Source organism: Lipophrys pholis (genome assembly GCF_963383615.2).
Source record: "Lipophrys pholis genome assembly, chromosome: 16".
NCBI lineage: Eukaryota > Metazoa > Chordata > Actinopteri > Blenniiformes > Blenniidae > Lipophrys > Lipophrys pholis.
In genome coordinates this window covers 6,718,371-6,862,549 of record NC_137634.1, presented here as the reverse complement: position 1 = coordinate 6,862,549, position 144,179 = coordinate 6,718,371, and the positions used below count along the sequence as shown (strand labels likewise).

At 41.5% G+C, this 144,179-nt stretch overlaps 2 protein-coding genes across 2 annotated transcripts; both read left to right on the top strand.

Annotated features, from left to right (window-relative positions):
- The first annotated feature begins 23,995 nt into the window (after positions 1 to 23,995).
- gabra3 (gamma-aminobutyric acid type A receptor subunit alpha3) lies at positions 23,996 to 135,481 on the top strand. The gene is made up of 11 exons (XM_080483680.1): positions 23,996 to 24,420; positions 56,516 to 56,621; positions 84,483 to 84,604; positions 89,299 to 89,366; positions 107,641 to 107,861; positions 112,562 to 112,644; positions 113,972 to 114,115; positions 117,994 to 118,146; positions 122,257 to 122,462; positions 133,419 to 133,457; positions 133,603 to 135,481. Exons 2-11 carry the CDS (start codon positions 56,536 to 56,538, stop codon positions 133,921 to 133,923), a joined length of 1,443 nt encoding a protein of 480 aa, XP_080339806.1. The 5' UTR covers positions 23,996 to 24,420; positions 56,516 to 56,535; the 3' UTR covers positions 133,924 to 135,481.
- A 3,875-nt stretch (positions 135,482 to 139,356) lies between these two features.
- LOC308121836 (coiled-coil domain-containing protein 40-like) lies at positions 139,357 to 142,149 on the top strand (the record flags this gene model as incomplete). The annotated part of the gene is made up of 1 exon (XM_080483362.1): positions 139,357 to 142,149. One exon carries the CDS (start codon positions 139,357 to 139,359, stop codon positions 142,147 to 142,149), a length of 2,793 nt encoding a protein of 930 aa, XP_080339488.1.
- Between the last annotated feature and the right edge of the window lie 2,030 nt (positions 142,150 to 144,179).

The following is a 144,179-nucleotide window of genomic DNA, read 5'->3' as shown; positions in this document are numbered from 1 at the left end:
AAGACGTAAAGGCTGAATCGATGTGCAGAGAGAGAACCATCTATCTGTGTCTGTGAGGAGAGCGCTACACCGTCATCAAACCAGTTTTTCTAATTCCGGGTATTAGCCGTATTGAGTCACTGTGGTTTAGCACTTTCACTCCCACGGTGTTTGATTCCTGGCTTCTTGGTACTCCGGCTTCCTCTCACAATCGAAGCTTTAATGTGTGCCCATAACGTTAGCTGGGATAAATAAAGCAGGTGTTGAGACTAGATGGAAGTTCTGCCTCCTCTGGTAATGAAATTTTCAAACTAACCTGTAAAGTTCAATTTAATGACTGCATGAGCAAACAGGAACGGGCACAGCTGAGGCATATTGTATACATTATTCAGGGTTTTTTTTTTCTGTTATTGCTACAGTTATGTGCAGCAACCAGGGTAAGATTTTCCACATTGCCTGTGCTGGAAGAGTCCAACTAAGAATATGTGGTCATTCCAGACGCTGGAGTCGTGAAATGAGCGACACAGATGCGTGAACTTAACTGTACGGCGATGAATGCAACAATTCCTCAACTCGAGTTGCTTTCCGTGTACTTTCTACCTGCTAATCCTGCCTGTTTGTCCATTTGGAGGCTGTAAGTGCAGACATCACTCATCCGACGGCACCAGACTCCCTCTCAAAGATTTTGGGAGAGCTGCTCAGCATGTCTGTGTACAGCTTATTGCTTTGTAAAGATGTCAAGGTGATTTATTCTGTTTAATGAAGAAGAGTAGCCTATAGGCAGTAGTGCTGCAGCATTTTAAATTTCCCTCAGTCAGCTAACCCCCTGTGTGCTCCCCACACCCACACACACACCTGCATGAATGTACCTCCCTGAGACAAAATAATAATAATTATTCAACATGTCACTCAGTTCATTCATGGACCCTGATTGGCAATCATGTGGCTTCTCCGACTGTGTCCTTCACTCATATTCACTCACAAGAAATCACAATCACACTTCTGCTGCAAATTAGCATCAATCCTCTTAATTGTTATGATTTTATTTTGGTTTTTATGCATCTGATGGGATTATTTTTTCTCTGCACTACTTTTCATTTGATGCAACAAAAAAAAAAAAAAAAAAAAAAAAAGATACGAGCCTGTCTCCTGCGTTGATCTGCGGCCAAGCTGGGAGGTTGCTCTTGTTAGATAAAAAAGAAAAAGCGTACTACCGGCTCTTACATTTGGCAGGTGCTTCAGTAATGTTGTGCATGCTCAGTTGGGCTTAATCCAGACTTGTGATGTAATCTTTGGAAGGTTTGCTTTTTTTTTTTAAATTTTTATTTATTTTAAATGGAAAGACTTTTTGCACTTTGTAATCATGCAGCAGATACAAGTCACAGAGTGTGAGCAGCCTCTTCACATCTTATCAAGCTGTGCTCGCTGTTCCCAGGAAGAGGAAGGAGAAGAAAAAAAAACAACAACAGCAGGCCGTGCGGAGACTTCAGATGAACGACTCGCTGCTCAATAGTTCTACACAGTTTAGTGAGAGGTGGACGACAGGAAGTAAATATTTCACACTCTATCGATACGATGCCTCCGTCCATGGTCCCATAATCTCACCTATAACCAGGGTACGATTTGCAGGGAGGGATAAAGGGATCTACTCCTGAAATATTTCTCTATCTGCCTCTCACCGACCCGACAAAACAGGCTGCAGGGCTGACAACTTTAACACGGACTGACAGACTGTTGACGCAAAGGGACAAATTTATAAAAGTATTCAAGCATTAAACGCGCATAATACAGTTGCACTCATCGTTACATTCACATTATGTTCAGTTTTAATCATGGTATCTTTAAAAAAAAATAATAATAATAACAATTCCGTGTGAATTGATGCATGTTGCGGACCTCTCAGACCATCCCCCAACATGCCCAAACCATAACCAAGTCTTAACTCAGTTTATACAGGCTCCATTTCACCAACAAACAGCTACAAATGATGTTGACACTTGCAGATAGACGCATCAGCAGTTTTGCATGTGAAGAAAATTGCTTGCAGAGGTGAAAAAGTCAAATTTACCGTTGAACTCCGAACGACCCTGCAGCTGTTTTACCCCGCAGACCTGAGCTTTAACACTCAATTATTAGGACTGAAAAGGTCTGAAATGTGCCTTCTGATACAATTTGGAAACTAGAAACTAACAAGAGGGAGGCGAATGTGGGCAATGATAAGATCTCTCTCTCTCTTTCTCTCTCTTGTTTGGTTTCAAGTACAGAGTCTGCTTTTTGCGTTCATTTGCAGGAGGTGCAGTGAATTCTGCCAGACAGAGAAGGACAGGCTGAGTTCAGACAAGCTAGACGGGAGATGAAAAGCAAGGGCAGCTTTCTTGAGGTCAGACGGGGACAATAAAAGAGAGAGAGATTGAACCACCCCGCTTCTCTTTATCATGAAGAACAGAGATTAAAATAAGTGTTCTGGTGGCTGAACTCACTGGAGTGTGTTCCATGCAAACAGCATCCCTGGATTAAAACAGTCTGGGACCACTGTTGCGTTGCCGAGCTTTACTTCCTGCCTGATCCAAGCTGTCTGCAAGATCATTAGATTAAAGAAATATGTATGAAGCTTATTTGCTCGAGGCGTCACATACGGCAGGTATGAGGAAGACATGTTGGGGTTACATTTTACCATTCTGTAGATCAAATTTACAGACAACTTCCCGACAGATGTAAGTTTTCTCAGGCAACAGGAACGAGGAACGTACACACACACACACACACACACACACACACACCATCACAATTTGTATCCTACTGCTGGAACTGTGCTGCTGTCTGCGTTGAGATCCCTGACAAGCTCTCATAATACACTCTGTTCCACCATCTGCACTGTGGAAGGTGCACTTATGTTGTCGGATGAAGTGCACTGCAACGTGTCACTTCTTACTCCGTACAAGAGAAAGATGGAGAGAATGCTACAAGACAGCAGTTCTATTAGTTCTCCCTGTTACGAGTTCAGAAGCGTGATGTTTCTGAGAGCACAAGATCCTCCGTCGGGGAAGACTCAACCCCGTCCAGTTTGAATAGAGAGACAGTCTGAACATTTCTTTACTAACTTTAGTTATCCGTGCAGAATGTCAGAACAGCCACGTTTGGGTGGGAAGAATTAATGTCAATCACATTGTCAGAATCGAAACTTTGCTCGATGGTGAAATGAACAACATATTCCGATGTCTTCTGGGGTCACACGGTGGGGTAGTGGTTAGTATGTTCTAGATTGTCTCGAACAATGGTTCCTGAACTTTTCACAGTAACCAACTGAAAATGAAATTAATTGAAAATGTCAAATGTCATCAAATATATTTAGAGTATTGAAGCTTCCACTACTGTTTGTTCAGCTTGGACATAGTGGTGGTATTTGGAGAGCTCAGAATTTTCTCAAAGAATATTTATCTGTCTTCTATCTACCGCTAGAGGAACCTAGACTGCCAACAAATTTAAGAATTGAAGGGTGGATGGGTGGATTGGTCGGTCGGTCGGTCGGTCGGTCGTTTGTAATGAATGTCACAAGTGAGCTGTTTGCAGATACTTACTCTACCTTTCACATTCATAGTAAACAGCCCCTAACTAGCCCCCAACAAATACCATTTATTGTCAATGTATCAGCAGATCACAACAATCTACTTTGTTTCCAAAAATACAGAATACTCCATATTTAACCAGAATGTACTACTTAACTTAGAGTGAATTGTACTCTATGTGTGAGAGTTGGCCGCACTGTTTCACTTGGATTTTAAAAGACATTTATTGGATGCTTTTTAGTCCAGCCTGCAGGTAAAGTCACTATAATCACTGTGCTGGGGGAGATCAATTTTATCCTTTGCTTCAGTGGACGTATATCTTTAGCAGATGAGGAGAGAAGTGGACTAGAGGCAGTATGTATCCACCATTCCCTCCAGTTTAAAGCCCCCCCGGGTATTTTGGTTCAATCATTCCACCTGAGTACAGCAATGCCATGATCGCCATGATTCAAATAAATAAATTGAAATGAGATGTCAGGAGGTCGGATTTGTGTTGATATTTAGTGGTTGTAATAATAATTGTGGAAGTTATGTGGAAAAGCAGGCTCCCTGAACTAAGTTTGTGCTTGAAAGATAATTTTTTCGATCGTCCCACGATGCCACATTTGTGAAGACCATGCATTTGTGGGATGAGCAGAAAAATACATGGATCGCAACCCATTAAAAATGTACCTTACTCTCTCCGCCAAAGCCAAACAGCTTAATCTGCTGAGTTGTCAAATATTGAAGTCTTAAACAGTTTACCAAACAGAGTCAGAGAACAAATGCATTTCCCGTACCAAAGTGGCACCAACCAAAGGGGAAATAAACGGGCTTTCTGACTTTCAAATACCCTCTTGGACTTACTATAGTAAGATATATACATGCCTTGAGATCGCTGGAGGAATGGCAACACAGAGGGCAAAATTTAAAAACAAGACTAAAGGGGATGGAAGCTTCTTTTTTTTTTTTTTACCCCTGCCCATAACGCATCTGGCACTCCAAACAGATATACTTCCATTTTATCAAACGTATCAGTCCATCCCACTCCGAGACGTACTTGACAGGCGGGTATCACCCCAGGACCCCATGCATTTTTTATGACTCCAGTCAGCCGCCTTCCTCCAAGCCATGTTTGATGTGGATGCCCAGCAATGTTCTAGTCTAGGCTGGTACGGCTGGACTTGTTATAGTGCTAACATCGCTAATGCTAACACAGGAGAGTGGAAACAGAATTGGAGTCGTGAAGAAAACCTTGATTAAAGATGTGTTTATTATCAGAACGGGCTTGTTTAGTCAGGATCCCCACAGCCGCTGGGAGAAGATTTTGTGAACACAGCCAAAAACAGTTAATACACAATAAGTGGAAGTGTTGATTTTGAAAGTGAATGTCATCTAATTTTTATTGCCTAAAATTGCCCAATCATTTACTCTCTGGATTTTGCCAAATTGACAAATTCTAGCCGTAAATTTATCCTTGTCACATTTTACCTTTTTTTTTTTGTTTGTTTTTTAAACTCCAGTTCCAAAACTGTTTCAGCAAATATAAATATTAGTTTGACCCTGCATTTACATCTTACATGCCATACTACGATTTTCCCTCAAAGATTACATTGAAGAAGAAATTGATCAATCAGAATGAAACTGTAAAACACTTCAGATGAGATTGCAAAACAATGTGCTTCACACATTAAAATTGAAAAAGAAAAAAAACAACCTATAATAAACCCCCCACTCAATCAAAGTACAAAAAGCACATACACACATTCTCACACACACAGAGTGGAAACCAACTTAAAGTGGGAATTGCGGGAGGAGCAAATAAACATATCAAAACCTATAAAGCTGATAATACCAGACATTTAAGGCCCCGTTTACACGACAACATTGTCAAGTGAAAATGCTTTTGTTGTGTTTTGTGTTTCCATTACAGAAAATGCAACTTTTTGAAAACGGCTCCAAAGGTGGAACTTTTTGAAAACATTCCAGCTCTGTGTAAATGGGGGAAATCACAACTTTTCTTTAAAATGCCACTACTGTGCATGCGGCACCACGGCTGTAGTAAAGAGTTGTTCTGCGAGGAGATGGACAATAACAACAGTGGCGGCCTCCAGAGTGTCATGACTCCCAGTATTCTCGTGGGACTTGGTAGGTTGAGAGTCACCTGTAGCAGCAATCCAACATGGCCATCTGTCCATACGAATGCCCGTGGGCTCACCGTTGTTAGTGTTTACAGCATCTTGTTCTCTGCAGGCATGTGTGTGGTTTCATAGGAAAAAGCAAACAACGGCACTTACTCGTGGCCATTCATGAAAAATACATAATTTTTGTGGAAACGGACTTCGTTTTGAAAAAGCTGCCGTGTTTCCTAAAACATACAGCAGATAAAATGTCTGAGAACAAAGATAAAAGTCAAGGACTAAAATGACAGATCATTAAATGTAATTGTCATTCATTAAAATACTACAAGAAAACAGTACAAACTAGAAAAAACTATTCTAAATGTATGAATGAAAGCTAAAAATTAAAAAGATATTTAAAAAAATATAATTATTTCTTTGAAAAGCACAATAATTAAGAGTACAGAAAGAATTGAAGTTAAAAGAAGGTTACACAAAATAATTTAGAATATAATCAAAACATTAAATCAAAGTTTTATTAAAAAGTAAGGTCCTGAATTCATCTTTAAAAATGTGCACATTTCCAGCTGCCCTGAGGACCAGAACAATAATATATAAAAAAAAAAGCAGCTTTAAACACTTGGAATAACTAAAGACCTCCACCTTAGGACCTGAGGGGTCTGCAAGGCTCATAAGTTAAAAGCACACCTGATAAATAACTTGGACAGAAACCATTTGAGGCTTTAAAAACCACTGAGAGAATCTTTAGATAATAGTCTTGCTCCAAGCAGAAGATAAACATTAGCTGTTCTGATGAATCTTCCCACTGAATTTAGTGCTAATTTATTCAGTTTACTCTAAACTGCATATGTGACCCTCGTATTTGATCTGGATAAAATGTCAAGAGATCACTTCCAAAACAAAACTCACTGCTCCGATTGCTTTGTGCAAAACTTTGCTTTCACATTCCTCTATTTGTCTGTTGTTGTTTTTTGTTTAAATATGAATAACAAGCGGGTTGACCCGTTTCACTCACAAAGCAAAAACCCGTGACCTGCAAATGTCAGTGGAGCGGAGCAACCGATGCAATATAATTTCAGTGATTGCAAGCTATCAACTTGCAGCTTGCTCGCCTGATGATTTTTATTTAATTCTAATTACAGCAACAACAAACGTAAAATGAGATTTGCACGGGGCAGATGCGCTGCTGGTTCGAATTGCTGAAGACAAATGTTCACCTTCCATTCTGGTGTTTTCGATGTGGATTTAAAGCCACGAGGAAAAACTCCCCATTGTGGAACCTCCGGGATGGAGGTGCTCACCCCCCCCCCCCCCCCCTCCACACACAGTTTCCCAAAGAAAATCTGATCATTAGTGGTGGATGTCTTCAAGGTGCGAGTCCACATTTCTCACCTTGACATCACAGCTCCGAGGTCCCGCTGGTGGAGGATTACATTCATGGCAGAGTGGCTCGCCACTGTATTCCAGCCCAGTGCCCCCGGAGCAAACAAGGGGGTCAATTGGTCCAATTTGAGGCGTGGTATTCAAAACAGTGTCCCGCGGTGGGATGGAAGAGCCACCTCATTATCAAAATATTCATTTCACACGTGCCGGGGACGAAGAGTCCTTCAAATGTGGGGCCATGTGCAAGGCAGCAGCCGAGTAACTGTGGAAATCTGACGCCATTTTCTGCTAATTGTCCCTTGTGGGAGTGTATAAAGAGAATAATGGCTCCAGCGTGCTTTGTGGGCTTCAGACAGTGTTATTAGCTACAAGCTTTCTATCAGTAAACAGAGCATCTCCATGCTGTGAAGTGCTCTAATCAAAGAAAATGGAAACACAGTGATCCACAAAAACAAAGGCATTTCAGATAAGGCGGTCCAGTGACTATGCGAGGCTTTCTATAATTTAGGAGCTTCGCATTTTGTGGCAGCGGATCTTCACACAGAGAAATCTTGATAACTGAAATCACTGACACTGTGCACCTGAACATAGCAACATGACGAAGGTGTTCGACGTATTGTAAAAGGTGCTCAGGTGAGAGTTTTGTTGCATGTTTGGGAAATTTCCTCTCTCGCTGTTTTAAAGTGGGGAAGAATGATCTGGGGAGAGAAAAATTGTCAAACGTAATTCCTGGAGGGGACTCTTAACTTGCTGCAAAAATACATCTGCATTAAAAATGTATAATAAGCAAAACCCTTAATGCAACTGTGTGTATCATCTGTTATTCTGAGGTGTTTGACAGAAAGAGTATTTTGAATAATGAATAGGTAAACTTGGAGATCTTTTCTTTTTCTATTACTAAATGCTTTCAAATGCCTCTTTTTATCTGTATTTGTCGCACAGTTTCGTTAACAATGGCTGGGTGCATTTTTATTAGGACTGGTTGTGATCGCCTCCTCTGGAACAAGAAGCCTGATCTCGGTTTTTGGAGTTGTGGAGAGAAAATTATAAAAGATCTAGAGCTCAGAAAGCTTCAAAGACCAAGAGTTCAGCTTTGCACATGCGAATGTTGTTTCTGCAGCAGGGAATTCGATCATTTTGACCATTACAGGGATTTTATCCTCATTCCCAGAGCGCCAACCAGTGACAGAACAGAAAGATGTCTTGGAATTATATTTATATTTTGATAAATTACTATAATTAGATCATATCTACAGTTTGAATTAGATTTGAAGGTGGTTTAAAGGATTTTTGTTCTTGTCATAATGTATGAAACCAATGATTAATCATCTTTTTTTTCATTTTAAATTGGATTTCTAATTGCCCATTAGAGCTCTGCATGTGGATGTTCAGTTGTCATGTTCTTAAAAGATGGTGTAATGTTTTGATTTATATGAATTTCCTGAATGGTTCAATGTTGCTTTACAATTCGCAATGTTGTGTTCAATGGGCAGAATTGAGTTTTTTTTTTAATCCACGATACTCAATTTCTGGTCTCCAATTTTCAGCTCCTGGCCGTCCAAAAACTGCTAATGCCTGAATGCATTTCTGTCACCTCTTGTCAGTGGCATCTGTCCTGTAACCTGGATAAGAAATCTTTCGATAAGCATCACTAACAACACACTTTTAGGTTTGTCTGTAACTGCTTGTAGTTTGATTGAGCTGACAACGAGACCTCATAGTATTTTCATCTCCTTTGAATTACGCTTGTTCGGGCGTGTTAGGCTGTGCTTTGAATTTATGCCAATCAGGAATTTCTTTGTTTATTCATCTTGGGATACGTGATGCCGGTCTTGTAAAAGCTATTGGATCCTCCAGTGTCTCAGAAACAGTGTCTACATTTGTAGGTTCTGAATTGGGACATGAGAGGAAATCATGATAAATAGTTTGCTTCTTCTGAAGTTGATAATGTTCAGCTGTGAGCATATACACGTTTCCGGCTTTGCATCATAAAGTTGGTTCTTATATGCTGAAATATACGAGTTCAATTGCTCTACTTAGGCCCCAATTAGAAGACGTTTGAAGTCTTTTGCATTTTCGTTTCAGAAAGGTTTTACGTTTACACGGCAACGTTTTTGAAAACGATTTGTGTTTACACGGAAACAGCAGAAATGCTGAAAACGATGGAGTAAGCATGCCAGACCACGGGAGGACACTGTTGTAAGTTTTTTAAATGAAACCACACACACATGCGTACAGAAAACCACACAATATAAACACGGGGGGTCATGACGCTCTGGAGGCCGCTATTGTTGTTATTATCCATCTACTGAACTATTTACTACAGCTGTGGTGCGCATGCACAGTGATGGCATTTCAAAAAAGTTTCTCCAGAGACGGACTCAAAGTGTTTTTGAAAATGTCCACCTTGGGAGTCGTTTTCCAAACATTCTGTTTCCATTCATTCATTTAATTTATTTTCCACAATTTCACAAATACGACTAATGGTTTTGACTCGTGCATGAACTATGTGAAACTATGAAAAAATGGACACCCAAAAAAATGCTCGGAGCTTATCGTGCTGGGGTCCAACACACCACCACCACCACCCAGTGCATCTTTTTCTTTTTGTTTTCAGTGGTTCCGGCCACCGTTGAGTAAACGGACACCCACAGCACAAGGAAAGTTTTCCATTTACACTTGAAATCGTCGTGTGAACAGGACCTTTAATTCATAACTTCAGCATTTGGTTTCACGTGGGAGTCAACCACTGGTCAACAAAGTTAAGAGGCGAACAGACCTGCTTACCCTTTCTATATTTTGTCTTTTGATTGCCACTATTCCATTCACTTTTTTTTTACTTTATCCATGTTAATGAAACAAAGATCTGGAGCCAAGCCCTGCTGACATCACTGCAAGGCAGCGTACACCCTGTACAGATCGCCATCTGTCACCTGAAGAACAGAAACCTCCAGCCAATATTGAGATGTAATATGCAATGGGAGAACATGCAAACTCCACAGGACTCAAGTCCATAATCTAACTTTCGATAATCTCTCTGCAGGAATTCTGTTTTAAATATTAATTTTCCTCACTGAAACGACCTAATTTTTCCAGACTTTTGTTGTTGTTGTTGTTGTTGTTCATGCCACTTTACATATCAAATTTTATTGGAAAATACCACATGAGAACACTAGATGTCACTGTATGGCAACAGAATGCTGCTACAGTACTACTTCATCTCCAATGAGAAGCTCCACAGCAGAATTTAAACAAAAGAAATTGCATAATATGCAGCAGAGAATGGGAACAGAGCAGCAGAAAGAGTTCTGAGGGACTGAAGAAAAGACAGAATCGTGGGACAAAAACAGAACACAGGAATAAATTCACAGATGGTTCTGGTACAACAGCCGGACAAGGTTTACCGGCAGTGCAGTTAAAATCTGGTCATTACATTTTTGCAATTCATACAAAACACAGCCTCTTCTAACGACAGCGTGACCAGTTTGGAGCTGGTTAAACCGTGCAGATGAGAGTAATAAAGGCCAACAATGGCCATAGAACTGAGCAGAAAACATGTGAATTTCTCGACTTTTTGTCTTTTGGACAAACTTCCCCAAATAATAGATAAATGAATCCCTGAACCCTTTGGGGGATAACAAGAAATATACTGAGTGACAACAACCGCTGTTCATAAGTGCGGCTCTGCTTTCTGCCCTGATGGAAACCACAGGATGACTAAGACCTACTGCAGAGTTTCTCTTGTTGATTTAATATGCTTCGCTTGGAAGCCTCACCACTGTCTTGGCTGTACGTGGTAAGACCATCCGCTGTCACACCTACGCATCCCCCGTGTGACACACACACCAACATTTCTCAGAACATCTCTTGTTTGTGTCCTCGTGTGTGTCTGTGTGTATATAACTGCTAAAAAATAAATAAATAAATAAATAAATAAAAGTTAGAAAGACTCAGATGCTGCACACTGCGGTTAGTGATAATCTCTCGTTCTCCATTACAGCGAGTCTCACTCTGACAGGTCTGGTGCATTCAGGAGGCCACTGAAGACTTTAAGGTGGTTGTAGACGCCGGGGCATATGGGTCCATTGATCATACAGGGAAACCCGGAGCTGACGAGATAATTGCTTCAGAGCCTTTCATTACCATACCTCCTTCAGTCGTTGTAAAGGTCATAACCCTTCTTGTCAGCCTCTTTCTGCCACCGTGTTGATCAATTCCAATCATCAGACAGGGCTTATCGATTCTCAGAAAACGGGCGATCATAAATCTTTTTTTAATTTCTTAGAAATAAAGGCGGAAAAGCCTTGAGTTTCTTTAAAAGATGGAGCGGGGTTTTATGGAGGTATTACCAAGCAGCTGGCAGCCCCTCCCACAGACAGAGATGATCTAGTTTACATAAAAATGGTCACTTTGGGTTTTAGTGAACACATATTACAAACCGCATTCTGGGTCGGTGTATATAATAAATTACTGTAAGCCCTTTGTCCCTTGAGATGCATTTTCCGATACTGGGTCCCAGATACAGTGAAGCCATTCCTCTTCCTCCACAGCCACTCGCTTCTCTTTCCTTTATCTGCCCCTGAAGATGCTCTTGGCTGTTGATGAAAGCCCTGGCCACTGTCTTTATAAACTGTTCAGCCTCGGCTGAAGGCACAGGCAGTCCCTCGCCATATTTATGTTTGTTGTTGTTGTTTTTTTTTCCCCTATTCCATATGCCTGATCTAAAGGGTGAGCTCTAAAGGCTGAAAGATGGACCAGTGCAGAAGGTCGGGTCTTCAAAGGTGTTGTTTGTTTTCTTTGGCATGACGCTCGTATTTCCCCCTCCCCATGTGTACGCAGGCTGACCCAACTTGTGCCTGCTCAATAATTCTTTATTTGCTTTCCCACCTAAAGTACCATAATGATGTATGGTTGTCTCTCATAAGACATCAATAATTAATTTTCTTTTGGTTTACTTTGAATTACTATTTCCATGCAGTGCAGCGAGCACGGGCTCTGCCAGCACCAGCTGTATCTACAGAAAAGAGCAACTTTACATCCTCTTAGGATGTATCACAAGCTCCTCTGTGTCTCCCCTCTTTCGAGATAAGCCTCTTTCCCTCATCATTTTCTGAATTCATCACACTCTCCTACTTAACATGGGGAACTTTGTCTACAACAAGGGATTTACAAAAAAAGGTCTTACAAAGTGGGTTTTTGTTAAATAAAAACTTTGCTTACGACTGCGGTGGAATATTTAATGAGCAGAAAGAAATCATGAGCGAAAGTGCACTCCCCTTCTGTTTGAATAAAATTTAGATGTAAATTAGATGTCTTGGGGTATTGCCAGTGATTTTATGTTTGATTTGCTTTGTAATAAATTCATTCAATACACATTTGAGTGCAATATCAGGCTAATCATGCAGTGTGAAAAGTTTGAGCCGCCCTCCCTCGTCTCCTCAGCTCGCACATTATCATGTTTCGTCTCACGCTGATTAGTCATTTTTGAATTAAAGTTGAAGTGGGATCTACAGTCATCAATAGTAAAAAGCATCACCTGCTAGTCCGACGCTCGTGATTGGAAACATGTAGGATGTTTCAGTATGAGGTCTGTAATTGTTTCAACTGTTATAATTGTGATTTTTTTTTACTGAAGCTTATTTTAAATATCACTGTTACATTACCTCATACTCTAAAAATATGTTTTATCAAATTAAGTCACAGTTTTCTCCTGCTATTTTGTCTGCGTTGTGGCTCTGATGTCTTACAAAAGAGAATTACAACCTTTAAAAACCACAATCCTACAGGAGAAGATTTAATGTCACTTTAATGCCGTTATTACCAGTGTCAGAACCTGCTGCTTCTTCTTTTGTAGCTGGATTGGTGAGACATGAGGGAGGGAGGACTCATGATACCACCATCTGGCAAAAAGATGTATTACAAGGGTAGACAACTACAGGCATTCACTTTCAAACATGCTAATTGAAGATTAAAAAGAAATTGAACACTGATCTTCATACTGACTGATCCTACACATTTTAAAAGTTTGATTTTGTTATTTTGTTGCGTGTTTGTCTTCATCTTCTTTGTGTGATGTACTTACAGTGGCATATTTTTGAGAGGCGTCATAGAAATAAAGTTAAGTTGAAGCTAACAATACGCCCTCACTGCACTATAATCACACATCAACGACATCATAATTCCTGGTTCTTCGCATTCCTCTAATAATTTTTGGTTGTGTTTTTAAAGTTTGGAGAGAAAAAAAATGGCACAGAGTACTTAATATTTAAGTCAAGAAAGTTATTGAGCCCGTGTGACTGCTGGAGGAAATATACCAGTGCTTCTGGGTATTCTCCTTCCCAAAAATGTTGAAAGTAGTCTCTGCTTCATAAAATCACATCACAACAAGAAAGTCTTTGATGCTTATGGAGCACACAGGCAGGTTGGTTTTATTGCAGTGATGCTACCACAGGCATGTCTGCAGATGTACATCAGACAGGAGGTGAAGTTTATTGAACGGTAAAAGATCCAGACTGTTTCCGAGATGAAAAAAAACCTGTGATATGGACTTTGCAGGTGACTGTGTTGTCATAGAAGATGTTGCCACAAAAACAAAACATACAATAGAAGCCTTATGGTTATGTAACCTGCCTTACAGCTGACATGCAGATGGCTCTTTTGTATAATGTGAGCACCTTGCAAAGGTTTCCCCACAGGACCTTACATGCTGCTGTGCATCAACCTTCCAAACCTTCCCGCTTTGATCTGTGCGCTAAACACCAAAAACGGCCAATTACAAAATAAACACGGAGCATTAATGTAAAATCTTTTTTTCCCCCTCCAACACCTCGCTATCATCAGTGATTATAACAATGGGAGGAGAAAATGTCCCATAATCCTCTCTTGGATTAAAAAAGAAGCATTTATAATGCAGATCCTCTTCCAACATTATTAGAATTTTATGAGCACTGTCAATACGATTCATCATTGTGTTACTATAACCACTGCATTCCCACGGAACCAAGCTTTTGCAGAATTTCCTCCTTTTAATATTAACATTAAACATTACATTATTCACGATGTCCTTATTATTCTATTTAGCTTCAGCAGCTGAAACTGAGAGTTAGCTGAGATTGATGTGAAGATATAAAAAGAGATTTGCATTTAAACTGCAGTATTATACAATCTCTCAAGATTATTCCAAAGTTTTGAACACTTTGTGCCTGTAGTGAATTTTAAAATCCCACAAAATGCACCTCTGTTCATCATAGTAACATATTTAGAAGAAAAGAAAAAAAGGATCTTATGTTTTAAAGTAGCTGGGAAACAAGTTTCCACCTTGGCCGCCATTCAGTACACATTTATGAATATGCAAATAGTTTAATGTCTTTTCCCTCTATGCTTGCCTGCAGTTTTCCTGAGAGACGCATATGAGTCCAAAGTAATGTTGGTGTACTTTAAGTGTGGTGCTTTACATTGTTAGGAACACAACAGTTATGAACAACATAAACCTTCAGCCAGAAAATAGCGTGGTATGCATTTCTTTTCATCATTAACAGAATGAGCTTTCTCTATAATCAACAACAAAAACAACTCAGAAGAAAACAACTTACAATGACACTTCATATTAAATAAATACATTTTTACAAATGTGTGTCAATTGCGAAACAAAAATAAGATTTGAAAATCCGAATGTTTGACTCACCAGAAGCTGCCTCACAGATTCATGAACTATATATCGCCATTGTTAAGATATCCTGATCCATTATTTATCAAGCAAACCACATCCATACGAGCCTTTTCCTTTTTGAAAAATATGATAAACTAATACATTTCCAAGGTGAAGTGATTCACGTGCATAAATTACATTGTAAATATAAATATTTCGATGCAAAAATCTATTAGTTTGGTAGTATGGTGTGAATATTTGTAATCTAATTTTGGACCTGTTTATATGTTTTGTTGTATCCTGGGTGTCCGTTCACATGACAACGATGGTTTCTGCCACTGAAAACGGCTCCTAGGGTGGAACTTTTAGAAAACGCTCCAACTCCGTCTTCAAGGAAAGAGGGGAAAATGCAAAGTTTCTGCAGCTGCGCACCACGGCTGTAAATAGTTCTAATGCACATGGACGAGGAGGTGGACAATAACAACAATGTTTGCCACCAGAGTGCCATGACCTAAAGTCCAATTCTCCTGGACTTGGTAGTTTTATAGTTGACAGTCACTGTAATAACAATCCAACTTCGTCGTCTGTCCATACGAATGCATATGTACTCGCCATAGTTAATACTTATAGTGTATTGTTCTCTGTCCGCATGTGTGTGTGGTTCCATTTCAGACAGCATCCACTAGTGGCCCAACATGTTAACTACATCATTTTCTGCATTTCTGCCATTTTCGTGGACATGGGCATCGTTTCCAAAATGTTGCTGTGTAAACGCAAAACTTTTCTGAAATGAAACATGAGATTAATGCGTTTTCACTTGAAACACTATGTAAATGGGGCCTTAACTACTTGATACGAAATACTTTTTATTATTCATGAGTAACTGGGAGGGGGGAAATTCCCAGAAATGCACCAAAAGGCAGTTTAACTGGGAGTTTAACACTCGGAAGTGGGAGGTTTGGGAGATCTCCCGAAACAAGGAGTTTTACAAATGTTTTGCAAGCATTCTGTTGTAATTTATGCTTTCAAATATAAACAACGACACCCCTTCTCACCATTCCAATTTAATAGACCTGCTTTTTATGAAGATAGAACCTCATGTTGATATGTTAATAGCGTAAAACAAACTGTACAGTTAAAGAGCAGCCATGTCGTGTGTAAACCATTGAAGCTCTTGAGCTTCATTTCATCCTCCTTTTGGTTGATGTATGGTGATAATGAGCTTGTTTGTCTCTTTTCCGGACTCTGAGAGCAACAACAAAGTCACTCTGCTTGATACAAACATGTTAGTTTGTTACTGCCATGGGAACGCTCTAAATTGGGAAAATGCGACCAAGCGAATTTGTCACAATCCCCCTTCCGAGACACATTGGTTAACAATAGAAGCTTAAGAAGGGAAAAGTGGACATATTCATTTTGATTTGGAGCATCTCGTCAGAATATCTTATTTATCCCCCAAAAATGTCCTTCTTATTGGACACTAAAGTGTGCTTGCATGAAAATAAGCCCAGTTTTAAAAGGTGAATGTCAGAACCATTTTTTTCCCGAAATAAAAACTAAATCCTAATAAAAAAAAATCACACTGTTGTTAATGATTTCTCTCATAATTCTATTGTGCTTCTTGTGCTTGAATAAAAGCCGAGTCTGCAGGAGACACTGATGATGGCTGTTCATATGAATATAGATCTACCTACATTCATTTAATATACAGAAAAAAAAAACATCACGAAGGGGTTAACCTCAAGAGTACTGACTGTATCATGGAGCAGTCCTTTGTGAAATACACAGCGCAGATACACCACAGGGAACTGAAGTCGTGATCCAATAACTGAACCATGTAATCTCCAGAGAGCCATTTTTGAGAGCAAATACAAACTTATAGTCTGTCCTCAGCATTTTAATAGGCTACGGCACATTTCTGGGACAGACGGTACTCACCTCCTCCCATGAGGTTGATATGTATACATCAGGGGGACCGCTGTGCATGGGTTGCATTTAAATATGTTGTTAGGCTTCAACTCAGCCATCTAATCAAGGACTGATTTAAGGCCAAAACGCTGAGAAAATGCAATGAGCTTCAATTAGTGAGGTGATGGAACAGAAAGGCAGCAGTCACCCGAGTGCCAAGAAACGGGATTGGGAATCATTGCCGTAGAGCGACGCGATTGGCCATGAGCACCTCTCGTCCTCGGAGCAGCTACACGTCTTGTGTGGAAAATGCCAGAGTCCCATCTGGGATTATTTTCAGCTAAGTGGTCTGAATTCAGATTGCTGCTGAGCATTTCAGGGGATTCCATTTTTGCAGCATGAATCTAAGTGGTAGTCATGGTCTCATTACACATTTAAATATCACCTCTGCAAAATATTCCCAACCATCGCAGCAGAAGGGAAAACGTGGATTTCTTGCTGGAAAAGTCAGCAGTGAAATGTGATTTCCTTTACCTATGATAGTGATTTATGAATGGAAATAAACTTAGATTATAAAGCACATTAACCCGTTATCCAGCCTTTCGGACAGAAGAGGCTGCAATGCAAAGCTTGACCTCCATTGGGAGCAAAACTTGGCTTTATAATCTGTAGACAGAGCAAGAGAAGGGATCGGACTACGAAGCTTTGGACTGGAAGACGATCAGTTCTACCAACTGAGGTCCTGTTTACATGCCAATTTTTCTAATGAAAGCAGAAAACTTTCTGTGCGTTTTGGGGGAGCGTTTACACGACATCGGTGCTCGGAGCCACTGAAAACATTTTACATGAAAAAGGTTGTTGAGTGAATGGGACCGAACACAATAATTTCTTTTTTTTGTTAAACTTGTAACGGAGCTATGGAGAATTGCATTCGAGTGAGCTGTATAAACAAAACAATCCCAGGTTTTTTTTCCCAGACATAGAGCATTATTTAACAACAAATACTTACAATTTTCAAAAAATGACAACCTGAGCAGTGCCTGGAAAGGTGTATTGGTCTGGCTGAGAGTACTTACACTCACGTTGTTCTCGGAGTCATTGAAACGGCCCTTTCATGTCATTTCAGCATTATTGTTACAAATGACCTTGTCAGGGAGCCAGAGGAAAACACGTACGGTAGAAAGTACACAGGCTGATGAATGAACCAACAATGTTTTCCACTGACTGCGGGACTGACAGAGATTTGTTTCGCCTGATTTCTAAGTGATGACCCCAGCATTTCCTCGACAAACCATAACTCCTTCTGAAGCATTATGCAGCATTTGAATGCACCGATGGTCTCAAACACGGCAAACGTGCACATTTCCGACAATAAAAACCCTCACCACACAGTCCTGTCGTTAAGCGAGAACTATTATAAAATTGTTTACTCGGTTGTATTCGGCAGTATAGAGTCTGACCTCTACGGTTGTCCCTGTCAGAATCCACACAGCTCAAGATCAAACCGGCCGGGCTGCAGCACAAAGCCCAGCGAACACATACTGCTGAGATGGAGCGCATGCCATTATGAGGGGACAAGCCTACAGAAAAAGAAATAAAAAAATATCACTGCGACTGCATTTGATCACTGAGGAAACAGAACAGGAAGAGGCTGAAGTGGCGGAGTCACACAATGAGTAGTGTGGCACCGGATGACAGAGGAGCCGATGGCTTCAATGAAGAGCTGACAGCTTCAATGAACTGCTTGGCATTAAATGGTGAAAGTAATTAGGGCTAATTAGAATCAGCTGATGGCGAGTTGATGTGACATGCATAAATTGCTTACCGCTCGAAACTTGGAGACGGTTTCCTTCGGAAAGATATGCGTTTGTCCACATTTAACGCATCATTCACCTGATACGGTGCAACGTGATGGAACGGATTGTTGGTTTACTTAAGGTGCTGGTTAGGCCGCCACTAGAGGGCGCCTCGCCCGGTGGTAATTGCATGTGACACAACGTAACACACAGCTCTGTCTTCATGAAAGTCGAAGCATCAAGTCCACAAATCATCTCGCTTTTTGTTTACCGGCGGTGACAATCCCTGCACCTGCGGCTCAGACCGGCCACCGGGCCCTCACACGCCTCGACTGCCAGACGGCGAGCCAGCTTCTTTGAATATACGATGAAGAATGTGGAAGGAAAACGCACCCCAGAGACTCATTTTTACCCAAGTACAAAATGTCAAAGAGGTCACACTCATTAGGAGGGAAGAAGAGACGGAGGCAAAACAAAAAAGCGAAAGGTTGGATGGAGCAATGAGGCTGCCCGAAGAACGTGACATTCAGATGTGTGTGTTCACACTTTGGAGATGTCGAGAGCAGCCTTTCGGACAGCGGCACCATTTCGGGCACGAGTGTCTGGCTCAGAAGTGGTTCTTGAACTCAGGATTGAAAACACTGGCGGTCTTCAAGGGTCCATGTGACGACAGAGATTTACATTGAAAACGTGTGCAGGCTAATTTGTTTTTCCTTTACATCAAACGGAAACTGTCAAATCTGTTTTTCGACTAGTTTTTCCGACTCCTTCGGCATATAGTTTGTTTGTTTGTTTTCTCCACAGCTTTATGCAACAAGCAGGGACTAATTAAGGAAAAGCAGCCAAGACGTACACGTACCTCAGTTGTCGGTTTTTCCACGGTTTAGAATTATTAGCTGGAGGACATGATTACACTGGCTAAAGGAATTATAGAATGTGAGCTAACTGAAGTAACTGTGGAAATGGTGAATTGTGCTTGATTTTTAAATATTTTTTTTTTACCACTACTGAGAATTGGAAAAAGAGAAAGTGAAACAGATGTAAAATGTCATGCTTTCAGCCGAGGGTAGAGTCGGCCATGCTGCGCCGTAAAACACATAAAACAAAGAAAGAATAAAGAAGTTGCACAGCGGGGGGGTTGCTGGTGGTATGGACCACCGTGTTGGAGACTTTTAGCTGATTAGTTCTCTCACTAGATGTAAAACTTTTTTTAAAAAGGATCCTAATTTGACTCCCAAACTCTATTCCTGGCTCACAGGCTTCTTGGCAGAACCGGTCATCACCTCTCTCTCGTTCTGTCTTTCTCTCTCTCTTCCTCTCTCACCCACAGGAGCTCACAGCAAATCAAGTTTATTACAGCCTCTAATTACAATTACAGTCTCATAGGGCTTCACAATGGAACAATAAATGGTAATGATAAATGAATGTGGCACCACCCCAACCTTAGACCCTCCGCGAGAACAGGGAGAAACCTTTCAATGCTTTAAAAGAAACTTAATTAGGGCGAAGATGCCAAAAGCCTTGGGATGGACCTCACAGAGAGGAATCCCCTCCCACCTCCGGGAGAGCCATGATCAACATGGTGAAAGGTAATCCTAAATGAAGAACGAAAAAGTGACTCATTAAAGACAAATATTGGGAAGTGCAACTTTAGGACCTGTTTTCATTGCTAGATTTATTGGGCACATGTTGCGCTGGACTGAGCTTTTACTCAATAAAAAAAAATATTGCAAACTGTTATGTGGAATATTTCAAGTAATAAGGCACAATGTAGATATCAAAAGTTTCAAAGTATCGCAATCAACTAATTGTCTTTTCCACTGATTGAATGTAAACATGACCGGCTGAAGGTTGGGACTTTGCGTGAGCTCTTCTGCTGGATGAGGTTGTTGTGTTCCAATTTAAGGGAACATACGTTGGAAAACTTGACAGAAGCCTACAGGAAAATAAGTATTAGCAAATAAAATATCAGATCGTATTCAGACCCTGTTTACATGATGATATTTTCAAGTAAAAACAAAAAACTTTACTTGTGTTTTGGGTGTCCGTTTACATGACAACAGTGCTCGGAGCCACTGAAAATGCAACTTTTTGAAAATGGCTCCCAAGGGAGCTCTTTTCGAAAATGCTTCAACTCCGTCTCTGTGTAGAGGAAAACGCCACTTTTCTGTCTCATGACTCCTAGTCCATTAATCTCCTGGGATTTGGTAGTTTTATAGTTGACAGTCACCGTAATAACAATTCATCTTCATCATCTGTCCACACGAATGCACTCCCCATCGTTAATGCTTTAGTGTATTTTTCTCTGCTCGTGTCTGTGGTTTCATTACAAAAACAAACAACGTCACCCACGAGGGGCCCTACATGAAAACTACATTGTTTTCAGCCTTTCTGCCATTTCAGTGTAAATGGACCTCATTTTCAAAACATTGCTGTAGAAACATGAAACTTTGTTGAAACGAAAATGCTATATTGACGTGTCTAACTTGATGTTAAATCACAATTAGAAGCCAGTGTGGAAGATCTGTATGTTCTGTGTCAATGAAATCATTAGAAAACAAACTTATAAGCATGATAAAACAGCTAAACACTGCTTATACTAACTTGCACGCAGCCATATTAAACCCTTGGAGTTCTTGAAGTTCAGGTTACAACTTCTGCTTCAAAACTTTTAAAACAGCCCAGAATTCGGAGTTTCAAGGACATTTAAAATCTAACAGGATTCGGCTTCAAATGTTCCTCAACTCATGTTCTCCGTTTACAGCTCTAGTATCCAGTGGAAGTTTTTTTTGTAACTGTGTTTTATAGCAGTATTGTACATTCTGTGTGCGTGTTTGAGGTTTGAAGTAAACTGATGACTGTGATTCAATCCCGATCGAAGACGGCAGGATGCGTCATTTCCAGTCCGCGTTCTACAGGCTTGTCTACAATAACGTGGATATTTTGTGAAATGAACAATCCCCAGCAATGTTTATGGTGCGTGTCAGCACTAAAACAGCGTCTTTGGTCGTTAAGCAGATTGTTTTCCCGCCTAACCTTTAAAAGAGCAGATCTGTTAGGTGGAGCCATCTAAGTGTGACAGGTGACACTTTAATTAGAGTGTGACTTTTAATAGAAACGCACCTGTTGGATATACTACAAACTGCTTTCTTTACATTTGGTCGCCATACACAACTCAAACTTTGCTGAATGACATTAACAAGCATGTACATGGACCTATGCACTCATTATTTCTTCTAGAGCATCTGCAGCCAAAAGTCCAATGGAAAGCACGTTGATGTTAGTAAAGCACGACCAACACTATCTCATGGTGAACCAACAGAACAGATTGATTTCCAGACATTTAGAGAGAGGAAGTGACATGCACATCTACTTAGTTTGGTTCATGAAAAGACAGATTGTTTTGCCAACATGTCAGTTAAAAATGCATGTGAACTTTCATCTCCTCGGCCCAAGCTTTTGGCCCAGAGTCGAGTGTCTAATCCATTCATCCACCCCATCTTCCGCCTCTAAATAGGAACATTCCTGCTGCTTTTACCTGACATACTACATTTCACGGCTCTTGTTTTCCCCAGGTATAATTACCAAAGGCATCAGAGGCTGCAATAAATATGCACACAGACAGTTTTTTTGTTTTTTTTTTCCAGGTAGAAAAATCTCAGCATTTTGAGCACGAGTACGATCTGACTGCCAGACACGGCGTGCTCCATGGAATGAGGACAAACAACAGAGCAGGGTAAATGTCTATGTTTGTTTGAACACGGTCTCTTCCGTGTTTCTGTGTTCGCTGAAAGGTCAGCTCCAGGCACTTTGATCTTAAGGCAGATGGGCTGACATGTTCTGTCAGCTTTGTCTGAGGTGACAGAAACGAATTCCACTGTGTGATTCTTAAAAGTCATCCATAGATTGTGAGAAAAGCTGCGTGGTGGTGTAGCGTTTAACACTCTCGCCTCACACGGAGTGTTCTTCCTATGGTTCCCCTCTGGAGTCCTAAGACATGTATTTGACATTAACTGGTGGTTAGAAATGCCCCATAGGTGTGAATTTGATTTGTTTGATTTGTTCTTATTTTGTATTATAATGGATTGATGATTTGTGCAGGATGTATCCTGTCTTCACTTATGGAGGGCCGGGATCGACTACAGCCATGCAACACTAATTTCGTGTGTAGATGGTGGACGGATGGATTGTAAGGGAACAGCAACAACCTGTATTCTTTTATCATTTTTCTCCTGCTCAGTTTTGCTTTCTTGAGAAGTATTACGGCATCATCCCAAGGATGCATGTTTCACCTGAAATTTCAGTATGTTGACGGTATAATGAACTTAGATCATAAGTATTTTTTGTTACGTGTTTCTTTTTTCTATTCTCTCGGGCTGGCCAGTTAAATCAAGAATTTGCTGCCCCACTGCAATGCAGTGTGTGTGTGTGTGTGTGTGTGTGTGTGTGTGTGTGTGTGTGTGTGTGTGTGTGTGTGTGTGTGTGTGTGTGTGTGTGTGTGTGTGTGTGTGTGTGTGTGTGTGTGTGTGTGTGTGTTTGTGTGTATGTGTGTTACATAATGTGCAATAAATTGCTCAAAAGTGCCTGAAAGGTTTATTTATCAAAGACGAAGTTTTTGAGAGAACAAGACATAATTCAGGCATTTGCCACAGGAATTCTCTGCACAGCTCTGTCGCTTGCGATCATTCTGCAAAACTGAAAGAAGCATTTTGGATTTCCATGCTTGTCTAGATGGTTGTCTTTTAGCCCAGAAATACATGGAAATGGCATGTGTGCTATTAAGACATTTGGAAGAGAATCGGGAGCATTTACCAGGATGGAATTAGAGCCCCAAAGATGTTCTCGTCAGGAAGCGAGCGCATCAATTTTTGAACGCCTGCAGCTGTAATTTGTCATTGAAATGTAAGCCGAAACCTGATTGGCAGGTCACTCTCATCTGTCTGTTCTTGACAGTTGTGATATATTTAATCTGCTACAGAAAACAGAAGCGGGTCGTACCGTTTGCTTCTCGCACAAACACACCTGGGAGTTGGCAGGGTGCGAGCGCAGTCTTGTACTATTTGCTGGCGCATGAGCAAGGGTTAGAGGTGACATTATACGCCTTGCGCAAGGGCACCTTGTGCACTTTCTGAGACAAGGCTGAGGTGTCTCATTATTCTCATCCACAGCCCATATATATATATATATATATATATATATATATATATATATATATATATATATTACTTTACTTTATTTATACATTTTTTTCCCCAAAGCTCCTCCTCCTCCCATTAGACCATGCCACCCCAAGGTCACAGAGTGTGGATGATCTGCTCTCATTTCCTACTACTGCAATGACTCAGATGAGATTGCTATATCACTGTCAGCAGCAGCTTTTAGGCTTGGCGTCTCTGTCGGTCGTGCTTGGACCTTGGGCACCTGCGTCAGTGCGCAGACCTCCGGAGCCCGCTGGATAAGTGGGCCCACTCACTGCTGTTCCTCTCGCCTGGGAGGCTGTTGTGCAATAACGCACGGGTAGGGTAGGGTAGGGGGTGTTGGAGGGGGAGGAGGTACGTGTGGGGGGGGGTAGAGAAAGAGTCCCTTCCAGCTGTCGGGAGCATCACTGACAAGCCGGTCGGTTGAGAGTGAGCCCTCCTGCACAGCCTCCACCGCACGTCCATGCGGGCATTAATCTGCGTGACAGATCACCGCCTGTAACGCAGCCCTCGGGTTCAGGGTTTGCCCCTCCTGCCCGGCGCCAATCTGAGATGGGTAGAAGGAGGGGGGCGGGAAGGTTAGTTTGAAGAGGGCAGAGCTGTGCGAGAGGACGCCGATTTCCCCCCCCCCCCTATTATTTCACCGCTGGAAAGAAAGAAAGAAAAAGAAAGAAAAGAAAAATAAATAACAACAAGAAGAAGGTCCAAACCCAGCGGAGAATAACAGCTGAGAGAGGACTCACATCAGAACAGCATTAACTTCAAGGAAACCCAGGCGGGAGAGAGAAGAAACAGCGGGAACACAACCCCTTATTGCTGCTGGTGAGAATTAATTTTTTTTTATTATCATTTATCTTTTTTAAATGCTGCTGTCTTTACCTGTGGTGCGTCTCAGTTGGTTTCGCACGCGTCGCCGCCAGGACAATAACCGGAGCCGCTTCTAAATGTGCTCAGTGGCAATGTTTCATTCACATGCAACAACTGCTGTTTGTGTGTGTACCGCAGTATAATTGATGGCTTAACAGGTCTTTCTCTCCCCGCTCCTCTGGAGTGATGCTGGCCAGAGGATGCGGCGGCGGCGGCGGCGGCTGGATGCGTATTGCGCTCAAGACTCCGCCTGGGAATTAAGTGTTGTGTTGGGCAGTGTGAGCAACAAATGTACCCCCCAAAAAAGCCTTCTTCTTTCTTTTTAATGTTTTGTGTGAACGCAGTTGTGACAATGGCCCTGTTAACCGCTGGAGTCGACTTCTCAGGACAGCGGAGGCGCACCACAATGCGACACTGAGCGAGCTGGAGGGATAATTGTGACTTTTCCTTAATGCGCGCGCGACGTCTTCCTTAATGATAATACATCACCCGCGCCTAGTGCTTTGACCACCCCGCGTGCCCAAATAATAAATGAAATAAAATGATCCACGTCAGACACGAGCTACCGCAACCTGTGACAAGACTGTTGATCCGAGGCTAAGTTAACCTTGGACATTCAGAGAGAGAGAGAGAATGAAACGCGTCAAAGCTGCGGGGGTCTGAACGCTGTCTGCGTTTCTCCACTCAATGACACCACCAGTAAACAAAAAAAGGCTGTTCAGCGCTGTTCCTGATAACCTTCCCCCGAACTGATAAGTTTGACGGACATGAAGGCTCTGCGTGTGTGTGTGTGTGTGTGTGTGTGTGTGTGTGTGTGTGTGTGTGTGTGTGTGTGTGTGTGTGTGTGTGTGTGTGTGTGTGTGTGTGTGTGTACAAGATAAACATTTCAACTCATTTGTTTCTGTAAATTATTTAAACTCAATATAGCTGTGCGGTTTTTCTGCACCATATAATGAGCAGGCATAAGTCTGTCTCATTAAAGAGAAAGGGGGAGAAATAGCTCTCTCTCTCGCTCTCTCTCTCCCTCTCTCTCTCTCTCTCTCATTCATGGGGTGTCAGTGGACACACATGCTGAGCCATGTCCGGCTGTTAAGACATCCCCATAACATCAGATACAAACAGCTTCAATTATGCAAATCTAAAAAAAAAAACATGTCCTTCCCCAATGCAGGAGTACATGCAACTCCCCCTGGAAAATCATGTGGAATTGGGTCAACACACATTCACAAACAAAGAAGACATCACACTCACACAGAATTTACATTGTGCCCGCGGGAAACGAATGGTTTCCATCCAGCGGCGATGCTGGACGGTGTGTCCTCCTCGTGCCGGGCACTAGCTGCTCTTAAAAAAAAAGGATTATTTGTCATGCCTCTGTGTCTGTGTGTGTGTGTGTGTGTGTGTGTGTGTGTGTGTGTGTGTGTGTGTGTGTGTGTGTGTGTGTGTGTGTGTGTGTGTATGAGGTGGTAATTAGCCGTTTCCCTGGTAAACACACATCTGGTGGTGAGTATTTAAATAGCGGAATTGGGGGGTGGGTTTTAAAAGGCAGGTTTGGCATGCACACAGTTCACATCGGGGAGAGTTATGATATTGCCTGAATATTCTCGCTTCATCTTTTTATGCTCTGCAGCCAGCCAAAGTCAGGGGGCGCGCTCTGGCTTTAATTAGTGGACATCATCCAGGCCCAGGTTACAAGATGTCACTCATGCTGAAGACGACTCCTCTCCACTCGGCTCTGTCTTCTGCATGCCTGAGATGCCTCTTTTATTTCTTCGTTTTTTTTTTTTACTAAAAGGCTTCCCTTCCTTTTGCCCATCACACATAGATGTTTTCACCACACCTCTCATTTGATGTAATGCACAGTCGTCTGTAGCTCCTCGCAGCCTGCACGCCACCGGCCTCATAATGCGATGACTCCCCAGCCTCACGAGTGTGACCACAAGTAAATGACTTTTCTCAGCCAGTTTCTTCATCTTTGGAGACATACGGTACACAGAGCTCAAACACCCCACCCCCTCCCGTTTTCCCACAGTAAATGGCTGCTCGTTGGAGGGGAAGCAAACTCCAGATTTATTGTCCAGCAGGGGAATGTGTCAGGGAGGGCAGATTTTGTTATCCGAGAGCTACAGATGGATGTGCCGCGCTCTCGCGACTTGGTGAACCTGCTCCATCTGAGGCGAAGTGATTAGAGAATCTGTTTGTGATTGCTCCTCTTTGCGTCCTGCATGCGAGTGCAGTCAAACAAAACATGTAGCAAAGACAAGAGGCAGATTGTTGCAGGGATTTGCATTATTCTTCCTCGAGGCACTGCGAGGCATGATGCAGTAAAATGCAAAGTATCTCCAGTGATTACAAAATAAATTAGAGTAATGTCTCCCATTGTGTTAAGGAAGAGCACTCTTTGTTTTTTTGTTGTTGTCGTCTCTCCGTTTTTTTATTTCCGTCCATAAATTAATGTAAAAAAAAGTTTTTTATCCACAACATGTTTCAGAAAGGACTGGTAAATAACAGGCTCATCCTCCACTCCCTTACAGTTTGAACACACAGTCAGAGCACTCGGTCTCACAGAGAGGCTCGTTTCTGAGATGTCAATACGAGCTGAGATCCACCACGCCGGTCAATCCGCCATAGAACTGAGGCACAAAGGCAACTGTGCGATGATGATAATGATAACAGCTGACAACAAGTAATCACAAGAGCCGTCTTCATACAGTATATTTGAGCCTCTGCTGTGATCGTGTCAGTCATGACCAATGAGCTCTGAGGGGAAATTTACAGCATGGCTCCGCGGAGTGAAGGATGATGAGAAGGGGAACAAAGCAGGACAAGGAGAAGGCCACGCTGGGTTAATACAGATGGAGAGAAAAGCACACGCACTTGCTTTCCTCATCCGGCACAACCGAGCATAAGTTGTTGGATAAAGTGAAGAAATTGAATATTTTAAGGTTGGGGAGTGCTCTTGCAGTACTTAAGAGTTTTTTTGTCATATTGGCTGCTTCCAAGAATTTTACTTGGCTCATTCGTTCTCTGTCGTGGTGTGCTCCCATCATTTTCCCATTTACGTGCTGGAGAGGAGTGAGATTAATCACTGAAGCTGCACTCACATAGGGAAAATGTAACCTCCAGATAGATGATAATTTCTCTGATTGTCACTGATCTCATTTCTGGGCAAATTCTCTGCTCCGTCTGTAATTTGTTACAGGAAGAAAAACCCACAAACAGATGAATTGTAGTGCTGTAGTTTTGGCAGGGACGAAGGAATCCGGAACGATCTCATGTGAATGCACACCCCGGCCATTTAGGGAATAAAAGTGCTTGGCAGAACTACATAAAACACTTTCAACAAGTACATTATGAACCGAACAAATCATCTTCTATTGTTTGATGAAAGACTGTTGGAGCCGCTGCTACAGTTGCACAACTCCCTCATTCAAATTATTCTGGTTCGATCATCAGAGATCACATTTGTTACTTGAGAACATATTTTTGTGCTCAGCTGGAGATCCCATATTGAATGCAGCTTCTTTTTTATGGAAGTAGAGCATCTTTCCACTGAAAACATGACAAAGGCACTTTTAATTTGTGCAACATTTTTTGCAAGATTCAGCACACTTGCCTCTAAATGAAGTCATTGACGTTCATTGTCTTATAGCAGCGGTAAACAGGAGTCATTGTGACCAGCTTTTCTTTCTTGTTCTGATTTTTAAAGGAGTATAGATAGAGGTTACCATTTGTTTTAACCCATTAGGAACTGCAACAGTCCTGCTCACCACATTTCAGTTATCTTAAAAACTTTAACTTATGAAACCTATCATTACAAAAAAATAAAAAATATATATATATATATATATATATATATATATATATATATATATAACAGAAACAGAAAAGGTGAAACAAACATTGCTCTCATGCAAACGTGGCCTTTATAGGACCAGAACAACAAATGTTTGCAGGTAAAACCTGTTGCAATCGTAAAAGGAGGTGAATTTCTGGTGTTCTGGTTGATGCTCTTCTTGATTCAACCTTTACAATTTTTATCTGATGTCACATATGTGATGCGCCTATTTTAACACAAGGTGTGAACTTTTCTTGAACCTTAAGATGTATTTTTGTTGCTTTAAAGCAAACTGCATCTCAAAGGTCACAATGTGCTGTAGTACCGTTTGTATTATTGACCAATGTCCTTCGGAGTGGTTTGGACGTGAAGATGAGTTGGAACTAAAAATACTACTGTTTTGTAGGAAATGCATGAAGAGATCTATTTTTTATATTTTTGATTCAAATTTAAGGTTGGTGGAACGGCGGAGTAGTGGTGAGCTCAGCCATCTCACAGGAAGTATGTTCCTTGGTTTGACCCTTTCTGTGTGGAGTTTGCATGTTCCCCCTTTGACTGCTGGAGATTGTTTCTGGTACTACTGTTTCTTCCATCCTCATTGGAGTAACTGGCTCTGAATTTCTAATTGGAATTATTCTATGCATCAATAATTTTCCGATCTGGACCTGCACGTCATATGAAATTTGATCAAATGGGAGCTCCTCGTCTTTGGAGTCACTTTGTAAATCTTTGCTTTGATGTGCCACTCTAACTGCTCATACTTTGATTAGAGCGCTTTATTTCTTGGAAGTGCGATCCCCGTGCAGCTTGAGGTTGAGGACGATCAAATGTCACCTTGCGCTTGCTCATTTTCACCTACTCTCCCAAACCATATATGTCTTCGGCGCTCCCTGTAACCTTTAAGACTGACAGTCAAAATCTCCCAAATGTCAGAATCCTTTAGGAGCCTGAAGCTTCATACGAGCTCCACGTGTCCCGGAGAAACAGAGTATCTGGTCCTGAGAAACTCCTAAAATGTCAGAGATTATTATACACATGTGAGAAAGATAAATGCTTTATTTGAAAGTGAACAACCTTCAAGAAATTTTGTTCCTCTGGTAGAAAAGTATTATTCATTTGATCACCTGGCAGCGAAGAAAAACTTAAAGCATTAAACGTTGGACTTCTGATGGAAGCTGGTGGAGACAAAAAGACATTTTAGTTCTTTTAAAGATGTTGAGTGGCCACATTCTGTTCCCGATTCAGATAAGATTAGAAGCATTGCTTGAAGGTTATTGGCAAAGACAGTGTACGCACTTTATGCGAATCAGGGTGCATGACACAAATCGCGTTCAAGTGTGATGTGCGCGGAGGGAGTGGTGGCGCGCTTACAGCGTGCTGAGGCTGCTGGCACACCAGAGCAGGCAATTAAACCTCTACATGGCTGCGTAGCCTCCTGTGGACACGTTCTTGTTTTTTTGCGCATGTATGTGGGAAATTTAACTCAAGACGAGCTTTACTGAAACACATCTAATTGTGTTTGATCACCTCTGTCACAGATGTGCTATAATTGCGTCTCTGCGTTAAGATGCTTCAGGTGCTTCAGTGAGGAAAAATTGAGAAAACAAAAACCAACAAAAAAGCCAACATCTTCTACGCTGTTGTTGCCCTGGTAACCTGGTGTTTTTGTTAAAGACTGTGGTGATTATTGGGAACCAAAGGTCCTGAAGGAGAGAAGCTTTAATTGTCTTTTTTTTTTTTTCCCTTCTTTTTCTTCAATTGCACCTTAGTAAATTGTGCATGTCACCGAGTCCTGAGGGTGCCACCGTCCTCAGCGCTGAGCATCTTCACTGCATCAAGAGAGAAATTGTGTGATATGTCAAGATATAAGCGCCTAATACGAGGGGTGCACAGGTTTGTTGTCGTTTCCCCAACATTCTGGCGATCCCAGAGCAATATTAAAATGATGAAAAGGGGGGGATTCTGCTTGGCGCATTTGTCTGCGCTGGCAGTGGAGCAGTGTGAATCATTTGAAACATATTTCTGACTGGGCGGACATCTGCGAAGCAAAAACAACCGAGCGTCGTGACAGCAAGGGCAAAATTTGACAGCGCTCGCTCATCTGCATAGTGCCTCTTAGGTTCAAGTGTTGGAGTGATTTGAGGAGCTTTACGTTATCTTTCTCGAAAATGTGTGTGTGTGTGTGCAAATGACCCACACACATTTTATCTGACCTTTCGTTACCACGGGGAGTCGAACTGGCTTGAAGATAATGCTTAGGCCTAACCTGTAAGGTTAAATACTGTGGGAGGCAGTAATATGGAACACTAAAGTTAAGTCGATTACTGTTCAAACGCTGTGTGTGAGGGTATCAACAGTAGGCTGCCATTAGTTTATGACCACAGTCTTAAAGAACACGTATGCCAAGGATTTGTTTAGAGCATGTAATGACTTTCATGGCCACTACAGGTTCTCTTTCAAGGCTAAAAGCTTCATTTTTTTTCACATTGTTAATGTATATTTTGACTAAATAATTATCAAATAAATAATTTCGGTGCATCACTACAATATATTTACTGTCAATTATCATAAGGCTCTTCTACTTCTACATACAGTAGAAATGCTTTTGCAGCTTCCCTGGTGTCTCCTCTGCACCAACAGCAGCAGCAGCAGCAGCAGCAGCCGCAGCAGCAGCAGCAGCAGCCGCAGCAGCAGCTTCAGATACCATCTCAAGCTTGCAGGGAGTGTAATGCACAAACAGTGGCTGACTGCTGAACATGTCAGTCAAATCTGGAGCACGGCACGGCCACTTTGAAGTGTTTTCACCGAAAATACACAAATATCAAGGAATCACTTGGACATCTTGTCAAAACAAGGACAGTGAGGTAAACAATATTTATTTGGTCAAAGCATGAAACCTCATGACTAAATCTTATAGCAGGTGTGGAAACAAACATTTAGTACTGAAAATTCCAACAATCTCAACATAAAGCCAATTGTAATGATAACTTCAGCTGTATTAATCCAGCGAAATGTCCGACAAACTTCTAAAGCTGTTGCATTATGCATGTTTTTACAAACTCACCCTCACAGCATTGGCCTCGAGCAAGATTTAGGCAGGTACGACCAGCATTGTTCAGAATTCTTTGACCATGTAAGATCAACTGATGAATCAATGGTGAATCAATGTCATTGTGAACTGCAGTGCAACAAAGTGCAATGAGAGTTTCCTAATTTGATCCATGTTGTAAGATTTCATTCCATCTTCACACACTTAGTTACTGTACCCTGTTTTAAGACATTGCCTTTTGGTTTAGATGCAATTTAATGTAAATTTCTCTGCTCTCATGAGCTTTTTTTCGTGGGCTTATTTCTTTTTTTCGATCACAAGCGAGCAGATTACTCTGGGGATCTTAATGTGTGCCACCTCCGTGCCGTCTCGGCCCACGCTTTATTATACCAGGTACAGCAAAGAGACATTTCTTTCACAGACATTACTGTTGCATGCCATGCTCAAACATGGTGTAGGTGTCATTGTGTCAAGCACAAGGGGGGGATTTTATAGTTTAATTCTACCGTAAACTCTTCCCATCTGAAACAAAAACTTTCGGGGCGTCTGCCACAGGATGTTTGTTAGTCAAGGTTATAATGACTGATGAGCCTAAATAGCCTCAAACAAACAGAGGGCGTCATATAAGGAATGCAAAACCCTGAGATCAGTCAAGCAGCAGGGATGCAAGAAGAATAAATATCAAAGATATTAAGAAGGCCTTAATTGCAATGTCGCCACAGTGGAAGCCGGTTTATAAGCTTTGGGGCTCTGACAGCGACAGCACGGTCACCTTTAATGTTTCACCTTGACACAAACACTGTCAGGAGGCTGCTGTCTCTCGATGCACACAGAGCCAGAAGGAATCCGAAGTTCAGAGACAAGTTGCGGCTAGGTCATCCCAAGACCGGAAAGCATTAGCGACTCTGAAAATCAATGCTACGGCCGGCATCCAGTGAGAAGCTGCTAAAAGAGGGGAGATGTAGTGTCGTCTCCTCGCTTTAGTTAAAAGCGCTGCAGCGGCTTCAATAAAGCAGGCGTGCAGTATTAAAGGAGAGTCAATGTGAGCACTTAAAATGCTATTAAGATTTACTTTAAAGATAAATCTACAGTATGTTATAATGTCAGCTATAAAAGATTCAGAACTAACTGCGAACCAACAAAAAAAAAAATAGCGAGCATGGTTTGTTTGTTCAAGCGTTACTTTTATCAAGATGATGCTACATCACTAACTCTGGTATTTCTACTTGAAAGATCACTATTGAAATCACTTCCACAAAACATAATTTTGAGGCTTTCACCTGTTTGGTATAGAAAGGGGTTTTATTGATATGATATTGCATCCTGCATAATAAATGTACACTTCGGACACGAACTGGCCTTTCAATAAACTAAAACACCTGTCTAAGACCTTTACAGCAGGAACATACAGAGGTCACCGCTGTCAGTACAGTATCAGTTTGTCCCTTTATGTTCTCAGGACTGAAGAAAGCAATTTAAACCAGTATGCATAATTTGTTTCATTATTTGCACAAGTTAATCAAACCACAAAGAGAAGACGGCGATCGTTCTGGAATCAGCAGCGTCGCAGTGCTGTTGTCGCCGAGCAAGACAGCCAGACTTTAACTTTGCCTGGATTCATATCCGTGAACACCACGAGCGGGTGAGGGGACAAGCGTGTCAGGGTTTGACGTCCTCCTCGAACGAGCCTGACTTCATGCCAAGAATGTGAACACAGTCGTCTGAGAGGACGGGGGTGACTTGCAGCGGCAATTCTGTCCTCCGTGTAAAACCTGTCACAGGTTACCCTGGAGAGCATGGCCTTTTCCAGTTCTGCCACATGCATATAATCGGAGGTCTGAGCTGTGCCACCATGAGATGATATGTTTTCTGTCAGCTGAATCATTCTGCTGCATGATTGTGTTGTCCTTACTGATACTCTTCAAGAAACTGTGGGGGTTTTTTTCTCTCTCTTTTGGATCATGCATGCGACCGTACTACACAGTTCAATGAGATACTAATGTGGAAACGCCTTTAGATCAATATTACCACTGATGAGTCATTGCCTGAGATGCTATTAGTCTGTCATATAGGATCAAGCAGCACTCATGCATAACTATGGCCAGTTAAGTCTTACCTTCACTCCTTGATGTTTGAAACATTTAATGAGTAATTAGATATTGTCTTGTATTACGCAGCACAGCATAACACTATTTACAACTTGCACATTTACAAATGAAAAGCTATTATTGTGTTTCAGGGCATTCAGAGTGAAATATATTCTGGTATTTTCAAGTTGGGCCAAATCAGAAGCTCTGCCCCTGGCACAGCCTCGGCTTGTTTTTGTAAGTGGCTTTTGTTAGTGTTTGCAGCTGTGGCTTAGCTGGTGGAGCAGATTGTCCTTCAATCACAAGGTTACTGGTGATGATGTTCCCTTGCACACGGAACATCAAAATGCTCCCGATGGAGGTTGAGCACGTTGTATGGCAGCCATCACCACTGGACCATTGGTGTTCTGACGAGAGCAATACAAACATATTTTGAAAAGATTATTTTCTCCTCTTTGTGTATCTGGGATCAGTGCACAACGATGCAACAAATGGATAAGCAAACTTAGTTTTGTCACTTTTATTTAGCTCTTCGCCCTGCACTGTGTTGGAGTTGCTGAATAATGTGTTGTAGGCTTGTTAAATGCAAATGGACTCAAAACTCTGTTAACTTTCATACTCGGCAGTTCCTACAATGACTGCTTAATCAATTAATTACCAACATGTATAAAGTATTTAGATAGAGCTGCTTCATATGGACTTTTAGATGTTCAAATCAATAAAGCTGCTTGAGTGGTTTTTTTTTTTAATAACATCCTGCAAAACACTGTTGCCAGTTTATGGTGTGTCCCTTGGGCCACTGTCAGTGGGGACTCATCACTGCAGAGCAGAAATGTTCCAAAGGAATTGCTTTTTTTTTCATGTTCTGAACCAGTTAGCCGATCTTGCCAATGTGACCCTTTCTGAAAGTCTGCAAGGTCTTTACACCTGTCTGTTTCGCTGAAATATGACTCGCGACAGGAACCGACTCTACGTGCTGAGCCATTCAAACAAGACCTTGCCATCTTTCTATATTACGAGATAATAAACGTTATTCACACTTCAGTGCAGGGTAATAATATTTGAGCTCGTTGGTGTATATTGATAGTAGAGACAAAAAAAAAAAGTGCTGCTGTTAAAGGTTCCGGAGTCATTTTGCTGGTTTTTCTCACGTATTTTTCTTCGCATTGACATTCTCTGATGGTCCATGTCCTCCTCTGTCTTATCGTGCCTTGATTATTTCTAACCATGCAACTGCACATTCTTTACTCGCTGCTTTTATGTTGCTGATCAGCTTCTGTCTCAAACTGAGGAGTACATGAATGAGACAAATCATTGTGATCAGGAGATTCATTCTTAAACATTTTGTTTGAATTGTGTTAGAATGAAAAAAGCACACTGGGATGGCTAGATCAGAGGATCTTCAAAATTGCAGCTATTGTATGGGGTTTCTGGTCACCAGTGGTCATTATCTATCAAAATTGGTTGGAGGAACGTAAACGTAGAGTGTGAAGGCTGGCCCATTGTTGTACGAGTCAACAGAACAGCTCCTGTATCTCAAACTGTGGCAGAAATCAAGCTGGTGGTGATAGAAAAGCTTCAGAACAGACTGTCCATTACAATTTTCTTTTACACGGGGCTGCATGGCTGCAGATCATTCAGGGGGCCCATGCGGACCCTTTCCCAACAATAGAAGTGCCAACAATGAGTATCAGCACTGGACCATGGCATGATGGATGAAGGTGGCATGGTCTGTTGAATCTCATCACGACAACATGGCATCACGACGCACAATGGCAAGAAAGTGTGCCGGGTAGTGCAATCCTATGGGAAGAGTTGTGCTGGGAAAGCTTGGTCCTGTATTCAACGTGGACGCCACTTTGACACACACCAGCTACCAAAGCATTGTATAAGATCACATACGCCTTTTCATAAAAACAGAACCTCCTTTAGCCAGATATTACAATAACACAACTAGTTCCAGGTTGTTGTTATTTTTGTGCATGCACAGATGCCCCCACCTCGAAACATAAAGGATTGAAAGGATGTGCTTAGATAGATTAGTAGCATTCACAGTGAAAGCATTGTTGCGTACAATACTTAACGTGCTATTTCGTATTGTAGAGTGCTTGGATGACATGGATAATTTGTTTACTTGGATCCCTTTCAAAAATAGTTAAATTTCCAGTAACCATGTAATGGCCTAATAAAAATTCAGAACGAAAGCTTAATTATCACTAAAAAGCGCATTGAAATATGAAGTTCTCCTTCTGTCCTAATATCTTTTACCCCAGTGCTTGCTTCTTTTTGTGATGTCGCTGACTTGAATTTTACCTTCCAGGTGTGCCCACATACACACACTAAACTGAAATGACCTGCCGTTCCCTGTTTAGTGTTGTGTGTCGAGTTCCAGTCACAGATTTTGAGAAGCAAGTTTGCCAGTTTTCAATTATGGATGAGGAAAAGGAGGGGAAAAGCGGGACGGCTTTAGTGAATACAAACTGAATTCAGGCTATTGTTGGGAGTTTTACTGGCCTTGAAGTCTTATCAAAGAAAGTGCGCGACAATGAAATGTTTGTACCCGAGCTACAGACCCATTTAAAAACAGGGATACAGTTCAAGGAAACGGACTAAAATAATAAGTGATTAAAATGGCTATTTGTAAGCTCACTAATGGATTGTTTGTGCTGTAGTCTCGTCAGACTGTGCTCTGTATTGATTGGTCATCACTGTTTTGCAATGTCCGCTTAGTGTGTGATTGTTTTTTTTTGTGTGATAACAAGCTCATTTTCTACAGTTAATTGCTCAAAATGAAAAGGAAAAGATGAAAGCGCCCCGGTGTCACTCTGCAGTCACTCGACAATAAACCTGTTGGAAAAGTACAAAAAGCACTCAGACCTTCTTTTCCCAGCACCTTTAAGGAGCTGGAGTTAATCAATTAGAAGTAATTAAGAATTAAATTCTCCTTCTTTTTATTTCAGTGTGGGAGCGTTCGGTTCTGCTGCCAGACAGAGTTGTGCCTCACACTGCTGTCAGATTGTATAATGTAGATACTCGTGCTTATCTCGGGAGCACTCTTGGTGACATTTATTTCTCCCGAAATCTAGAACTCTGAAACATTCCCATCTTTGAACTGATAGACAAGAACGATAAGAACATTCGCCGCGAGCCGCTCCCGGGGAATTCAAAGCATTCACTACAATGTCAGGACCGTCGGCTGCCGTTTATTTGGAGACCAGACTGTGATCTTACCAGACTGCTTAATATCAGCGGCACAAAAAGAGATGGAAGCCATCTTTCCTTTGAGAGGAAAAAAAAAAGAAACCAAGAGGGGAAAAATATCATTACACTGGAGTCAGTTTTGTACTTCAGTGCTGGAGTAAACATCACCTTTAAGACCCCATGAAATGGAAAAATAGAACAGAAACAATCCACCAGCTTTTATTGTTTATCGTTTGATTTGTGTTCAATTGTCCCAAAAAAAAAGTAGGGTTTTTTTTGGTTTGGGTTTTTTTCCACATCAAATGCCTTCCTTTGCTCTGTCAAACTGTGTCAAATGTCTGGTGACTCATCCTGCACTCGAGGGCATTTCCTAATTCTGCATTACACAACATCGTTTCCATGACCCTTCCCTGCAATTATATTGCATGTGCAGCTTTGCAGATTGTCTCCTGTTCATTAATAGCCGCAGCGGCTTCAGATATCAGCTCAAACCTGAGGTGGGTAATGCAATAGTCAAGCGTGATTGGCTATTGAAACGCTCCCCACTTTACTGAAGTGTTTTCTAAATGAAAAGCTGCATTCAAATAGCTTTTCTACATTTTTCTCACAAGTATTTTAGGGTTTGGTTCTTGAGAGATGCTTGACAGTAGCAAACTTATGAACCTAATTTACTTAAAATGCTTGGTGATGCGAGTTTAACCAGAAGGTCCCTGACCTTGATTTTGGCACCAGAAATTAAAGGGCAGGCCTGAGGCTTTGCCTGCTTTGATGTTGTCTAAATTAGATTTAAAGTTATTGAAAATAATAATGTGGAACAGACCTGAAACATACAAGGTTTTGTATGTTATTTATAGTGGATGTACGCAGGTGCTTGGCTTTACTATAATGTTTTGACAAAACACATTCAGCAGCAATAGTCTCCACAATGAACCAGACATGACATCTGAAATAAAACTATAAATTGTCGCCACAAATTACTATTGTATGGCCACAAATTAATAATTCATGGCTACAAAATACAAATTTATGGCCATGAAAGTTTTATTTCCGATGTCATGTCTGAGGCTCAGTAGTCCCAACCTTAGTCCCAACTCTCCTCAGACATGCTCTCAATGAAATGCTCATAATTTAATCAAAGCAATGAAAAAAATATCTTCAAATGCAAATGTTGTTAAGAATGCACCATACCGAAGTGCTTCTTTGAATCTCCCCGAGCCAGCAGCACAGCCATCTGTTTTTCCTGTTGTTAAATGTGATTTGATCCAGTAAGTTCCCTCAAAGTTACAGCAATCAATTCTCTGTGCATTGAACCTATTCGGAAAAAAGTTCTTCATTCGAGCACAATGGAAGTCGGAGTTGAATTAGCCGAGTCACATGATTTAGGATGGGGACAATTTGTTCCTTATGTGGACATCACACAACGAGACCTAATGGAGTTTAATTCATCGTGTTTTTTTCAAAGTTGCACAATTACCAGCCATCTAATTGACTTTTAATGTATGTTGTATATACAGGTACTTGAACCCACTGATTTCAATGAAATGAACCATCCTACATTTGAATTCAAATTTGATAGAGAAACATAAATCTGATTGCACCACAAGTATGTGCCTCTGGCCTCATTTGCAACTGGAAGCGTGCTTGCCTGAGTGTGTCCAGATTGCAGGAGGACTGGAGCTCATCAGCCCCACACACTCCATTCGTGCTTGAAACTGAGTAGCGTGAACAATGCTTAACGGAATCTCGCTCACCCCAGCTGCAGTCAGTCACACTTGTTGTGCTCGTGTTCATCACTGCCTCTGCCAAACCAGCAAACTCCACAAGAGTGATAACTTGCTGCACCAGCAGTCAAAGTCAAAATGCTTTGATCACCAGAATCACTCTCACCACAGTCTGTCAGTCTGTGTGGCGGCGGCGGCGATGGCGGCGGCGATGGCGGTGGCGATGGCGGCGGCGGCCCGTACACACGTTGCAGAATTATGTTCGTCACAGATCCACATTCACACACGACAGGGACGGTCCAAGTAGCCAGATGTTTGCTGCGATCTTCTATAGGTGCTGCCAGACTTGTGCACACCTTTGCTGCGTTCGGCATCGTTCTCGTCAGAGACATGCTCAGCTCAGCCGCAATCAGTCATGCTCGCTGTAGTGCTGCACAGCCCGAGCAGCTGGCAGGGCACGCTACATGAGACCAAGCAGCCATAGTTGGGACTCACACTTGCCAGAGGCACCCTTGCAGCTGCCATCATTCACACTAAGTGGGATCCTACTGGCCACACAAAAAGCCCCAGTAAACATTGCATCCGTAGGGACTCGCAGCAGGACCCAAAGCAGATCACGGCTCCGTTCAGAGGAACACGCACCTCATCCCACTGAAGGGAAAGCTCATTATGATCCAGACCGGGGAGAGGCAGCTTACACTAACGGTAGAGACCAGAAAGCTGTGACTCTATTTAGGTACACGTGTGTTTGTGTGCATTGTAGCAACATCCATGGCCCGAATTTAAATATATCAGGCTACGTTTGGTTTAATACACAGGTAATGAAACTTGATGTGTGTCTCCAGATTTCTAGGATCTACATTTGCAGCATAAGGCTTTTTTGGGGGGGGGATGCAGCGCATCTGCTCTTGAGATAAGATTAAATATTCCTTGAAAGCTTAATGTGCTCCTGTGAGGAACCCACCATCAGTAATATCCTTCTGTGTCATATGGGAAAATGGGTGGCCAAGTCCAGCCGAGGGCAGAGCAAGGAGCTACACATGTGGCAGAATCAGTTTAAATATGAATTGCTCATTTAAAATTCAGTCAAATGACAGGATTTCTTCAACGCATGAAATTTTAAAACAACATATACCTCCTCCTCAGTGGGTCAAGCTATCAGGGATTTATTATTGTGGAAATCCTTATGAAGGTATTGTTTGTATCATCCAATTTACAAACTCACTTTAGGAACATTTTCTCCCCTTTGATATGAAACCTACGTTGAGCTTCACAATAGCAACAGATAGGCGTGAATATCTTTCCGCGACTAATACAAGCTTGTTGCTTTGGAAACTGCCCTCATTCATCACAAAGCTGCCCCTTAAATGTTCGTATTGTTATATAGTACATCCTTGAATCCTAACAGTACATCCTTGTTTGTCCGGGATACGAAAACAGGAGCACATATTCAAGACAATTTTTGTTTAAGTGGCGAAGACAAGCCTATAGAAGCTCAAGGTGAACCGCGGTATGGATGTTTGATTTATGGTTTAAATTATTCTGTTGGGCCAGTGGAGTGCACGTGCTGAACTCCCTGCTCTTTGTATGGCTATTACCACAGAGTGAAACCTCGCATTCCAATTACCGTTGGGCCATATAGCTGTCACTCATGTTAGTAATGTCCATTGCTTCTACTTGTGCTGTATTGGAAGTGCGCCCCGGAATATTTTGCTTGTTAGCGTGATCAACGGGGGATGATCAAGCCACTCCTGGGACTAAACTCAAAGGACCCACTTGACTCAAAAAATAAGCAGGAAGTTGTACATTAATCAACTTTCCATGTTTAAATGGTTTTATTCCATCTGCAAAAGCCAGGATTTACCTTAAGCTCTAGTGCATACTAATAGGCAATCGACCCGTGACCCTGAAGGAATATCCATCATGTTTAACTTTGATGAATACATAAAAGGTCTCAGATCAGCTCGGCTGTACTGTAGCGGCACTACGGGGACGGGATCAGGGTGGTTGATTGAGAAAACATTTCAATAAATCATTTGCAAAAATATCACTGCTTGATTCATGATAGCTCCCAGTTATCTGGACTCTGATTAAACTTGAAAGACACAGCGAGGGAATCAGTGAGGTTACATTAAACGCGTCACCAAAGGAATTCACACTAGATTGATTAACCGAGTCACCGCCAGCCAAATCTGTCTATATAATCTCAAGTTTTGAATGTTCCGACTGATCCGACTGGAGGAATGTACCCTGCACCAGACATTTGTGTTACCCAACGCTTTTTTTTTTTCTTCTAATATGAATGGGGTTAAAAGAGTGAATCTCTTTTAGATTTACAGACTGAATAGATCAAATTCGGATAATGAAACAACTCGTTTCAGGTGGTGACAAGTAATTCATCCATCTCAGCAGGGGAGGCAAAGTTGATACTGGATATAATAGATGAATCAAGCAGTTGTATTTAAGGGGGAACAGTGGATTTGGTTCACAATCTCAAGTCGCAGTAAGAAGACCTGTGTTCAATTCTGGATTACATGTTCTCCCTCAATAATCCAGAAACGTCTCCTAATCGACGACATATCTGAACCTATATGGAGGTGATTCTCCATCTGTATGTTAGCTTTATGATTTTTTGTATCCTGCGATTCTGCCTATTTGAGCTGGAACAGCCTCCAGCTCCCTGCTACCCTAACTGGTAACAGACATGGAAGATGGATGGCTGGGTTGTAGTGGATGACAGACTGAAATTGTTCTCAAGGGTGGCTTGAGGTTAAAAAAAAATTTAATATTTGCAAGGCATCACCAAAAGTAAAAATTCCTTCCCAAGGAAGACTTCAATCCTCACCAAAAACCGCCATGCAAGCTTATTCAGTACCTGCTTGACCAGTCCCTTCTAAATCAGAAATGTCATTCTCACAGCGGGTCCATTAGAGATGATGGGAGATCACCGGAGTCATTAGCATTTAGTGTCTGTGAATCTGTGCAAAATGTGCTCTTCTGACCTGCTGGGGCTCTTGAGGAAATGTCAAAGGATGTCCAAAGGTCTGTGAGCTTGATCCTGGTGGGACTACTAATGTCTCTACATGATTTCATGTCAGTCCATTCAGCAGTGGCTCGGATACTCCCGTCTGGATTGAAGTGGTAAACGAGCTGACAGACTGACAGACCTTGCAGCCACAGTGGCAGTTAATAAATGGAGAATACCTGACATGTTCATGCACGGACCGTCTTTGTTACAGTCATGATAAAACGTGACACACGGGGGACACTTGATTGATGGACATGACATGGGTTGTTTATATTCCTACGGGACTTCCAGCTCAGGCTCTTTTGCCGGCGCATCTTAAATCTTAAAGCCATGAGACTCAACAGACAAAACTAACTTCGACGGATATTTGCTCTTTGCCCTCCTTTCATTTCTTGTGCCGCTTCACTGATGATTTTGGATGACTGTCTGCCAGCCTTGTGAACACGCTCCTATATTAAAATATTTATGCTGTTGCATTTTTCAGACCCTGGAAAGCTGTGATTTAAGTCAGGGCGGACTAGGTTAATAGACCAACTGTTAAAGTCTGCTGGACATGTAATAAAGTAATAAAGTTTTTTTCTGGGTGCAGCAATGTCACTCATACTGGATTCTGTGGCACTGACCTTGGGTTTCTGGTTTTATATTGCTTAGTAGGGTATTCAAACAATCAGATAGTGAATAAAATTCAATCTTCCAATAATTACTTCACATATTGCCTTTAATAAAAAAAAGAAACCCGGAGGAAGACCTCTGACATGACACGATTTTGCCTATATAGCATATTAAACTGATGTTTCATTAGCTGGGAGTGAGTTTTAGTGCAGTTTGAGGGAGCAGTTGAAAAAAGTATTTTGCATAGTGCTTGAAAACCTCAATGTGCCGTGAATGGCTCAGCTCATTAACAACACTAGACAGTGTGAAAGTTTAAAACGTCGAGTGTCTGTTGCTCCTGGGCTCATCTTAAAATGTCTTGTTAGCACTGCACTTTATTGGACGTGAAACATAAAAACAGACAGGGATACTACGCAGGATGGCTAACTGGATAACGTGATTACTGGTTCATAATTTATTGCTTTCAGCCTTGAAGCCATTTCTTTTTTTCCCCCCCTGGAGCCAACAGATTTGATGGAGGGGTGACTCAGCGTCTAACAGCGGGAAGCTGTGTGCCTGTCGTTGACTTCACGTCTGCCCTCGCCGAATGACCGTACATGTAATTAGTATGTGTATTTTATTTAATCTCTTTAGGTTTTAATGGTCGGACCTGTGTTTCTAAACCCATTAGTTTTACACTTCACAGAACATCCGAAAGCATCACTCCACATGTTCAGAGTACTGTGAAATGCCGCACATTAGCCTGTAATCGCAAAGGTCACAAAGGTTTTCTCTCAACCTATTAAAGGCTAATTGTCTTTCGTTGGTTTTTTTTTACTTGTTTTGATTCGATTTCCACATGGCGTCAGTGCCAAAAGGCTGACCTACAGTGGTCCGCCTTAAAAAAAAACAAAAAACAAACCTTGCTTGAGAAAATTAATCAGGTGAGCAATCAGCGGGTTAATCATAAAACAATTACAGCCATGCAAATAAGCGACGCATGGCGTGATGTGAATAATGCACCAAACACCCAGGGCTGGTTAGTGGGGGGCATCATCGCCTCCAAAGACGACACCCAGATGATCATTTAGGAAAAACCCAACCGGATTTTTAGCAGAACTTGAAGGGATTATCAGTCCACACTTTTCGCTTCATCCTTTTAGCTTCATCATTTTTTCTTCACCGGTTTGTTCATTTTCGCAGCGAGCGATGCATTTTCTAACACAGTATGCATTATCTATCTCATTTCATATATCTTCTCTCCACCCGCGAGGCATCAGGAGTTATATCCATTACTTCCATGCAATGCCACACTAGTTTGTATTCACTCAGCAGGTTTACCGTGCCGACCCGCGTCAACGTCACCAAGAAACAATCGGCTAAATGCGCCTGGCCCCGTTCAGCTTTACTTCTGTTGTGCAGCTTTGATACAGCTGAGGAGTGCCTGTCATGACTGTTTTAAGTCCTTTAATCTTATCCGCTCCACATCTCCCCTTGCATACGAAGGAAATGGAAATCTTTTCTGGCTGAGGAACTCTCTCCGGTTGTACTGTCTGAGTGATAATGAACTGTGAATACAAGCTCGATCGTACCTTCTGCAAAGACGTTTTTAAAGAAGAGGCAGTCAAAATGCACGCTCACAGATGTTATCAGCCTCTGTGCAGAGACGGCTATCAACATACATTCATGGAAGTATGATATGGGAACGAATTAAAACATTTGGAGCAGCTTTAAAATCTTCAACAAAAAGCTGATCCCTGTATTAATGCTACACGGAGAGACGGCTGGTGTGATTAAAGTCTCTCCAGCCTAATAGAAATCCATCATTAGTGGTAGGCCAATACATGAAATTGGGCTGTACTTTAAACTCTTCATTTCTTTTCTCCAATTCTTCCTTCTGGTGCCTGCTGCTTCTGATTGCCAGTTTGGTTGCACCCCCCCCCCCCCCCCCCCCCCCCCTTTCTCTCCCCACTGGGCAGAGACTTTGTTCCAGCTGTAATCATAATCCATTGAGGAGATGCAGGACTCGTCACAGTCTGAACTGAAATATTAATTTCCCCTCCATGTGGGGCCTCTGCTCTGCCGGCCATGTAATGCTATCAGCTTTGAAGGAATCTTGTCTGCTTAAGTCTTACACAAATGGTACATTTGACATCTTTATTCTTGCTTAAAATATTTTCCAGCTTATAGTGCTATGGGGAACTTGTGACTATATTTCAGTCAATATATGTGGGATTTGCGAGTTATTTATGAGGGAGGATGGGCCTTTTCCCTTTCACAAACAAAATGTCATGACGATGTAATTACAGGGGTTAGAACTAACTTTTTTTTTTTAATTAAGACTTTTTAAAGAGCAATGTCAATGTCATCAAAATCATAATTTAAATTGAAGTACAATATCGTAAGAGGATCAGGAATGACGGTTACAGAACTACAGATAAGGAAATGTCTTTAACACAGGGATGTCAAACATGAAGCTCATGAGTCAAAACTGGCCCAAATCTCAATCTGGCAGCCAAACCAAGTAACCAAGTAAATTGCAAAAACATTGCAAAGAAGCCATTTACTTTTTAACAAGGTTTTCTTAAGAACTAATTGTTTGGTTTTGTGAAAACCCCACCAACATATACTCTATGCCATGATAAAGAAAAGCTTTAAGGTTTAAATTAAAATGTTATTATGCCACTATTTTACTCCAGTCCACTCAAAATGATATTGGACTGTATGTGGCCCCTAACTAAAACAAACATATACATACATAAACATATTTATCGCCTACAACAAAATATTTAGATGTAAATTTCTTCAAAAGTCTCACATCTACAAAATTTTGCAAATGTGTGCTGTTGGATTTTGAAACACTTTCAATCTGCCAGCCCATTCCCCCCAACAGATTAGACTCTAATAACAACTGATAAGTCAGATATTTAGTTGTTTTTGTCCTCAATTTGAAAAAATGTCATCTTGCAGAAACAGTGTTTTGACAGTGCAGTGGAATATAAGGTGTTAAGCTCACCTAAGGAGGATTTATTGTACTTTTTTATATATTTTCCCTTTTCATTGTCTAGCCTTGGGGAAACAGAGCCTTGTTTTCTCCCTCTCAGCCCTGCAGCGAGCAGAATCACTGCTCATGATGTTCTTGCTCTTTATTCTATTTGAGGATTATGTTAAAACTGTATTACAAAAGCCTTGAGACAGTTTTTTTTTTTTTCTTCTTCTTCTCTGATCCAGATTTTTATCCCATTCCAACATATGGCATTCACATTATCAACCACAGCATAAAAAGACTTTTATGTATTGCTCACATGCAGGTCTATTTTTGTATTGCCACTTTCTGAAATGCAAATGCAAAGTTGTATAAACTTCGCCATCAAAGCGCAGAACAAAACACGTCAAGAGACGAAGGCCTGCGGTCTGCACCGCTCAGCCGTCGCACTACAAACAGCCTAACAAGGCCTGAGGTAATACATGTGCACAGGTGGTGAGTGCTAGAAAAGGTATTGCTCTCCACCAGGGATCCTTGATGAACTCTGACAGATTTCACCTATGAGGCAGACACCCCATGCCTGGCTTAACAGCTGCTTTCCAGTTTAGTTTTTGCTTCTTTTTTTTATTTTTTTTGTCTTTAGTTTCCTTTTTTTAAATTACGGCTGCTGTGTGTTGCGTGCAGATCTGCAGTAGTTTAGTTCTAATTGTAAAAGTCACACTGATTTGCATGATTATTCTGTTTATCTGATCAAATCTCTTCCTCCCAGCAGCGTAATGAATGTTATTGCAGGCACAATTGCCCAATTACAGCCTCTTTATAATCACGTGTGATTTCAGCATGTGTATATCAAAGGCGGTTTCTCTGTTACACTCTCCTGGGTGGAATAAAAATTGATTCCGACCTGCCGAAGATTAATGAAAAATATATTGTGAATAATGCTATGCTCGGTATGAAATATGGGCTTTCTTTAATAATCTGGGTTATTGTGTCAACACGGTTCAATGAGCTCTGCTGGAATAACACTGGTCATTTCTGTAGTGTATACTTTGCAGATTTGATAAATGGGCATCAAATATTGTAGATTCAGCAGTATCTGCATGCAATTACCCAGCTGTGCTCCATGTGTGCAAACCTGCTCAACGAGGCAAGCGTTATAGATCTTATCCATTTGCAACCTGACAGGTGAGAACTGTTGATGGCTTACAGAAATATTGAATCAGGGTGTGCGCCAAATCGGCTTTATTCAGACACAGAGGGCACAGCTAAAGCCATCTGGCAGCGGCGGGTTCATTCTGCGCCCTGGATTTTTACATGTGAAAGGGAGAATAGAAATGAGTTGAAATAAACTCCACAGGCCCCAGCGGTCTTATCTGAAGTGGCATATTATTAGTGGGTGCGAGCGTGACAGCACCCGCAAGTCGAGTACTTACAGAAGTTTGCACTTCTTGGCTGTTTATCTTATTGTTTTATCACCTCCACAAAAAAAACCTGAAGACCCCCGAGAGCCCATATCTACTGTCACATGCATGTGTAGTCAGCCCATCCAGGCCACAGCTGTGTGTTTTACACTTTGCTTAAAAGTGGGAACCTCTGAGTCCTTCTGAACATCAAATTACAAATGTTCAAGGGTTGTGACAGTGTTCTGCTTTTAACCACTTTGGCCTCATTATGGAAACCAGATTTCCGTTTCTTCCCTCTCCACTGTCATGTAAATTTACGCACACAGCATGAAAAGTCCAAATCTGTCTGGGTTTAAAAAAATATCTCCATCTGGTTTAGATTTTTTTTTTCCCCCATTAATATCTTTATGCTAATAAACGTCCCCAGTGAGTTTTAGGAGGCTGTGCAGTTTTCTGTTACTGTGCATGCAGCAGAGCAACAATAGGGGGAAGATCCACTACAGATTCTGCAAAGTTTAGCTCTATTAAGCACTTTGTCAAATCGCTTGACCTTAAATTCAGTCAGGATTAAATGTGTTTAGCTTCGAATGGAGTGGACCATCAGGGCCACTTGGGCTGTTTAATTCTGCAGTTTTATCGTTTCTTTCGGCTCCTGTAAACAACTTCCTCTGAAGATTAGTCAGCCAAGGCTTGGCACAGCAAGATGGAAAGGACAGAATGAAAAATATCTCTCCTCTGCCCTAAAAAACAGCAACAGAGGGCTTATTGTCATGCGGCGCTGCCTTCATAAAGGACCCATTTTACTCTCATTACATGTCTGTGAGCAACAAACCTAAATCTTGACAAATTATTGCTGGCGTAAGGTAATCGTGAGGTGCCCCAGCAGAAGCGGCGATGCCCGGCAGCCCAGTGCATTGATCATTTGGTATAGAGAGATCCAGCGTGATGATGGCGATAATGCACCTGCCCCAGTCCCAAAGCAGAGAGAAACATTGTCCTCGCTCATTAGAGATACACCTGTGTGTATTGTGTTGTGGATCGTCTGCAGCGACGGTTCCCGGTCTTTGTTTCCAGAGGGCGTCTCTGCCAGAATAATCCCCGACACACCCTCCTCTTTCACAATGTCTCATTATGTGCTGGACTACTTGTTAATTAACAAAATTGTCTATTAGAAAGAAAAAAAAAAGTGACTATCGGAGCTAATTTCAGTTGCCAAGTTTGTGATCTATTTATATCGCATGACGAATGTACGTTTGGGTTACTTACTTGCAATAAACGTCAGTCCGAAGAGTCCCTGCTTGGAGAAACAGGCTGCTGTGAAATGGGCTGCAACACCTAGAAGAAGGTAAAGTCAAAAGAATTATTAGGTTTTAGTTCTGTCCCAATCTGAATAGTTTCACATATTTAGCTTATTTCATAATGAATTTCATGAACATATCCCATCCCTCAGCTACTCTACATGACTCAAACACTTAAACCACAACAGAAAGTTATTACTTACGCACCTAATATAAGCACCTGAATGCATCACCCATGCATCAGCGGCATGAAGTTAACCCGTAAAAATACGTAAATTAGCTGCATTGCTTAATCCTCAGGGCTCAAAGCATGTGAAAAACATAGCGGCTTATAGTCCAGAGATTAAGGTACTTTAGGTCAAAAACTCAACCTACCCAATTTCTTTCATATTTTCAACAACATCTGAGGCTAATTGACCCATTAATCGGTGTGAATCTGAGTGTGTATTATTGTCTGTGTTTATCCTGTGATTGACTGGCTACCGGTCCGGACTGTATCCTAAGTAATACCCAATACTATCTTTATATATATATATATATATATCATATTTACGCTGTTATGCCTCCCTACAAAAATACAAGCCCTACTTTTATCAAATTTGAATCAATTTCAAATTAACATCATCCTGCTCTTCTTAGGGAAACCCGAGCTGCTCGTAACCCAACCAGCTCTCCATGTCTTCATGTCCTTTCCTCCCATTATTTGTAAATAAGACAACAACACACTTAAACACAGCGACCTGATGTAAGTTCTGTTCTCTTCCGCCGCAAGAAGAAGGCATGCCATCTTTTCTCCCGTGAGAGAACCAGAGTGTGCATTGTGTACATTTGCATGCTAATCGCTTTGCACTCAACTGCAAAGTGTTCCAGTGAGCGCCGGAGGCATTTGTGTGAGTGTGCCAGAAGGGTGGCGTCATCTGCAAAAAAAATACATAGAATAAAAAAAAAATACCAGAGCACACGGTGCCGTGTCTTTTTTTGATTTCTCAATCAGGAACGGGCAGAAATGTTGGAAATTTTGAATTAGTATTAACCAGCGAAGTAGTAGTTAATTAGGTTTAATCTTTATACTTATAGAACTGAGACTCGGCAGATTGACTGCTGTCCTCCACACTGTCAACTTTCCCAAGTCTGTTTACATTAGATTTAAGCAACCTGACCGCGAGTTGTTTACTAGCGGATGACGGCAGTAAGACACAAATGTGTTGAGGTTTCTTCAATTCATATGTGGTATAATAATACAACATGCATGATGATCATATTAAACTGAATGTGATGAGATTTGTAATAATTTTTTGGAATCGTGATTTAGATTACAAAGGGATGGAGCCGTGTGCTAATTTTTAACATTTACGAATTATTTGTGTTTATGAGCCATCTGCTGCTCGTGTAGATTTTTGTTTTTTGATCAACTCTGCAGATTTATGACATTCGTTAGCATCAAGTTAGTACTAAACTTACGTTTTGGGTCTCTCAATTTGGAGCAGCTCCAAAAAAAAAAAAATCAATTTCCAGAAGACATCTCTGTAACAGGACAGATCTTATTTTAATCACCTATTATCTGTAGTGTTCAATAAATCACACGGCAGAGTCGTCCAGGCAGAATGTTCACCTCACTTGCATCAAAGGCATTTATAGCTTTTAATTCTGTCAAAAGTGATTACATTACCCAATACATATTCTTTCTTCCTTTGGAAAAAAAAATAAAAAAAAGAACTGACAGCAGAACTGAAAACAAATGTTAGAAGAGCAGGAAATGGAGAGTGCTTTAGGTCTACTGTCACCTCGGGCAAGCTATTTTTAATTTGCCAACAAAGGCACCGGCTCGTTTTTCTCTTTTCTTTCGGAGTCTCAGATTCAAGCGCAATCTGAGCCCCAGAGACCGCCGAGCCCCTCATTTGCATGACAGGTATTGGTAAATCATATACGGTGGCCGGCAGCCAGTCTTTTAATGCCTGTTTGTCTTGTTATTTTTGTTTCCAAAGGATTTGTCGACACTTAGTAAGAGCGCTGTCTGCGACGTCGTCTGGATGATTTTTCACTGCGGCTCTAATTGGAGCTTGTCGAGGAAGCATGAACTGAATCAACAGAACGGAGCCAAGATCTTTCAGGAAATGTGATATATTAGGGGGTTTTTGGATGAGCAAAAACAAAGTTTTACTTGTTTTGTTTATTTAGTTCTTTGAAGCATTTTTCCAACATAGCAGATTTTCCACAGTCTACTGCTATCTGCTCATCTGCCGTTTAAAACCACTGCGAACCCAAAATACTATACAAGAGTACTCGTTTATGACTACACCTCGGGGCTAAAAGGAATGTGTTTTCATGATATTTTTTATTCAGCCTGGACATTCTGAGCCTGACAAAGATTCCACAATGGGAAGGAGTGGAATTGACTTGAATAGACGACAATATATATTTCAAGGAAATTAGCATTGCAATTTCCAGGCAGACATTATATGACAGGGAAATAATCCTCCCGACACCAAAGGGCATCCCGTCGTTTTTATGCAGAACATAAAATCTTTAATGGATAACGATCCAGCACGAACAAAAACTGTTTGGCAAAATGTAGAATTTTTCTTTTTTTTTAATATATATAAAATATACTGTATATCTTGGAACAGCAGCCTGATGCTTTCTGTTTACCAGCATTTGTTAAGCAACACAAGATTGGTGTAATTTGACACAGTCTGGGACTTGGCTTGCCCTCCAGCGTGACATCTGTTGAAAGGGAGATGATGGCTGAAATTATGGAAATAACATTTCAGCTAATTTGCATGAGGCGTATTTGATTCAATTGGCCACATTTGCCATTTTGCTCATTGTGTGGCTACTCAAGTAACCCAGTTTTAGGGGGGGGGGGGGGGGGGGGGATTCATGACAAAAAATGCAAGTACTCTTCAAATCTGATTCAGATATCCTGTTAAGAATCTCTCCTGGCTGGAAAACAGATTCGGATGACATGTTTTATTGCGTCATAATCCGCTCTCCATGCCAAAGGATTCAAAAGCTGAAGTGCTTTATGGTAACAATGGCACAGATTAACTATGACTGTAAATATCCTCATATCATAAGACGTTTGGTATTCAATATGAATACTATTGATTGATTTTACAGGCGGTTTCAACAGATAATTTCTGAAAAGGCAATAAAAATAGATTACTCCCGGTCAATGCAATATAAAACATTGTGAACATTTGCCTGCACACAGCGCCTTGTAAACATTTCTTCATTAGTAAGGAAATAAGTTTTTCGTTCCGAATATCTTGTTATTGCCTGAACAGTGTGGACTCTGGCCTTCAGGCTTCCTGAGCTTGATTTCCTCCATATCAAACCTTTGTTCATTGCGGTTTTATTGAGCATGAAGCAGTCAGAGCTGTTTAATTTGACACACAAGGAGAAGGCGAGCTCGGCACTGATGCTAAACGCCTCAAGCTGTTGCACCCAAGTATCACTCCATTTGCTTAAGTTTGGGGTTGTGGGAAATTGGGGTTAAAAACTGCCATGAAAGCTGCTGCCTATGGGGAATCCGGACATGAAAGTTTGGTAATTCAAACTTACATTGCTGCTGGTGCAACTTTTCTTTTACACTCTCGTTTCTATCTTCTTCCAGAAGGCAGCATGATATGATACAACTGGCCTTCCTGTGTAGTTTGTCTGTATAATTGTCTCTGAGGGGAAGGGGTGGTCTGTTTATGAGATGTTCTGCAACCTTCACCATCTGCTGCAAGTCCTCGAAGGAGGTTGTTTTAGCTTCCTGAGGAAGTCCAGTCCCAGCTGGGAAATCTTCACCTGATGGGAGATGTTTGTAGTGCAGGCGAGTTCAGCTGAGAGGTGGACACCAAGGAATCTGAAGCTCTTTGTCCTCTGTAGTTTTGAGTGTACCTTGAGCTTTTGAAGTTGAGTATTATTTACTTGGTATGTTGTGGTGTTGTTTTCCAGGTTATTCTGAGAACGCTGCTTTTTCAAACTTTCTTCTCTATGGTCTGTTTTATTGTTGTTTCCATCAGTCCTACTATGTGTTACCAGCAAATTTGACTAACTGGTGTGAATGTTTTGGGGGGTTTTCATTCACTTTTCATGAATCTGATATCTCCCCAATATTTGTCCATTACAGGACAAACACAGAGACACAGACATTCACACCTATGAGCAATTAAAAATCACTGAAGGTACCTGAAGAAAACCAGCACACGGAGAAAATGCAAAACTCCCCAAACCTGGGCTCAAAGATACTTCAATAATATGGCAGCATTATAATAAGAAGAAAAGCACATACAAGGAATGTGGTAAACATGTCAACACTTAAGATATAAATTTTCATTTATTGACAATAAAGATTGTTTCTACACGGCAATATATAGTTGCTTTCTCTAGTACGTCAACAAAGTTGACAAACATACGAGTGACCTTTGCATGTTTTTGTTTACGTATATGTTTCTGTAGTCCATCTTTTCTCTTTGTATCATATTGGAAATGACGTTGTGTCAGCTTCACGCTGCGTCGCCATGACAACCACCTGCACCGAGTCGGTACAATTCTGCTCTGGGAACCAACATCCAGAGAAGTAAAGTGAGCGGAGTCAAGCCGAGCTGGCACCCTGCAGTGAAAACACGGCATTAAATGTGAATGATGCCTTCACTTGGGGCTCGGCGATCAATATTAAAAGCCCCCTCATTAAAAATGATTTTGCCCGGGCTCCAGCGCATGATCGTGGGCCCGGGCGATATTCGCGCAGCCTCCTATTTGAAGAGCAACCTGATGTGCACTTTTACATCATTCATTTGTTTGCCCCTCCTGTAATGATCGGGGTTCCACAGTAACACAGATCACTGCTTCCCCAGAGGAAACCGTTTGATCTTGGTGGCAATAAGGGGAGGTTGGACCTCACAAAAGCACAATGGGAGCCTTCCAAGTATGACGCAGCTGCTGCACGCGAGCGTGTGCACCTCACTCATTTGGCTTCCCTTTCTCTCGTTTAGGCTGCATTCATTGCAGGCACACCAGCTTCTGTGCGCATTCATTTATAATGAGAGGTCATTTCATCTCTAAATTGCCAGACTGCAAACGCCATGCAATAATTTTTTAATAATTACAGGGTCCGGGATACAGTCGCTACGCAACATCAGGAGAGTGCAGGTATCAGGAAGAAAGGAAGTTGTTTCTTACATAATGTGTTTGTTCTTGGGTTTAATGAGATATAATGATCTGGCTGTGGTTTGTTCTGCTCTTGTTTCTTGTAAAAACCACCGAGCATTGAAACTTCAGCATGCCAGTTCTCGTTAACACTGAAATTCGCAAAGAGCAAATGAATGTATAACAAACAGACACAGTATCCGTTGGTTTTGGGTATATAAATATATTTTGTTAATAAAATCAAAGTGTTTTTTTTTTTTCTCTTCTTGTTGGGTTAATACCAGATTTGGCTCTTGGCCCAGATTTTTCTTTATAAAGTTTCCATGTTCTCCCTATACAAGAGTGGGTAATCATTAACTTCTACCTACAATCCACAGACGCGGTTGTTAGTTTAACAGACGTTTAGGAGGTGTGTGTGTGTGTGTGTGTGTGTGTGTGTGTGTGTGTGTGTGTGTGTGTGTGTGTGTGTGTGTGTGTGTGTGTGTGTGTGTGTGTGTGTGTGTGTGTGTGTGTGTGTGTGTGTGTGTGTGTGTGTGTGTGTGTGTGTGTTAATTTAACTTTTCGCACAATGTTAGCTGGGGTCAGCTCTGGCCTGTGATTATCTATTATTAGAAAACAATCAGGAGAATCAGGAAAAAGTTAACATTTATAGAATGTTTTTTGTTTGGCACATTTTGTGTTGAAGTTTTTGTTTTGTCTATAATACCTGCGACCAGAATCCACCGCTGCATAATTAAAAATCAAGCCCCACTCAGGGTTCGACTAATTACATCTAATAAAAGGAAACAGTTGATAATATTGGTTGATAAGCAAGAAAATTGAATTGTTATTGTTCTGGTAATTGAATTTCAGCCGATAAGTTGAAGCGTAGCTGTGGATGATTTTTGTCTCCTCCTCCGACAAAGGTCGAGTCGAGCTCCAAACAAGCACTGCATCCACCAACTTCAGCTGTGAAGGAGACAGAACGATCTGTTTCCCAAACACCTGATAAAGCGCAGTACGTTAACCTGCATGAACGCAGCATTAAAGAGGCCGTCGCCCCTCTTCTTCTCCCACAGTCACGACGTACACGGCACATCTTGTACTAATAATGACGGCAAATTGTTTCTCAACAAGCTACAAATTAGAGCTAATGACAGAATGATGCTATATGACTGTCACTTTATTAAATAACGGGCCAGTAACCATTAATTACTCCAAGCACCATGCGATTTTAATGTGATTCCTTTAGTAGCTTGTCAATGCAAAGATAAGATCAAGTTGTTAATCAAGCTATATGGTAAAAAAGGAATAAACAAGGTAATCACAAACACATTTGCAATAAAAGAACACGTGCACTCCGGGACCGACATATCTCCTCTTCTCATCTATAGGATTAATGTTGTCAGTTATTGTATCAATATTAACTACAAATGGATTGGCAGCTTATCCACACACCGCCATGATCATAATCGTTCGTTCGTTGACTTGGTTAGTGGTAACTAGTGTTGTTTTTGGTTTTCAATTTAAGTTTTAGTCTAGTCTTTGCGTCAAGCTGTCATTTCAGGTTTTTTTTTAGTTTTAGTCATATCCATAGTCCTTAGTCTAGTCAAGTTTCAGCCGACTAAAAATCGGAGAAATTTAGTTTTATTTTAGCCAGAATTATCCAACAATGACCAACTAAACTGATGACATTCTAGTCTTGTGTTAGTCAATGAAAATTGTATTTGGCTTCTTTTATAAAACAAATTTTTTTTAAACGAAATAACATAAGATTCTGTCTCGGTCAACAAAAATGAAAACATTCTAGCACAGTTTTTATTTTGTAAACCATGTAAACCACATTGAGTCACATTTTTTTTCCATTAACAATATTGCATAATACATTTAGTCGTAGTCATTGTCACATGTCCAGCATTTACGCTGCGTCTCGTCTTCGTCACCCCAGTGTTCATTGACAAAAGCATCACTCGTGGGAACCTGAGTACTAAACATTGAAGTTAAAATGTGTCTTGCATAAGTAATGAGTTTATTTTTACATCCACAGTCAACTCACATCATGCAAATAAATTAAACCCATAAACATGTCTCCTGGACTTGTTCCTGCCGGTGATTGTAACGATAAGTCAGTGCTTTAACGGAAAAACACACAAATAGCTCATTTGAAAAAGACAGACATGCAATAGATCAAATAGAAATGTATCCCAAGTAGAGGACGATATCAAGTCTCATTTCCCAGCATGATATAAAATATGGCTAATATGTTATACCGTCTCGTTTTGATGGAGGCCACGTCAAGCTGTGCAGAGGAGATCGTGTCGGATAAGGCAGTCATTTTCAAGATAAAACATCTTCTCATCTGCAATTACGGGTCATATTTCACCAGCTGAATTTAACATGTTGTATCTGGTGGCAACAGGCCAGAAGTGACAGAAATCAAGTGATAAATGACACAAAAGCAACGTGATGAATCCGTCAACTATCGTCTGCTTCTAGGGGGAACAGCTCAGGTTTAAACGGAACAAAACCTGAGAATTACAGCTGCACTGGGATGAAAGTCATCTGAATCATACAATATTTTTACCCACCCCTGATGAAGGAATATTGATGACGCTACAAAATTATAATCAGATGATTTGATAATAAAAAAAAGACTAAACTCTGAGAAGGCCAAAGTTTAAGGTACCTAGCGTCCTCTAGTGGCCTTAATAAATATGACTGAGGCATGTAGAGTCTGTGTGAAGGGACTGGTGTTCATTATTATGAGCAACTCAGGCATTTACATGGCAACACTTTGAGGAAAACTATGTAGTTAGCATACATGGCCACTAGTGGGTGCTATAGGTTTTCTTTCATAATGAAACCAACACATGTACAATACACTAAACATTAACAATGGTGAGAACACAGAATTATATGGACAGATAACGAAGTTGGACTATTACGGAGACTCAACTATAATACGCATTCACAAAGTTCCACCCTGGAAGCTGTTTTCAACACATTGCGTCCGCGACTCCGAGCATCGTTTTGTTGCATGAACTTATAGAGCTCCCGTGTATGACGGATTCGCATGACACTTTTAATTTCTTGTAAAACTGATAGTCATTTTCACGTCTGAGCCTAATCGTGTCATTATCTGTTCGTCGTTGGCATGATGGGAACCTTTCCTGTAGGCTACAATGATTTCACATTGCTTATTTCGGATTCACTCATTACACCTACATGACTCATCGGGTCTTTGCGGCTCCTCGTTTGACTGTAATGGAGCAAATATGAGGTTCAGGATTGCTGCCCACTGCTCTCCTAAATAACCAGCTGACCACCTTCCCTCAAGGAAAGAGGCCCATTTCATCTCTTTTTTTTTTTGAGGAGGGCCCACATAAACTTGACAGTTTAGGTTTTTTTTTCCACTCCACACTGATTCTTTCAACATTGTGAGGACATAAACCACCTCTTGATTTATGCCACTTAATAAAATAACCTACAATATGATGTGCTGTGCTGTATGGGCCATAAAAATGTCAGTTTAAGACCAAACAAATGCCATCAATCACATAAATCAAATGTATAAACCACAGAGGAGCAGCCCCGGTTGGGTAGAGTGATTGAGACTTTAAAACGAAGATTAGAAATAAAAAATAAATAAGCGATAAAGATTTTGGGATTCTGTGTTGAGGTACTTTGAGTGACACTCTCGCTCTCTGCCTCCTCTGTCTTTCTCCTGCAGGCGTGCGCTGTTAAACTGATATGGCTGCTTCACTTTGGAAGCTTAACTCACCGGACCAGGGCTTGTGGATCCTCCTCCTGCTGCTCAACCTCCTTCCTCAAGCCAGGTACGCTCTCAAATACACAATCGCACCGCCAAATATCTATTTACTGTGATTCCTCTTTCCTGCCCCCCTCCCCCCGGGTCACTCCATTCTGTGTTTTGTGTAATAACTGCATTAATCAGACCCACTGCAATCAAACCAACACCAGGAGAAAAAGGGTTTATCTGCATCGTAAGCAGAGAAGACGGTTTTGTTGTTTTGCGTGATGAGCTTAGCTGCGACTGTCAATTCGATAAAAAGTCCATGGGGGTGCAGCAAACTGGAGAAAACCTTGTGGCAACAACAACTGTAATAAATGTAATAAAACATAATAGTTTGTCAATGATGTCATAAAGTAGTAAAATATTTTTTTAATATCACGATTCAGAGAAAGACACTTTATTACATTGCTTTAGCAAACACATTTTGAGGTTCATTGAGGTTCTGGGGAATTGAACCACCTTCACGCCGAGCCACAGCTGCTGTCCCATCCACTAAACCTGCAAGAACCGCTCCAAGAAATGCTGCCCTATTTATGTATTATTACATTATGTTCTGTAGTCATTACATTTTAATACCTGTATATTTAAAAAAAGTACTTTTTAAATTCAACTTCAAACATGTAATAATGTTTTACATTATTGGCAAAACAGTTGAATGAAAATGGATCGAATATCTTATTACACTATTGGCAAGTTACTGTTATATGTAAATAGAGCTCAGTCATATTGTGCTTTTCCAGTGAAAACAATGTTACACACACACACACACACACACACACACACACACACACACACACACACACACAACAAAGGCCAAAAGTATTGTTTGTTACAAACCTTCAATGTAATGATCGATCAGACAAAAACTATTTGTATTTTTTCCTGTTTTCTTGTCATCGCTGTACTTTTTGCTCTCAAGGACTACCTGGACAGAAGTGTGTGTGACTTTCACATTTTCTGGATGCCTGAAATAGAACACATGCCAGTTTGTCTTCCATTAGGTGAGGGGGGGGGGGGGGGGGGGGGGGGGGGGGTAGAAAAAAAAAAACCCCACCTAGGATATTCAAAGTGGAGCCATCCTCCTCCCGCCTGAATGTAGCTCTCCTCTGCAGCGGTCTGGATTTCACTGAATTCATTTGCATTGTGCGGCACACACCACAGCCACGATTGTCCATTCACAGCATTTCTCCTCTCCTGCATCCTGTGCACATTTTTCATTCTGTGTGGCGGAGTCAGCAAAAAATAAAAAAAAAAGAGCAAAAACTCCTGCATGTCTCCGAGTCATTATAATCACACTCCTTGTAATTGCACTGGTTGCCATGTTAGCATTGTTGATATAGATAGGAAGGTATGGCAGGGAGACGCAGCGGTGTGTAAATCACTTTAAGGTTTTTGCACGCTGGGAGAAAGGCTCGCCGAACCTGGGAGAAATCAGGCCGGGGAAGGAAATCAGGACACTGTGACGGGATTAGCCCAGTTTGCTTTGTCATTGTGCCACTTGGCTCTCCGTGCTTATTAGGCGCACACAGCGCTTGTAATTACATATATTAAATAAAAATGTGTGGCCAGGAGAGGGAACTGGCCAACGCTGGGGAGAGATATTTAACAAGAATGTGTGGCTCCAACTTAGTCTGACTCTCCATTAAACCACATGCACTCGGTTTATAGAAAGCCTCTATCAATGGATTTAGAATTACTCCAATTTACTGCTGCACTAAGGCTACCAGAAATAATTTGTTTGAATTATTTTCAGACTTTTAACTTTTTCTTAAATCTTTCCATACAGTATGCAGCTGAAGGGGGGGGGGGGGGGGGGGGGGGGGGGTGGGTGTTGGGTGCCAACACAGAGTAAAGTCACCAGTCCATCACAGAGACACTATCGACCTAAAACACATGCTTTTGGACCGAGGGAGGAAAACCAGAATGCTCAGAGAGAACTCACACTCACAAATACCAACTCTGCAGGGGAAGTTCTCCTGAACCCGGAATCGAACCGAGATGATCGACCTGTACAGTACTGCACAGAGTTATCGTTGTCATGATATCAACAATTGCAGTATACAGTTGAATCTCAAAAGAAGTCAGAAGCAACAACGTGGAGCAGCGGCGTGCGGTCGAGAGAAGTGAAAGACTCTGCATGGATCAAAGTGCGGAGCATCGCGGGTGCGTACCATTACCTGTAAGTGTCTACTGCTAATTTAATCTAAGTATTTTAAGTTGCTTTGTAATTTAAGGCAGTTAGTTTTCAGATCATCTTTCTAAAAGCAAATCCTGTAGCTAAGTCTTTCTCTTGTGTAACGCCTCAAGCTGGACTGTTGTGAAGTGAAGGAACATAAGCCTGAATCAATCCTGCTATGTTACATGGGTTTTTGATAAGCTGCTGTATTTGTCAAGTTTTTGTATTTCTCAGCATATTTAACCTGCCAATGGTGTTTTAAATTGTAATTCTTGTACACAGAATAACAAATCAAGTTGCCACCTGTAAAATAAACCAAAGCAGTTGTATTACATGTATCATGTACAGAGACAGGATCAACTATTTGTTTTTGATAAAAAAATGTTTTGTTAATATAAAATACAACAGGCAGAACAGGTGGTCTCTTTTGTTCCCAGAGTAAGATCAAATTGGAAAAATAACAATAGCAGTCTGTTTACTGTGTTAGTAATAATATCTGTATTATATTATATGTTGTTTGACACGACTGCAATTATTTGCAGACCAAACTGTGATATCCAAAGAAATCCATGTGTGACTAAATTGAGCTCCGTGCCGATAGTGGTGCTGATAGACGGATCTCCGTTTGTCTTCTGACAGAATACAGAATACACATGCACACTGCTTCAGCCCCCAAGCGGCTAGATCAATACAAAACACTGAAAGTAGCGCAAGTTTTCTCACTGTTTTCATAGTTCATTGCAACTTCTGCCTCTGACAACATCCGTGTCTCCCTTTCCATCATCCCGAGGCTCATTTTGCAAAGTACAACAGTGATTCAATAAAGAAAAGGGATCTTATGCACATTAATAGAATTAGGTCGACATAATAAGTGCGATGATTGAACCTTTTGGGGCAGCTCTGCTTTCAAATATTTGGTCGCTGGAGTGAAGAGGCTCTGTTCTGTGCAGATGTTATGATATACTGTATGAAATGTTGTTTTTGTTGTGTGATTACTGCAGGAGACAAACAAGTGGAGGCTGCTCATCGAGGGCACGGCTCCGGTCCCAGATTCAGCCGCCTCCTGCCAGATTGTCTAATTGCCTCGTCTGTGCGGTTCATCAGTCTCTGTGGTTATTACTGAACTTCAGGTGGAAGCAGAAGTTCTGTTCAGAGATATTGCTCACACTTTAAACTGTGCATCACACTTTTTTTCCAAGTTTCCTTGAAAATGTATCCCCCTGCAAAGACACGATGGAATCAATATAAACATAATTTCATTGAATATTTCGAGGGCGTTCGCCTCAAGCCTTTACAGTGACACATGTTCATATTTGTAGAGCTGTGCAGTGATCAATTATGAAAATGAGAATATGAATAAAAATATGCAAATGAATAAAAAATGATGGGCGGAGTATTTTAGCTGTGGCGCTTTCTAAGCTTTATGACTAGAACTTTGCCAGTTGATGGAACATTTTTAGCTCAAGAATATGAATTCAGTTAAAAATATATACATTTTTAAATAAATTCATTATTTCTACCCTCCCATTAGTTCTCTTTGTCGTGATTTTTTTTTGGGGGGGGTTCCATGTTAGAGTTACTATTGCTGCTACTACAAATGCAGTAAATATTTACTGCTGTGCTTAATTTTCTTGCTATGTTACTGTGAAAATGTTTTAACCCACATTTCAACCGCAACTGTTTCCATGAATTTTACATCCACTTTTTTGGAGTGTATTCTCAAAACTCAGTGTGTTGTTCATCAGTGTATTAATTTTTAGAGAACTGATGAGAATTTATAGTCCGACCTTGGTTCATACATTCAGTGTGAGAGAGGAAACGAAGGCCAGAGCTGAAATTCCTTCCATCAATATTCAGGATGGAAATAAATACCAGGGGGAAGTTGTCAGTTTTGATGAGAGCAGCGGCTTATTATTGAATGCTGATTGAGTGTTGACATATTCAGGGACACTGATCAATGAAAATTCCTTCACATGAACCTCAAACAAAGATGTTTACAAGCCAAGTCCGTCATCAGCACTCTCTGTTCAGCACATTTTGTTTGGTTTAACCACAGATGAAGCTTCACATCGGTTCGTCTGAGGAGAGACGGAGGTTTTGATGAGTCGCCTCTTGAGAAATCCAAACCTGAACTAAAAATGGAATTTCTCTTGAAAATTTGCATCTGAAAGTAAAACTGTGTATGAAGTGTCCATCAAAGTTTAAGGAATAATCCTTCCGACCGTCAGCATCCCAGAATATCTGCGTATCAGCAGAGCCGTTTCTCTCCGAGAGCTGCCACCTCCCTGATGCCCACTGATGTTATCGGCAGCTTCCAAATCGGCTTTGCTACAGTTGAGGCAAGGAGACTTTCCTTATGGATTAAGGTATAACAGACAAATCCTTTATATAAGGGTCTGTCATTCTGCGCATCACCAAAGTTCCTCGTTTTCCTCGCCGAGTGAAGAACGAGGCATGATTAAGCCATTATTCCCAGGGATCCATGTATTACATATGAATGAGAGGGCTACAAGCTCCATCCATCCTTCTGACTGGCTTCCACCTGCGCCTCTCCCCCTGATACAGTCAACACTCTTAACAGGCGTGGACACTCCGGCTGTCTTGTTGTCCGTTTTGTTTGTGATCTGTTGCCAACCGCCTGGATAACATGGCACATAATCAATAGCTATAAGCACAGGAGTGCAACATGTACACTTTGCCTATGGATTGGCCCTGAAGTTGCACGGGCTCGTGCATGAATTATTCACAGCGTGGCAGTGAGGGGCATCACTTTGAGATGTGACCCGGTCAACAGATAACATTCTGTTTCGGTAGTGTTGTCAAGGTTAATGTGTCACGGGTCTGTACAAGGGTAATGTATTCGAGCCACTACACCGATTGAATGACCATGCAAACAGTCTAGTCACAAAAGAAAGGAAACTAAACATTCAGAGCACGTAAATATTGGAAAATCAGAACGGAGCTGTCCAGAATGGCCAATTACACACAGTGAATTGATGAAAATATCGCCTTTTTCATTTGGGTTATTTAGGTGTTTTCTCATCTGAGGTTTACAAACACAAATAATGTCAAGACCGGTTAAGTGTCTTCATCATTTTTATGTTTTTACAGAATAAAACATTATTGGTAATGGTAGTGGGGATCCATAATCCATAATCAAAAAGTATTAGTTAATGGTTTTTATTTAGAAAAGTCAAAGATGTCTTTATGTGTAGTCCACAACTGTTGTACCTGTTACATTTCTATTTCAATAATATCTAATTAATCATTTTGATGTGTCTCCGTCACTCCTCTTCATCTTTTTTTAATGTTTTATTTTGCCCAAAATAAAATAAAATAAATAATAAAAAAAATTTCCCTGCCACATCACCTGCTAATGCTGCTCGGTGCCCCTCGAGGAAGCCCACCCCACACTTTAAAAACAACCCACTAAATGCATCCTAAAAAGTGCGGTGTTAAAGCTGAGTTTGTCGATAGCAGCGTAGTGAACCCTTCTCTCATATCTCACCTTCCAAGTCTTTAAGATTCACAAATCTGCAAAATGTATATAAATATAAGAACTAGTTGTTTGGAGGACAACCCATTCTTTATAGCAATATGAAAGGCTCAATCAAAATCCGATCAATCAAGGTTTGATATTTAAAATGCAAATATATTTTAAATTCTGGAATGAACAACTGTATATATCTGATTTTGCTTAATTGCAAAGAAAATCAAGTCACGCCATTACTGTTCTTATGTTGACTCAAAAACAATCCAAGACATTCAATATAGTGTCTCAATCACATTTGACGAGACCCACATATCCAAACATCAAGTCGTGGTTACAGAAATGGATTCAACCTTGGGCTCAGACAAAATAGTGATTTATATAAAATGACTCTTGTGACTGATGTTTTTCCTGACGTACTAACTGCAGCACATCAAATTAAATGACGCTGGATGGTAATGATGACCACAACCTGGAAAAAACTAGTTTCATTTAAAAAGAAAAAGAAAAAGAAAAAAACACCCAATTTTTTTCCTTTTAGTTTCTTCTCTTCTTTCAGTGCTGTTAAGTCCTTTAAAATTGTATTGGCCCGTTTTCTGATTACCTCGAGTTCTTGTCAATAATCTATTTAGAAAAGTATCTGCAACGTCAAGTGACAGACTTAGAAAAGCTTGATTTCCTAAAGTGCAGAGTGGCTGTGAACAGCTCCAGAAATCGTGCTTGGAGCAGCAATAGTGTGATGCTGCTACGACCATGATTTCCAATCCTTCCAACTTCCCGAATTCTTTTAATTTTCATTGACCCGTGCTGTAATTACCACAGAGCTTCAGTCAATTTCCTGTTGATAGACTGAGGATCTGGCCAGTGATCTTCAAAGCAACCAATTAGCGGACTTCCCCGGCAGCCGGGAATCAAATTGAAACAGGAACGGATTTCCCACAAGGCTTCGGCGCAGCGCAACGCTGACCGCCGACTTCTGAAAAGACGCAAATGTTAAACTAATGTTTGTTACCCCTCAAGACATTAACACTCCATGAAATGTTAGATTAAATTGTTTTTGTTGTTCTCGTGTAACACGAGTTGTATCTAAGGGAGGCCTACTTATTTTATTTTTTTTTTATATTTTTTTTTAGGGGGGAGGCTGACTCATTTCCACAAAGCGCTGTATGCGAAACAATCATTTTCAGAACATCCCATATTCCTTGCCACCAGCAAAACACCCGCCCACGACTTCGTCTGAAGTTGAATCTGAGTCGGTGAAGCCGTGGATGAACGAGCCGTTCAATACAGTTTAAAATCTTTAAACTTAACGACGCCTTTGAAAATAGCATGCAGACCCACTCAAAGCGGCGCCAGCAGAAGGTTTGTAAAAGCTTTTCATGGATTGTGTCGTTATACAATCAAGTAGACACAAAGTCCCCCCCTCCCACTCCCCCTTCCTTTCTGATTTGTAGGGTCTTAAAATGTGGTTATTTCATTAAGTTATATGCAGCTTTTTACAGCGCTGTGTTATTGTCTGCAAATAAACACTGGCTTGTGATTAGTTATTTAAATCTTCACTAAGTACGCACCTCACACTTCATTTCTTCAGCAGAAAAACTCAAAGCAGGGTCTTTTTTAATTGAACATCGAGGCTCAAAGTGATTTACTTTGTTGTCCCGTTTTTTAAAAAATTGCACCCACTTGGAGATTTAAACAAACGCCAACGCGTCAGATGACTTTATCGTGCATCTTTTTGAGGAACAAGACAATTAAATCATTCCTGCAGGATGAATGGTTTTGATTCTCCCGCATGTTTTTTTTTTTTTCCCCCAAGACTCACAAGTCGTCTGTTTCACAGAATCAAGATGAACCCGATTTCTGTGCATTTGAAATGCAATCACCACCGGATACGCTGACAGTTGTTTCATCTGACAATATTTATCAGCTCGCTCAGCCTCTATCCTTTAATGCCTAGATTGCTCGGCAGATTGTAGATCAAGAACTTCCACTATCAGTCATGTTAAACTGGCAATAAGAGACTGAGAAGCTGTTAAATGTTGGTGGAGTCGTAATCACGACTTGACCTTTCTCCTCCCGCTGTTCAGTTTGTGGCTGCTGATCTGAAGTGTGATTGCGGCTCACGTGGAACTTCTTTAAACTGGTAGAAGTGTGACGCACCGGTTGGATGAAAAGGAGCATGAGCGTAGAGTTCATGGAGCTTTAAGAATGTAAACAGGTGAAATAAATAAATAGAATTAGAGTACAGGGAAAGTTCATATTTCCTTTCATTTAAATAGCATGGTTTAAACCTTCATATACGTTACATATGAAGATGTAGACGTATTTATTTCACATTAATTGAAGTATTAAAAGGATATTGTGCTTATTTTAAGTCCAGTTTTATTTCCCTCAGTTTTCACTGTCATTATTACCTTTAATACTTATTATTGTCTCTCCAATATACTGTTGTATTTGTCCTGAATTGTTCTGAATTACATGAATGGTGCTAAACAAAGTTTGATTGGTACTGTGAGCATGAGAAGTTTGATTCGGAGCATGTGACCTGGAATAAAACCGAGATATAATTCAGAGGGGTCGGAGCCGTCCGGCTTTTACAAAATTAAATGAGGTCTTAAGGATTTTTATGGAGGTTAAACATCCCAACGAGGTCTGAACTCAAGGCTGGAGCCTTGGTTTAAATGGCCACTGACATTTTTCAATTTGATGATGTTGTGCACTGCAAACGGTGAACAAGCGGCGTCGGCCTTGTGAGGCTCGGGCTGATTTAAAGACCCCATGAAATGATGTCGGAGTGGAATTTGACTTTCATATATTTACAATTTTCTGGTGCCAATCATGGTGTAGAGAGACTATCTCTGCCTCCAGCCCGAGCTCGAGGAACTTTCTGTGTGGATTTTATATGTTATATATGTTTGGTTATTGGTGCAGAGGAGACCACTATAAGATGCGTTGCAATCGGATGCCAAAACAAACAAAAAAATGGTCACGAGATGAATCGTCAGACATTTATCTTCCATTTTATAGAATCTTATGTGGAAAACTCTTCATTAATTATTTTTGGATAATTCAGCACAGATTAAAAGACAAATCCACATTCAGCCCATTGTTACAAGATAAAACAATCTCTTTTCATTTCATGAGAGCTTTAAAACTTCTTCTGAAACCATAAAATCACCAGCCTCATTCAGTTTGTGACATAAAGATCAGCACTGAGGGGTTTCATCACAATGCAACCATATAATTTACTTTAAATCTAAAAAAAAAATACTGCTTCACTGTTCAGTACCTCATTACCTAAGATACATAATTATGCAGCAGGTTGGGTGTTCACTTAGAAAACAGGGAGAAAAGACAATTACTGTTCACCTTCTGTTTAATTGATCCAGCAGCAAGAGGAGAGAATGAGGGCGTTTAATTGTATATTGAAAATAACTGGGAGCATTAAAGATACTGTGCCATCTTTCTAGTAAAGCCTAATAGCAACGCATTAATCCGACGGCTAAAGACCATATGCATGCTGGTATATCTTGGATCTTTGTATCTAATAAAGTCACAAATAGTAACGCGTCGATCGCTGCAAATTCAAAATCACACTTCAGTTTTACAAACATATGTTCAGTCGGCTACATTTCTTCATTTCATATCATCATAATTAAGAAGTCCAGCAGGAACGGATTTATTTTCCCTCCTTTTGTACGGCTGAACTTGGCACCTGAACTCATCGTTCATCGAGGAAAACCGTATCAGACTTAAAACCTTGAAGATTTTCTTTTTCTCTCTAATGTTGGGCGCAGTCCTGTAATTAGCCACGGGTGACTATGTCTCCTCTATAGATTGCTTTTCAAATGAATTACAGCTCCATAAGACGGCAAGATTAACGCTTGGCTATGTGCATGACAGTCTCAACATCTATAATGGGAAACTCTGCTAATTGGCATGTTGAGGCTGTGCGGGCAGAAGCGATTGTTCCTCGCTAATAAAGAAAGAGAGAGAGAGAGAGAGAGAGAGAGAGAGAGAGAGAGACAGTACAAACTCCTGGCTTATGAGCACCAGCAGTGCAGCTGCTTGCTTGCTCTTCTTCCACAGGTGTACCTGTCGCTTCGCCACATGAGGCGGTGTAGCAGGTGCAGGTGCGATGAGAACCGCCGGGTTGTTATATGGGTGCCTCTCTCTTGGATGTAGCAAGGCAGCGATTACAATGTGCCTGGAAGCTCTCGACAGCATCCCAGGCGTGGAATATGTCGGTTTGCCCTGGTTTACAGCCCACTTGGCCCTTTCCTCGATGTTCCTGGCTGATTAATCCAGTTTCTTTATGATCTGACATTATGTTTCTGTCACACTCATTCAGAAAACCATGCACTCCTTTAGTTTGGATTTGATGGAGAACTGGAAATAGAAAAAATGTCTTGAGACAAAATGGCATCAAAGCTGAAGAGGTGTGAAGTGAACCACAAATCACATATTATTCTGTCTGTACACTTAGAATTTTCTTTCGGGGGTTTTGTTGCTTGTTTCAACTCCTATAGATGATAAGAGATGTAACAACACTGAGACAAGTCACATTTGTCTTATTAGGAATTGATCACGGTCAGAGCATCATTTGCACACAGTTCTGTTACTTTAAACTCACAGTAGTGAGTTAGTATGAAAAGATTTAAACAGCAATTATTGATAATCAAGATGTACAAGTTAAATGTTGTAGTTGCTCTTGATTTTTGCGTATGCACATGATTCTTTCCTGAAAAAAAAAAGTTTCAAAATGCACCAACAATATGTTTCCTTATGCCAGTGAACAAGTTGAATGTTATTAATCCTTTTCACCTTATTAGCTATTATTATCAATGGCAATAATAAAATAATAATAAAGTCTTCTTACACAAGTATCTGTGCTTCTACCTTTGTAAATGGTTTGATGTTGTGACCAGCTTCAGGTCAGCAATAAAAAACTTTGGTGAAATAAGTTGAAATTGAAGCGAAATCCAATATTTGCGCTGAATTGCCAGCACATGTTGACATGATGACATTTACACTCAATTAGTATGCACATGCATCTAAACAGATGGAAACTAATGTCTGCATGGCATTTTCACGTTCGCTCGACACGTCTGATTTCTGAGTCATTTTAATTTTAGAGACAGAAGGGCTGGAAGGAATCCAAACGTCGGTGAGAGACGTTATCTCTGAAATCTATTCCAGCAGTTTAATACCTGCCTGTTCTTTAGCTAGAGTAGTAAGTGCGCAGACTTAAACCAGACAAAGAAGTTCACGATTTTCAGCAACTTTAAATACGTCTAATAGTGATAAACAGTTACTTAAAGTCGTTAAAATATTAACAGATTAACGGTTACAGTTTTGTCGTTCTTGTAATTACTTTAATTCTGGATGAGAAATCATAATCAAAGAGTAACAGGAGGATATTTATAGACAACACTGGAAGTTGGAAATATGAAATGCTGTTAGCTATATTGCAGGTTTGTCAATTGTAGGCAACATAAAGACTAAATGTCAAAATAAAACATTCAATCATTCATATGCAGACGAAGTAAATTTCTTAATGGAGGCGCCATACATAAAGATTACTGCTTATCAACAGATTCCAAAATCCTTCCTGATAACGTGTTAAAATATGTGTTTTGTGTTTTCACATGAAAACGTTGTGTAATCAGGGCTTTAATCTTGAATACACCGAGTTGATCTTTTATTTGAACATCCATTATATGAAACCTCCTCCTCCATCTGGTCCGTGTACTGCAGATGTTTGGCTTTGAGCCTGGAAGGTCGTCTGAGTGTCCTTCATGTTGCAGTGTGTTTGGCTGCTGTGTGCCACACGGGTCACCACCAAGCTCTCGCAGCCGAGAGCTGCTCTGTCGAGAGCTGTGAAAATGCTTAATGGAAACTGGTAAATGTTTACTATGCACATTTACCTTCTTATTTATACACTTGCATGAATTTATTCTAATACAGCACACCATACCTGTGAGTGATATGCACTAGTTCGGCTGAGTGAATAACATTTACATCTCTTTAGAGGTTGGAAATGGAGTCATTTCTGCTGGAGTCAGCCAAAAAAAAAAAAGGAGGGAGAGCAAGAAATCAAGTTGAAAGGAGATAGTGAGGAGAGCGAACACGTGTTACTCGGATGGAAAATGATGAAAGGATAACACAGCTGTCAGGGATGAGACGAGGAGGACTTTTAATGTTTTCAACCTCTTGTTCCACTGCAGAACAACCACAGTGCCATGCACCACCCGAACAGATGGGAATACATATGTTGGTCATAAAATCAGCAAAATACAATGTGCCCTCCTTTACCTGTGGCTTTGGGCTCACTAAATCACAATTTGGATTTTCTCTTTGTGGGGGAGGGGGAGGATAATTACTTAAGGTAATATATAAAGAAATATGCCTGTTTCTTTGATGGGAATTGTATGAAATATAGTGTGTCAGCTTCATAAGATTTATACATAGACCTGTTGGGATAGGCTTTTTTTCTGTGAGCTCTGTTCATCCCTGATTCCTCCACCTATGATAACTACGTGCCGATGATTTGTGATGAGATTTGACATTTAAAAAAACCGAGAATACCAACCTGAAAACTGTCATCGCTGAGTGTCTGATGGTGAATTATTTACAGCGAGAAAATGTCTAGTGTGGTGGTTTCCAAGCAGTGGTGCGTTCCAGGGTATACCACGTATACCCATTTATTTTTCAGGCATCATTGCGTACACCCGCCTCCAAATCCCCCCCCCCCCCCCCCCCCACCCCCCCGATGCACCACTCACCAGTATCTACAAGCCAGATTACCCTTTTTTCCCAGAGGATGATGAAGCCATGATCCGTCCTAGTCTGCCTCTGATTAGCTGGTGTTCGCTGCATTCATGTATTTGTTTGGTTGATGTCTATGTTTACCTTGCAGCATGAGGGCCGATGAGCCAATCAGAGGCAGGGTAGGCTGCATCATGATGTGGCAAATATTGCTAACCGATTAATCATAATGAATTCATGTGTCAATGAGCAAATAGCATGGATGGATTGTCACTAAATGGAGTAGTCTTACATGGGTACCTGCTAACCCCAGCCCAGGCCCCCTCTACGATCTTTTATTCCAGGCCTTGAGATTCACACACTGATCTGTCGGCCATGTACAGTACATCATGAAAAATCACCACATCTCTCTTCAGACTCAGGTCTGACGGCACTCGTGCAGCACTACGACGCATGTTTACAGTAACAAATGATATCTACGTCGGTGCTGATGGCGCTTTTGTAATCCCGGTGGATATCAGCGCTGCATGTCACACCACGGGCAACGGCTTTCTTCTAAGCACGCCCCAGAAAGTCTGTTGATGTCACAAACGTTGATATCACACCTTTCAGATCGTATCTTTACGTTAGATAATTTCCCCCAGCTGTAAGCGCTGTGATGCCCTATCCGGCGCATTTGTTTTGTCTCTCCACAGAGAATATACGTTTCGCCTTGCAATATGACCTTTATCATCACTTACATAATTTTTCAAAATGCATTTGCAGCTCCAACTGAAATGTGAAGCGACACCCCTGCAGCAGCACCTTGCTGTGGGATCTCCACATGTAGCCCGGTCTGCATTATCAAATCTGATCACACTGAATTGTTATGACATTAATACTGAACCAAACCGACCAAGCTCTCATTATTTTTGAAATACGATTTGTCAAGATTTTCCTTTCTCAAGTGAAGTCATTTCGAAGGAGGGGTCAGCTGCTGTTTGCATTCCAAAACAGACACCAGAAAGACGTCTCGCTGCCCTTGTTCTGACCTGGGCTGTCATGGCAGTGAATTAAAGCAAGTTAAAGATCAAGGACAACAAGAGAGGCAAAAACGGTTAAATTCGAAGATCAAGTAAGGCAGAAGCTTTTACAGCGATGGACTGGGGAATTGAGCCTGTGTGTGGGTTGAGCTCGCTGGATGCGTGCATGGAATAGAGAGTGGAGAACAATGAGGCAGTGTTTTGTTTCACCGACAACCGAAATACGCACCGAGACATGCTGTACATTTAAAAACAACTTGACATTTTCGTGGATTCACCCTCCATCACAGGCTAATACTTGTGTGATTTCTCAGCGGGCGACAAAGAATGTTGCGCACGCACGCATTTCTGCAACTCCACTAAGCAGAACATCTCTGCAGAGCCGAAATTACAAAGTTCTTCTGGCATTTATTGAGCCAACTTCCACAAACAGTCACGGATAGGATATTTTCCCCCCTCAAACATCATCAAGTACAAGAAACAGAACAGCAGTGTTCGGCTATCTGTTTGGTAACACCAGCTGGAAATTAACATTTTCCAATTGATTTTATTTTCCTGTGCTTGTTCTACTGCCTGAACAGATTGTGCCACAGTCTCCCAACTTTTAGCATCCAATGGTGATCAATGGGCCACGAAGGCCCCAAATTGGCCTCCACCCCTCGTTTTATCTGCGAGTGTTAAACAGATGCCGGGGAGGAACTCCTAGCCATGGCTGTCATTATTGCTGAACATCTATTGAAAGACCTTTTCTCCCAAATGGAATGTCTGTTCAACATGATGGAATGAGATTGATGGATGGACCCAGAGATGAATTAACACTGTAAGAAGTAACTGGTCAGACCAGCGTTAAGAAAACTATGAAATGTTGACTGAAAGCTTCTGTTTAAACCTTGAACACCAAACCAACAGGCTGTAACCTCATGAGAAAGGGCGTCTACATCTTTTCCAGATAAATTGTGGCGTTATTTGTTGTTCGGACTGCAGCATAGTCCAACAACATCCAAACAAACCAATCGGAGAATATATGAAGCAGAATACCTTCTCCTAGGAAGAGAAGATTGGTTGGATGCAATGCCAATGCCATCTGGTATAGCTTTTTCTTACTTTTTATTTGGTTTGAGACAATAGAGTGTTGTGTCAAACAGGAATACTCTTGTCTTGTCTCTTTGTTTGCCTCTGACCAACAGAACTGCTCTCTAAGGACCAATTCTGACACTATATTTTCCCATCCAGTTCCCATGCTGCTTAGATTATTATTGTACTGTTGTCGATTTGTGCCCCAAAAGCCTCAGTATGAAGTTCTATATCACACTCAGGTGGAAATTTTGAGAAACCACAAAGCAAATGTTCATTACTTGACCCAGAATAGCTGCAGCAGAGTTTTCAGAGAACAAAATAGCTACACTACATTAAGGTCATTTCTCACTAAAATAGAAAAAAGAAAACATGAACAGTCCCAAATGCACTTCAAGAAAGCCCCGCAGCCATTGAAGTTTCCTCATTTCATCTAACTTTTTCACTGCAATGCAAATTTTAAATACCATTTTATTAACATATTCACAGTTACAGTGCTAACGGTATGGTTCATCTTATTATACGAACCCTCTTACGTCTGAGGATTTGTTGATTATCATTAAACATGACGTACAGGTGCCATAAATCGCATGATTCTGTCTTTTGAGAGCAATACATACAATACATGTACATGAGGTTCATTTTTTGACTCAGTATTATATTCTGGACTAAAAAAGTGGTCAGTCTGATCATCTCTTGAGCCTTACTGCTACTAGCACAGAGAAACAAACAAACCAAAAAAGAAAATTTGTAGTTTAGATATATTAGATTCACTTTGTGATGTTTTCACATCTTATTGCAGCTCTGGCTTCTATCATTTCAGAAATAAATAAATAAATAAAAACAAAAAGCGGATGAGAAATTTTGTCTTCCTTTTTGCAGATGAAGCATTTGCCCCTGCAGTCAAAAAAAGCTCCAGTATGTTAACAGTTATTACCCTGTGCCCCCGCCCCCGCCCCCACACACTCCCATTCCAGCTCTTTTCCCCAAGTATATTATCTGCTCAAAACAGACAAGTTGAAGATGGAATAAAGAAGCAAACAAAGACAAATCAGTCACATTGTGAATGCCGTGAATGATACATGGCATCCATTGGTAAGAGACAATATGCTGCACAATGCCCTGCTGCATAACATTATCAATATATTGTTGGTAGACTCTGAGAGAATGTGAGTGGGAGGATCTGGAGGGGAAGATTACTTATGTTGTAAAGGTTACCTCATGCATGAATTCAAGCTTCAAAATTCACCATTTGTTAATCAGTGGTGTGCTAATTAGACATCCCCTCCCCCACGATCTTCCCTTCCTTGTAGGGTTTAGATGACAAGGATGTTGGAGTCGAGCATTTGCTGCCATATAGGTAAATGAATGAATAAACCTCTGCCACCCACGACTGCCGTTGAAGAAAAATCATCACCCTTGAAAATATTTTCACAACGCTCAGTGCCGCCTTGCTAATCCCCTCGATTTGGTCTCAGTGGCCCCTGACGCCGAGCAGCAGGAGTTTGGTGGGTGTCTCATCAGAGCACTTTAGCGGTGGATGGATATCACGATTCTTATCACTCATCCGGTGGCTCTCGAACCGCCCGGGAAGGGCTGGCGCCCACTTAAGATAGAGAGAGGGTAACGGGATGAGGATGCCAAGGCACTTTCAGACGTACCCACTCTGAATTCCGAGCGCATAAACAGTCACAGTCAAATGTTTAGGAGATTATAAGTTTGTTGGGGAAAAGAGTTTATCATGGCAAACCTTTGGGCCTTCCTCTTTTTATATTCTTTTATCACTATTCAACAGCTTCCTGAGTGAGTGCAGTTCAGCTCTGCATGTCTATAATGACAACATTTTCTAAATAAAAGTGTAAGAGTGTGATTCAGCATTACTTGAAATGTCTTTTTTATATAATTACATCAAGTCTACTCTAAATATTGAAGTTACTTTTTTAAGCTCGATCACCCACTGTGACTGATTTGAGCCCAACTGAGCATCATAACGTTGCTATGAGGTCAAAGGAACCGCTTCCACTTCCAGGTGAACACAACACATTAATGGAGATGATCCCATAATGACTAGAGGTGAACAAAATATCACTATAACAATTGATGATAATCGCATTTATCATTTGATTTATCAATATAGTTGAATGTAATATGGTAATGACTTGTTTGTGAGGTGCCGTCCTTGTTAAAAGACTGAACTTCCTGTCCGATTTGCTTCTTCTCTAGAAGAATTAGCAGGAGAATAATGTCAACACTGACCGAGCAGCCAAAGTGAGAAATACTTCTTCACTCATGCATTGAATGAGACATTTTTCACAACAGTTATAAAGCCATGCTTTTAGTTTGTTTAACTTTATTTAGGTCAATGCTAATCAGATTCTTGTACCTCCTGTATAACACCTCATCCTCACTGGTGACTCATGCGGCACTAATGGATGTGACTTAAAAGTGGGACCAATAAAGTCAGCGCAACATTTTAAAACAACCTCACCCTTCTGACCGTTCTATCTAATAAAACTTTCTAAGCCCATTAACTTACACTGGAGATTCATCCCTCATCGTCTAATGTGTTTCCTGGACGTCCCGTTTTAAATGGAAATGCATCGCATTAAGGAGGCAACGCCGCTTCATGGGAACTTTAGGTTGGTTGCAGTTATACTGTATGTGACAGATGAACACGAAATTTGTAGGCTGGATGACTACTTTTTTATTTTGCTCGCCTTGAAATTGGTGGCCTCGTCTCCCGTAGCCTCTCCTGACAGCTGCTAACGAAATATGGGACCTGTCACATCTTCAGATTCAATTCATTCACGATGTTGAATCACCTCAGAAGTTCACCGTGCAGGGGCCACGAGATGAAATGACGAAACACGACTGATCAGCTACACATTTGCACACTTAAGACTTGAGGGGAAAAACAAGCCATTGTCGAAGCTGAAGGTTTATTTCCTGTCACTCTGCTAACTCAGCTTCATCTCTCACCGCCTCTTGAACGGCTCTCATGACCGCTCACTTCTCCCAAAAAGCCCCGCCGCACACCTCAACACCTCCTGGCAGCCGGCAGGCACCAGCGTACCCTGAGAGACCCGCCGCGACGTCTTTACCTCGGCCAGGCCAGCTATCCTTCACCTGTCAGGCCGGTTCAGTGCACCAACCTTGGATGAGTGCCAGTCCACTCACTCAGTGCATGCCCGTTCCACTAACTCAGCCTGCTGGGGCCCACACACATTTCTCCCCATTAGTCTACAAAGTGCGCCCTGCCTCTTCCTCTCACAGGTCCAGTCACCCACACAGGACGCTACCTCCGCCGTAGAAACGGGCCACTTCATAGTCTGCGACATCCAAAAGCACCGGTGGTGTAAAAGCAGAGGTGTGATTAAAAGGTCTTTCATGCCAGCATCAGACATTCCCCCAAATATTTTCACCATCATCTTGGAGAGGGTGAAGACACGGTCGTCTTCTTCCCAGCTGAACAGCACAGCGAACTCCGGCGCCTTTCAGAAATGGGACTGAGCAATAATTAATTAAAGAGATGACTTTCACAGAACACGGCTAATTAAGAAACTTTATTTTTACTGGGTAGCGTTCCGTTTCACAGCGTATCTTCTTCAGAGGGAGTCGGCTCACCACAGAGTTTGTGCACACAGTAATAAGTAGCTCAACTGCCCATGTACTCCAGGATTTATTATATTCCTGACGTAAAACTTGTGTTTATTGAGGTTAGTGATGCTGTCATCAAATCCGAGTGTGAGGCTGTTGGGTTAAATGTGTCCTCGCTTTTTATTCTAACTATAGAAATGATATTCTTAACAAGTTGGACTATAAAAACTCAATACTCAAGGGACAATTTATTTGAAAGACTAAAAAGAAAGGGTTGTTTATGAACAACGTTTTAGGTATGCCACACTGCTATTCTCTGCATGCCTGCATATGCTGTGTGCAAAGTTGCAGTTTTTAGCAACAATCTATTTTTGATTTGTCTCTCGATCAAACTCTGGCCTCGGGGCATTGCTGCGCACTCTGTTCCATTAACTCTGAGGTGTTGTTGGACATGGCGGCGATTTTGCTGTCATGTGCTGTCAGTTTTGTCGCCACAAAATGTCAGACTTTCGTCAGTTTGTGCGACACTGCGTACTTGCTGCCTGCAAGTAAACACAAAACAAAACACACACACACACACCAAAAAAAAAAAACATATTAGCAAAAGTCAGCACGAGTGTGTTCACTGCCCGCAGCAACTGGCGACCCCACGCCAACGAGCCAATCGGCTGTCACTCGGGCAACAACACAGAGGTGCACCAAAGACAAGTAATGGATAAACACACAACAGATGAAACTACTTTTTTAGTTTTTTAAATGAATGTTAGCAGCCAACTTGGACAATAAATCACTGCAGAGTGTCTTGTAAGAGACCATATAGGGAGCGTATCAGCCAACTACACGTATGACTATAAGCATTCATTAAAATAAAATGCTCTTTTCCTGCTTTACTTCCAGGTTCCTGCAGTCTTTCATTGTAGTATTGTATAACAGGGTCACTGTTAATGGTATTAGTAACACCTGTGCCTCTCCTCGAATGCTAAGTCAAGTATGAACTGACAGGAAAAAAAGCCTGTTGTCAACTCATAGGACCCACACACCCACATGGCTCTTTTCACTAAATGTAATTAAACCTCCTCTCAGGATGAAGCTGAGTAGAACCGAGCTCCATGTCATAGCAAACCATTTTCACGGCTGACGGATCAGATACTTTTGCTGTGATTGATGCAATTTGTACTTGGTATTAAAAAAGAGATGCCACAGATGAGTTTCAGATGCACATGAGACCTAATCACTTTGTCCATCTCGTCTCACACCCGTCTCCTGCTCGGACGGCTCAAAGGAAACCACAAAAGACCCACGAAGAATAGATTAGAGTTTGCTGGCTTTTTGAAGTGCGGGATGAGGCAGAGGCCGAGAGCTGAGGAGAATGTCAATTTATGAATCGATTCCATTTTCAGTTCATACTTCATATCCCCGCTACGTTGCAGAGGGCGGAGCCTATCCCAATTGAGAAAGAGCAAACGGCAGTGCAAAGAAGGAAAAAACATCTGAATGTCTTTGGAAGATGCGAGGAAGTCAAATAATACACCCATATGAACGTGTTAACTCTGGAGCGAATTCCAAGTATGCCAGGCTAAAACCCGGACAATTTATGCTCAGGGAGAACATGCAAACCCCAAACACAAAGGCCCACAAGCCCAACAATACACTAGTGTGGATTTAAGCAGTTTACGCAGCACTGTCCGGAGGACAATCTGAAAACAATAATTGATTCAGGACCGGAGAGGGACGATGGGGTCACCAGGCGCAGTGCAAGTGTTTCTGCCAGTTTCAGAGCCACACCGCTGTGTTTTCTGCCTCGCAGTGCTCATGCTGTTTACATAAGAGAGAGAATACACTTGTGCCCATCTGTGCGCCTATGGGACTCAAAATGAGGTGTGGCCAACAACGTCAGTGCTTCATTGATATCTAGAATAAAGAGATACTGCCAGTGGCATCAACTTCAGGTAAACACTGGTGGAATCTTTTTGTTTTATCTATATGTGGCCTGCCTGTTGCACCGAAAAGGATCTATTCAGCTGTGAATAGATCCAAGCTTCTGTTTGTTCCTTGTGTAAACCAAACAGATCCACACTTTAAAGAACTGGTATTTACTAACAACTTGAAACATGCAAGAATTTGTTAGAATTCAAAGCAGGATTTGTAGGTATTTAAAGATGCAGGTTATTCTGTGAGCAGTCGTGAAGCTCCACAGGTAGCTGATGTCCAATTTTGTGACGAACTTGTATCACCTGGGTATAAGCAACTACAACACCCAAAGTAGGGGTAAGAGCTTCATTGTCTTGATCTACGGTGTCCTCCATGTCAACTGGCAGAGCCAAAGTTCTGAAACAAAAACTCCAAAAAAGATGCATTTTTCAGGCCCTGTTGTGTAAACAAGGCCTACATATAATGTTTCACTCAATTACTGCTACCGTCTGCTGTATTTAGCTATTTATGCCAAATTATGGTTGGAAATCATTTTGTTTTGCTAAAATGGAAATGACCAAATGTTTTATTCTGAAAACTTTACTTCAGAGGAACATACAATGTCATAATCTCTCCAGACATTCTACCCATGAACAGTGTTGGTGACCCACAGAAACAAAGTCAACAGTTTGGTTGGTTGTTTTTTAAGGCTCAAACTTTTTAATAGAGCTTAAGTTCTCAATGCCGGGCACCATTTTAGATGTTTTTCATGATGTGACTGGATCAATTCTCCTGCTGAGAAGCCTTCTCGTCTTTATAGAACTTGCAAAATCTGCCCTCATAAATAATTCACCAAGGAGCAAGTGGGAAGGGAATAGGAGATGTGACGCTGATTGTTTTGATGTCCTGCACATGGCAAAACCTGATAAAGGGACTCTGTCCGTGTCTTTGAAACATAATCCATAACCTTTACACAAACTACCCAACAGATATGTGAAGGCTGTCACCAAAACATCAGTTCGCTGATTGATTCTCGCATTAAAATGTCAATATTTAAATAATAGTTTTTTTTCTTAAACAAACCTGTTTCTTTTTTTTCAAAAGTTATTTGATAATTAGGTCCTATTTCCTGCTTAGGAAACGTGTGAGGTTGAGATGTGTTTACATGACAGCTAATCATTAACACAGACATGTTTGGAGCGACATAAAATATAAAAGATGATCGTCTAAGTGTGTTTTCATACTCCAACCACATAAGTTTGGAGTTGTCCTCACACATGAAGCTTTTGTACAAAGTATGGGTACGGTACCGGCTATGACTTCACTTGGTAACGGCTTGGTAAGGAGATCAGTGGTATCGTACGTCACTATTATCCAATGTTACACTTTAGGTTGTTTGGCCAATAATATCACTGTCCTCAAAGTATTTTGGAAGCTTGATACACATTGTGTTTCGGACTGCAGCACATCTTAACACCAGGGTTTGAGTTAAGGCATTGTCGCAATAAAAAAAAAACAAAAAAAAAATTGTGAATCCCATGTGAACCATGCCAGGACCCCGGTACAGCAGTAGGTACACATTTGCGTAAATGCCTGTTGTAAAAAAAAAAGTCTATAGGAGCCATAAAAAGTGCAAGCTGTCCCATACAAACAGGCACAACAAAACTGAGCTGTAATTTTCACCTCCCTGTCTTTTTGCGATCAGGAGGGAAAACGTAGGATAAAACTCTGATCCCGTAGCAAAAGATAGAACCTTTGTGGTTTTCCTTGTGAGAACGAATGCACGGCCTTTACTGCTTAACAGTATTCCAGCGTGTTCTCATACAGCATTGGTAAATATCACTAATCCCGGTGATCAAATACCCACAATTCACTTTAAACCGTCAAACTTCAACTTCTGAGCTGCCTCATAGAAAAATACAACTCGACAGCCTGGCAGTGATTAATAATGAACATTATTTATACCCGATCCCATGACTAATGATGAATATTTAATAAAAAGGTAGCTATGTCAGAGATTCGATCATACGAGACAGTGACAGTGGTGTGCTGTGGGAAATCAGAGCTGTGCGTCTTCACATATTCAGTATTTATCTTGCACAAGTCCTCCTTTAGGCGACGATCTCGAAAACATCCAACGCTCCAGTAGCAAAAAGACTTTTGGGTGTGTTCGTTCTGATGTATGTGTCGATGTTGAGGCGGTGTGACTAATGGAGGCGATGGAGAGGACAAAGGATTTAAAACTAACAGCTGGCATAATACTAATAAAAGAATTTAAAAAAAAACTTGCGTGTTTAAACCAAAATGGTGTCAAATTCAGAGCGAATGTCCCACTTCTTTGTTCTCATCTGTGAGTTTTAGCAGCTGGCTCCTACTGCAAGAGGTGTGTGTGTGTGTGTGTGTGTGTGTGTGTGTGTGTGTGTGTGTGTGTGTGTGTGTGTGTGTGTGTGTGTGTGTGTGTGTGTGTGTGTGTGTGTGTGTGTGTGTGTGTGTGTGTGTGTGTGTGTGTGTGTGTGTGTGTGTGTGTGTGTGTGTGTGTGTGTGTGTGTGTGTGTGTGTGTTTCAGTAGAACACACAGATGCGACACACTACTCAAGTACTTTGTTTTAACTGAAGTGTGTATTTTAGTGGGAAGCAGACATTGCTAGATTGGTTTCTTGGTGACTAAAGATTTCTCATTAATTTTTGAGTTTCCACTGGCACAGTCGTAGAGGCCACAGAGCCCTTTTCTCTTTTTTTTTTGGTGTTTGATATATGATTCAAGTTAACTGAATATTACCTATTGTGGCTAAAAGCTTTTTGTATCTGCCGTTTTGTTTTGGTGCAGCTCATCCTCTTCAAACACACGGGGCCTGTCAATGTTTTGATATGGTGTTTGAATGGAAATCCAGAAATATCCAGAATACTTCTTTCAAATATTCATGAGTACATTCTTGCACTGTCACAATTCAACGTTTTCTGAAGCCAGTGCTTAATTATACAGTTAGGAACCTATTTGACAACCAGAATATATCAAACTGTGCCCTACTCAGTGAGGCGCAAGTCGTGAGCTTGGTGTTAAAAAGGCTCGGTCCCACTGGAGTGCCCTTTGGAGTCACTCAGTCTGATATCTGCCATCATGTGTCTAATCACTGGACTCTCTCCTTAAAGTTGGAACTCTTATGGTTTTAGCTATGGCTGGCTTTGGAAAGCCACAGAGCAACTACTGTGTGCCGCCAAACAACAATCTAAAGTATCATTCAAACTCAATCTAAATCTAAATCTTCATTAGTGTCAAATGAATGTTGAAGTTTTATTTATCAATTGAATGTGCTGCTTTTCTGTTCCTATAAAACACTGTTATGTCTATGATGACTTATCATGAACTTGACTTTAGTCTCAAAGGCAGGAGGAAGTTTTTTTTTTGATATTTCACTGTATTTTGCACCACAAGGTTTCATTCAAATTGGCTTTATGTTGAGATTGGAGTAATTCTCAACAGTAATTGTTTGGTTTTATGAAAATTATAGACATTTTCATCTTGTATACTCTGGGCTACAATAAAGAAGAACTTTAAAGTTTAAATTCAAAGGTTATTATGGACCTATTTTACCAGTCCAATCTACCAACATGAAATTGGACTGTATGTGGCCCCTGAACTAAAATGTGTTTGACACCGCGGGTTTAGAAGTCTAGATATAATTTAAGATTAGGTACTGGAGATGTCCATCAAGTCTGGTATATGCCTCCTGCATGTTAAAATTTTTTGGAATACTACATAACTATACTGAGATCAAATACCAATCACACATAAAGACTACATTCCTTACAAATGTGTTGTTTAATTTAGCATTTCTTGTTACTTCTACATAATAAAACTCCACCGATGTCACTTCTATACCTGCGGTCTTTAGACAAAGCTTGTATGGAGCTGAAGCCAATCCCAGGTGACACTTGTGGGGGGAAAAAAGATAAAGACTGGACAAGTCACAGTCTGCTGTGAACGGTGATAAAGAAATTACTAACCGAGTCTCAGCTCAGTCAATGACACAAACATACACAGTGCAATGTGAGATAACATGCAAGCTTCATTTCCTGTGAATTTCTCATGCGTGTATTGTTTTGTGTGTGTGTGATGTCAATTTAACTGAGAGTGACTGCAACGATTGGTACGGTGCTGCAGTGATCACTCTCTGTTACGTGGGTTTGCAGTGGAGCAGTGGTTAGGACCCATGGCCCACATGTTTAAGTCCCAGCTTTACATGTTCCCCCTGTGCATGTGTGAGTTTTCTACAACTCCTGTAGTCTCATAGTCCTAAATTGGGCATGAATGTAGAAGTCTGTGACTGTGTTTGCCCTATCGTCACCCGGGATTTGCTGAAACCTCCCACAAAGTTGGATAAATCAACGGAGAAGACGGATGAATATGTGTTTGAGGTCTGTCTTTGCTCCAGCCCTGTGAAGAGCTGGTGCAGCATGAAGAACTTTTATTTTAATGACAGCTGGGGTAGAATCCAGCCTTTCCACCCTGACTTGGATAAAGCAGGTAACAAGAGGAGATGTGGAGAAAAAAAAAAATCTAAATTAATGCTTGGATAAAGTGGGTATAAAGCAGAAGTGAGCAAGTAATTTTGTCTTGGAGTGCAATGAAGAGCTGAACCTTAAGTTCTGTTCAATATACTCAACATATTAGTGCTGAGACTCCATTAAGAAATCGATCTTCATATTGAGGGACTTGATCACCAATAAAAATCAGTTAATCGTATTTTAATCGCATCTTAATGTTTGAATGACTGTTTAGCATTGAGGTGATACTATGAACAATTACTTACTACAGTCGTGATGCACATGCGCAGTAGTAGCATTTTCAAAAAGTTGCTTTTTCCACCGTGTATACTAAGACTGAGTCGAAGCACTTTCAAAAAGTTGCATTTTCAGAGATTCCCAGCACCGTTGTAGTGTAAACGAACACCCAAAATGCAACAAAACTTTTACGTTTTCACTTGAAAACATTGTGTAACCGGAGCCGAGGAAAGAGTAAATGTGTGTGCTTTTAACACTTGTTTTTTTTTTCTATAATTATTTATTTTACTTTATCCCATTCAAGTCCCAACTCTTGAATATATTTCTTATATCACATAGCATTATTCGGCTAACATTCAATTTTTTTGTGTTTTTGGTTTTTTTTGTCAGATAAATCATACATAGTAATCGTTCAATACAGCGAAAGGCGAACACATGCAGCACACTGGAACTTAAAAATAAAAAGTAAAGCAATTGTTTTGCAAGCATCATATATAATCAATCAATCGATTGAACTTTATTCATATGGCATTTTTCATACATTCTGTAGCACAGAGTGCTTTATAGACATTGAAAACAAATCACAAAAATACACAACTCATGATCGTTTTAAGCAGAAGGTGTCAGAATCGTTACCACAGGGTAAGAGTTTTTGCGTTTTGATCTTTCGATGTCGGCTCTTCCTATCATTGTGAAGCAGAATTCACCAAGCGTTGGATCGTTCACCCACTAATAAGGAACGTGAGCTGGGTTTAGAAGGTCGTGAGACAGGTTAGTTTTACCCCACTAATGATGTGTTGTTGCAATAGTAATCCTTCCATTAAATTTCTGTCTCATAATCTTCACTAACCAAAGGTCCATATTCTGTCTGCCGGTCTGGTATGGAGGCTGAATAAATGGAAACTGTGCTGACCTTAAAGAACATCAAAATGGGTTTTTGATTTCGCCAAAAACCGTGGAAAACTAATTTCCTTTTCCCCCAAATACTCCCTCTGCATTCATTGGTATCACAAGTAGCCATCTAGATAAACAATACAGTTTTTTGTTTTTTTTGTGCAATAAAAATAATAGTCTCGATAGCGGTAATGCTTCACTGAGTACTTCATAAAGTATTACTGGCCGAGTTTATGCTTTTCATCTTCGCTACAAAAAAACATCTTTATCTTTGTTTTCTTTCAGCTTCACAAATCTTTATGTCCTGTTTGTTGTACACCACAGAGGCTATTACGGCACAGAGGCAGTCGTCGCAGGAAACATGAGGGAGCCCTGATGCTTAATTGATATTTATTTATTGCCCACATACAGTATGCCCTCATAATAGCCACTTAGCCAGACTGAAGTCATTTGCCCACATGCTTCAAAATGATGGTGCTTTTTCCTACTTAGAGCATGCAGGAACATCACTCTGAACTCCCAAACACCCCATGCTGATAATAATTACAATTTTATGCATTTGACGTTGTGACCTTCACCCGGCAAAGTGTTTTAATGGATTCGGCTGCAGCCCAGGTGGACTCTTATCTCGAGCTGTTATTACTGGAGACATTAAGTCGGAGAAAGCCCCTCTAATAGCAGAGACAGATTTGCTGTTGAGAGTGTCAGATTCCCTTTTGATCAACATCCAGCGAGGAAAAACTCGGGTTTCTCCCGAAGCCCTAAATTCCTTAAAGCTCCATCCGGAGTGTGCAGCGCGAAGCCTGCGCCGCCGATAGTGCAGCGGGATGCGGCGCGATGGCTGACAGGGATTACTCACATATTATAGGTCAGCTCCTCGGGGGATTTTAGTTTAATTAAAGACGGTACTCATTAACTCATCAGTGTTCCACCTACAGTATAGTGGCCTTTTCATCTCACCACAATATTGTTCTGTAGGGGATTGTGGGCCATGTAAATTAATAAGCAGCGGGTGATAGCATGCGAGGAATTTTTCCAACAAAACGCTGCACAGGACTTCCTTTTCTTGGCATAAAGCGTTACCAAGACTTCAACTTATTTCTGTAAATATGGAGAACCTTGCTTGTGCAAATGGCAACACAAAACAAATACAGCCAAACGATATTATTCAAATATTGATCGAGGCCTGAGGCCGATTGCTGACGTACGAGTTTCTCAGTGAGAGAAATATCAAACATGCACTGTAGATGAAACCAGACCAGAAGGAACGGTGAAGATTTACCGGGTCGCCTCTAAAAGTTAAGCACAGGAAAGATTTTAATTACAAAAATTGACCGCTCTCACACAACAAGCCTTGACAAACTCACACTTGTCATTTTTGTTTAAAAGACAGACTAATATGTGTTTTAAGATATTATTGAGTTGCAGAATCAGTAAAAAACCTAACTATTCTTATGTGCTTCTATTTTGAAATATCTGATCTAGTCTTTATATATAGCCTGCTATTGTTGGAATAGTTCTATCATTTCAATTAATCTTCATTAAAGTTATGTATATACATATAGAATTAGTCTATTCTAAAAATGTGTTTTAATCTAAAATACTAATATTTTCTAGCATCAACTGGTTTTTGTCATAGTTTCATCTGAGGAATCCTCTAACAAAATACTGCGCCAGATTTCTTTATTACGACATAAATCATTACCACAACTTATTCTTGTAAATATAGAGATCCCAGCTTGTGCAAAGAGTGAAACAAAACAAACCCCACCAAAAGATATTATTCAAATATTGATTGAAGCCCGAGGCTGGTCGCTGACATTCGCGTTTTTCAGAGAGAGAAATACCAAACATGCACTCTGGAAATGTAATGAATCAAAAGATCATATTCTGAGGAGACTTGATAAATATAATCAGAGTTACAATCTTGATTACAAAAAGAAAAAAAGAGAATCCTATTTAATTATTGGAAACTAGTAAATAAAAAAAGAAAACGGGATTAAAAACACAAACTTGTAAATACCGGCTTTGCAGTTGCTTATAGAAACAAACAGCACAGAAGCAGTTCAGTCTCAGCGGTCCACTTACACAACATACCAACGTTTCTTTTACATTTGATGTATTTTCTATTTTCTGACTCCACCTCGCTCCTCCTGTTTCTCCCTGCAGGGCAGTAGTTGGACACAGAGAGCCGTTGCCCGATGATAGTAAAGACAATATCACCATTTTCACCCGAATCCTCGACAGGCTGCTGGATGGATACGACAACAGACTACGTCCCGGGCTGGGAGGTAAGCGGCGGTATATGTTGTAGATATAACCACAAACACCGACACAGTGAAAGATTTCAGCTTCAGGTCAGAGATACATACAGATGAAGCTAAAGAATGTGGATGAGGTATATCAGAGTATCATAGATAACAGCATGGTGATACTACATAATACATGTTTATGTCCCTTTAGCTTTTATAAAGATTGCATCAGAAAGCCTTGTTTATCTTTGGATTGCATGAACCTGCTTTTTTATAAGGCTGAAGTGAAGAAGGAAACCACTTAAAATACGATGTAACTGTACTACACAGATCTACTCTTAATTGCTATTTGGTTGAGAGCTTGACATGGTTCCCGATTTGGTAGATTAGGCTTGTATTTTCTTTTGGTTACTTTCGGTGGGCGTATTGATTCAGTTTGCTTATCAGCTGCATTGCTGACCTGTAGCTTATATCGGCACTTTCAAACGTTTGGTAGATTCCTACGCGAGTCTCAGGCAGCAAGCAGCATAACGACAGGTTGACTCGTCTTTGAATATCGAGAAATTAGGAGTGTGCCTCTTTTGTTTTCATACTTTTTTCCAACAAACAATTATATATGAGCCTCTTCTTTTTTGGTTGTGCGTAACACAGTTGTAGCTGTTATGGACCTAAGCATGACGACACACTACAAGGAAAGGAACCATTAAAGAACAATTATGAGATGTTTTCACAGATCAATCTACAATGCATACCTCATATAGATATCGGAGCATTTCTGTTTTCTATTACGATAAATAAAAAGATAATGTCGCAACGTAAACTCTTCACTGTCCACTCTTAATTTGCCACCATCCAGTGTAAAAAGCAGGCCAGTAAAAGGTTTTCAACCTGATGCACATTCACACATTATTCACAACAACGTTGCTATGCAATGTCCTCGCCAGTCATCAGAAGCAACCTGGTGTTCGGGGTCCTGCATAAAACCACTTCCACAAATGCACATGCGGTGGCGGACGCTGGACTTGTGATCAACCTGCTCAACCAGCTGCAGCAAAGCTTAAACAAAAGCTGAAAGTTGCAAATCATAGGGAACTGGACTAATGGAACTTTCTGTTTATTAGGCCTTAGATTACGGAAAGCTTCGTATTTCGAGGTGATCATTAACTAAAAGAGAAAAGGAGTTAATATATACAGGCTCAATGTGTGATGAAGCTGGAGGAAGATGTTTCCAAAAGGGTGAGGCGTCAATGATGTGGATCTTTTCTCAGTATATCCTGTATTTTGGATTTTGTGAGAATAAATCATGATTCAAAAAAGGAAGTACATGGAGTTCAAAACAAATGAACGAAATGAAATAAGCACTAGTACCAAGCTATAAGTGTAATATCTCTAAAAGGTGGTCAGATTTTTTTAATTTCTATAAATCCACACACCCATAAAAGATATGTTCTGAAAATGAATCAAACTTGAATGAGTATTACTTCTTGTCGTAAATATTAGTCCCCAGATGGCTAAATATTTATTTATATTTTTATTGGCTGTGTTTTTTTTTCGTAAGGCTCATCCACGAAATGAAATCAGTTTAATCCACGGCTGTGCACAGTGAGGCATGATAGCTTGTACAGATGATGGACCGACACCGAGATCATAATGACGTCAGGTCACTTTGTCGCTGCACTGTTGTGGAAATGTGGCTTCCCTTGGGTGAAAGTCTTTGTTCAATCATGCCCAAATGGCAAATAAGCACATATGTCAGTGGAAATCCCTCTAATTGTTGCCATTTCCTCCAAATATTCGCGCCCACCCCCCAGGAAAAAAATGCTGCATAACAGCAAGCCCACATGCTCAAACAGGCTTTGCCATTTCTCAGCCAGCCAGCTGGAAGTGGCCATTTCTGCTCTGATGCATGCCGCTGAAGCCACGAGCGTCCTCGCCGGGCTGAACACCCACCAGGCCGATAACTGGGTCTGTGTGGCAGAAACCAGGAGGAGAAGCAACACGCAGGTCGTTAGTGTTGTAATCCCCCCCCCCCACCACCCACCCATCCACCCCTGCAAGGGCATGCACCAGTCAGGTCTTCCAGCTACCAAATTCTGTATGCGGTGACTCCGAGCTCCAGGTTCTGGACCTATTTTCTTTCGGCTAAAGCAAACTATAACAGAGCCAAAACAACAGGGACAGCAGAAATTGTTCTAATTGGCTGAAATAACACTCTATTCATCAGCCACTCCAGGGATTTTGTTTCAGGGGCTGAGTATATGGTAACACTGTGTTGATATTCAGCTGAATTTATTTATGTGAAATGAGCTCCGAGGCAGGTTTAGCGTCGTCTTACATCTGCAAACAAGCTTGACTTTCCCAGATTTGTGACGCAGGTGGTTACATGACATACTCTCGTCTTTTTTTTTAAATTCTTGATATATAGTCATTAGTTAATGATTTTAAACGTAGATTAGCATGGATTTGTCAGATTGATGGTCACTCTGAAGCAGGTCAAACATAAGGCCCATGGGCCAAAACCAGCCTGGAGGAGACCCCAAGTCGGCCTGCTAAACCACCAAGCAACTAGTTAAGGCTGTTTTAAGTGGCAGCGCAAGGAACAACCTGAATTTTACAGTAAATCCTCTAGTTTAGCTCCATAGAAGTCGAAATCTGTGCCTTTTCCAAGTGTGAGAGGACCGTAGGATGTGTATACATGATATATTGAGGTTTAATGGTGGACCTACTTATATTTTTTTCATCATAAGATAATATTGTTAACTGTTAGGATCCATAGGCAAAACCGATTAGTTTGAAATATCTGGCAAGTCTTTTTATGTATACTGGAACGATCATAGCTGGTTTTGCCTTGAAGCTTACTTTATAAACTGAATTAATTTTCCATGTCCACTATTATAGTCCAAGACATTGTTCAATAAACATCAGAATACATTAGGTTTTAAGCATACAGGTAGGTTTATCTGTTCATGAAAGCAGATGAGCCAAAAGACCAAAAATGACCAATATAGTGTAGCCCGCCTGCTGCATCAGAATCCAGAGCGTCCACCTTTGCTGGAACAAGGCTACCAATCTTCTTCCTGTTGGACGATCGCTCGCCACACTGCTCCTTTTGAGAAACGGTCATGTGGGACCCTCTCAGACACGCAGACTGGATAGAAAGTGAAAAATGCCATTTCATTTTATTTCCAGCAGCATCTATTAGCTCTGCCCCATGCTCTGGTGCATTGTTGTAAACAGAAACGGGGCAGCTCATTCTGTTCCCCTGCCTAGGTCTGCCATGCAAACTGCTGACTCTGTGTTGTGATAATCGTGTATTTGTGAGCGCTATTTGCGTCGCCGGAATGATTAATGTGGAAGTGGATCCCCTCTCTCAGGGGGGCCTTTTGCCAAAGGATTAGAGACTTCACCTGTGGGTGGTTTCTTAGATCTGGGACACAGTTAGAGTCGAGGATCTATTCACTTTTGGAGAAAAGCCTCATCACTCTCTGGTTGTTGCTCCACTGGGAGCAGCTATTTGTCTCGCCGCTGGCCCAAGAGACTGCTTTACACATTCGCCCCAGAGGAAGCTGATTCAGCTCACACTGAAGAGGGCAAAATCTGATCTGTCACGACTTTCATATCATGCCCCACTTAATGCTTTGTTCTAATCGTTTGTGAAGTGTTTGGAAACAGTCCTTCCATGTCACGTCATTAATACCATCATTTAATGTGTTGACTAGCTCCGTGTGTAATGATCAATCTGATTGTTGCTCCAGCTTCTGGAAACATCTATAAATCATGATGACAGAGCAAAAGCAATTACAGAGTTTGCATTGTAACGTAATGTGCAATGATACATGTAATTAGAATAAAAAATACATCGGGGCCCGGCAATATGCGCAGCCTCGTGAGAATCATGCCAGACCCACACAACAATAGACGCCATCGTGTCTAATGTGATTAGAGCGCGGGCGGAAAAAAATTGTGTTAAGGCACCAACGTGTGCCCATTATTTGGATAAAATATACACGCACAGCCCCATGTGTTAATGCTGAACTGTTGTATTTTATTCCTGAGCCAGTCATCCCTCAGGGATTGTTAAATGTTTTTGGGGCAGGCTAACTCAAATTATTTTGGGTCAAAGGGGATGTCCTCTCTCCAAAGATACAAACTTGGGCTTGGCCCAGAGCAGATTTTACGCTGTGGTGGACAAAAGTAGCTTGAGCCAAACAAATGGTAGTTTTACTGACAGAAAAACTATCAAGAAGCATCTGTGAAGTCTCTCGCAGCAACATTTTGCTTCTGAATGGAGGCTGAAAAAAAAAAAAAGCCTCCTGGGACATATCCTGGGGAGCGCAGTAACTAGTGCTGTCCAACGCTGCTCGCTACATTTTAGGAAATGTCGAATACTGTTAGTCCGGCTTTACGTTCCTAAACCTGCAGTCTCTGGCACGACAACAAGGACATGGATTTGACAAAATGATGCACAAAGACGGCTTGAAGCCACCTATTAAGCTGCCGGGAAGGCCACGGATTCTTCACAGGCAGCGCGCGCGTCGTCCTTGGTTCTTCCCCAGTTTGAAGTGTTTCGCTAACCCTTGATTACTGCGGAGGTTTTTATTTGTGAAGCAGCTTAGTTGAAAGCCAACAGGCAGACTTCCTCGTCATGCACACAAACAAGCAGCTTAACAAAGGCTATCGTCTCCTTACTTGCACTGCAATGTCTCCTGCTCATTGTTGTCTCTTTTCCTCAGAGAGTGTGACAGAAGTGAGGACAAACATCTACGTGACAAGTTTCGGGCCAGTGTCGGACACAGATATGGTGAGTAACACTCATCAGATCCAAGCAGCCTTTCATCGCTTCGCAGTGTTGCTGTGAGGCCATTTAAATCGGGGGGTATCTCTGCAGAATTGCACGTAATTTATGTTAAACTTTTTCTTGTGTGATGATGCAACAACATTCACCCTCCAGCCGTTGGCATAATTTTACATGTAATTAGGCCTGGAGCATTATGAAAACAAACTAAAACAGTGGAATAACCCACCGAGTAACTAACCAAAAGTAAACCTTTCTTCTCATGTTTTTACACTGTTGGAGGCACCAGACCGACACTGCAAAGCTAAAAACAATATTCCTGTTGTGCTCAAAGAAAACCACTTTATGCACGAGGCGCTCCACCTGTCCACCTGATCTTGCTCCTGCACAGTCCCTTATACATGATTTTGACACTGGCGGGCCTTGTAATTTATTTTTTATTACGATTTCTTCTGTGCTACATTAATGCATCCAAGCACCAAAGCTGCACTAGAGTAACCCAGACTTTCTGTAATGTGCTGTGTGTCAGCGTCTGGGCCAGACATTGTCGAAAGAGATGCAACATTATGATGTTGTCTGTCATCGAGTACCAAAATCTAGGTCGGGCAGTTTGAGCTCAGGACAAGATGGAATTTTAAAAAGGAAACTATGACTAATGTGACTCGCCGCCGATGGCCATGCAGGTGAGCCATGCCTCATATTTTAGTTGCCCAAACATTCAAAAAATTAGAATAAAATGGGGAAAATACAAAATTTATGTCCTGACATTATATCATACCTCGTCATTTGGATTGAGTCACTCTCACTCAACACGCTCTCTTTTCATCAGTACTATTTTTGGTTAATTTCCTTCACAAGCCCTGGATGACCTCCTTTAAACAGCAGCTGCCGGAGACGCTTTGTGCTTCATCTTGGGACCTTATGCGGCATTTGACATATTTGATCATGCAGCTCTAATTGACCGCTGTGAGCTCTGGGTGGTTTCCTCCTCTCTCAGCACAGAGACGGCTCGACAGCTTGTGTGACGTGGCAAAGATTAGTTGCGTTTGGAAAAACTTTGGAGTGCTCGGGTCTCAATGGAGAGCTGCTTCACCCAGAGCGATGGCGCTGCTCTTAGCTTCTCAGGAGCGGCTCAAGGTTACAGCTGTCAGACTCCGACTCCACGTGATTCATTGAGAGATCTCTGGAGGATCTCATATGCTTGTGTGAGGTCAGTTATAGTGGAGAGCAAACCAACCAGCCAAGTAAACCAACAGTACAAGGCATTTTTGAAGCTACAGAACCGTTGCAGGCATCCCACGAAAGTTAGCCGTAGTTTTAAATTATTAAGAAAATATATCTTGCATATTGATGACATTTAAATTCACGGGCTTGGAGAAGATTCGTCATTCACTGCGGGCACAGCTCTGGGTGATGTGTGGTCGACTGAGAATATTTCCACAGTCCCAAGTTGCAGAATTCAATCTGTGTTTATGCTTTCTGCTGGCTGTGATTCATATGTTTTTGAAGTGAAGCTTCACTGAAGCCCAACTCTGCATATTTAAACTAGTGGCGGCACTGGATTGAAAAGTGATCATCAAACTAATTAGGGGCTTGGTAATTAATCCCAATTAATGACATTTTAAATGTCTCTATGTGATACATGATGCAACATGTTTTAATTCAAACTGATTTTGGTAGATGAGTGAATCATTTCATAGATTTATACAAATGCATACATCAAATGCATATTTTTAAAACACATTTGTCGAGATTAGAGTTAAAAAAAGAACATATCGTACAATTCTTAACATCCATGCAGAAAGGCCGGTGAAGTTGGCCACAGGAGATCCTTCCTTCATCAGATTCTATAACCACTCTTGTAAATAGTGTTTGTTGTAGTTTTCTGCCAATTCTTTTCTTTCCATGTAGATATCAATTGCTCATTTTAACATTCTATTTCTTCTATGTGCTCTATTCTGTGTGGAGCAAGGCTGCAAAAGTAATTCCACATACTGAATGTTGAGTATTAGAGGGCATCAAACAGTTGAATTGCTTTGGTGGCATGGAAATTCTTGTTGTGTATTTTGCACACAGGCGTGCTCTTACCCAACCCTGTATTTAACTGTTTCCATCCAACAGACTAAAAAAAGTAATCTTTCTTAAGAGTATTCTCAGGTGCACTAAATTCCATGTTGACGTTTAGAACTAAAGCAAATGCACTTTATTTCCAAAAAGATTTCTTCTTTCAGTAATTACTGAATTTACTTTAATACGTCAATGTTACAGAATTTTAAACAGTATGCTGATAAAGTACAAAATCAGAGGAATAATATTAGAAGTATTATTCATCACAATTAATTTCAGTAAAGTTATTATGCAATTTTTTGATGCGATAACAGTAAGGAGCTACTTTCTAGTTGAACGTATGTAAAAACAACATTTATGTCTTTAGTGCTCTGCTTGGCCCCGTTTACAATACATTTCAAGTCAAAGTGTAGAATTTGTGCATTTTTGTTTTTCGAAAAGTTTCGCGTTTAACATTTTTAAAACTGTTTACACATAAACACTGAAAAATAATATGTAGATAGCATACCAGGCCACAAGTTGGCGCTGTTGGTTGTTTTTGGAATGAAGCCACACACATACAAGCAGAGAAGGAGAACATTGCATGAGCAGTGGTGAGTACACAGTCAGACGACAAAGCTGGATCGTTATTACAGTGACTCTCATCTGTAAAACTACCAAGTCCTCAAAGAGTGAGCAGCAAATATAGCACTCTGGAGTTCACCATTGTCATCAAATGAGCAGAACTATTTACTACAGCTGTGCTGCGCATGCACAGTAACAGCATTATTTTTTTTGTTTAAGTTGCATTTTCTGTCACTCCAAGCAACACTGTCGTATAAAAAGACGCCCAAACCGCAACGAAAGTTTTTCGTTTTCACTTTTCTTTGTTAAAAGGGAAAACCCTATAACCTTACATCATCACCGCTATTCACGAGCTACATTTGGTTAACGTGTTTCCGTTACGGTGAACAGCTCAGGGTGTAGTTACTAGCAATTGTGTCTGCAGCGGATCTCCGTTATTACTCTTCTCCTGCACAGAAGGCTCAAATGATTGAAGTAGTCAAAGGTCTTCAGTGGATAGTGTTTATCCACCAGCATTTTCCTACTTGTTATCTCTTTCTGCTTCAGCCGGCAGGCTGTGGTCATCAGGAGACCCGGGAGGGAAGTTAGCCTGGGATACCAGCTCTGAAGCCAGGTCCCCTCAGTCGACAAAACTCTCAACTTGCTTTGAGACACAAGGAACTGTTTACTGTTTATTTGCAAGAACAAGCTGCTGAAACTGTTGCCTTTTATTGGTTCAGAAATTCTAAACTGATGGTGCCACTATGAAGCCTGGCTATCTCAAAATGAATCGGAAAGAGAAAACAATTATAAACACAATTAATGTGAAGGTGTAATTTCATGTATTGCTTTTGAAAACTAGCCGAGTGGTGTCAAATAATTAATAATTTTTTGCAACACAACTCGCCAAACATTGTAAATGACAAAATTGTAGACAATTAAGTGGTTTGTCATTAAAAAAAAAAAATTGCTTTTGCTTTTAGTCATGTGGGCAAATTAGCATATAAATGCCAGCTTTCAATCAGGTTTACCAAAATAATTAAAAGATTATTATAATTGTCGCCAGTATAGCACTGCGGCTTCTGTCCATGCTGGATGCAGTTCCTGGTGTCCGTTCAACATTTCATGAAAATGAAAACCCTTTGGTGGACGTCCACCTTCAAGAGATCATCCCTGCCATTGTGAAGATGGAATATGTGAAGCAAAGTATGTTGAGCTTGCTTTGTGAGGGAGCCTTGGCTGCCATACTTTACAACAATAGACAGTGCTTTATCTTTTCCAGCACATATCACCTTTGGGGTCTCTCGGAGCTCAATTTTAGATCCAATCCTTTATTCCCTTCACATGCTCTGCTTGGCAGCAACATGAATCAACGGAAAACAGCATGGGACACAGAAGCCCACTTGTTGTAACGTTCCGGTCAGAGCCACAGTTAGCGAGGTCAGCGAGGGGGCATTTTGTCTCCTGTCAAAAGCAAAGCACCTGCTGTCGGCACGCACATACATCTTCTGCCTTTAATCAATGACTGTAAAGTAGCAGCCGGGGTGTTTGACTCCTCCCAGATGCAAGGAAATAACATCAGCATATTGCATTTTTCACATTTCTGCGTTTCCTCGTCAGTATCAGGTCATTACCCAGGCAGGGCTCGTTTTGGCCCCAGGCAGCGTCGGGTTTTCCTGCCACAAACTCTCATGGACGCTGCACAAAGGCTTCAAATGTTTCCTTTCAAGATTCTCCACAGTCGAGCCTCAAAAGATCATCAAGCTCGGCCATTGGAAGACTTCACGCCACAGAAAAGGCATCGACAGTCTGTAAACAATATGCAGTGCAGTCTGAAAGAATACTCAATCTTGTTTCAGTCTGTCATATTGGATGTGGGATTTGGCTGAATTTATTTCTATGGATTTGCAACCAAGCGAAGGTCTGTGAAAACTAATTTAAGCAATTAGAAATGTAATAAAGCCCATAATATCATAAAATAGATTAAAGTAAACTACACAAAACCTGCAAAAAAAAAAGTGTATTTACAAGAAATGCAGTCTTTTTTTAATGTATTATGACGTTATTGGCAAGATGTTGTTATGACAATGGATCAATTATGTTATTACACTATTGGCAAGTTTTTTACAATATAGGCTTTATTCCATTACAAAAAACGAAATTATCACATTATTTTGTTATTGGCCATTACTACATGATTTGGTCTTACAGCCTGACACATTTAAATGTAATCATCAACTAAAGCGGTTTACATTTTATTCTATTTGTTAAATGATTTCAAAATCCAGTTAACATTGTTGGAGCTTCAGAGCAAAACTTTTCAAGAGTAGCTCCTCACAGCCGACTTCCCAAACGGGCTGAATGTGTTGCAGAGTTCTTGGACAGGATTGCAAAAATATAACGTTGTGAAGAGATTAATCCTTTGTACCTTCAGGTCATTTATTGAGAGGAGTTAGTGAAAAGACGAGGCCAAACTTTATACAGTGAACAGAGGATTGTGGGCACAACTAAATAAGTAGGTCTCCGGTCTGAATTCTCATAATGAGCAGCATCAATCGCTGAAACTGGTGGTCATTTCTAGAAGAGGTTTCCTCTGAGGGTGAGTGGGTTGCTCAGGTTTTAGAATCTGAAGGGGAGCGTGGCTTTGTGGTTCCGTTTCCGTGATCTGGTGAGTAAGAGCCAATGAAAGCCCATCGACGGTTTGGTCGGGGTTTATGCGATCGTGTTTTTTGGATCATGAGTTTGGATCAGGACAGCCGCTGAGTATTGAGCACTGCAGTGAACAGTTGTGGGAAACTCGACCGCTTTTCTAGGTCAGTTAAAGAGAGAAAAACGGCTAATCCTGGAGGTATGTCTGAGGTGGAAACGAGCTTTGTCAGTATTTCCTTGATGTGTTCACCAAAGGAAAGTTTTGTTTTGAAGACAATACACCAGAGTTCAGCTGATTAATTGGAGGCAGCCATGTAGTGATTAAAACAAAGAGGGAAACTGGCCGTGCAGTGCTGAGGGACATAAAAAAACATCTTTTCACTCAGTCTATATCTTGTTATCAGGCACTACTTTTTTTTTTTTTTTTTGTCAAAACTTATTTCCTTTAATGAAGCTCTTTAATAAGCCCTCTTAACTGGTGCTCCACCTCCGAAAGGAATAAACTTCAGCGCCTGCAGATTTTGATGCAATGCGGGAACTTGAACACACGATAACCCCCTGCGAGTCAAATGTGTGCGGGTCGTCACGCTCTCAGCGAGACACATCGACGTTTTTTGTCAGCGTACAAATGAAGGCGATGAAGTCTTCATTGGTCTTGAGTCTCGAAGGCTCTGAAGCGGTAAAAGGCAATCGAAGTATAAGTTAACGGGTTACAATGTGGTGGACACGATTGTCATTATCATTATATATTGTTCTTCAGCTAGTGCCAGGACACTATAGATCGGTTTTTTAAGAAGTGCTTTTTTTGCATTGTGATGAGTTTCATATAGATTCAAAGAGCCACTTGATTCTTCGGAACTTTAACACCAGAGGAAAAACCTCATTACCTTATTGAAAAGCACAGAAATTAAATTAATAGTTTGTGCTTCAGCTTTTTCAGAGTGGACTTTTACACAACGGGAATGGTCTGAAACAATCTCATGTGCATCTAAAATATGCGTCGCTCTGTTGCTACCATATATTACCGTGACTGGAAACACACTCTCTATTGGGATTACACTGCTATTAATATACAAATGTACGTTTCCCCCAGGACCAACAGATTTGGAGTGTAGTCATGTTATCTATTTATTCTATTTATATGTTTGTTGCAAAGACCTTGGGAGTACCGTAGATGTTTTCTGGATGTGTGAGATTCTAATTGAGTAAATTGTCTCTTTGAGCTAAAGGCTCATTTTAGTCAGACAACCACAACAAGGTAACCTAGGAAGTAAAAGCGCTTCGCTTTTACACAGCAGGCTTTGGAATATTGTGTCCGTTCACACGGAAAATGCTGAAAACGATGTAGCTTTCATGTACGAGTTGGTTGTTGACAACAATACGCTCTAAACATTAGGAATGGAGAGTACACGGACATCGGTATGGACAGACGATGAAGTTTGATTGTTATTACAGGTGACTAACTACTCAAAAGGTTTGTCCACCTTGGAAGCCGTTTCCAAAACGTTGTGTTTTCAGTGGCTCGGAGCAGCGTTGTCGTGTAAACGGACACCAAAAACACAACAGAGGTTTTTCCCGTTTTCCCTTCAAAACGCTGCACATAAACGGGGACAAAAGGAGCCACAAGTTTTCAGTGGACACCAGGAGAAGAATAGAACGCGTCACTGAAGTAACTTCAACCTGGAAAGGAACATTACAGTTCTCTTAAGTGTGTAAATCATGGTTTTCTTTTCTTTTCTACAGGGCTGCTCACAGATTGACACGGACTGAGAGTGTCTGAGGGCTTTGTGTAACGGCATTGTCCATGTGTGCAGGCCTTCATTGAACAGGCCAATTGTTTGCATGCTGAGCGAGCACTGTATTTTATGTCACACAGTTTTTACTGGGAATCGACTCAGCCTGACAACGTGAATAGTCGGCTATTGAGGTCATGCTAACAAGCTCCCAAATCTATTGCTGACATACTGATAATAATCGGAGGAAGGTTGTTTACACCAAATCAATTCCCCTTGTAGCAATTTGATAGTATCAACACACCATCTTCTTTTTTTTTTTTTAACTATCATTACAAAAATATTTTTTCCATCCAAACCTTTCATGACCTCAGCATTTATCTCAGCCATTAAAGGTACAACTCCTGGGAATAATAAAGTCATGCATAAAGCTTTGTTCCAATCTATCAAGCAAATGCATAGAAATTTCTTTAGATTGGTAATGTTTTTGTTGGCTTGAGGAACTACATGACAGTTGAAGTCGTTCAGTTGAACCCTCTGGGACTGTACCAAAAGTCTTGGTGCTTCTTGAGATATTTTGGGGAGGATCAGAGTGTCCAACTGACACCCCCAGAGTCATGCTCCAAACATGGCTAAAAATGTAGAGCTCAAATACTCTGGGACAGTTGAAACCGAGATGTTCCTAGACAGAGCACGCTCTATACCCTCGGCATTTCATATTCTATGTTGTCTGCATCCAGTGGTCCAATTACCCATCCCTGTAATATCAAGTGTCCCAGAAATGTCTGCTTCTCGCTCACCCTCGGGGCCACTGGTTCAGTCTTCCCTGGGACCCCAATACGCCACATCTGCCTCGAGCATCTCGTATCACAACAGGAGAGAAGCTAACTGCATAATCGGCATGAAACTTACATATCAGGCCAATAACATGAAACCTTGTCTGGAGTTGTGCCCCACTAAAGAAAATCTCAGAAGTTAGTCACAACAGGGGCAGGGATATGGGTTACAATCTTGACGTTGATCTCTGGTAAGTGGTTGGATGTGTTTCTTAACCTCAAGTCTCCCCCTTCTCACTGCCTCTTCTTATTTTTTTGTTCCATCTCCCCCTTTTCTTCTCAGAAACTCTATGGAGTCACATCTTATTCACATGCATGCAGCGTCACAGCACATGTACCTGCTTCATGGTGGGATTTGACAAGCCTCTGCTGATGAAATGTGAAGCGATTTCAGATGCCACATGTACTGCGCTGCTGCTCTCTTTGACAAAGACATCAGATCTCACCAGGGCTGCAGGATTTCAGGGGGGCTAAACATTTCTGTGATACCCGAGATTTTCAGCGCATATCCTCGTGCTTAAAATTCAGGGAAGCAGCGACGTCGATATGTATCATCGGTTCAAGGTCTGGACGGAGCAGATGGATGTTTGTGCCACTAAAATTTCAAGGTGAACTCTTGGATTCTTTATTAATCACGACGCCCTTGTTCAAAGACGTGTAAGCCCAATTAAGCCCACCATTTCAGAGAACATGTGGAATTTAAATGTGTTTTCTCCGAAGCTTTCAGAAAAGATGTACTCTTAAAATAGAGCTTGCTTTTTTTAATGTTCTTTTTTGTACACTCTTGGTACAGGTCAGTGTGTTCTCTAACGTCACAAGGTGATTCATGTGCGGGGGTTGGAAAGAATTGGGGGGGAGACAAAAAAAAAGTGCAGGCACAGTCCACATGCACCCAATCAACCAAGGTTTTTTTGTAATAATGACAGCCTAACATGAAAATATCAGTATCCTGCAATCATTTGGCAATCAAAGTCAAAGTGTTTGACTTTGTGAGCTTACAAACGTATTGAAAAGAGGCCGCCACGTTTAATCAAACAAAGACAATGACAGATATACTCGAGGGAAAAGGTACAGATGTGCATTTTCAATACAGCCACTCTATTTACTGTCAGGCTGAATTTTTTATTTTATTTTTTTAAATCTTACAATCCGATCATGTAAAGTGAGACTCTGAATAGAAAATAAAATTCTACAATCGTGAATATAAAGAAATCTAAATACATTTTCAGAGGAGGAATTAAAAAATAAAAAATAAAAAAAACACACATTCCCAAAACTTGGCTGGGCTGTGTATGAAATGTGATTACTCCTAATTTCAATTATATTTTAAAATGAAACGACAGATTTTATTTTCAAAAAGAAACTCCTAAGACTTGATACTTGGTTGAGCGTGAATATAAACTGATTAATTAGCATATGCTCGTTAGGGCTCACATTGTGCCGAGTCTCTCACAGTGAACTTCTCTCAGTAGTCACCACTGTCAGTGTCAGCTGCTTGTAAACATGCTGTATTCACACAGCTGCACGATTTAGATCTTTTCACAGTCATTTGGAATCTTGATCTAGAAAATGAACACTTGACATAGTGACAGTGATGAAATAAAAATTCACACTGCGCAGGTAAAGCTTTAGACGATAGTTCTGATTTAACCTGTGCTGTAATTCTAAACACAAGTGCAACCAGTGCACCAATAATAGCAAAGCTATAATGCTAAAAAAAAAATTATAATTAAAAAATTAAAGAATGATTCTCTTTACAGCTGTTTGTATCACTGAGCAGCCGGTTTAGCAGAGAAGCACCAGTTTCTCCATTTGGGTTCACACAGAGGACATTGTAGTAACGTTTCTCTTTGATATAAATCATTCAATGGTGAAACTTGTAAAGAACAGAGCAGCAAACAAATGGACTTCCTGACTCAGCAAAACAAGAATTTGTAAACATGACTTATTCAGTTTTGAATTTTGAACTGCTTCACACTTTCTGATGAGAAATGCGGAGGGTTGCAGGTTTGAATCCCACTGCTCCAAGCATGTATAATTAAGGTTAACTGTGAATAGGATGAATTGAACGGAGAAATATTATCCCTGAGAGAATCAAAGAATTTAACACAGGGTCTAACAGAAAAATACATATTTAAAAAAAAAAAAAAAAAGAAGCAGATTTTCTTAAAGCCTTGGTTAAATGTTTAAAAGGTGACACTAAGACAGGATTGTTTTACTCATAATGACTCCTGACCAAAATACTCTTGCAACCGCATGCTCATCCACCATTCCTCCGACCTCTTTAGGATTTCCGTGCGCCGTCTGAATGCAGCAGTGATGTGAAGCACTTATGAACTGAAACACATCATCAGTGAGCACAATTTGCTCATCCTTAACGGTGTATACATATTGATTGGTCGGCAAGGTTGGGCATGATGGACACAGTTCATTTGCACTTACGTTAATATATCCATTCACTGTAATCTCTTCCATTATCCCTAACCATTTGAGCATCTCAAAAGAGCCACTCATTTCCCAATGAGGCTCATGTGCGAGGCGCTTCCACACGTTCACCTCCACATCTCTGCTTCTGAATCCACGGAACACAATGTTCTTGTCTGTAGTCGGGCGCAGTGAGTGCCGGGACGTGTTTACGCCTCAGAGCTGCAGACGCCTGTGAACTCTGAAGATAATTGGAGTTGGTGTGGGATTCACAGCTCATTGCAAATCTCACACAGGTTACGCTCCCAGCAGGGAAAGGTGAACAGCCAACGAGAAGCGAAGCGAACGGAGATAATTGACAATGGGAGAATAAGAGGGACTTGTAATTAAGACATTCATCAAGTCTCTGACTGATCATTACAATGCCCAGAGTGTGAAATCCACAAGAGATAGGTCCACTTGATATGCTCCCTCTAAGAAGTGATCTGTATCACAAACACACACCTAAACTCGGAGGATGTCTTCGGCTTGCTTTGCACTGTCAAAATCGAGACATCATGGCATATATCATGAATTCCATTCCTGCACAACATATTGGAAAAACGGTCCCCGTGCACAATATAATATCTCGTCAGAGGCACTACATCAAACCTGTCAGACCAGACAGCTGATCTAGATCAACAGAACAAGTGCATCAAGCCTGGAACTGAAGACAATAACTTGTTGTATGCATAAAGAAAGTCCAGGACAACTTGTACAGGTCTCCCCACTGTTAGAAACGTCTAATCGTCATCATGTATTGAATGGTAAAGGGATTTTAAATATGTAGCCAGTTTTACATTTACATTTACTTGATGATTTGAACCATCAACCATCGAATCGGAAGTTCACACCAGTAAATATTCACACCAAAATGTATGTGTCAGATGTGGAAGGTTAGCTCATCCAAGGCCTATAGGATATTTGTTGGAGCGGGTTTTCACATCACAGCAGGACAATGTTTTAGTAATGATTTCACTCAATATCTCTGGCTGTTTTGCATTTGGTCTACGTCTCCACTTATATTGACTTAGCTCATCTCGCAGCATTAAATGGCTGCAGTCAAACGTATCAGGAGCACGTTGAAGACACAACCAGGGGCCTTTGGATCTTTTATTCATCTACAAGCATTCTTTTTTTCTGCTCGTATCCCTTGTCTGCTCCAGCCCCCAAGTGCACAACCGAAAACCCAAGGCACTAGTCCACCTGGGAGAAAAATCGCTTGAAATTCTTTATTTTAAAGGTGAACAGTCTGTGTGCAAAGTCCAGGTTCCAGGGTAGTTATCCTCTCTGGCTTTGTTTTTGTGCAAACTCAGCATCTTCGACTCAGTTGAGAATGGTTGTTTTTCTTCCCCCCAACATGTAAAAAATTTGCATGACTTTACATTTATGTTTTCTACACTAAAATGACAGAACTCTAATTTGCAGAAATTTCGAATTTGCCAAGCCACCATGTAACAAATGAAACTTGTGTGACAGCTCACCTGAACTGGGCTGACAAAAGGTACACTTTCATCAGCTGTCATACACTGACAGAATCTTAGGCAGATAGAAAATTCAAAGAAATGATTTCTACAATCTAAGTAAAGCATCATAAACTTGAGTCCACATATGTTATGAGCCTGCCATTTACATAATACCATGTACTCCCAAAACAACAAATTATTGTGTTAATAACCCAATACCATTTTCATTTTCTTGGTTATTAGACAAAGCCCCTCACTTTACCTCATAATTCGAATGTACCTTATTACAGCTCAGACCAACAAAACATGGATTTGCACAAGTACATTGATAGCTTTGGTTTCTAAAGAACCATACAACTCAAAACATTAACAGGAAACCAGTCCCATCAAAACTACTAAAACTCATCAGACTGAAATAACGTAATCCAATGACAGACATGTACAGATATGCTTCAAACTGGAGCCTGCTGACATGATTAAAATGGGACGTACTAAGCAAATGTTTCGAATTTAATGATATAATTTATTCCATTTAAAGACTGCATTAATATTCCATCAGATATTAGACACAACCTTCCTGCCATTATCAGGGTCCCAGACAGTGTGTGGTTATTTAACATCTAGACCCATTTAGCTGCCTACCTTAACTGCCACCTTTATCAGCTATTTCCTATCATTTTCCTCATTTCCTTTCATTTTCATCACTTTCTGCCCTGCCATTGGCTGCTTCTCTTCCACTGCTGCTGCTCCACTGTGACCAACACTCCGAGCAGAGGAGACATGCCTTTGTGTGCATGACGTGGTTGTGTCGCGTTTTATAATCCTTGTTTTTATCTCTTCTTTGCGCGCTCCCTCTCCAGTGAAATGCCGCAGTGGAAATCCCACAGTCTTGACTCAGAGCGTGCAGTAATTAACCTCGACTTGAAAACATCAGAGGCTCATTTAGTTATGGCACACAAGTGACAGTGCTTCTACATCTTTAGGGAGACGTGCAAATAAACATGAATCAAAATACCCCGGAATGCACTGCAGAGTTTCGTAATAACCGGCTCCGAGTTGTTTCCATGCAACGGCTAAGGTGACTCCATTGAATGTAACCTGATGTGACTTCTTGAGCTCACTGGCGCTGAAACAGACAAAAGCCTCGCTGTGTACTTTGAGGCTTACAGTACTTGAAAGCATACGGGAAGTGCATCCAACAGGCTGAAATTGTTTTGGTGTCTCGGGCTGTGCTCAGGCTGTCAGTCAAAGCTCGCTTTGTGAGCATACCCAGCAGAGAATCTGATCCAAGTCTGAACGGCCACAAATCACACGTGTTCTGCTTATGACAAAGCCTGTTTCAATCCATATGTGTTTTCCCTGTGTGGACCGCACTCCGCGCCGGACCGCGATGCCAAGTCTGACAGCTGCACGAACAATATCTCGGAGCGGAAGAATATTCTCAGCGTGTTGTCTCATTGTTTTGATCAAACCCGCACAGCGGCTCCACATTGCCATGCGGTGAATACCGGAGTCCATGTCATTGCCCTCCCTGTTGGGTTGTTTATGGCTTCTTGTGGACACGTGGTCGTCACCGTAGCAACCGGTGTGTACAAGACCAACAAACACACGGATCGGCTGATCAGACCTGATCACCCACCACGCAAAATGAGAATCAGTGACTCTTTCAAATACCTGCAGCAAAAATGATAATACAGGAGATTTTATTAGAATCACATATTGGTGACTGTTTCACTTTTTAGATATCGATTAAACCATCTGTATCCATCTAGGCATCATTTTAGACATGCATTTGCCTATTTAGCATGTACTCATCCATCTAGTCACCTATTGAGCTATGCATCCCTCCATCCATGTGTCTATTTAACCATCGACCTATCCATCTATTCATCCCTTTAATCATGTGTCCAGTCTTAGACGTATCCATCTATCCCCTTACAGCCACGTATCTCTCAATTTATTCAGCCGCCTCATCATCTATGTAGCCATCCAGCCAACTTCCCAGCAGTCCATCCATCTACCCGCCTCTCTGAAATTGAAAGCACACTGGGGGCTTGTGGCCGACGTCTGCTGGCTGCAGCAGGTAGAAGCAGCTGAGGCAAGAACTGCAGAGTCAGTTAATAATTCTCTCTGGCTTGTCACTTTGAGTGACCCTTCTCACGAGGCACACCCTCATTTAATTTACTGTTAATCTAGGAATATTGATTATGGCTCCTTTGAGTCATTCATCACCTATTTAAAAGATTTTCTTTAAACTCACTTATCTTTAGTTCTGCGCCGTTGCACTGAATTGCGCCGTGGGAATTTGCCGTCTTTTTTTTTTTTTTTACTTTTAAATAAAGCGTTTAAGTGAGAAGCAAAATAATAACTGTTGCGCTCTGTAATTACATTTTCGATTCTGTTCTTTTATTCCGCTTTCCAGGTTCAGCTTTTTATTCTTTTAAACATTTTTTTTTAGCAATACATTTGAATAGATAATGCATCAGGGACTTATTTAAATGCATACTTTTTTTTTCTCTAAAGTTTACTTTTAATCCATCTGGGGAGCACTGTGGCATGTGACTCCCCTCTTTGCATTTCCCATCATGCTCTGCTTTTAAATCAAGGCAAGGTGTCAACAAATATTCTACAGGTATACATTATGTGTGAAGAGGTATTCAGTATTTATGTATTTGCAACACTGCTGTTATGAATGCATTGCAGAGTGTCATTTAAATTGGAGTCGTTCGCCGCTGTAAATCTGTTCCTCTGCATGAAAAAATACCGAGACGTTTGAAAACTACTGTTGGGTAGACGCTCCGCTCTGTCTCCTCTGTCAAGGAGAAATCAATCACTTAGTCCCTGGAGGAACACCAGCTGGCATGAGAGCCGATTGTGCCATTTGGCCTTGTGTAGAGATTGACTCTACTCTTCCTCATTCCTGTCATTCAATCTTCAAATTAATTCCTTGAGTTTAAAGGAGATTCCCCTCCAAAAGAAAACAAACGAATGATGGCTTTACCCCGGCGGGCCGAGCCCACTATTGTCTGGTTAATCATCGCTGGATGTTTTTACACTGATTGGGGAACAGTTTGGCATCTCATACAGAAAAGAATAGGGAGAGCTCGGGAGTGTTAATGTGGTGAATAGAGATTTGAATGGTTCTCGAGGCCAAAACAGAGTCAGACTTTGATGGAGTGTTGCTCTAAAGTTTTTGGTCAAAGAGGCTCAGGAGAGAAGCCAAGTAAATCACAGTGTGGTGTTTGTCCTGGTGTCCACATGAGTGCAGTCATCGGTCAGTCTCGTGACCCAGAAATGACACTATGGTCTGGACCGAGAATCTAATATGTGACCAGACAGAACAGGGCTAAATGGACGGAAAATACAGAGATGTCTTCACAACAAAATGAAAGAAGATAACTGCATCATCATAAGTGTTTTTTGACAATAAATCCTATAGTGTTAAATGGTGCCACATTTGTTAGAAACATGTATTGGTGGGATGTGCTGCAGAGCCAAATATGTAGATTGTACTCATGAAACAAATTGCAAAACGGTTATACATTGACTTGTTTGGTGAAATGTGATGGATCAGAGGAATGAATTCAATGGAACCCATGCAATTTATTAGAATTTAATTAAACAGCCTCTGTCTCATGGTGCTCACCAGCCTGCTCTCACTCTTTATACCACCAGCATTTGTGGCAATCATGTCGCTTTCAAATTGCCTTTGAACTATTAATATGAGCTGTTTTCAATGTTACAGATCAGAGGTTATAAACGGCCCATCCTGTTTATACCAGTATCCTGAGGATATACTCAGGGCAGCTTTCAGGAAGTTTTGTTTTGAAACATGGCTGCAGGCAATGTGACATGTTATTGGAAACAGGGTTTTATTTGTTTTCAGAGGAAGTAGAGGTTTATTTTTTTATTATTTAAATGACTGATATTCTGCTATTGTGCTGCTTGTACTTATGAAGTCAAAAGTGAAAAAACAGCTGCTTTACAACAAACATCCATCCTGTTGTCTTGTGGTGTTACAATAAAATGGAATGCTACGACGCCTGTTATTTCAGAAATTGAAGTCAATCTATTTGAGAAATTCCCAGTATTTAGGAACCTGAAATACAGTGTCCGTGAACAGGGTTGTGTTGGTCACTGGAGTCAAGCTGATGCCACAATTGTTCAAAAGGGTTGAGGTCAAGGGGGAAACTGCGGTCACCTTGGAGGATAGAAACTCTCAGCCCGAGGCCCAGTTACATGACAACGTTTCAAGTGAAAACGCATCGTTTTTACTTTTTCTTTTTAGAAAAGTTTCTCGTTGACACAGCAATATTTTGAAAACGATGTCCCTTCACCGGAAATGGCAGGAATGCTGAAATGTAGTCAACATGCCGTTCCACAAGTTGGTGCTATTGGTTTGTTTTTGTAATGAAACCACACAAACGCACACAGACAACTGTAGGCTATAAACATTAACACTGACATCCGTATGGACAGACAATAAAATTGGATTGGGTTTCATTACAGAAAAGTTGCCTTTTTCAGTAGCTTTGAGCACAGTCATGTAAATGGACAACCAAAATGCATCGAAAGTTTTCCTTTGTTGCTTTAAAACGATCTGAGGCAACAGGAGGACCAAATCTTGTCTGGAAAGCTGATCAGGCACCAGATCATGGTCAACTGGAATAGCTACAAAAATACAGTGTAGGCAGAGATGATCTGGCAATTTTGTAATGAAGGCAATGCACTTACTCAGCTCTGGTGCTCCCCCAAATGCCATTATCTTTCGAGAGGCTGTGCACCTCACCATGGAAATGCATTTTTGTGCCAAGAATGTTTTTGTTTTGCTTTTTATTTAAATCCAAATAAACTTTTGTGCTTTATGTCCAGATTCAGAAACACCAAACAATGCTGAGTGGAGATTAATGAGAAATGAGGAAGTTAACTCAACAGGCGGCGGAAGAAAGAAAGGAATTAAGTGGCAGAGCAAAATGTGTGTTTGTCACATTTTTGCTTTTATCTCTCCGTAAAGCTCTCAACGGGCTTTATTAAGAGCACTGCTGAGAGGACAGATGCAGTGTAATTGTTTTATCGTACTTTAGGCTCGCGGGCCGTCGGGGAGGTCAATCACATCAATTAACACGCGTCCATCCTGTGCTGTTCAGAGGAGCCCCGTTGATGTGCTGAATGGAAGCTGCACACCTCCCCCGCTGGGCACGGTGGCGTCCCGTCGTGAAAGCCACTGAGAAATGACTTTTTCAGGTTCCCACTCGGGAAGAGGCCGGTTACAGTTCGCTGGTGGCCACTCCAGCCCGCAAAACCCTTTTTAAGAGTGCGGGCTAAAAGTACAAAGTGCCAATCGGAACAGAAACATACACAACATGAGTGTATTGACCACCAATATGGTGCGCTGCAGTATGAGATACAGGCAGCTTCCTTTTCCTCAGCCGCTGTACACAGCTGGTGAGGAGAGGCTGTTGCTAGGACACCGAGTCCCATTGAATGAATAATGTGAAATAAATTCAGTTTGACTGGCTACTTCCTGTGTTCGCTTTGTTTGTGTGTAGTTTTTCATGTGTTGTTGACAACACAAAGACTTTGCTGCAAATCTATAAAACATGAAACGAATGTAATACAAGGTTCTTGGCTTGTTGGTCCATTTCGAGGCTTGGAAGTCTTGAATGTTACCCTCTGCAACATTACCACAGTTGTAATTACATCATGTAGAAATGTATGACTTAAAAACACACAATTTTACACCTGTAAAATGTGTGCATACATGCATCTCTTATGTGTTTTGGGGGTTTCATTAAATCAAAAATGTTATTTTCTATCAAACAAGTTAAACATGTAGCACAATTCAGGCACCAAGTTCTTCCAGGAGTTTCAGCGCTGCACAGAAATGCATAAAATGACTGCATGATAATGAGGCAGCCAGCCAATAATGGAACAACATACCCATTAATCCTGTCAGCTGGGAAAATGTGTAGCCTCAATCTTGTAGTTTTCACCTACTGGGATCTTTAAATCACAAAGCTTTCTACTTTCTTGAGGCCTTTTCGTGCGCAACCACAGCCAAGCAATCATAATTAGCCGTTAGCCATCAGCTCCTAACTTATAATGGTGGTCATTTCTGTGTAGTGCACTTTAGCCTGAGTAATATAACAACATTAAAAATGACTGTTGCCATTTGAAATGACCGTTTAGTCTTGTTATTAATCTCACTTTAACAGGCACCGACTTTTATGTTAATTGTGTTTGTCCCGCTGTTGAGGTCCAGTCCAAACTACTACTCCATTATTTATGGGATTGCTTTCCCATTTGAAGTTTAACATGCCGTTAACATCCACTGGCCAGGCCAGTTGTAGATATATTGACCCGGCACGTCAGGAAAAGCACAACTTTAATGACTGCATGTTTATTTCATGATGGCTTCGCTCAATTAGGCGTTTCCAGTAGTCAATGACTGAACACTCGAGTGCTTGTTAAAAAATGCATGCTTAATTAGCATCTGTGATAAAAGACACTCTCTCTCTTTCAGGAGTACACCATCGATGTCTTCTTCCGTCAGAGCTGGAGGGACGAGAGGCTGAAGTTCGACGGGCCCATGCAAGTGCTTCCCCTCAACAACCTCCTGGCCAGTAAGATCTGGACTCCTGATACCTTTTTCCACAACGGGAAGAAATCTGTGGCCCACAACATGACGACGCCGAACAAACTACTACGACTCGTCGACAACGGCACGCTTCTCTACACGATGAGGTGAGCTGCGCTCACAGTCCCCTCTTGAAACCCCCGCCTCTCGGAGAGTCTGCAGATTGAGGCAGCGCCGTTATCCTCCACAGTCATGCTTTGAGCCACATGATCAGTGCTAATGTCCGTCAGTGGACAAAGTCCATTTTCACAGAACTGCTGAAAATGATGTCGTTAGCATGCCGGGCCACTAGTGGGTGCTGTTGTTTGCTATCGTAATGAAACCACACACACCTGCATGCAGAGAACAATAAGCTAGAAAGATTAAAAATTACGAGTGCACTGACATTTCTGTAGACAGACGATGAAGTTGAATCGCTATTCCGGGTGACTCATCTATAAAACTACTAAGTCCCAGGAGAACATGGACTAGGAATCGTGACACTCTGGAGGCCGCCAATGCTGTGATTGTCCATCTCCTCACACATGTGCAGAACTTGTCCACATTGGCAGTAGCAGCCTTTCAGAACAGATGTGTTTTGCTCCGCGTATGCTGAGACAGAGGGTTTTCGAAAAGTTCCACCTTGAAAGCCGTTGCATGTTCAGTTGCTCCATGTCTGGGTGTGTAAACAGAACACCAAAATGCAACAAATGTTTTCCTAAGGGTTAAAATAAATAGTCGACAGATCATCTAAAATCAATGACAATTTCAAGCGCTAAATTTTCACAATAGAAAATATGACATTTGTGGGTCTTAATTTTACAACAACTGAATAAGGTAAATATGTCGTCTTGTGATGGACGTCATTGACAATTTTGAAACATTTATCACCCATATTTTCATCAAAATATTTTAAATTTTAACCTTGAAACTACCTTTTAACCCATTTCATCCATTTTTCAAATCATTCAATTCATAATATAGTCGTAGCCAGCTGATGCACCTGGATCGTTCCTGCATAATTTTTACATCCGACAGGCAGATAACCGATTTGTGGCCGCCCTGGGCCACATATGTTTCACACGCCGACAGCTCAGGGAAGAATACCAACTTGATCAAAGCATCGGCATTGTGTGTATGTCATGCCTAAAGTACACTGTAAATAGCATCAGCTACCAAGGCAGCCGCAGTCACCGAATACCATTATGTGCAGGGCGGGCGCAAAACTAATTCATTGGGTTCATCTGATCTCAATACTGAGCCTGTCAGTCAGCCATCCTCTGCAGCTTTGCATCGTGGCCATGAAAAGGCTTCAAAAGAAAATATTTTTATGATGCTCATCCACGAGGTCAGTATTGATTTTCAAGGGTGAAATTGAAATATTGAAAGAAATTCATTTTGCGCTCCCACATGAGTAGATTTGATGCGGTGGCAGTTCTGCCAAGGCTGACGACGACACCTGAGCGCTAACGCAAGTCTTACAAGGACTGTCATGTTTACACATCTCGGTAAATACGTGGGAGGATGAAGACGTTGTATGATGAAGCAAACTAAGATAAATCTCTGCCATGCTGAAGGAAAAACACCGGTGATGTGATTCAAGCTGACAAACAGTGAGGTTTATTCAAATCCTGCCGCTCAATCAGGACTTTAACTGTTCTAACAGCATGTGGGAGCACACGACGACTGCATATTGTTTGTTGTCGTTTTTTTCTATTCCCCCACATACTTTCAACCGTTTTATAAATTCATGAGCAGCATCCTCTCTTCATGCGACACTGTGGCCGATTTGTAGAAGAAGTCTGAATGAAAATTCTGCTGTTTTGTTAAGAGGCTCTGCGGAGCACTCCAAAGCAGAGGCTGATAACATGAATTTGCTCACTGCGCAGGTATTAGCCTCAGAATATAAATCCACCATATGGCAGGTTTGGTGTGCACGGCCTCACCTAGCACCCCTAAGTTGATTGGCACTCCTCACCAAACAGCGCAAATCCATTTAATCAGCATGTCCGCAGCATCTGAACTGACAAATGCTACCGAGGCCTCCCACTCTGCAGGATTGCATCATTATTTCGAATTGAAGGAGCCGGTATTGTCTGCTAGTGCAGCCGCATTCTTATTTTTTTTGCCCGGGCATTTTATCACTCACTCTCAGCTCACCTCAAATTACCTCGGACTCATCGCGCTGCGCGTCAGGCAGAGAATATTAATTTTCGAGCACTTTAAAATGGCTTACTCAGAGAGAGTTGTGATTAAAGCCTATTGCAAGATTTTATTTTATTTCATAATTTACTCATTTAAATGAACAAATTGCACAGTGTATGAACCGCATGGTGTGTCTTCATGGAGATATGTAGCCCAGAGGGATGAAAGAAACAAAGTCGGGATCCCGTGCTCCAGTTCTGGACGACTTTACGTTCTGCAGTTTCACTATAATGGATGCTTTGAAACAGACTGCATGAATGTATTGGAATTATAAACAAATGTGTATGTAAAAGGATAATATTACTTGAATATACAGAATTCAAAACATGCATTTAAACTACATTCTGATGTGTTGTATATGTACTATTGTTCAAATCAACAACAAAGCTGCACAATATATCACTGTGTTGCAACATTCAAACTTTAGAGCTCACCAAAGAAAAAACTATATGTTCCCATGCACTGTGCAATGGATTTGGACAATCACATCCATGGAGATGGTATTTCATGTTAATATTTACACATTACATCAAGTCTGTTGAGAAGTCAGAAGCACAACAAGATGGGTCCAAGAAAAGAAAAGAGCACAGTCAGCAACATCTTTTGTGTTTATTATTAAGTCAGATTGCGATACTCAACTATGACCATGCAAGCCTAATTCAACATTATTAGGGCTGAAGTGGAATTTAAAGCACTGAATTAAATTTTTTTAATTTTAAATCAACTTCCAAAGTTCACAATGCGAGCTCTGAGTTTCAAAAGACCGATTTGACGTCAGGTGGATCATTAGTTGTACGTGAATAAACTTTATTCTTCGGGTTGAACACCAATGTTTGGGTATTCACTGAGTGACACAGAGCTAAGATTTAGAAGTAGAATCAGTGTAAATAAAATACAAGACCATAAAAGAACAATAAAAGAACCATAAAAGAGCACAAAACAACCTGTGTAGGCAACCAGCAAAACTGAAAGATCTCAATACTTTCCCCAAAACCTGCATCTAAAGGAAATTATTCAATGATCTCTTGATTTATGTCAAGTACCCTGAATAAAGCTCCGATTCGAGTAGTTTCACATCAGATTTACTCCTTTTACCTGGTTTCAATGGTTTTATTCTGAACATCTGCTTTATCCAGTAGGCTGGGTGTTTCCTCTGCAGCAACCGTGCAAACTGAAAACATCCCAGTGATTTTAAAATAGAGCTTGTTTCATGCGAGCTTTACATATTTGTGTGGAATTAGGGCTCAAAATGAGTCATTTCTAGATTAAAAATGTGACTCAACTACTTTTCCACCGTGCATACACCAGCACGTATAGTAGCTGATGAATAGAAACATACCGTTTGCAAAAAATAAAAAGGTAATAATATCTGCAGGAGGAAGGATGGGCAGCTGCCATTAACATGCCATCATTGTCGCTGGATCAGAGTTGTGATGCATGCAGCTCAAGGCACCGCTCAGCTTCAAAAACAGCCTCACGGAGCTGCAGTCATGTCTTTTCCTTCTTTCATACCTGATGGGAAGTTCTGTCATTGCGTATAAAAGGCATGCAGTCAGTCTCTGATCTCAACTCTTTGTTTACATCCGTGTGTTCTTGGTTTGAGCTCCGCTCGTATGTGAATCATGTTGCATTGCCAGGATTGCAGTTGTGAGTCACTTATCAGAAATCGGGGGCAGCAGCAGAAAACGGACAGAACTGGAGGAGGACAAAAAATTAGCAGAGTTGTTGTGAATGCAATGCAAACAGCTAATTAGAAAATGGGGGGGGGGTTTGAAGAAGCAGGCTATTATTTATCAAGTTTCCATACTTTGCCTGCAATGAAGTCATCCACTCATTATTTTTCAAATTGTCATTTTCATCAAATATAAATGCGAAATCCGCACACAGAAAACACGACGCAAGAAGTAAATCTGTGTATGCATTCGGTTTGGCCGACATATTTTGGAAATGGAAAAGAGCATTAAAATGATATACTCAGTTTCCCCGGCTGTTCAAAACACCCACCCCTGAATTGATGCATTCAATACAAATGTTATAACCGAGTTACACTAACCCAGTTTGCGGTCCATTTATGAGTACCTCCGTCCACTGAAGGAAGGTTTTACGGCTCGCTGTTTTGTATGAACTCAGCAAATGCAATCACCATGTTGTTTAAATTTGTATGAGTGAGATAATACGCACCAATTCGCTGTTTGCGTACAGAGTGCATTATGTGGTTTTGGCCATCTGACCAAATGAAATAAACTCTGGGGCTCCCTGGAGATTTCAGCTTTCTTGTCAGTCAGCTTAATTCTCATTACGAGTGACAGCGAAGGGGGGTGGGAGGGAGGCCACACTCCATTTCCCTTTCAGTTTCTTCTCTTTCTTTTGATAAAAGGCATGAATCCATTTAAAAAGTACTTTGTCATTAAAGCGACTGCTGTTTAATTCTATCTCCACGCTCTGATTATGTTTGAAAGCCACGTCCTCGACGCGTGATGAGGAAATTTCACGGAAGATCTTTACAGCGGGTCTACGAAAACGCTCTGAATAGTGTAATCAGATACATATGTCGTGATGCGTTTTGTGTCCTGAAGCTTCGTGCAGACCGGACCGCTGAAGTGCTTCCTCTCTTTCCCCGCAGGTTGACCATTCATGCCGAGTGCCCCATGCACCTGGAGGATTTCCCCATGGATGCGCACGCCTGTCCTCTGAAGTTCGGAAGTTGTAAGTCCGTCCAGATGGCCACAACAAAATAGAGTTTAATGCAAAAAAAAAAAAAGAGGGAAAAAAAATAAAATAAAAATCACACTGCAGAAACAGTGGTGCTTGTTCTCTGCAGGTGTTAGGCACCTTGCCTGACCTGGAAAAACATCAGAGGAGTCCGACTGCACTCTCCACAAGGGATTGTGGGGTGCTCGGGGATACCTGTCAGCATTGTGGAAGCAGTCCGCCTCTGGCTTGAAGGGAAAGTTCCCTTGATAAAGATGAAGAGCCTCAGAAAGTTGAAACATTTAACACCAAGTTAGAAAGTGTGTTTGAGTCATAACAAAGAGCTTCCAGCACAGGATGCTGAAGTTTAACAAAATTAAAAGGAAGAGAACTACTCGACTGCGAATTAGGAACTAAGAAATTATCAATATTAGCAAACCAGGGTGCTGAAGGGGATTTATAATACAGATTACTGAAGGTGAAGCTGCTTTTCTCACAATTTCCTACAAGTCCTTGAAGACTAATACAAGGCGAGCCTGGGCTTAGGATTGAAACTAAGTGTGTGATGTGTTGAATTCTTCATTGAGTAACTAAATCTGGAAATAAGAAGATAGCATTTTATCATCTCACCAGTTTAGTTTAGAATGTCCATCTATACAGCATCCTTGATTTTATACCTAACATACGTTGTTCATCTAGTATTAACTATAGATGTCTTATCTTTAATCACTTTAAACGGACATTCTTTTGTCAAAGTGTTGAATGAACTGAAATTAAAAGTTTACTGGGCATGATTTTCAAGACAAACCCTTGCGGTACCATGTCACTTTTTAAAAACATGGTTTCCAATTGTGACGATTATTTTTTGCAAAAAGAGCAAAAACTATCAAAAGCTTCTGAAGTAATACAAAAATCTGTGAAAAAAAAAAGTTATTCAGCAAGGGAATAAAAGTGTTGCCAACTTCCTGATTGCCTCGTCTTTAATAACACGTCATGTTGAAACCGTAGATCTCTGTATTGGGAATGGTTCTCATTTATTTCCAAACCAGTTAAAGAATATGTGCTTAATTCGCTCAATATTAAAGAACTGTTGAGGCACTAAAGCAAAAGTCAGGGGATTATGAACATCTGTATTGTTTCATTCAGTTCTCTCTAGTCACCCCGAGTGTCAAACTAATATTGCATCTATATATAGTGAAAAACTATCTGCGCAGTTGAAAATGATTCCGCCCTTCACATTTCCAGAAGTTCCTTGTGACACAGAAAAAGTTCAGAAAAGAAAAATGGGACATTTTGATGGATTTTCTAACATTTGTGCCCCCGCTTTGTCCCTGTTGTCCAGATGCTTACACCAATAATGAGGTGATCTACCTGTGGACGCAGGGAGACGAGCGGTCTGTGGCTGTGGCGGAGGACGGCTCCAGGCTCAACCAGTACGACCTGCTGGGACACGTCATTGGCAAAGAAACCATCAGTTCCAGCACAGGTATACCGCACGCCAATTTCAGGCCACACAGCGGCATACAATACACTTCAAATTTAATCAGATCCGGTGTGCTGGAACAGGCGCGAGGCTGAGGCCCGAGGCAAACAACACACCACGCTGAGCCTGCCTCGCCTGCAGCGAGCGCAGGCGGCCGGTCAGCCAGGCAAAAATCTCACAGCAGTTCGTCACAACTGACTCTGTTTTGATGGAGGAAACTGTGAGCAAAGGAGGGAAATTAGGGTGATGAAACGCCTACCTTTGAAATAAAAACTCAAATTAGTTTTTTCCTCATTTCTGCTTATACATAGGAGGCACTCAAGTGGGTTTTCTTGTTGTTTTTTTGGGAGAGTGCACTTTTCTACCACTCTGTCATTTTGAATTCACTGTTTGGGTCCATCGAAAAAAAATCATGACCGTTATCAGTTTTCAGGGAAATAATTCAGCTTATTCACAAAGATAATATGAAGAGCTGCACTGGAGGTGAGAAATTTTTTTAAAAAAAGACTTATTTCCATTCTGTTTTGGGGCTGTGGCCCAGAGTCAATTTACATAACCACTGAATTAAAGAAAAATAAAGCAAATGCAAATTTTTGTTTTCTCACTGGAGGATTTAGACTTTATGGTCGCACTGTAACATAAAGAAGTTAGACAGACACCAGTAATAATGAGGCCATTTGCTCCAACTATCAAGTAATATAGATAATTGAGTTCAACCACATCCGAGTAGTTTCGGCTTTATTACTGGAGAAATTGCTTTAAAAACGAGTTACTGAAAACTTGGAAATATGATCGTCTATTAAGTGAATTACAGCAATATAAAAGAAACTTTAATCATCAATCCGGCTTTAAGTAACTGAAGGATGTGCTGACGGACTCATAACTGCGGAGCTAAAGATAAAAGGTTGCTTCGGGGGTGCAGTTGATAATCATGGAAAGAGTGCACAGCTTATATACAAGCCACCCCGGCTTCCCATTTTCAGAGATTTAACCTCTGCGATGGAGCCGTTTGCTCATGCAGCCCTCACGAGGCGAGCTTTCCAGCTACACAGGCTTGTCAGACTTCACTAGTGTTTGGGAACTAAAACGTCACGAAGCCTCTTTGTCAATCCGTTTTCCTAGGAAGCGAAATGTGGCAAATAATTGCTTGTTTCACTCTACAGAGGATAGTTTCCATGAGCCCATCTTTATTGTCAGGCTGTTTAGTGGGCTGAACTTAAGCCAAAAGAATTGCGAAAGGTATTTTGAAGCGAGGCAGCCAACTAAAGCCTGGCAGGATTGAAGGTGGAGTCGATGCGGCTCCTTTCATAAACAGCCTCATCTTATAGATGTCAGAAAACCTTATTTCTTCTAACTTTAAACCTAATGGACAACACTGAGCCGAGGGAATGTGGGCCAGTTCAGCTCTGGTCAGAAGAATCTGCTCAGAAAATGCACCTCGGGGGGGGGGTAGAAGGCTGTTTTTCTCATATCTTTGCAACACAGATTGCAGACATGGCAGCGAGAGCCGAGCGCTGAGAGCAAACTGAATTCGTCCATTCGCTGCCGTCGGTGACAAATATCAAGAGGTTAGAATGACACAGGCTCAGGTTCTCCACGGCTGCCGCGAAGGGCTCTCAGGGAAAATGGAAATGAGTTTTTAAAGTAGCGTGCTACTGAAAATCTATATAATAATCATCAGCGGCCTGGCTCCAGCTTGAAAGATGGCTCTGGAAACACACTTCCTCTTTGGGGAGGACAACAAAGGGACGGCTCTTTGAAAGCCACCTTGGCAGATACAGGAGGCGACCACTGTATTTACATGACAACAAAGATGCTTTGCTTTAATTATTCCAGACAAGGCGGCTCATCTTGAAATAATACACTGTGCTGTGCGTGAGTTTTGGGCCGGTGTAACTAAACATATCAATCAAGCTTTTTATGAGTCGCACCTTTCAGACACGTAAATATATCGAAAGGGCTCGACAAAGGAAAACACACACACACACACACACACACACACACACACACACACACACACACACACACACACACACACACACACACACACACACACACACACACACACACACACACACACACACACACACACACACACACACACACACACACACACACACACACACACACTTTGTGTGAAGACTGACGTACTGCCAAAACAAGTCACTATGAAAGGAGATGTTTTTTACAGTACGAGGTAGGTAGCCTAAATAAATATAAATCCGTACAACAGTAAGACGTTAAAGGAAAATAGACTGGAATATGAAACCCATATCTAGATCCATTTAAAAAAACTAAAACAATATGATGTAGCATCTTGCTTTAACCAGGTATTAAGATTTGTCCAGTTTTTACACCAGATGCTCTTTCTGCTACAACCACGATTCAAACCAGGATCCCCAAAGTCAAGAGGAACAAAATAAATACCAAAACCTAAACTCAGACAGCAAGCTATAAACAAGTCACAGTACAAACGTGGGTATATATATTCATCAAATCATTTATTTATTTACGCACGCATCCACATACTCATTGGGAATTTAGATTCCTTGGTCCACACACAGCCTAGAACCTGGAATGTTCTTCATGTGAGGTAACTGTGCTAATCACTGCACACAGTCTCACCATGTTCATGTATAAACCTCAATGAAAGTGCCTCATGAAATAAAAATTATTTATCCATCCATCTTCAATAACTCCTTTATCCAGTTCAGGGCCGCAGGGTGCTTCAGCCGCACACAGACAACTAACCAAGGCCCCATTTACATGGCAACGTTTTCAAAGGACATTTACATTTTCCATTTACACGACAGCAGTTCCCAGTTCTACTGAAAGCTTTTGTAAAATGCACCCATGGTGGAACTTTTTGAAAAATGCTCACAAATGAGATTCAATTTCAGGTCCCCTACTATATACAACAATATCAAACTGAGTAAATTGAGTGAAAATCATGGCACAACTAAAAAATTTTAAAAGCCTTTGTAAACGGAAAATAATGAATCTGAGCTCAATAAGCCAGGTTGGCTGACACGACTTCAGAAGAAATATGTAGGAGTCCTTGAGTTGGTAGTGCGGCCTTCACTTACTCCCCATCTTAACATGATGGAGTCCGTGTGGGATTACATGAGCAGACTGAAGGATTTTACCGAGAACACGTCCACACAACCGTTCTGTTCAATATGGAAGGATTGATGCTGCGGAGCTCAAACCAAATCATGATTGCGCAGCTGGATTTTGTTGATCGATTACAAAATTCAACAGCCTTTATATTCTTTGCACTCGTTAATGGTGATTTGTCGGAGACATTTCAAATATCTCCGACGCAACTCGAGGTTTCTTTCTTGTTGCCGTGACTCCGCCAAACAAATCTGCTCATTCAATTATCAACTTTCAAATGTTTCTTTCTCCATTTTCCTGAATGAAATCTCGTTGAAATAGGTTAGTCATGTAACTTTAAAAAAAAATTTTTTTTAATATATATATATATACACAAAGCACGAATGACAACCTCAATGGAACATCTCTAAGCACACAGCATCTTTTAAGCACAATTTTCTGTGTGTTTGTACGGTTTGATGGCTCACTAGGCGCCTGGAGACAAACCTTTGATGATGCAAGTGTTCACGTTAATGTTTTAACTTTCATAAAAATCCATCCTGGAATACATTCAGCTTGTGTTTCTGCCATAGCCGTATTAATAATGATGACCCTGTGTGTGTGTGTGTGTGTGTGTGTGTGTGTGTGTGTGTGTGTGTGTGTGTGTGTGTGTGTGTGTGTGTGTGTGTGTGTGTGTGTGTGTGTGTGTGTGTGTGTGTGTGTGTGTGTGTGTGTGTGTGTGTGTCCCACCCCCACCTCTTTCCGTTTCTCTCCTTTCCCTTCAGGAGAATATGTAGTGATGACAACGTATTTCCATTTGAAAAGGAAAATTGGCTATTTTGTGATTCAGACCTACCTCCCGTGCATCATGACTGTCATACTGTCTCAGGTCTCCTTCTGGCTAAACAGAGAATCGGTTCCTGCGCGCACTGTATTCGGTGAGTGCCATCTTGTGTGTTTTAATTCTCAGCTCAACAAATGAATGACCTAAACGATTCATCGCGCAGGTCTGGCAGTTTCAGGCCAGGGGAACAAATATGAGCGTGATATGCATTTGTGGGATGACTCAACAAACTACAGCAAAAAGTCAAAGTTTAAAAAAAATTAAAATAAAAAAGAGAGAATTGTCCAGTTGTAAAGCTCTAATTGTAAACATAACGATGTAGAAAAATTACTGAAGCTTTGGTGCATTCAGGTGCACATGAGCATGGAAAGTAATTTATTTTTCCCCCCAAAGCTTTTATCGTAGTATTGACTCGATCCTCCGTCTGTAACTGCAAACATGAATTAATCACGGATAAGCAGGAGCGAAGTCGGGAGGCCGACGTCGGGGAGAGGAGCGCGGCAGGTGATAGATAGACGAGGAGCCGCGTCTCTCGATGAGGCCGCGCCACTGATTTGTCAACTTTACAGCAGCCGGTCTGCTTTGAAGTGATACTCCTTAGCGAGCACCAGCTAATTTAGATAAAACAGGGCTCATCGGTTTTAAAAGCCAAGATAATCCCGCCGAAGTAACGAGGGGCTCTTAATAAGGTTCGGATTGCACATCCGCATTCTTTATAAAGAAAAGGCAGGAGATCATGCCGTCAGTGTTGCTGTTCTTGAGATGCAAGCTTTTTCAATCACTTTTAATTTACCAACAACAAAATGGATCAAATAATTAGGAATGCCCGAGCTCAGTCATTTCATATTACAATATAAACTTAAGGATGAAAAGTAATGAAGTTTGTATTTCCTTGGCCCGTTCATGTGTTTTTTTTGTTTGTTTTTTTTAAATGGTGCCACTTTTGTAAGGGACATGCATTTGTAGGATGAGCAGCAGAGCTGAGTAAGAACGATCTGGCCACGAAACATTGTCTATGCAAGAGCTTAACGGCTTATAGTGTTAGCGACTCTTGTTGTGAGCTTGTGGAAACCGTGGGAAGAGATCTAGAAGTTGGCTCAGGACCGGCTGGAGAGATAATTCTCAAGCACTTTGGTATCGATACAGAAGATTTCAGAATGTAAAAAGAATTTAAAAACGAAGGGAATTAAAAAGGGCAATAAATTAATCGGTTGCTTAACTGAATGTTAGGTAAATGTTAATGTGAATAAACCAACCACAAGTCTGAGGTATGACAGTTGCAGACTTATTTATTATGAACTACTTACTTACCTGAAGTGAAAGCTTTTAACAAGCCACCCGCCGATAAAGCTTGTACAGTAATTCTACAGAAGAGGGGATGCATTGATCGATCGAATTTTCATAAAATCAGCTCATCCCACAGATGTTCCTTCCACCATCTAACAGTGAAATAAAGAGGCCTTTTTTTTTTTTTTTACCACGAGGGAATAATCCAAATGCAAATTTTCTTACTTCTTGAGCCGTTTATGTCTCCCGCCTACAGATGTGACACTCTACAACGTTTTTCTCTATTTGAATGATAATGATTTAATTTGTTCTTCCAATGCATTTCATGTTTGGAAGCACTGTCCGCTTGAAACAGCCTATACGTTAAGATGAAATGCAATTTCCCCCCCCCTTTCCTCTCGCTTGTTGTTGTTGTGCTGCATAATCCCCATAAGTGCCCTTTAATCTGTGGCTCTCAAATAATTAGCATTTTGATTTAGAAATGAAGCACACGCACATGGAAGAAATAAAGCAAAGCTCGCACAATAGATGTCAAAGTGCACGTGAAGCAAAGGGCCACTCGGAATGTTAAAAAGGTCATCAACGCCTTTACCAATGCATTTTGATTAACCACACGTCCTTTAGGCCTCCACCAACACACACACACACACACACACACACACACACACACACACACACACACACACACACACGTATTAGAAAATAATATAAATCTGTGATCTTCAGTAAAATGAATCTCTTTTTTTGAAGGACATGATGCGTTTTTATGCCGCCTATGACCGATTAATCATTTTCTGTCCTTCTTTGCCCCTCAAGTTACATTATCTGGGCATTCCTAAATCATTTCACCAAGATTCTTTGGACAGAGAACATCATTGTTATTGCGAGTACCACAATGTCGTCATCTCGACCGATATAATTAATCACCGGGCTAATAAACACTACCGTCTGTTCAGATTACTCTCTTAATTAAAGGGAAACAGTCGAAACGCTGAAACTTATAGTGAAAGTTACGTGAAAAGCATTACCTGGAAATTCATCTCTGTCCCCAAAGTGAACAGTTACCTATCAATCTTTGTGTCACATTTTCTAATTTCTCACCCATGACTCACCAAAATGAGTTGACCTCCCGGTCCTCCAGCACAGGATCTCCTTTTTAGAGCCCCCAGTGTATCCATCTTTCATCAGGCGAGATCGGCTGGAACAGATGAAGTGATTGTTTTTATGTGGCTGGATGGGCGACCATTGTTGGAGCGATATTTCATTCCCTGCCACGCCGACCGTAAAAGCAGAGATGTTGAATGATCTGCAAAGTTTCTCACGTCAAGGGAATCGATTTCAGATTAATTAATTTCAGTAAATGGAAGTCTGCTGCTCATTTTGCACATTAGGCGTCGAGTTAAATTTTCATTCACGGTAACTTTAGCACAAAATCCTGCTTCCTTCAAATGTATTCAAGGCCATATACTATGTGTTTATGTGAGCTGAAGAAAAGTTACCCCCTGTTATTTTTTTTCTTCTAATTTTACTTCTTGAGTCTTATCAGTGCAAACTGCTTTTTTTAACAACAGATAGTTTGGAAGTTTCATCTCGACTGCACTGCGTTTTACAAGGGAATCTAATTCCACAGACACATGCGTCCGACTGGCTGGAACAAAAATACAAGCTGAAGCATCCCCGGTAATGGTTCACTGCATTGAGAAGCCAGTCCCTGGTAGTTTGAACCTGCTGGACTGACCCAGTGTACTTGCGATGTTTACGCATCACTGATTTGTGTCAGCAGAACGAGGCTCAACTTTCTGATTTCATACAGTACATTATGTAAAGCTCTGCAATGCAGTGGACCAGGCCATCGTTTCCAACGTTATAACCTTCAGTTGGAATCCAATTCGAAGAGCGGAATGAAATCTTGATTGATTTTAAGTAGAGAATTTAAACCTGCCCAATGTTCCTGTTTCATAACCATGGCAGACTGAAGCAGCACAACTTGGTTTTCAACTATGGCAGGGGTGTCGAACATAAGGCCCGTGGGCCAAAACCGGCCCGCAAAAGGCTCCAATCTGGCTTCAAAAGCGCCAAGCGAATGTTAAAGATTTTAAGAAAAAGGATTTCTTAAGAGTAGGACATAACACAACACTGAGACCCGAGCTGAGATAACTACCTTGTTCCTATCAAACTAGCCTCAAATCCATGCTGTTAGGGTGAGTTTGTAAAAACACCCATAATACAACAGCTACAGTTTTTTGACATTTCACTGTATTTTGCACCAGATGGTATCATTAAAATTAACTGTCAAAATTGTAGCCATTTTTCATACCGATTGTTTGGTTTTGTGAAAATATAGACATTTTACTCATGTATACTCTGCGCCACAACAAGGGAACACTTTAAAGTGTGAAATATATAGGTCATTATGGCACGATTTTACCGGTTCGGCGCACTCAAGATGAAATTAGGCTGTTTGTGGCCCCTGAACTAAAAGGTGTTTGAACGTCCCGGCTCTAGATCAAGGGTGTCAAAGTGTGGGAGGATGAGGTCGCACACACTTTGTCCCATGTCGTGTTGTTTTCAATGACTCACTTCATAATGTTTTTCCACATAGTGACTCACGAAAACCAATATTATATGGAATCAAAAGCACAATTCTTCTCCTGTCGGTTAGATTATTTCAATTTGGGAAATCTTGGCATATCGTCTACAACTGTTACAACTAAGGTTTTGCACAAAAGATTAAATGATAGATTTGTGTTGCTGAAGCGTACTCACACACAAAGTTAAAAGTTATGACAATTGAAAGCCTTGACGGTAAAAAATATGACCTAAATGTGACTCAAGTTGTAAAAATTAAAGAAAAAATAAACTTTTCTTGTTTTGCACGTCCTCCTGCTGTTCACTAATCTTCTGATTCTGTCCTCAGGGGTCACCACTGTGCTAACCATGACCACCCTGAGCATCAGTGCTAGAAACTCCCTCCCTAAGGTGGCCTATGCCACTGCCATGGACTGGTTCATGGCCGTGTGCTATGCCTTTGTCTTCTCTGCCTTGATTGAGTTTGCCACAGTCAACTACTTCACCAAACGCAGCTGGGCGTGGGATGGGAAAAAGGAGGGCATGGAAATAAGGGTGAGTGATTCTCATGTGACACAGTCTGATTGTAAGAGAATTGAACATTGGATGTGTAAATGCTTGCGCTTCCGAATCATCACGAACACGTCACCGCAACAAACCAAATGCTGCCTTTTTTTTCCTTTTCTTTTTTTTTTTTCAACCTCCAGTCATGTTTTCCTGACTATTACATTACAAATTATTTCTGATTCGATCACATTGTTAAAAGTGTGCCGACTTGCTCGGATCGTCATCACTCCACAGTGGCGGCGCGTCGGGGGGAAATTGCACTTTGGAAACACTGATAGAAAGTTCCCTCCTTAACGCAGCCTGGAGTACTCTATAAAGACTATAAAGAGAGCTTTTATTTATTCATTACCAGCCAAATGGAACAGGGACAGTGGGGCGGAACAGTGAGAGCAGAAACAGAGGTAAACTCCCCGAGACATTGGCCCTGATTTACGATGGCAGCATATGTTCAACTCCCATCCTGAAGTCAGTGTTGGCACAAAAGATGGCATCTTTACATCTCGACGTGCACATTATAGGCTCACTGATTAAAAAGGGAGAGTGCATCAGTCCGAATGAATCACCCCAGGCTGACTTCTTTACAGCACTAGCCCTGATGAATCACAGCTTATAGATTTTTAATTGGTCACCCGTCTGGGCTGTTTGTGCCATGTTTATGAGGATACAGGGAACGGAGCGAATTTATATCAAGGTAGGGGAGTGGCAACGCATTTTGTGAGACTGGGAATATATTTGAAATAAACCAGCTGAATGTGTCCAAATAAAATGCTTTCCAATGAAAATTGATGTGTTCATATAAATGAAGCCCAACGTGTTTCTCCTGGTAACCCCCGGGCTTAAATATACTATCATTTCAATGATGTTTTATAACTGATGACATCAAATAAAAAAAGATTAGCAGCCCAGGATGGTATCAGTCGAAGCACAGGGAAACCAGTGAGGAAATTTTAAGCACCCGGTCCTCTGCTGAATATATCAAATGCTCATGTTTGTCTTGAAATAATTTATTTGCAGCATTTGCTTCAAAGAGCTCATTCGTTCCACTAATGAAAGGAACAAATTAATTGTTGAGCTGATTTTAAGTGGATCACATAAATGACAGAATCGGGCGACGATGATCTACTGAGGTTTCTCTGAATGTGCTGAGACATCGACTATGAAACGGAAATAAAACGTCCCCTTCCTGCCAAGAGACTGATTTAGATTTACATGTATTGGTTGATGAGTGATTTACCCAGGCTTTTTCTTTTTATTATTATTATTTTTTAGTTGTATTAGCAGATCTGCATCTTGTTGCAAGGATGTCAAATAATAAAGGAGATGGATTGGTGGTAACTTGGCAGAGCGGCGTGGGGAATAAAATCCCTCTCATTACCAACTGCAAGTGAGCTGACAAACACCTCAGTAAATTCAAATTTCAAATGTTGGAAAGTAAAGTGCCAGAAAATGATGTATGCCTCCATGACTATTGCACACTTTGTTTGCATCTAAAAGTCTCGTTAAGCTTGAAATATCTATTTTCAAAGGGTGCTTTTAAAGAATTTATGTTACTTTTATTCAATTACGTGTCATTCCCGTTGTAAATGTGGTTTAACTTAAGAGGAATTGATGAAAAATCCTTCCTAGAAACTGCATATGTCCTTTAGATTTCCGGCATGCCAGCAAATAGCTGTGCTTTGTTCCAGAGGTGGTGTCGTGGACTCTTGGTGTTGAGCATTTATCAGACCGGATTTGTGATCAGACCTGTGCGGGCGTAAATAGGACGGTGACATTTTAAAGAATAAGAGGAAGAAATGCACTTACTGTACACTGCTGCTTCTTTCTGAAGGCTGAGAACAGAGTGGATTCATGAGGGCTGAGGTCAAAGGCTGCGTGAGGAGAAAAGATGAGTTTTAAAAGGCTTTCTGAAGGGAAATGCATCAGGTCAGTTCCATATCAAGAATACTCGTGTAGCGATTTCCAGCATTATTGTCAAGGGTTAAATGTATTTAAGTCCTCAAAACATACATTTTCACTTACTCGGCACCGTTTATGTTTATGGTGTATTGTTCTCTAGTCTGCACGCTTGAGTGTGGTTCTATTACAAAAACAACCACCAGCACCAACCCGTGGTCTGGCGTGCTAACTACCTCATTTTCAATGTTTCTGCCGCTTCTATACAAACAGACATCGTTTTCAAAACTTTGTCACATAAATGCAAAACTTCAATGAAAAACGATGCGTTTTCACTTGAGACATTGTGTAAATGGGGCCTAAGAGGTTTGTTAAATGAAGTTTAATTTTACAACAGATTTATGAAGTTATTTTTGTTCCCAGTGAAAATACAGGAGGCATTGTGTACAATAATGTCTTGTCAAGTAAAGTGCATCCGCACAAATACGTGGCCGTATCAGGAATTTTACCATCATCACAGCAGTTTCAAACCGACTTCATCAGTCCAAACTGGCTTATGTTGCAGACATACAGTACGCTGCTCCAAACCAGTACTACAATACAACTTTTACCACATTCCATTTGCTGGGAAATGATGTCATCACCGTTCACTGAAAATCATGCGGAGCTCAAAATGCTGACTATGAGAGAATTTCTGAAGATAAATGTGCAGACATCAGGAATTTGGATTTTCATGACATAGTTCTACACAAGACATATTCCCAGAGGGGCTAATTTCATGATTGAGTGGCACATAGAGTTGTGCTTTCACAGACCTCCAGACTACGGCACTCATTATTACTTTAACATTATAGTTTGCTCGATATGAAACACTCCACGTTGTTTCCAGCAGAAACTTCCTGTTTGCAGTGGATCATCCTCGTCCAACAAAGGGAACATTTATCAGAAAGAAAACTACATTTAGCTGCAAAAAGATCATCATAGCCAAGAAAATCCCAACAGTGGTGATGTTCTCACACTGATTTGATCACAGCAGCCCAGAATAACGCCAGTGTTTGCTTTAGTAATTGAAAACAAAGGCTAAAGCCTCTGTAGTCTTTAAGAAAATCCATACACTCATTTCCCATCATTATAAATAAAGATGCTATTCAGGCTTCAATCTGTTCTCTTTCCTTTCTACTCTGGCTGTAAGATAGTCTGATAATTACTTTTTTTTATATATATCTGCCTCATGTGTCCATAATAGTTCATTTTTGGACAATGGGCAAAGATTTTTCAGCAAGGTCCTTAAACTGATAATTAGATGCATATACATATAACTGACTTGCATTAATGGACAAGTGTTTGTTTTAATTTGAATTTTTTTTTTTTTGCAAATCCCTCTTAGATGTTGGTATGACCAAAATCAATTTGTAGCTTCATATATCTGAATGTCACAATAACCTATACAAGCAAAAGTTAAGATATGTATTTGTTACATTATTTAATTGGATAATACTTCTCAGAAATAAACTTTGTGTTATTAGAAATGTGTGTGCCGCGTTCCAAAAGTATAAAATCCAAAAAGGAAGAAGAACTATCCTTCAGTACACACATTCTTTAGCACAACTTTGCTCCTTTCATTTGACACAGGAACATACAGACGAGCCTAAAACTAAAAGGACAAGTTATCATGAACTTCCCTCATAGGATACTCATGGTTTTTGTTCAGTTTACTATGGGTGAGGGCAGGATACAACCTGGACAGGTCACCAATTTCTCACAGGGCAAACGCACAGAAAAAGACAACCACTCACATTCACACTTATGGATAATTTATGGTCACCAAACAAACAAACATGCACATTTTTAGACTGTGGGAGGAAACCAGAGTACCTGTAGGAAACCTATACACACAGGGAGAACATGCAAACGCCACACAGAGAGGCCTGGTATTTGAACGCAGACCATCTCACTGTGAGGAGATAGTGCGAAGCGCTGCCCCACCGTGCGGTCTCACAATAAGATTAGTGTCTCTCATTCAGTATGCAACCAAACTTGTAATAATCCCTAAAAATCCCACCGTAAGTTTTTACATTGCAATGTTGAATGACGTTATGGGAGCTGTAGGTACCTCTTTCATATAACAGTTAGGATGGAAAAGTGAAACCGTTTCAAGAATTCTTCAGTTATGATTAACTTTGAAGATAAAAGTTTAATCAGACGACACTTGCTCCCGAAGCAGTGGCGCCCACATGTCTTTTCCCCTGGAGGCTCTCAATGTGACCCTTCCTTTTCATCTCTAAAACATTATAAAGAAAGAAAACACAGGCAGACACACCCACCGTCACCAACAATGGACCATTTCTTTTGCCTGCTTTAGAGTATTATGTTAACCTTTGACAGATGCAAATGTAAACAATCTGGGGAATACTAGCCGAGTACACTCATAGAAGTATTCCGTCAACGTTTTTAAAACGATGTCCACTGACACTTAAATAGCAGAAATGCTGAAAATTATAACATTTTCCTGCAGCGCCACCAGTGGGTGCTGTTTTTGTGATCAAACCACACACATGCAATGCATGATAAACAATACCAATGGCGAATAGACTGACATTTTTATGGACAGACGTCAAATTTAGGTTTGACTCTAAACTCTAAAACTACCAAGTCCCAGGAGAATGTGGACTGGGAGTCATGTCACGCTGTTATTGTCCATCTACTCCCGCTGTGCAGAAGAACGATTTACTATGGCCGTGGTGCGCATGTGCATTAGTCGTTATGTCGCCAGTGACTTCGAGCACCGCTGCCGTGTAAACAGACGCCCACATCACAATGAAAGTCGTGTGTTTTCACTTTGAAACGTTGTTGTGTATACGGGGCCTTAGTCGTCACACGTGAGCACTGGATGGACGGGGCTCAGGCTCGAACCCATAAAGCCTCCAAATTAAAAGCTACGATAAAAGGTGATCCTCCTGGGATTTTTGAAATAACGTGAAAAACTCGTGGGCAGCATTATGAACTTTGAAAATGGTCGCTAAATAGCCATGGCTGCTGGCACATAAAACACTTGCGTATCAGGCACAGAAAAAAGCCAAAGAGACTCAATTCTTCTGTGACAGGCAGTACCGCAAATCTATTTTCTGCTACTAATGTACAAACTGTCTGACACAATTGGTACAGCCTTTGTAGGTTTTTTTCATTTTTTCTATATATATATATATATAGAGCTTGACATTTGGTCCTCGGAGTGATTGGCAGAAAAATGCATATTGCTGCCAGGGAACTTTTCTGTCGGTGGGGATAATTTGCAGCGTTACATTGCTGCAGAGTGGAGGCTTTACTTTTCTTCCCTCCTTTTTTTTTTTTCTCCTCCACCCCCTTTTTGATGGCTTGTCTTAATGGCAACAGCCTGGACTGCGTTCTCAGGGGCTGTGCTGAGCATGCAGTTGTCATGATAGATAAAAAAGAATGGGGTCACAGAGGGAGACATGGCACTCCCATCACACTCCCTGCTACTACGAGCTGCTGGAAAGCAAAGCGATCGGGCGACACAAACCTCTTCCTTAGAAGGGAAAAGGGATGGAATAAGAGGAGGAATATATAAGGTAATATTCAAGAGCTTAAGCTCAGCAAGTCTTTTTGAGAACACGGTCTTCAGTGATCAGAGGTAGGGTTTCAGCTCCTACCAGAACCAAACGATGACTTCATCCCCCCCAAGGCTACATCTTTTTTAGGTCTCAAATGGTGAGCTGTAGACAACTCTATGCACACTAATTTACCTTGCTGGTTATGTGAGCTCCTGTGCCATTTTCCTCCTATCTTCGTCGTCTAACATTCAGTTTGACAAGCAATCTACCTAATTAGCTCTCCCCTCACTGGCTGAAGGTGCGCTTATTACAGAAATTAGCCGGTGGGGAGTTTTGGTGGGAATGAAAGCGTATTCCTGGCACTCTGCGACACGTGATTGGACACTACTGTGTTAGATATTAGGCACTGTTTCTATCCGCGGAGGCAGGGGCAGAGGCTGATTGTGCCGTGGCTTTCCCCGCAGGAGCCGAGGAGTGATCACGGTTTGTCATGCATCCGCACCTGCACCACAAATGACTACACCGACAGACATTTTAGTACAATAATCTCTCAGTCAGCACGGGTTGTCGTCATCATCAATCCTCGCAGTAGTGTGTCAGAATGACAATTCTTCTCGACTGAACAATGGGGAAAGTTGCTGCTGCTGTGTGTTTGCCAAACAAAACTTTTTAAGTTTTGTGGATTCAAGTGGGTGGGGGGGCTTTTCTGGAGGCATCTTGTTATTACCCCTTTTGATGAGATTTTTTTTTTTTTCTCCCACACCTGTGCTGTTTGAAGTGAGAACACTGTTATGCTTGATGATTTGCCTCTCGGGAATCGTCCTCTGACTGTTCCAACAAGGGAGAGTCTTTATAATGCGGCGAGTTGAAGTGGTTATGTTTGACTAATCATCCTAAACCGTGCTTTGACTGCATATTGGCAGCAATCATGACTGGAAGCGGGAGTTTAGCAGTTGCAGTATAACTAAATAGTATTTTTATATTCGTGGCTGAATCGAGATATTGCTTTTTTGAAGGAAAAAAAAAATCGGAGGCTGTAATAAAAGGGAAAAGAAAACCATTCGAATTCCCCCAAAGAAAAAGTGGCATCTCCGTAAAATATAAATAAGTTGAATCCTTGTGTTTCATTCATTCATCACAGACTATTGTGTCTAGTTTCTGTGTGTTGACTCAGTGGAGCCTTGACATTGAGATAGTTTGCACTGGTGTTGAGCTGGATTGAGTTATATTGAGGTGGTCTGATGTTTAGTTCAGTTCAATGACATTTAACTTCATAAGACACATCGCTTTCAGAAGCTGCAATTGAAGGCTGAAGATGTCACTCAGGGAGTAACAGTTCTGTCCCAATTCGACCACCAAAAGGGATTCTTTTCCAAAAAAAACCAAAGATCTAACAGTTCTACCTTTATATTCATAGTACTAATACCAATTTGCTTGAGTTAAACATTCATACCTGGCGTGAGCTTTTAGCCTCACAAAGCTCAGTGAAATATATCTTTAGCGAATTTATCACCAAAAAAAGCTGAATTGTTCCATTTCCATATCTTCCCTTTATTATGGGACTGACACCATGATCGCTATGCAACAGGCTGACTAACTACCCTTCAGAGACTGGGCCATCCGAAGAAACAACTGATATACTGAACTTTAGCTCAACTTCACTGCTACCACAAACATAAACATGGTAAAATTACTACATAAGCAGGCAACATTTAACAAAACTGAACTTTATAAATATGTGAAGGATTTATAGCAGAGGTAAAGTATATTGTCTATATTTCTCCATTGCCAACATCATATTTAGTAGGACTTGTCTTACTAGTGGGAGTTGTGAAATAAATGCAAGGTCAAAGCTTCTATCCCGGGGTGGCCACCCTGTAGCACGGGAGCAGCACATAGACCCCTCTTTCCATGTGCGGCTCTTTGATCTATTAACTGAAATCATTGGAGTGCAGCTATAGATAGTTCTTGTGCGAAACTCTGAGTTCGGATTTTTTTTAAATCGCACTAAAACGCATCACTCAGCACATCGCATGGTGATCGACCGCAACATCCCTCCTACGCTCGTTGTCACACATTTTAACACAAAACCTGCATGAACAAGATAATAGAACAATAAAGGAATGATAAGAGAGGATGATAAACTAACAGAAATACACAACTATTAGGTATAACTACACTAAACGTAGAAATAAAGTTCCAGGGAGTAACGCCCATAATCCTCTGCACCGTCCCCCTCTGACAGCGTTAACACAGCCCGTGTTAAACTATATTTGGCAGGTCGGGCTAGTTCGAGCATACAATGGCAAGTAAACAAAGGCTCATGTACATAGACACTTCGGATCCGCCACATGGAGCAGGTATGTGAAGAAGTTGGAGTTATTTAGTTGATTAGGCACAGATACACCTGCTGAGAGCAGCACGGTAAAGTTTCGGCATCAATAACTGTTTAACAAAACGTCATTAACACACAAATGACGCCTCTTTCCCATCGGTGTGAGGTAGGCAACATGCTACAAGCTCATTTTTGTCAAACGTAGTTGTCTTTGGAACAGCAGAAAATACATTGTTCTGAATGAGCAGCTGGCTGTGTGACCAGAGTGTAGGGACCATCTGCAAATTACAAACTGCTGCAAAAGTGAAGACGAATACCACAAAAATATCTAATAACGTGACTGGTATTCACTGCAGTGTCACCAGAATCAGTGCGGCAACAACACTTGATTTGATAGTGAAATGTGGTTTGTACTGTCCGTCTTTGCTGTTGTAGTGGTTTAGCAGTTTGCAATTTGCAGACGGTCCCTGCACATTTTTTTGCACTGAGGGGGGAATTTCTCCTGTTAATGCTGTAAATCCATGCCTTTCCGGCTGTTGTCTAACTTTTGTATTTCCATATGGAGATGTATGATACATTATGTATGTATTTTCACTTTATGTCATTTCGTGTCTGTGTGCGAGAGGATGTTTTTTTGTAAGCCTACATTTGTATGATGTGCCTCTTTGTAGTACCACTGTCATTTTTGTGGCCCTTGGTCTCTGACTGGTTGGCCACCACTGTTCTAGATCTTTACAATATTTCCCTAGAAAGTGAGGCTTGAGAAGAAATGCAAAGAAAAGCACACAAACTACCGATAACTAGTGGGGAAAGAAATTTAATCGAGGTTCACATTCTGGTTGCTTTACAAAGCAGGAGTTTGACAATCCGTTACACTACCTGTCACGATCAGCTCAAGCTACAGTGACCAGAGTTCCCTTGAAAATTTAGCTGTTTAAATACATTGTGGTTATATTTGCACACACAGGCTGAGAGACGGGGGCATCATGGCTCCCCATCCCCAGTCTGCTCCTTCATACACCCACATGCTCACATACTTGAGGCTATTAAATATGCCAACACCTCATCTCCAATCTTAGAGAGGGACAGACTGTTGGAGGGTTAGGGTACATGCACACATGCACACACTGAGCTCCACACAGTGGGACACGGCAACACACAATTACCCCCAGGACACTTCATCACAGTCAGGGAAAAAAAAAAAATTCTGATGCAACAATTTGCGGAAGTTACAAAGACAAGGTCAATAGATGCATTATATTTGGGGGGGGTGTATTTGTGCCTGCAGCCAGCCGAATGACTTTGAATAGGGCAGAAGACTCATCGGCCGAAAGTAAATTATCCGATGTGTCACATTATGTTCACAAAAACATGCATACGGCCGATTCCTGCATACGGTTTCCGCAATAATTAGCCGATATAAATTACTGCAGAGGACAGCCCGGCTAAATAGCGACAGAAAATTGCTTTGCATAGCTCATTTGTCAGGATACTGGGCGAGGATCATCTCTAATGCCAAAGACTGCAGAGTTTAAGGGCCATGATTAAGGTCATATGACACATAGTAGTCATTCGCTTTCCTGCTGACGCAAGCCGCTGCTGTGATAGAGGAGGCCCGTGGTAGCTTTAGTTGCGGAGGAATCAATACCATGGAAAAGTATCTGGTTATCTGGGGGCATCAGCGCGACGCTTTCTTTCTCTCGGTTCAAATTAACTTGAGATAGGAGGCCCTTAAGGGAGTGGCTCCCCCATTCCTCTGTTAAAAGCTGCCAGCTTTGCTGCCTCTCCACAAGCTTTTTCCTGTCATTGCAGAGGAGCTTAAACGATCGTACTCATCGCGTTGTGCTACTCATTTGAGGAAGAAAGCGTGTATCCTCTTCAATCCTGCTGCCTCCATCACCTCAGACCAATATTCTGAGGCTGTGCTACAATAATGACTCGCCTGTGAAAGCTCCTGACAATATTATTTCACTTCTTCTCACTCCTGATACTGCAAAGTGGTCTCCTGTTCAGTTCATGAAGGACCATACGGGATATTAAATGAAAAGAAAAAAAAAAAAAACATCACTCTAATGCACATCTGAGCATGTGTGAATATTGAGGACAAAGACCAAAACAAAACATTTGGTGAGGAGCTGCGCGCTGAGAGAGATCCACCGTGAAGTATTTTGGAAGAAGGGAGAAGGGGACATTAGTTATGCTAATTAAAAAGATGGAGTGAAGGGAAAAGGAGGGAGGAAAATTAAATGAAGCCGGAAAAAAAAAAAAAAGTGGAGCAAAAATTAAAGCCGGTGCGGAAAGTGGAAACGTGGAGCAGTGAAAGTGAAACTCTTTGTTACGTGACAGGCACACACCGATTTAGTTTGGCTGCGCATCTTTAAAGTGGCCACAGTGGGGATGAATGGTGAGAAGAAAATTACCACAGCACCAGGCTGCGCGCCACACAGGAAACTAAAACTCTGCCCCCTGTAATCAATCTTAGTGCCCTACTTGCTCTCCCACGTCTACCGTGTGCACCGCGCTGTGCTCGCTTAGGCAGACAGGATCCTCTAGTGTTGCAAGTTTAGCTATCGGAGAGGACCAATTTAGCAAATAAAACCCCGTCTTCCCGTGCGATTTCAACATGAAAGACAGCCTAATGATTTCTCTCTAGCGGGAGGAGGACGGCGGCCCCTCCAGCCGCCGTTATCACACGCAGCCTTTTGTCGTGTTTGTTTTATCGCACGATGTTTGCCTGAGGAGGCCTACTGCTCTCATTGATACAGTTTGTCAGGCATGTTTTCAGGCATTGTTTTGCTTTGTTTCTCTGTGCTGCTGCTGCAGCTGTTAGAACTATCAGAGGCCCAGTCCGGCCTGGTTCTGCAGCCATGCAAAAAAAATAAAATATATATACAAATATATAAACTGTTCCTGTTTGCACCCTCTTAAGTTTACCGGCCTGATAATTTAGTCATGAATTTTTTAATCATGACCTTTTCTTTTCTGCATTCAGAGATTTGTATGATGCAGATTTGACTTTTGACAGTATTTAGAGTGTAACATGTTAAGAAGTACTTCCAGCTAGGCACTGATGAATAGAGTATGTGCGTTGGGTAATTTTAATATAATTGGTAAACTTTTTTTCTTTTCTACTTTTCTTTTCAGGAACCGTTTCAGGCTAACATGGCCAGGATTAAAGATATGGTTAGGCTTTGTTTTGTTCTTGTGTGTGTCGTGTCTCGTGGTGTTGCTTCTATTTCCTCTTTATGAGTTCAAATGGAAGTATTGTTGAGTCTGCTGCTCCGCGCCTGACAACCTTTTACTTTACTGCCTCTTTTTCCCTTTTCAGAGAAGAGAGTCGGCAGCCCTGTCGAAAAAGGCAAACAACACCTTCAACATTGTCGGGACCACCTATGCCATCAACGTGGCCAAGGACCAAGGCTTGACGACCATTTCCAAGAGCGCGCCCACAGTCTCGTCCAAACACTCCTACCTGCATAAAATGGACGACCCCTACACAGAGGCCAAGAAATCCTACAACCGCGTCAGCAAAGTGGACAAGATCTCGCGCATCATTTTCCCAGTCCTGTTCTTCATCTTCAACTTAGGCTACTGGGCCACGTACGTCAACAGAAAGCCCGCGATCATGAAGGCCAACAACCTAAACTGAATTTCTCCGTGGCTCGGGGTGGTTTCTGGTTAGACCGGCTCCCAGGAGGCCAAGTCCATTACATCTTATCGTGTGTGTATGTGTGTGTGTGTGTGTGTGTGTGCGCGCATGTTTCGTGCGTCCGTTTTTTCTTAAGCATTTGATATTTTTGCACGTCTGTATAGGTGGAAGGCCAACTTGAACATACAGTAGTTTCACATAATAGTCGTGGACTTTTGGAGGAGGCAAATTCTCATGTCATGTCTGTGTTTGTGTAGCATTTATGATTTTCTCTCCCACCACCACCACCTGCCCCTTATCACACTTAGCTCTGGCCCTGTTCTCCGTTACGAGTAACCAAGTACTCCTTCACTGTATCTTGATTGCTTGCTGTTTTTTTCGTAGAGTAGTCGAGTAGTGTTCTCACTTGACATGTTTGCGCTTCGCCTAAGATAAGTTAGAGCAAGCATGCGTTTGAAGTTTTCATTGTAGCTCATTACCGATGATAAGGCTTTGACACTTCCATAGAGTTGACAACATGCATGCACACACGCACACGGTGATGCGAGAGGGGAAAAAAAAGGGGGAGGGAGGGGAAAAAAAAAACAATGACAGCAGCACCCATTCGCTGGTCGCTTTACTGTGCAGTTAGCTGGGGGCAGCCTGTATAGTTCCATAGGAACATCATTAATAATCGTCAGCGTCTGGCCTTCAGCGCACGCTGAATCTCAACAGTCCCCGTGCAGCATCATCTGGAATTGCTTTCGCGTCTCATGGGGGCTGCCTGTACATTTTCTAGTCCAGTGGCTCTTATTGTTTTAACTGGCTGAGTATGCTCGATGACAGAGAAGCTATGTGCCTTGGTAAATACACACGTCATAAAGGAAAAGGCTGCGACATGCGTACGCTTGCATTTACGATACACACATATGCACAAAAGGGGGGAGAAAAAAAAAAAGGGGTCTGTGTGTTACGTTACATGCAAACATGCACTGGTGTCCACTGCGGCATGTGGCTGTGCCTCACACACCACCGGCCCACGGGCATGGCCACAGAGTGTAAAATTGCCCATCAGTATGGAAGGCCAGCAGACCTCTGCCTGTGAAAAGATGGAGCGAGGTGATAAGGAGGATCAAATGTAGTCTAGAATAATTATCACGTGCATTTATGTTGTCTCATGGTGCGGCGTCTCCGTGAGCTGAGCAATCATAACAAACTACCACCATTACCTCAGACTGAACCACACTTTGTCCGTTTTTCCATGGAAATGCAAACAACACAACGTTTTACCGGACTCCCCGTCTTCTGTCTTTGTGTGGATCCTGGACAGGCATGCAGAAGCCTTCAGATCCTCGTCTTCTTTGCATCTCTCACGGTTTCTGCATTTCAGTCCTGTCCACATTTTTGATCCATACTATACCTCTGCCGTTTGTATACTTTGTTGATTTGATTGTGTGCATATGTTGTACTTCTTGTGTTTTGTAAAAGGCAACAAAGGCCATTATGTCACAGCAAAGCAACTTTCTGAGCCAGTGTCATCACCGGAGACAAATAGTGCTGCAAATATTTTGTTGAATTGAAAAGAGGAAAAAAGAAATAAAAAGACTGCATTTGTTCTCCAACAATAAACTAATTGCTGCCATCACAATGGAGAGCAAGTAATGGGCCAACCAGTCATTTTTCTACAAGTGATTTAACTTCAGTGGTGGCATGCGTCTCCAGCTTTTGTCTCTGTTTTGCTGTGCGTATTTTGTACCACACTCTGGATTTTGCAGTATTTTGTTATTATTATTATTGAGATGGTGTCTCATTTCTGTTGCTTTCTTTTGCTGGACATTTATTTTACAATTCAACATGCAGTCCATCTCCTCCAACTGTATCTTCGGTGGTAAGCCTAGGAGAAATAGTGAACTGTGCTGTGACCTCTGTGAAGGTTTGTTAATATCACCAACCACATGCAGTGTATGTGTGAGTCATAGGTTAATGCATGACAATCCGTACATGTTCATGTCAGCGACCTCTAATAACGGTGTATGTCACACTGAAATAGGGCTTAGTATCAATGTTTTCTGTGGTTCATCCCAGTTGCTCATCAATTACCTACTCATAGCCTCAGCAACATCTGTATAAACACACTTAAACTCCAATTATTTGTGTAAATTGATGTGAAGCTTGTATTTTTCTCGCTGGCTCAGAGTTCAGAAAGTGTTTCACCCTAATTTGATAACAAGCAGATTCAAAACTTAATTTATTTCATATACACACAAACACACCGAGGTTCCTCTGCAACCTTTTAAATTAATGCAAAATAAAGAAATGCAAAGTCAGCTTCAGTATCCCAGCAAGATGCATGACCATTTTCTATTTATATTCAAGCTCTGACCACGGACGACAGTTCTAATCCCACAAAACTGTTTAAAAACTAATGAACAACAAATCAGATGATACTTTTATGGTGATTACATAATTTATTGGTTGCATCCCTCCAAGCGGCAGTGAACAATAACCCACAGAGGACTGAATCAACATATGTGTGAGGATTATTTATCACATGTGCATGAGGATTTTGAAGACCTGGATAGATGCCCTGTCTCAATTTGCATCACAAATGGCAGAGTATGTGCAGCTCCTGGTGAACCATTCCATATTCAGACAGTACACACATTACAAACACAAACAGTGTCTCTACTGACATGATGAATCCTGACACTATAAACCGCGGATTACAACTGTGAGGAGCACCACATTAACAAATCCAATTTTAATAGACAGAATAAATTTATAATTACAGCCCTCCTGAACCAGGTCCCTTGTATATGAGCAATATTTAATAACTCCACATGTTTTCGCACACTGCCGCTAAATAACAGACGTCCCGCTGCCGACACAGTGTGGTTTTCTGAATCAAATATATGTCAGAAATTGATGCACTGATCCTGTGAAGCGCCCCCGTCTCATCTTCCAGACTCGATTTTTATCATTTTGTCTCAAACAAACTGATTCATCATACACGTCTGCTGAGGATGCATAAAGCCTGCTGGCTGCTGCTAATTCAAGATCTGATGACACACCGCACTAATATTTATGTATGATTCCTCTGAGTAATGCGACAGGGACTGTAGGTAAGTACTTTCAAGTGGTTGCTCCGTAGTGAAATAATATGCTTCAAAAACTGTTTGGCAGCCAATCGTTTTAGTTCAGGGGCCACAAACAGGCCAGCACAGCAACATGTGTGTTTTAATGCAAAGAGCTACTTGTCCATTGTGAAAATTTACACATTTAAATGCTTTTTTTTTTTTTTCTTACTAAATCTATCATGAACTACCAGAAATGACTCATGAAGTAATATGAGAATCCCCAAAAGTGACTGACGATTTTAGATGACAACATTTACACAAATCTTTGGGTATATTATCAATTTCTTCAAGTCTGAAATGTTTTACCAGGAGTTCCATGTCAGTTTTGTTGTATTTTTACTGGTGATGTGACACATGAATGTGAAAACAAATGACTGCACTTAATGTCTCTGTATATCTTTGCTTTTGATTTCCTGATTGGTTCAAATTGTTCAAATGTAATTTTGTTTTGTTTTTTGGGCAACTTTGTCATTACCATTCACTTATCTTGTTTGTCTGTGCTTATCAAAATGGGGGGAAATGCTTTCAGAGCTGCACAGCCCAAACCAAACTACGACAGAATCACATTCATCCAAACTTCTCAGAGTCAATGGCCATAACTAAGAAAAGATGCAAGACATATTTAATTTTGAAGTCAGAAATGATGTAAAATAGTATTATAAAGAGTATATATGTATATCAAGCATAATAAAGGATTGTGGTGTTTTTCCTTCTTGAGAGGTTTGGATGAACAGGATTTCACTGTACTGTTGCCATTTAGCTTTATTTCTGATGGTGTTAATCTTCTCATCACAGGGCCAGAGTTAATGTCCGCAGAAACATGTCATTCTATAAAGATACAGTATATTAAGACTATATTACTATACGATTATTTATGCTATTCAGTAAAGCATTAAATATTATGTTTTATATGACATAACCTCTACAGCAACAATGCAAATCTCCTGATGCGTAGAAAGCCGTAGACAACTAGATAAATTACTAAACTAAATGGCAACAATTCTAAATGCTCAATAGTGTTACAAAGTTGTGAATTTGTAGATATTGTGAAATCAATTTTGTGAATATGTCAACGTCCTTTATTTTTACATCTGATAAGTACTGCTATCTTACATTGAGCTCTGTAACACTACGTGTTATGGTATTATAAAGCCGTTCGCTAGAGATAATATTCATCAATGCTATTTACAGGATCAGTACCTTGTGTGCACTTTTCAAACCCAACTGTGAACTTAGCAGCTGTCTGCAAGCAGAGTCGTACACACTGTGTTCTCTCCAGCGATTTCACTGCATGTCCCTACGCATTGAGAGATCAAAGACTTCCTCTACAAAGACAGCGCCAGGAAAACTTTGTGGACTTTGGTGTTTTTGTCAGGAAGTGCTCTCTATATGCTCAGTGACTGGACTCTCTGTATGTTGCCCTCTCTCGTTCATGTGCTTACTGTATGAGATGTAGCAAATGGAAATGGGGATTAAAAGGACCATGTATTTTGTCTCGGAGTTCTAAAGCCCTTCTTGGTCACATTCAAGACTTGGAAAAGTGCACATTGCCTGTGTGTGTGTGCGTGTGTGCGTGTGTGTGTGTGTGTAAAACTGACCATTGGACACTATTTCTACATGTTTCAAGTTAGTTTCTCAAAAAAAATTATCTAATTAAATCCAAACTGTCAAAAAAATATCAAAAGAAATTTAATATAAAAATACAAAATTAAAGAAAAATACATTTAAAAAAACAAACATGATAAACTGCTTTTGAAAAGTAATATAAAATGTTCAAAATCATTTAAAGTATTTGTACTCTGCTACTTTCCTCCTCTGATAATATGTAAAGGTACTTTCTGTGTGGAGTTTGTTTGTGTCTAGATGTTTTCTCAAAGTTTTCAGAAAGCAGATTGAAAGCAGAGTGTGGACTTGTCTTTTGTCCTGTGATTGTCTCCGTTTCAGTCAACTGTCCATTTCAGTCCTGTGATTGTCAAAATTTCAATGTGACAAAATGTCCCATTCAGAGCGAATGGGAGAGGCGTGTCATGGAGATCAAAGCATGTCATGGAGATCAGAGTGAAAAAAGATCAAAAGCTTTGATCTTTTCCCCTTCTTATGACATCGTTGTTATGACATCACTATGACATGAGTATAGATGATAGATGAGTGAACAGAACCCAGTTGGGCATTTGCTTTCATTGACAGCCACAACTGATTAATAGAAATTTTGAGCACTGCAAGAGTAACTAAATCTATAGTAATTATACTATATACTACTACTAAGATACTGAAAAAAATTAAGAAAAACACAAAACTGTCGTGAGAACTGTGCGAGATGGATCGAACAGGACTTGAGAATGAGTGGGAGGAACATCCAAACCAGCAGGATTATTATGGAGGTGAAGAAAGAGGAGAAGGAGAAGCGCAAGAAGGTACAGTGCAAGAAAATGTGGCGACACATTCAAACCTGTACAGATCAGAAGACATGTACAATTTGGAGTCAGTGCCTGAGGATGAAGAGAAAAAGGACTTCCTCATTCTGGACCCTGACCATCCTCTGGTCAGGAGGCGACGAGCTGCCTGCAAAAAAGTTCTCCAAGCGCATAGAGAGAAGGTCAAGCTTACTCTGAAGGAAAAGCTGGAACTGTTAAAGGCCGAAGAGAGCCATGTGGAGGAAATCTCCTGCCATATGTTCAGGAAGCAGGAGCAGCTGGCCAGACAGAGGAAGAAGCTGATGGACGACCACGAGGCGACGGCTCAAGCCCAAACCAAACACCAGCAGGCCCAGGAGAGGCTGGAGGAGACCACCAGCCAGTATGACCACACCACCAAAGAGCACAGCAAAGCTGAAACCAGCATTTCCTGCCTCCAGGCGACTCTGGATAAGCTTACACAGCATCTTCTGTCCACACAAGAAGTCAACAAGGATCTGAGCTCCAAAGTCAAAACTCAGCACAATGTAACACGCAAAGTGGCCAGCAGGAGGACGCAGGCCGAAGAGCAGAAACTGAAGCAGGATTGTTATGTGGAGCGTCTCACCATGGAGATGGGGAGGCTGACTGAGCAGAAGAGCATGTTGGAGGCTTACATCAGGTTTGAATCCGAAGAAACGGAGGCCGTCAAAGAGAGTCTCTCTGAGGTGGACATGAACCTGGAGGTGCTGATGATGATGCAGAAACAGCTGACTGAGCAGTGGAACAGCAGCCTGCTGGCCCTGAAGAGACAAGATGAGGCCTGCAGCAGCATGCAGGAGTCTGTCCGCGACGCTGAGCATAAGCTGGTTTTGGTGTTAAGAGAGATCGAAGGCCACAGGAAGTCCATTACTGAGGAACAGGAGAAGAATGAGATGCTGACGACGCAGCTCAAGTGGTCTGAAATGAACAACAGCAGCTCCAGGAAGCTAATCGCTCAGAAGGACAACCAGAGAGAAACTCTGCTGAGAATGTACAGGACCTTGTTCTGCACGCTGAAGGAGACTGAGCTCGCCCAGGACACATTCGACAAGAAAATCAGAAGCCTTCAGTCTGAGCTGAACAATCAGAGGAAGCAGATGGCGAAGAACATGGCCACCCGTCTGAAGCAGGAGAACATAATCATGACTCACCTGCAGCAGAGGCTCAGCCACACCAACGCCGCCAAGTACTCCAAACGGCTCACCGACAGGAAGGCCGCGCTCAGGAAGGAGAAGAAACAGCAGCTCGTCCAGAAGGAGAACGAGCTGTGTGAGGAGAGACTGACGATTCAGCAGGTGGCGCAGCGAGTGTTGGGCCTGACCTACAACCAGGAGGCTTTCAACGAGCAGCTTACCAAGCAGGCCAAGATGCTGACCCTCAGTGAGAACAAGATAACTTCACTTAACACTCTCATTGAGCAGAATCAGGTGACCATTTCTAACTACAACAACAGGATCAGTCAAATCATGGCCAACACCGGCCAAGATGACCTGAGTCCCATGCACAACAGGATTCATGGCATCATGGCTCAAAGTGATGAGCTGAATGTGATCATCAAGACGTCCAAGCAGCAGTGGATGAAGCAGCAGGACATTCTGGTGAGACTGAGCGAGGAGCTGGAGGCCACGAGGAGGGAGATCCGCCGACTGCAGACGAGCTGCACCGCCATGCAGCAGAGGGAGATCAAGCTGGACCGTCAGAGTGAATTGCAGCAGCAGGAGGCGGCCGCCATTAAAACAAATGAAAATGTCCTGCACAGAGATCGGACAAAGCTCTCCGCCTTCCTCAGTAAGAGCAAGCAGCTCAGCCAGGCGCTGCGACAGGAGAACGCCCTGATGGAGACCGACTTCATCCGCCAGCTCAAGGAAGCAGAGCGCGAGTCTTTTGTGCTGCAGGCCAAACATGAGAAGATGCAGGAGGACAAAGATCTGCTGCTCAACACTCTGATGGAAGCAGAGCAGCAGGTGATGCTGTGGGAGAGGAAGAATCAGCTGATGAAGGAGACTCAAGCAGTTTTGAATACGGAATGGGGAAAAGAGGACAGGCAGAAGATGAAGGCTGAAATACACCTTAAGGAGGTTCAACTAGGCCGTCTGATGAAGCAGCAGGGGAAGCTGCTGAAGGAGGGTGATGTTGCAGCAGACAAGTGGGTGAACAATGTGAACCGCGGGTGCCACAGGCCTCAAGCTTCGCAGAGGAAAAAGCCCACCAAGGGAGCACTGGTCCTCACCTTGCAGGGATTGCGGCGGCAGATCAAGGACACGAAAAAGTTGGTGTCAGAATGCAATCAAGTGATGAACGAGCTGCAGCAGAGTCATGAGGATCTGAGCGTCAGGATCAAGCAACACAGGCAACAGAAGACCGGACTGTGTGAGACCAACGACACGCTGACCTTTGACCTTATTAATCTTCAGAACAGCAAGGATACGAACTTGGCCCGCCTGCAGGCTCTGCAGGGCCGGCGGAAGAAGCTGCAGAGTGTGTGTGTTGGGAGCTACCGGGCCTCCTCCAACAGCCAGTCGGTGGCAGCCGCCCAGCAGAACGTGATGGAGCGTCTGCACAGCCACAGTAGCATTCTGCGCCAGGTCTGTGACGAGTTCCCACAACACCAGGGGGCGCTCAGCAAGCTGTCACGGTCCTTAGCTGCTCACACTCACATGGTGGCTCAGCGGTAGAGTCGGTCGTCCAATAACCGGAAGGTTGGTGGTTCGAATCCCACTCTATCAAACAGTCATTGTGTCCTTGGGCAAGGCAAGGCAACCCACATTGCCTCGTATGAATGGTGCATAAATGTTGGTGGTGGTCGGAGGGGCGCAAAATGGCAGCCGTGCCTCTGTCAGCATGCCCCAGGGCAGCTGTGGCTACAATGTAGCTTACCATCACTGGTGGGACTGGTGTGAATGAATAATGGTCTCCGAACGTGCTTTGAGTCAGTGCGAAAAAAAGCGCTATATAAATCCAAGCCATTATTATTATTAGGAAACTGTACGGGGAAAACAGATCGAACTTGAACAGGTTGCAGACGAACAGGCCGGGCTGGAACAGGTGAAAGGGATCCTTGAAGTAGTGGTTCTGGTGGAGTCCGCTGGGTCGATGATTGATCGTTCTGTCAGGATGGTGTATGGATGGACCCAAGCGCAGACTCACAGAGTTCCATAAAAACCAGAGTTTATTGAAGTCCAGGGACATGAGGAGACGCAGAAGACACAAGGGCGACAAGAGGAGCAACACAAGACGATCCGAAAAGGACAACAGAGGGAAAGATTAATACACAAGGAAGGGGTGGACACAAGTGGAACACAACTATGGGTGCACACAGAAGAATACATTGGTTAATTGGAAACATGAGGTGAGACACACAGAGGCAGACGCAGAGAACTGACACCGGGGTGAACTCCAACACATGGCGGCTGAGCTGTGGGGCAATAAACAAGCCCACGTCAGGCCCCCACGAGCCCCAACCCCAGGCCTGGCTCTAGAGTGGGGCCCCGGCTGCGCCTTACCGGGTGACGTCACATTTCTCTTTGGTTTATCTATGGGGGCTTTTTGCAAAATATATTTAATGGGAAATATATAAATTGACAATATTACTGTCATGGGACGGAACTGAGGCTCAAGTGCAGACAGCAAAACAGGAGACACAGAATTTGATTCACGGATTTATTTAAACTAAAGGAAGAGCGGGAACAAAAAACCTACTAAGGCAAAAAACTAATACTAAGAAGAAAACAGAAAACGATCGGGAAACTCCTGACGGAAAAGCTACTAGAAAACAAAGTACAAACGATCGCAGCCAAAGAGGACGGGCGGAGGAGTCTGGCATAGGAGTGGGGAGACTCGGCTGCAGAGTGGGAAGGTTAGAGGGGATCGTAGTTCCAGGCAGGGGCGAACTGGGGGAGCCAGGGGGGAGTCTCTGGCGGGCCTGACCTGTGAGACATGGAACGTAGGGTGAATTTTCAACGTTCGGGGAAGGGTGAGACGTACCGCTGTAGGGCTGATGATCCGCTCCACTGGGAAGGGACCGATGAACCAGGGCGCCAGCTTCCTGGATTCAACCTTTAGAGGGAGGTCCTTGGCCCTCAGCCAGACTTGTTGACCCACAGTGTAGGTTGGGGCCGGGCGACGATGGCGGTTGGCATGACGCTCCATCCTCCTGGTCGATTGTAGGAGTGTGGACCTGGCCCTCTCCCAGATCCTCTTGATCCGGCTGACGAATGTTTGCACGGAGGGAATGGCAATTTCTTGTTCCTGGGAGGGGAACAACGGCGGCTGGTAGCTGAGGGAGCACTGAAAAGGAGACATTCCCATCGAAGAGTTTATTTGCGAGTTGTCTGCATACTCCACCAAGGACAGATGCTCACACCAGGCCGTCGGGTTGGAGGTGACCAGGCACCGGAGGTACGTCTCCAGGGACTGATTGGCCCGCTCCGCTTGTCCGTTAGTCTCACCTCTGGCTTTCACCCCCAGTCTGAGGGTGGCCCTTAGTGCCGTGCAGAAGGCCTTCCAAACTCCGGAGGTAAACTGTGGACCCCTGTCTGAGACAATGTCTGTCGGTATCCCATGCAAACGGAAAACGTGGGTTATCAAGAGGGATGCCGTCTCCTTGGCTGAGGGGAGTTTGGGAAGGGCGACGAAGTATGCTGCCTTGGAGAAACGATCAACAATGGTGAGGATGGCTGTGTTACCTCCAGAGCGGGGTAGTCCC

Bases quoted from the DNA above. Each gene is read 5' to 3' on its own strand.
- gabra3 (XM_080483680.1), top strand. From the start codon at position 56,536: ATGGCTGCTTCACTTTGGAAGCTTAACTCACCGGACCAGGGCTTGTGG. The intron at 84,605-89,298 runs GTAAGCGGCGGT...TCTTTTCCTCAG, and splicing joins ACTACGTCCCGGGCTGGGAG to AGAGTGTGACAGAAGTGAGG. The intron at 118,147-122,256 runs GTGAGTGCCATC...TTCTGTCCTCAG, and splicing joins TCCTGCGCGCACTGTATTCG to GGGTCACCACTGTGCTAACC.